At 42.7% G+C, this 144179-nt stretch overlaps 2 protein-coding genes and 1 pseudogene across 6 annotated transcripts in view; 2 read left to right on the plus strand and 1 right to left on the minus strand.

Annotated features, from left to right (window-relative positions):
- Positions 1–4550: 4550 nt before the first annotated feature.
- Positions 4551–92039, minus strand: UIMC1 (ubiquitin interaction motif containing 1). The gene is made up of 15 exons (XM_053912534.2): positions 91911–92039; positions 86584–86738; positions 82581–82668; positions 69000–69124; positions 68178–68283; positions 67124–67866; positions 59436–59500; positions 57320–57396; positions 53552–53655; positions 42664–42817; positions 10680–10758; positions 7893–8064; positions 6539–6602; positions 5512–5554; positions 4551–4993 (listed from the first exon to the last, which is right to left on the minus strand). The coding sequence occupies exons 2-15, from the start codon at positions 86728–86730 to the stop codon at positions 4783–4785; spliced, it is 2178 nt and encodes a 725-aa protein (XP_053768509.1). The 5' UTR covers positions 86731–86738; positions 91911–92039; the 3' UTR covers positions 4551–4782.
- Positions 92040–103054: 11015 nt separating this feature from the next.
- On the plus strand, positions 103055–104058 carry LOC112320351 (non-selective voltage-gated ion channel VDAC1-like; annotated as a pseudogene).
- A 17542-nt stretch (positions 104059–121600) lies between these two features.
- Positions 121601–144179, plus strand: part of ZNF346 (zinc finger protein 346) — a 32163-nt gene continuing 9584 nt past the window's right edge. For 4 of the 5 annotated variants that reach the window (XM_045185719.3, XM_045185720.2, XM_024577836.3 and 1 more), the window contains exons 1-5: positions 121601–121815; positions 131631–131734; positions 132281–132373; positions 134061–134205; positions 137735–137968. In XM_045185719.3, coding sequence (XP_045041654.1) covers positions 121641–121815; positions 131631–131734; positions 132281–132373; positions 134061–134205; positions 137735–137968 — 751 coding nt within the window. In that variant the 5' untranslated portion in view covers positions 121601–121640. Of the gene's footprint in view, positions 121816–123042; positions 123192–131630; positions 131735–132280; positions 132374–134060; positions 134206–137734; positions 137969–144179 lie in introns of those variants that run through there. The other variant, XM_053913114.2, reaches the window with a different exon arrangement.

Here is a 144179-nt window from a genome sequence, read left to right on the forward strand (position 1 = left end):
CAGCTCTCCTGTGTCCATCACGCTGCTTCACTCTTAGGTGTTTGTTCATGCTGATTGGTCTAGGAGGACTCCCCCTTTGCCCTCTCCAGCCTCTTCACCTTTAAATGACACCTGGGTCACCACCGATGCCTGGGGAGCCTCCCTGATAAGCTCCTCCTGGCCCTGACCCCAACTGAGTGGGGCGTATGGATCCCATGGTGCCTTAGATCCACCCCCGCTGTATCGACAGCTGTGTTAACTTGAAGAGCCCTCCCACAACTGAGGGAATCCGGAAGCTCTTCCTGCCTTCCCGGAGCACGTGACTTCAGCAGCCTTCCCACTAGGGCTGCAGCGTTTCCATCTTCCCACTGGAACTACCATCCGCTCAGCACTACCTGCCTTCCCCTCGCCCTGGTCTCTGTCTGCTAGGTCAACCCCAGGCCTGTGACCCAGGAACTCCGAGCTGGGGCGCTGCACTTGCATTTGTGATATTCCGAAAAGACCACCCGGAGGACCAGCGGATATGGGGGCATGCCGTTCATTACCAGGGAGTATACCAAAGGCGGCGGATCAGGTGAGAGGCCATGCCTCGCCTCCGGCCTTGGCGCTACGTAGGGGGTTAGGGGGAGAACAGTGGTCCCGGGGAAAAGCGTCATTTTGGGGATACACAGGAGCCTTGTGAGGGCTGGGACGTCCTTGTGCAGATAGATGCCTTCCTCGTCCCTTAGGGCTGCTGGCCAGGCAGCCATCTGTTCTTGGAGGTCGTGGAGGGGCATGTCCTGAGTGAGGGCCAAAGCCGCCCTGCCTCACAGGTGAGAAAGAACCCTTCCAAATCTGCAATCTCCACTGAGTTCTGTGACTGGAGGGAGAGGTGGGAGGTACCATAGTGCAGTAGAGAGAGCGTGAGCTCTGCTGGCAGGCAGACCTGGGTTCAAAGCCCGTCCCATTTACCAGCTGTAGGACCTTAGGCAGATTTCTTCACCTCTCTGACCCTGTCTGTCCATGGGCAAAAAACATGGAGACTCACTTCTCCATTCCCCATAGGGTTTGCCTCAGTTTGGGTTCCCCAGGATAAGATCCAATTTGAGTGCAGTTAAGTTGGGGAGGGATCCAGGCCAGGGCTGGGATGTGGGTGACACACGTGAGGCTCTGTGCTCCCCAGTGTCAAGGGGCCCTCAGGTTCCTGGGCCCGAGAGTGAGCAACTTCCAGCCAGCTGGTGAATCGAAAGCCCGTATCTCCCCTAAGCAAGGTCCCCTGAGAGCAAATAGTTTACACCTCTCCTCCCTAATTGGAGAATACACAGCTTACATCTCCCTGGTCTGGGAAATAGGGAGCAGAGACCCAATTAATGTCATACGTGCCAGCTAAACCCAAGGACAGGTGGAGTCAGGGGAACAAACAACAAAACCCCATTGAAAGTCAGACAGACCCCAAGATAAAAGTATAAAATCAGTATAGCAGACCAAAGAACAACCCCCAACCCTCCCCAGAGACTCTCACCTGCAGAAGATCAAAAGCCCTCAGGATACGGACTCAGCTGGGCTCACTCTAGAGCTCGCCCATGCCCCTTCCCCACCAAGAACCTTTTCATTTCCTCCAGAGCTCACAGGGCCCCCCCTTGCAGCCAGGGGAGCAGCAGGCAGTGGCAGCTCCACCCAAGTTTACCCCCAATCCTGTCTCCAAGGCCCCCCTTTTCTCTGACTTTCCAGTGAGCTATCAGCAGCCCCGCCTTGGCTCACTCCTTTCCTATACATTTTCTAGGGAGTTGAAGCAGAGCACCACCCGGGATCTCTCCTGCTGATTCTTCCGTCCCTGCTTTTGTCTCGCTGTCCCCAGCTTTCATAAACGTGCTCTCAAAATTGCTTAGACTCGGGTTGTGAAGTCTTTCCCGCAGGAAGTCAAGCACCCACACACTACAGGCTGGCCTGCCGCAGACCCGCTCCAGGCCGGTCCCTGTCCAGTAGCACTGAGAGGTGAGGAAGCCGGGGTGCTTGCCCTCCGACTTCCATGTTCCACTGGCCGAGGGCTGCTTCAGGGCCCTCATCATGTGGCCCTCCCACACACGCCTAGAGAAGGGCTATGGCAGCGTCACAGGTTCTCGCAATAGGGCCACGTGGGGTTACGTATGAGCGTGGTGAGCACCCAGGGCAAGTGGGCGAGGCACTGCCTCTGCTAGAGGTCTATTGTAAGGATGCAAGGAAATCCCCATCACCACGCCTCACACAGAGGAGGGCCCCCCTCCCAACTTATGGCAACTGCTTGTGAAGTTCAGGGAGCTTCCTACATCTCCATGGGTCAGCAACACCAGCAGAACAGCTGCTTCCCATCTTGGAAGAAGCAGGAGTTCCACCAGGTCCCTAGGAGAGCTCTCAACGCCCAGGACTGCAGCTTACTGTGCAGAGTGGTGGTGGATGGAGCAAAGGTAGAGGGCTCACCCCTCCGAGAACTGTTTCTTCCTGCATCTGCACCCCACCCTCTCTGGCTTCTCCGCCTCTCAACTAGCATTGTGTGAGTGACAGCAGCTGCCATGGCCTCGCCGCCTTCTGTGATAGGTGCCATGTCTGCATGCACATTATTTTAACCCCGAGGACCCTGTATGACTTTCCCCATTTTACGCACAAGGAAACTCGATCTCCAGAGAGGTGAACCTGTATCAGAATCAGGGGCTCAGACTCAGGGTAGTGGGATGCTCTTTCCACTGACTTCCTTTCTTCACCTTCTCAGCAATGCACCTCCCACAGGACCAGCCTTTACCAGAGACAGTGGAAGGTGGGGAGGGATCCCCAGGGAGGGGGCTGTTTCCCCTTGACTCCCCATTAGCTAACAAAAAGCCTATTGTTCCTGGTCCTGCTTGTCCACACCCTCTTCCAACAATTTGCCACTGACCCACGTTCTAGGTAGACTGCTCAATTTTAAGCTAAATATTCACTTTGTAAAATCAGCCCTTTCCCTTTCTTATCTTCAGACAGAGAAGTAACGTGCTATCCCGTTTATGGAGTTCTACCTCCACTAAATGCTATTTAATGAGACTAGTGAGAGTTAAGCTGATGAGACATCACTAATAAACTAATTTTCATTAGAAGGAAAACAGGAAAATAATCATACTTGAGTCAAAATACAGCATTTTCTTTTCCTGGATTTTTAAAAAATATTTTATTTATTTTTAGAGAGGGGAAGGGAGGAAGAAAGAGAGGAAGAGAAGCATCAATGTGTGGTTGCCTCTTGCACGCCCTCTACCGGGAGCCTGGACTACAACCCAGGCATGTGCCCTGACTAGGAATCGAACTGGCAAACCTTTGGTTCACAGGCTGGCACTCAATCCACACCAGCCAGGGCTATAGCATTTCTTTAGAAGTGAAGAGAAGGCCATGAACAAAAGGGGCTTTATTTGTTCTTCTCAGCTTTTGTTTACTCATCTGAAAATCGGAAAGCATAACATCTACCTCACAGGACTGCTGTGGGGATTAAGTGAAGGTACAGACATTGCATGAACCATAGCAATTGCTCAAAAAATAACTGGCATTACTTATGTGACGCTGGCCTCAACATCAGTGCCATCCGACACCAAGGAACAGGCAGGGCGCCTGCCATCCTGCCTTCTAACACGAGGTCGTGTGTGCAAGGCGCGCAGGCAGGAAACTGTGCCTTCCATCCTAGGTATCTTTGAACTCCCCAGGCTAACACAGACCTCATTTGCATTTTCAAATAAATACATAAGAGGTAACACTGGACTTGATAAATCAAAAGTTGGGAGAGTCTGACTGTGTCCCCGTTTCCCCTGTCCCAGGACGCTTTCCTGTTCAGCAACAATCCCCTCAATCTTTCGTTACATCCTCACATGGGTTTGGGCCAGAGCTAGCTGTCCGAACGTCTGTGGTTGGTCATCTTCCTCAGGCAGCTGCTTCTGCCATTCAGCACCCTCTCGCAACTGCCCTGCGCTGAGGACAGACCAGGCCTCTGCTGTCCTCTGGGAGCTCCCGGGCAGCTTGGGTGAGAATGTGCGCTCCTCTACTAGTGTACGGAAACAGAACCTATTTCCTGTTACTGTTACCATCTCTGACAGCAAGAGCACCAACTGCGCTTTCAACAGAGGAATGTGCCTGGCATCCCCACTGGTTCATTCCAGGAAGGAAAAATAACTGCACTGGAACTAACTAAAAACAAGTGTTCACTTACGAATTCCTGGGAAGAGTGGCAGGACGTGCCCCTCAAAGGTCTTATGCTCTGGCCGAGAGTCATAACTGGGCGAGGCAGCGAGATAAAGTAGCAGGTCACTGAACGGCAGAGAGAGCAGAGTGAGGAGGAGGAGGGCCCAATGCGCAGGCACCCTGCAGAATGCTGTCAGGAAAGGTCGAGGGAATAATCCTGCGGTGTCTGGAACTAGGCTCTATCATTCAGCGAATACAGGCCGTATATCAAAGACCCGGAAAGAGTCCTTCAGAAACATGTCATTTATGTCCAAGAACTAGCCCCACAATTAAAATTACCCCTCCCCAGACACTGTACCACAGATGGGAAAAAGGAAGATCCATCTCACTGAAATAAGATTTCATACAAACATAGATAAATATATTTAAATTTTCTTTCACCTGGGAGTGATTTCAAACAGGCTGTTATAAAACAGAACACTGTACACCGAAGGCCGGCAGATCAGAGAAAACACGAAACCGGGCCGCCGAGTGGGCGCTCGCAGCGGGGCTGCAGGGCTACAACGTGCTCAGCAGTGCACTGGGCCACCAGGGCTTAGTAAGCACAGCCACCACTACCGCTCATGGTTTTGTCAGCCTTCAGACCCTAGAAATTCAGGGTTTTCTCCTTCTTCCTCGGCCTGCTTTGGTCCGTGTCCGGCTACCTGGCCGGACAGTAAACTGCTTTTTAAAGTCCACTAAGCAATCTGTGGCTTCTGAAATGGAAACAAAAGACTTGATGGGAGACTCCGTTAAGTCGAGTTGTGCAAGGGAACTCTGCACGTCTCTGCTGCAGCCCGCCTCTTCCATCCCTGGCGAGGGCACCCTAGAGAGAAGGGGGGAAAATTCATATTTTGATATTCACCACTAATAAGCACTGTGTATTGAAGGGGGGGCTTTTACATGTATTATTAATTCACATAACCTTTGTCATCACCCAACCAGACAAGTTCTATCATTCCCCTTTTACAGATGAGGACTTTGGGTAAATCATACACATAGAGCCGCACAGCTGGACAGTGAGGGAATGAGGATTCAGACCCAAAACCCCAAGCTGCTGGAAATCCAAGTCAGAGGACCATGATTGGGTGGGGACAGACAAGTAGAGAAGAGTAAGAAACAGCTTTTGCTTTGCTAGTTTTAACACAGTAAGTGAACTGAGCCGCCCTCCAATTGTTGGCCCAGATATGAGGGTGTCACAGAGGTATACACAGAGGGGTCACACAGTTCCACAGTGATTTATACCCTCTACAGTTTGAAAACCACACCATACACGACACCCAGGACCAGCCTGTCCTTTTCTAGAACTGCGGACAGCCACATGTCAATGCACGCCCCAATCACCTGAAGGCCACTGTTTCTGAAGACTTGGTCTTTATCTCTGCATCTGTAATAGGAGAAAAGAAGTAGTAATGTTGTTAGTAGTATCGTACTCATACCACCTCTCACTGATCGTGTGCTTCCTATGTTCTGGGCGCCACTTTTCATTGAACTTATCCAGGGGGCTCAGCTCCAATCCCCACACCAATGGAATTAGCATTTAGCATCCAACAGGCTCAGTTGCAGAAGTAGGGAGATGAACACTTTTTTGAATGAATGACCTCTGCATAAACCTACTTCAAATCTGGACCCAAGGAACAAGGAGTTGCCACCTGCAGAGAATCACAGCCTGCTGATCTAGAGGCAGCAGGACAAGGGGCTCAGAGAGGCTGTCTTTTCATAGTCATCAGAAAGGCTTAAGAAAAAGTTCTTCCATTTGCATCTAGTGAATTTTAACAATAGCAACGAACAACTACCACAGTAATAATAGCAGCTAACATTGATCAAGGGCCTATTTGTGCCAGGGGATATATGTTTGGAGCTTTACTAGACAAAATCCTTACAGTCTGTGGGGTTGGCATTACTCTTTGCAATGCACGTAACCAACCTACTCTATGCGCCCTAAGTACTAGGCACGAAGAGACACAGTTACTTCCTATAAGACCTCAGGAGCACAGGTTTGGACACTAAGCTCAAGGTAACGTATGAATGAAGCACAAAGCATTAGGAGGAGGCAGTAATGTCGGCATGTCTGCTTTTCCACACCTGCTCCTGTAGAGGGTACTTGGGGCTTGTTTCATTGTCCCGTCATCTGGAAATGTATTTCCCCAGTTCAACAGGCTTTATAAAACCTGAAATGAAATGCATGATGCTGAAGACAGGCTATCTCCCCATCTCCCTTAGGGAGAGATGGCCCAGACCAAGTCTCAAAGGCTGGCTACTCTGGTCAAATGTGCATCCACTTAACTCCAACAAACAGGGAGCTGGCGGAGGTCCTTTACACTGGAAGGCCTCAGCCAGAAGCCCAGAAAACTGGTTCTGGAGTCCTCACCTTCAGTCTTGTGCTCAGACTGGTCTAAGAGACTGAGGAGTCGGCCTTCACTGCGTCCTTTTTCCTGTGACAGAGATAAACAGACAAAAGGGAAGGGTTACCTCATAGCAGAAAATCTGGAACAGGACTTCTTTAGCCCAGACCACACCTGTCTCCAGGAGAAAGAGGTGTGGAGGCATCCCTCCAGGGAGGCCTTTGCTTTCTAATAAATGAGGGTGCACAAGTGAAAAAGATAACCAGGATGAAGAGAATACATCTTTATGCCAGTATTATCCAAGAACAGATACCAGAGTAAAGGCAAATTATTCCCCCCAGATCACGTTAAACAATGTGATCCTTTGGCCTATGGCAGATTTGGAGAGATTTAAAATAAAAAGGAACAGTTTTGAGGTAACTTCTAGGGGCAGGGATGCCAGAAGAAACACCTGGCTCTGCGGCCCAAGCACACACCTATAAGGCCCAGCTGCAAACCTCCACCTCGGAACTGCCCCACCCACACAGGGCCCCTGTGTCCTGACGGACAGTGGCTTCGTCTTCTCAGTGTGCACTGGTGGCTCTAGGCCTGGAAAATGGAGCTCTTGCTTTATTTTTGATTTCTAAGCCAAGACTTGCTCTTCCTAATCTCCAATCACAGAGCCCAGAAAACATATCCCCCTTCCCAACGACCAGGGGCCAGACCCCACAGCCTCCGCAGACCAGGCACACAGAGCATTCAACAGAGCTGGTCCCGACTCCTGGCCGGGGGAGTGACTGAAGAACCTTTCTGGAAAGCAATGTGGCAGTGTGTTTCAGGAGACTGTTAAATGTTTATGTCCACTGCTGTAAGAATTCCATTTCAGGAAATCTATTCTAAGGAAGTAATCACTGACTGGTACAAAGACTGATTAATGTTTTAAACACAGGTTTATAATAGAGAAATGGAAAGAACCTGAATGTCCTATAATGAGAACAGTTACGTGACTGTGTGATACAAACATTCAGAGTAATTTTAAAAAATAGTTTAAAAATAAGAAAGGTGTTTATGCTACAATGTTCGGTGTATACACAAATACAGCATGGTGCCAATTACATTAAAAATGCATGGAAAAAAACCTGGAATTTTCCCTAATTCTTCATATGTTTTTTAAATTTCATTTTTTCAATGATAGTTTACATTCAATATCTTCACTTTTAAAAATATTTTCTGTATTTTCCACAATGAACATATAAGTATTATTTTTTTTCACTAAAAAAATGTTAAAAAGCACAAATCTTGTTTCAAGACAAACAGAAGAAAAGGAGGCAGGAAGGGAGGGGAGAAAAAACCCAGAACAGGACTGTGGAGGGTCAGCCCTTCCCAGAACACCCCACCCACCTGCGGGTTCCTCGGCCACTGCTGCTGCTTCCCCGCCGCAGCTGAGCATGCGCCCCCACTCCCTGCAGGCCCGTCTCCTCGGTCACCCCTTGCATGCTGGAGGCAGGAGTCTACGTGAGCCTGGTACTCTTTGAATGGGACCACGGATTTACAGAGATAACACTTCTCATTCCTGGCCAATCAGAAGAAAGGGAGATAAAGCAGTTTTAAGATGTGCTCCTGCTGCTGGGCTCCTGGACATATCTCAGATTGTGTGTTTATGTCTCTAAGTTATTCTGGGGAGGAGGCATGTCACCCAGTGCAGAGCTGCTCGGCAGGGCTGCCGATTAAACTAACCCGCTGACAATCGAAAGGACGCAGTGATTAGTGGTTCTCCCTCGCTGTGTCTCTGTGCCCTGCTGCTGCAGCAGTCGGATGGCAATAAAATCAACTTTTCTATCGCAAACAATGCTGATTGCTCTTCAAACATAAAATATTCTGTCAAGCTCTTCTGAAATTAAGTGTAACAGTTTTTTCAAAGGTAAGTTAAAATTTAGAAAAGGGAGCACCAAGAGCATTTAATCAAGATGACAATTTTACCAGGGTAGATGAACTTGTCTGATTAGTGAAACAAGTCTGTCCATATGCCAACTTCCTTAATTCTACAACTGCAACTAGGAAGTTACCAAAACCGTGTGGTTCTGCCAGAATCTTCTGCATAAATTCATACACATAGTTATTTTTAACACTTTATAACAGTTGAGTTTGTGGAAAGAGAGGGTATTGTGTCCTTGAGGTAAGGTTTATTTGACATCGGTGAAAATGGAATCACTGGGGACAAAGGAAGAAAATGAACATTTATTATTTCCTCTGTGGTGAGAACTGGTGGAAGGTGCTTTAAATACAATTTCTCAATTAATTCTCCAGCCCCACTAAGGTGCTTTTCTCCCCAAAGTCCTATAGCTAGTAACTGTCAGAAGCCAGGTCTACCTGACTCATAAGAGCATCTTAATTTTAAGAAGCTAAAGCAAACTTTCCAAAGCTTGCTTTCTTAGACTTCTCTTTCTGGCCGTTACTATTCGATTACTACAGCAAGGGAAATTGGATGAACTCTAAGGAAGAATTTCTCTGGAGGTCTTTAAAATAGAAGAAGTAAGTCTGCCAAGGGCTGCATCGCCTGAGAGAAGGCACTCCTTGTGAGAAGAGCTGGACGAGTGTGTCTCTCACGCTGCAACGGCTGAAGCAGAGAGCGCCCACTCATCCCCGCTGGGTGAGGGGCCTGGGTGAGGGACAGCAGCACCAGGGAGGAGGTGCAAGTCTGGCAGGCTTTGCCAGTTCTGGCCACATGACCTCAACCAGTTACTTCCAATTTCTCTTTAGTTTCTTTATTAAAAATACAAAAAAGAGTAACTACCTTCCTTATCATCTATTGTGAGAGTGATATAGTAAATCAAGCATCTAGCACAGTGGCTGGTGCACCATATTAGGTGCTCAACAAATAGCTTTTACTCTTGTTGCTGTCTCAGACATATTTTATTAGCTGCTGGGGAATAAAGCATGATGAAGGCAAGTATCTATCTTCAAATAACTACCAGCCCAGCCAGGGAAATAGAAATGTCAAAGAAAAAAAAAAAGAAAAGAAAGAAAGAAAGAAAATGACTACAATACACTTTAACGAACACAGTCCTAGAGGAATGCCCACACGATGGTAGGATTCTGAAGGCAGCAAGTGATCAGCTCTGCTCAACTGGATTGGGGAGGAACTCTAAAATGTGTTTCAGAGATAAGTGTTTCTGCCTAATGACTAACTGCTCTAATAGACTGTTGGTAACATCTTTACTTCTGGGAGACAGCACTTCAACCTGACTCCCCCGAGTCCCCCAGAATGTGCTTTCTTAGTCAGGCTGCAACCCACACCCCAAGGAAGTCGTCTATATTGCCCAACCTTTTGCAATTCAACTTCTGTATCATTACATCACAAAATAGCTCACTGCTTCCCAAAACACCAAATACCAATATACAAATTCAAAGAAAACAATTTTTTTTAATTTCAAAATTAGTTAAATGCAGCCAAAACAGTGGGATTAACTATACATAATAAACTATTAAACATACACACATATCTACACATATATATGCATATATAGATATACACACACATATTTTAAGTTATAGGGAATAAAGTTTATTTTGGCAGATAGTGCTAAACAAAATTAAAGTTGTAGACATTAGTAACCTAACTCAATATCCTTAGTTTGGTGTAAGTATGACACATTTTCTTGCTTTCTTGTGTCCTATTAAATCACCATAACCTAAACCACTTTAAAAACTGATAAGTTGCCCTGGCTAGTGTGGCCCAGTGGATTGAGCGATGGCCTGCAAACCAAAGTCAGGGCACATGCCTGGGCTGCAGGCCAGGTCCCCAGTAGGGGGCATTCGAGAAACAACCACACACTGATGTTTCCCTGTCTTTCTCCTTCCCTTCCCCTCTCTAAAAATAAATAAATAAAATCTTAAAAAACAAACCGATGAGTTGAAATTTAGCTTTACTGTTTTCACTTATGCTCTGATTCCAAAGCTAAAAGCAATGCAGAACTGGAGTAGGCAGCAGGCTTTTTCAGGGTGATAGAAAGGGATATACAGAGGCCACACACACTGACATGGACTGGGAATAAAAAAGCTGGGCATCCAAGGGAACAGTGACTGGCAGGCCAAAGAAACCCCGGGTAAGAGAGGAGCTGGTCTCTCTATTCTGTCTAAGCAGCGGCATGTGAACAGGAGCTCCCTGAACACAGCAAACCTACTTACTTCTCAATGTCCAGGGGAGTCTGGGCAGCTGTCCCACTGTCGCTCTTGCTCTGGGCGTCTGTTTTTCTCCAAGTCAACACTTTCAACACAAAAAGAAAAAAGAAAAAGAAACACTGTTGGCAGCAGACTCTGAATTTAAAAGAGAAAATGTACAGGAAGAAGCAAAGTTTAAAATCGTATTCCACCGGGAGACGTGCACTGTCTGGGAAAGCTCCACCTTCCTAATACAGAGAGCAGCACCTGTCGCCGTACGCACTGCAACTGCCAGCAGCAAGATATGCCCGCATTTGCTAATGAGATCTAAAGACCCAGTGCACACCAAGAAAGGTTCATGTGTACTATCCCAACCTGCAGCACCCAAGGAGATTTTGTACTTTTCCAGTCAAAATTCTGACTGGCTTAAATTGAGCTTAAAGGCAATTAAGGTCCATCCCCTACCTTCCCAAATCATCTTCAAATAAAATGTTATTAAGACAGGTGTCCTAATTCTATCCTTAAGTAACTACATTGTTGGGTATTTTCCCCCCTTAAACACAGGACTTTTTAGTTGTTCTTGTTCTTTTCAGGTGAGCATTCCAGTCTGTTGAGGTCATTTGTGGTCTTTTTTTCTTTTCTTTAAGATTTTATTTATTGATTTTTAGAGAGAGGGGAAGGGAGAGAGAAAGAGAGGGAGAGAAACATCAATGTGTGGTTGCCTCTCAAGCGCCTCCTACTGGGGACCTGGCCCACAACCCAGGCATATGCCCTGACTGGGAATCAAACCAGTGACCCTTTGTTTCACAGGCCAGTGCTCAGTCCACTGAGCCACACCAGCCAGGGCTCATTTGTGGTCTTGATTCTGTCATCTGATGTTATTAGCTCTTGTTTCCAGCTTTGTGTCATCTGCATATACGACAAACATGCTTTCTACATCTCCATCCAACTCACAGGGGGAGGGGGGGAATGGTTTTAAAGGAGAGGGCCAAGGACTGAAAACTGAGGCATGTTACCAGAGAAGCCTGTCTTCTTCCCCCCCTGGTCCAGGTTTCTTTTAAATGCCTAGTCAAGCAAATATTTATAGAGGATCTTCAATGTGCAAGTAATTTGGGGAGATAGAGGAAATTATGAGGAGGGGTCCTAAGGAGGGTACAGTGTATTACAGGAAACAGCACACACACTCAACTGTAACACCAAGTGTACAGAGAGATGAATAATGAAGCAAGATCGTACACACCAGCAACTATAGACACTGCTTGTCTCTGGCGAGAATGGCAGGGGCACTTGGTGACTGGAACAGTAAGGAGGCATGTTTTTCACTACATACTTTCTATACTGTTGAAATTAGCAATTAAAAGGGAGAAAAAAAGATCAGATTACAGAGAGCAGGCAATCTATTTCTAAGGTTCCTTCCAACCCAGACATTTTGTAAGTAAAAATAAAGTATTCCCAGAGAAAAACATCCTCGACATAGTTGTATAACCACCGCCAACCCTCCTCCTCCTCTATCAGCCGGCCCACATGTCTCCATCTTATGTACAAGGACTGCATGAGAGATTTCATCAAGTGCCTTGCTGAAATCAATTCTTAAAAGGTTGGCACCTCACAGATTACAGAAACCTTTAAGAGGTGTTTTTTCTCTCTCTCTTTCCATTTGTCCCCAATCTTAACTATCAAGTATTTTTCGAAAAGGAATACTTGGAAACCACTCCACAGACAGGGCTAGAAAAGAATTAATTGCTTCTAGCACTTTATATAAACCTCTATTGCACTTAGCACAGTTCTGTTATTTGTTTGTATGCCAGTCTCTTCTCTACACCATGTGTCTTTCTGAACTTAGAGATTCTGAGTTTTGTTTTGATCTCTTCAGCATCCCCAGCAGAACATAGCACACATTAAATGCTAATAAACATTTGCCAAATTAAATCATAGCAACGGATTCAACGGGAGAAAGAGCTCTTGTTGTATGAAGACCTACTCTGTACCAGGGACCTTATAAACATAATCTCTAATCCTTAAAATAAAACCCTACAAGGCATATATCATTATCTGTATTTTATAGATGACGAAATATTAAATAACCTGACCAAATCACAAAACTAAAACAACAACAACAAAACCCCACTGGAATGCAACACAAGTCTGACTTTAAAGCAGCACATGTTCTACAGGAGCAGGCTGCCTCTCCTGAAAAATAAGAAGGTAAAGGATGGGAAGAGAAGAAGTTGAAGTTGTGAGTGGGCAGGTAGAAAAGAATGTAAGTGAGTGGAGAGACCTGGCCGGTGGCTGGGAACTGTGTGCTGATTCTCTTATTTAACGTTATGACCAGGGTGAACTGGACTGGGCCTTGCAGCCCACTTTTCCCTCTGAAACCCACTACCCTTTACAAAGGAACAGAAAAGTGTAAGCTGCTTCTAACGGAGCCTCCAACTCCGGTTTGTGAGGGCTGAGACAGCCACTTCAAGTAGCTGCAGGCAGAGAGTTCAGTATGAAACTGAAATCTGAAACCCTTACTGCTGGTGACAACAGCCAAAAATTCGAAAGGGAACAGTGGAGTCTGAGGGTAACACCAGATTGGTAAAACCACCAGGGCAAGGTAACCAAAATGGAGGAGAGGAAAGATGTCACTAACTGCTGAGACAGCTACCTATAAACCTACGTCCACTAACTGAGCCCTTTTTGTACCACTGGATGGAGAACACCCTAAGGAGCTGCACCAGGGACTGCTAAGATACAAGGAAGCAGCAGGGCTGAGCGGAATAAAGGACACCAACTTCAGAGCTGGACAAAACGGTGTCCAAACTGAGACTCTACTAGCTGTTTGCTGCAGGCCAATAACCTGAGTACTACTGTATTTTACCATGTACAATGCGCGCTTTTTTGCATTGTTACATAAAATTTCTAGTACCATAATACGTTCAAAAATAAATGCTGAAATTCCTTTATAATATGAAAAACAAGTATCTAAATATAAATAAATAAATAAATAATTGGATTAAAAATGCAAACGAAAGATTTTTTCCCTGAAAGTTTGGGCAAAAAACGTTGGTGCCCATTATACATGGGAGAGCACATTACACATGGCAAAATACGGTGTATTAGCTGACTTACCTACAAAATGAGATCACAGAGCATCCACCTCATGGGAGTTGGTAAGGGTCGCATCAGATAATTCAAATAAGCTGTAAGAGTGTCCAACCCACAGAAAGCACGCAGCAAACACAAATGGTTAACTGTCATTATTATTCTTCCAGACTTACTTCTTAGCCTTATCCAAAGATTTCAGCCCATCCTTAGAATAAGCACTTACCAGCCTGTCTATAATGTGGATTAGGTATTAGTCTTAAGTGGTTCACATACTAATTTTTACAAACTGAATGAACAGTAAACAACCAAAACATTACAGAACAGTTATCAATACATACTATGTAAACATCAGCACATGTGTTTCCAAAAACCCGAAGACAAGCAATCGAAAATAAAAACACATGGCCCAGAACTAACAGTGGAAACAATGGCTCCTCGAGGGGAGTAAAACTTATATATACAAAAAGGAGACTTGGCAGAATGGCAGAGGTTAGTATCCTCAATTTATCCCCCTCAACCTCAAAACCACCTCAGCAGAAAACAACCAGAGGCCACAGACTTTTGGGGACTCCCGTTGGAAGGGTCTCTCCTCCAGCCAGGCTCTTCCTCAGCGGGATGTAATGAGAAAGGGAAGGTGCGTTTCACCTGCGCGTGGCCTGCCTCAATGCTGCGGGCCTCCCGTAAGAAACCAGTTCAAAAAAGGCTGTCATTAGAATTAATTACCTACCACTCTGAGTGACGTGGCTTTTAAAATTTAAATCTTAATTAGATTAAATACAATTTAAAATTCAGCTCCTCAGTCCCATGAGCCACATTTCACATGCTCAACAGCCACACGTGACCACTGGCTTCCATACGGGACCCCAGAGATTTAGAACATCGCTGTCACTGCAGATAGGTCCACTGGCTAGCACCACCGCTCTGGGAGACAACCAGGACTGAACTAATACAGCAGTATCAGGCCGTAGGTCTGAATACCTTGGACACCACAAGAAATTCAAGCCTCCCTGGCCTCTCTCACCACCTAGCTTCTCATCCCTACACGGCTCTAATCTGTCATCTGGGGGGACTCTCCTAACCAGACTCGGTCGTCCATGCCTACTCTTGAAAGGAATGCCTTCTGGAATTCGTGTCACTGATCGACACAACCCTGTTCGTGCTCAGCCTCCTGTGAAAGTGCTCATGTTCTTGCTCTCACTGAAAGAAGCCTGTCCTCTGCGGAGGACACTGCTTCTCCCCGTACCTTCTCCAGTACTGGCTCGTTTCTTCTTTACGCCGCAGCACTACTGACCTGGAGCTGGGGTAGATATCCTCTTCCTCCTCGTGGTTGCTTCCGGTCTACTGGGAAAACCTAGTGTGAAGCACAAAGCACGTGTTACCCCTGCTACCCACCCCAAAGTAATCGTCTCCTATCCTCCTGGTTGCTGGTCCCCCACACTTCCCTTCCATTCACTGAAAATTTTAACATATCACTTATCGTCTTTCTCTTCACCACTGTAGCCATCATTCTTGGTGATTTTAATATCTATCAACTGTATTAGACTGAAGCATATGAAGTTGCAGTTTTTATAGGTTTCAACCTAAGGTATGCTCCATCCCCTACGCTTGCCTCTCAGCTGCTTGGCTAGTCCTATGGATCATACCACCCCAGCCTTTCTCGAGGGGGATCTGAGAGAGAAGCAAGCCTAATGCCCAAAGGCATCCACTGTATGTGATGAGTTAACCTCTCTCTGCTGCATTTAGAATGGTTGGCAACAGTTTTGTGCCCTCCTGGGGAAAAGGAGAACAACCTGTTCATTTTCTATGTTTCATGGTTCCACTGAGAAGCCATGGTTGAGCCTGTCGGTAATACCTGCAAGATATCAATTTCAGAAGTTCCATTCTCTGGTCACCACCACCTGCCTTTCCCCACTCATGCCCTCTAGCACCCTGACTCCAGCAACTTTTCAGCCCCTCCAGCACATCTTATTCCAGACTCGCACCTTTTCGGTGTCCATCACCCTGTCAGGTCCTCAATTTCCTTCTTACCTAACTTAGATCTCACGGTTATCACATTAACAGTTCCCTTGAAGAGTCCCTCAACTTACTTCTAATCTCTCTTGAGCTCCTCAGCAAAACCCAATCTTGGTGAAATCTAGCCCCCGACCTGATCTATGTTCCTACCTAGGCAGCACAACGGTGCGGACTGGGCTCACATCCTAGCGAAGGCCGCAAATCTCAAGCGGCCCGTCAGTACAGCCTAGCAGTGCTAATGTCCCCACGGTCAGCTTCCTCCTGTGCGCTCCCAGAGGCTCTTTCACATCTTCTCCACTGTCCCCCACACTGTCCCCACACCTCCAATACCCATCCCGACTCTGCTGCCATCATTGTTTTTTGTTTCAATGTAACAACTTTATTACGCTATAGTTCACATATATTCAATGGTTTTCAGTATATCCAGAGTTGTGCAACCATTACCACATCAATTTTAGAACATTTTCATTAACTAAAAATAAATCTGTTCTTATCAAGTACTCATTCCCCATTTTCCCCTGAACTCCCAACACAGGCAACCACTTATCTGCTTTCTGAATCTATGGATTTGCCTCTTCTGGGCATGTCCTATACGTGGAATCACACAGTATGTGGCCTTTTTTGTAAGTGGCTGCCTTCACTGAACCCATGTTCTCAAGGCGCGCCCATGTTACAGCATGTGCCAGTACTTCATTCCTTTCTCTCCCACGGTGGCTGCATCATGTCACACCCCCACTGACAATGTCCTGGGGTCCAGTTTCTCCACACCTTTGCCAGCATTCGTTATTTTCAGGTTGGAGTGTTTGTTAATAGCCACCCTAGTGGGTATGAGGTGTTACTTTGTTATGCTTTTGACTGCTGACTAACCATGTTGATCACCTTCTCACGTGCCTGTTGGCCATCTGTACACATTCTCTGGAGGAAAGTCTATACAATCCCTTTGGTTTAGTTGGGTTATGTTTCTGTTGTTGAATGGTAAGAGTTCTTTGTGTATTCTGCAATCTAGGCCTGTACAGACACATATATAATTTGTAAGTATTTCCTCCCATTCAGTAGGTTTTCTTTCACTTCTTTGATAGTGTCCTTGGGTGCACAACAGTTTTAAAATTTGATGGAGTACAATTTACCTATTTTTTTCTTGTTGCTGGTACTTTTGGAGTCTAAGAATCTAAGAATCCATTGCCAAACCTAAGGTCATGGAGGTTGACCCCTAAGAGAGTTTCATAGCTTTAGCACTTACATTTAGGGCTCTGATCCATTTTTGTAATACATGGTGTAAGGTAGAGCTGCACTTGTTTTGCATGTGGACATGCAGTTGTCCCAGCCACATTTGTTGAAAAGACTATTTTCCACCCACTGAACTGTCATGCCCTTGTCAACAACTGCGCAAACGTGTGGTTTTACTTCTAGGCTCGTATTCTATCCCACTGACCCATGTACCTACCCTCATGTCAGCACCGCACTGTCCTGATTAGTAAGTTGAAAAATCAGGAAGTGTGGACTGGTTTTTGGCTGTTCTGGATCACTTTATCTCCTAATTCCCCAAAATGGAGTCATCATTAACCCAGCTGCTCGGGGCAAAACCTTGGCATAACCCTTGAGTATTCTCTTTCTTACTCCAACAAATCCTATAGATTCGATCTTCAAAACACATCCCAAACTGGACAATTTCTTCACCTCACAGCTATTACTGTGATCCAAGTAAGCATCAGCCCTTGCGTGGAATACTGCAACGGCCTCCTGCTCGGTCTGTTCACTTCGACTTTGGGTCTCCTGCGCCACACCCCGCCCCTCCCCGGCAGACTGGTTTCCACACAGGAGCCAGAGTTAGACTGCACCACTCCCTTGCTCTTAACCCTTCAATGGCTTTTTGTCACATTTAGAATGAAGTGCAAAAGCCCCACGTGAACTGACCCCTGCCTATCACTTTTCTCTTCTTTCCTGTTGTTCTTCCAGCTTCATTCATTGTGGCTCCCCTCCGCATTCACTAAGAAACATGCCAGACAGGCTCTTGCATTGGGGCCTTTCTACATATCCCCTTCACCTGGAATGACTATTCCAATATCAACTCAAGAAGTCCTCCTTAATCTTTTTACTCATGATCCCCCTACCCCAATCTTTCCTGCCCTGGTCATTCTCTATCCCTTGCTCTTGCCTTATTTTTCTTAATTTTTGACATCTATTTCCTCCATAAGAATGTAAGCTTCATGAGACCACAGATTTCTCTTTTGTATCCTCAGCTTGTATCACAGTAGCTGGGTTATAGTAGGTGCTAATTAAATACCAGACTGTCAGTTAAAGGAGAATAAATAATACATTATAAACAGTACAGTCATCTTGTGAATTATTCAGGGAGACTCCCTAAGTTGAGCATCCGACAGTGGGCTTAGTCAGAAGCCTGAGCCAAAGCTGCCTTCTCTCATCCTGCCTGACCCTCTCTCACCAAAAGATTCTCAAATCTATCCACTCCCATCGACACTGCTTCATTACCTGTCTCCCCGTTTCGAGTCTCAGTCCCTCCAATCCTGCTTTCGTACTGCTCAAAGAACAACTCAGGCCCAGCATTAGCTGTGGCAGAACCCCAAAAGCCTTCCCGGACCTAAGAAGGCCCCAGGCTCTGCACTTGAACAGCACCCTACGTGCATATCCATCATAGCACTTCTCACACCACATTCTAATTATTGCTTTACCTATTTATCTCCCCCAGCAGAGTCTCTCTCCATCACTTCAGAATTCCACATTTCTGGCGTAAAACTGACACTCAATATAAATGTGTATTTAATGAATCAACTTGGCAACGTAGTTTCTTATCCACGAGTTTGATGGAGTATTTTCTTGGCTTTAAGAACAACAGAGTATTTTTATAACTTAGATGAAAATGTCTCTAGAGCCTGATCTGAATATAACTCTTGAAATGGGAAGGCTCTATCTGCCTCATTCCACTCAATAAATAAATTCTTATTGTTTTCTCAGGTACTAGACTTGATAATCTTACTCTATTACAGACAGCTTCTAACTCAAAAATCCTAATGATTATGTCAATAGTTCCTAAGGATAAACAACCCTAAAAAAGGTAGGCATCCCTAAGTCCATTTTACAGATGAGCAAGTAAGGGCTCAGAAGCCTCAAACCTGTAAATACCTGGTCTAGGCTATGAGCCCAAGTCTGTTGGACTCCAAAGCCAGTACAATATCAAACTGCTTTCTTTGCTGCTTAGAAGCCACAGAGGACCCCGCCCCTACTCAAGTTGAAGTAATTTCAAGTTTAGAGATAAGCTTCATTTCTCAACAGGTACACCTGAATGTTGAGCTCTTGACCTTAACCTCCAGTGCTGCTGTAGTTATTAGTTCCCGCGTCTGAAGTGTTAGCATGACTTGTTCAATACCTTTCCATCCAAAGATAAAAGTACTCACATAAAAATATCTTAGCAGTGCCTCCTATCTTGAGGCCAAAGGGAAGAGTCAACACTGAGAAAATCCCTAAACCATACAATTCCTATTTAGGATATAAAAATAAAGGGTCTAGAACCATTATATTTTTATGAACAAAATTTCTGTCTATGAGGTATTGAATAATTTAGAGGTCTTAGAAAAACAGCCACTTGTCTAGTTTATATTTCTACTTGTGTATAATATTTATAGCTCAATCTTTTTCTTTAACAGCTGTAATTTTTATTTAAGCAATTCAACGATATATATCAAGCATTTAAAAATAACTTGTATCTTCTGACCCAAGAATTATACTTTGGGAATCTACTCTGAGAAAATCATCTGAATTTAAATGAGATCATACGACAAGGGTATTTTATCAACGCATTATTTATAACAATAAAAAATTTAAACAACCCAGTGTTCAAACAGAATAAAATACTATGCAGGAATTCAAAATAAAGACTGAAAGAAAATACTTGAATACCAAAATATCAACTGTAATTCAGGGGGAGAGGGGTTGGGTTTGGGGTGATTATTTTGGGATGATTATTTTTTTATGTTGCTGATTTTTTTCAATGAGCATATACCACTTTAATCATTTAAAAAGTTGTTTGAACATTGAGGGACACCCTAAACGAAAACACAGGTGTAGGCAATGATCAACAGCCACTGTCAGGTGAAAGCCGGGCTCTCCAGTGGATGGATTAGTCTGATCCCGCTGGTTGATCTTCACGTCATGAAAGAAAGGTAACGAGATAGTATGTAACCTCCCAAACTGATGCAGTATAAAATGTAAAATGCTTATAAAGTACCCTTGTAAAAAATTTAATAAATGAATCTGATCAAGTCTCAAATCTAAGTAGAAGTTTCCAGAAATTATAGTCTAGAACATTTTAAAGATAGAACAGGGATACAATCAGCAAAACCCAGGAGGGAAATTCTAAAAGGAAAAAAGCTAGTCTCCTTAACAAAGAGAGACAGAGAGAGAGAGAATGAGAGAGAGAAGAGGAGGATAACAGATTAAAAGAGACTTAAGCAAGACATCAGCCAAATGTATTACATAAACCTTGTTTGGACCCTAATTTGAATAAGCCATTAAAAAAACTAAGAGCTAACTGGGGAAGAGGAGATGCTGACTGGTGTAATAATGGTACTGTGGCTTTATTTATTTTTATTTAAGTAGTCCTAATCTTTTAAACATACAAAACAAAATATTTATATAAGAAATGATAGGACCAAAGTTTGCTTCAAAAAGATCTATTGGGGGAGTAGATGAGAAGCAAGTTAGAGGTGAAAAGAGACTGGCCATATGTTGATAAATCACTAAAGCTGCAAAATGGGTTCACAGGGATTCATTATACTGTGAAACAATAAAAATTTACAAAGTGGCTCAAAATAAAACCTGCTGTTAAAAGCTAACTATGTAAAAACAAAAAAAGTAAGGTAAGAATACACATCAAACTGTTCACACAGTGCCTTGGACTGAGGTGGATCATGGATGAATTTTTTCTAAGTAAAATTTCCCTAAAATCTTCTATAATAAGATATACTACTTAAAAAAAATTGTTAGAAGGCAAAACAATCTAATGATTAAGAGTGGAGCCCTTGGATAAGTGGCTAATTCCAGGGCTGAAACAGGAAAAGTCGAGGAAGCCCCACGACCTTTTGTGATAAGAAGGAAGTGCTCAAAGACCAGATGGGTATACGCCAAAAGGGGACAGCAGACAACTTAAAGGGACTTTCAAATTTGGAACAATCTGAACATCAAAATGACTACTAGAAAGAATGAATCATAACACAATAAATTTTAAAAATGAATCCAGAAGTCCATGCCACATTTTAAAAAATATTGACAGAGGGAGAGAGAGTTCCTCTCTACAGAAGAAAGTCAGCTAATTAATGTAGAAGAATGACAGGAACAAAAACAGTCACCATTTACTAGTATAGTAATAATTTAAGCAAGAATCACCCATGGATGCTAAAACCATGGGTGAATGTCTGTTTGAGAATAGGATATTCATACAGCCTCCAAGTATTACCCCACAGATGACATTAGTGATCACAAAGGGAAAAAAGTACCTTTACAGAAGAAAATCTGAGAGATACCACCTATGAATTTTAACAGTCCCAACAGCACGAACTACTATCTCTTGCTCTCTGATGTGTTATGGACTGAATGTTTGTGTTGCCCCGAATCCATATGTTGAAATCCTAACCCCTAATGTGATGGCATTAGAATGCAGGGCCTTGAGGTGATTAGGTGATTAGGGCATGAGGGTGGAGCTCCCCTGAAATAGGGTTAGTGCCATCACAAGGGGCTGAAGAGACTAGAATTCTCTCCTTCCACCACCTGAGGACACAGCAAGAAGTCAGAAATCTACAATGCAGAAGAGGGCTCTCACCAAGATCCAAACCCTGACCTCAGGCTTCCAGCCTCCAGAACTGTGACAAATACATTTCTGTTGTTTATAAGCCACTCAGTCTGTGGCACTCCGCTAGAACAGCCCAACCTGACTAAGACATGGTATACTTAGAAGAATGCAGCATTCCCTTCGTTATGTTCCTGCCAAAAATGTTTAACTTGAATCTAATCATAAGAAACCATCGGACAAACCCAAACTAAGGCCTATCAGGGGTGGACAAACCAGAGAGGAGAAGCTCTACATGCTGTGAGTAAATTCTGCTCGTGTCCCTTGCTGCCTCCAGGAACACCCATGCACTAGGTGGACTCTCGTTAAGGATAAAACAACCAAACTGAGACTAAAGTGCAATGTGATTCCAACCCACTTAACTGTCTTATGAAACAAACAAATAAAAATAATAATTTCCTGAGGAATAAAACAGACTCTAGAATACCCACAACGTAACATTCACGATTGTCTAGGATACTATCCACAATTACTTAACATACAAAGAAAACGAGGAGTGTTTTCAATGGACAGGAGAACAACAATTTGAGTGGCTGCAGATTTCTTGTCAGAAACTAAGAATGCCAGAAGATAATGGAGCAAAATCTGTAAAGTGCTGGAAGAAAAAACAAACAAACAATAGAACCCATCCCCCAAAATTCTCTATTCAGTGAAAATACCCTTCAAGAATGATAGTAAAATCAAGACACTCGGAGATAGTAAGGATGCTAAGGAAGCCTGTTGCCAGCAGACGCGCTCTGTAAACATGCTCACAGCAATTCTCCAGGCTGAAGGAGACGACACGGCAGAAATCAGGCCATCGAGACAACTGAAGAGTATCAGAAATAAAAAATATCTAGCAAATATGAAAGACTGTTTTCCTCTTAATTTCTTTAAAATACAAATTATTGTTTAAAGCAATACTATAACATTGTTTGATGGGGTTTATAATATATGTAGATGTACATATGACAACTATGATAGGAAAGAAAGGGGAGGGTAGTAAATGGACCTGTGTAGTTACAAGATTCCCAGATTTCATAAAATGGTATTAACTCTAAGTAGACTGTGAAAAGCCCACCTTCCCTAGGGCAGCCACTAAAAATTCAAAAAGGTACAGAGGAAGGAAGGAAGGAAGGGAGGGAGGGAAGGAGGGGAGGAAAACAAATTCTATAACATGTTCTAATAATTAAAAGAAGACAAATGAAAAACAATAAAAAACCAAAATGGACAAAAAACAGTAAAATGGTAGACCTAAATCCAACCACATCAATAATTAAGTTAAATGTTAATTAATGAAATTTCTAATTAAAAATTAGAAATTATCAGAATGGGTGAAAAGCATGACCCAATGGTATGCTGCCTAGAAAAGATACACTTTAAAGATAAGAGCACAAATATGTTAAAAGTAAATGAACTGAAAAAGATATGCAGGCATAAAGGAGCTGAAATTGCTAGAACCGTATCTAGTTGTTTTAGCAGATGAAATACACATCAAGAAAAAGTACATTACCAGAGGTGATGTTGGAAACCAAACAACACATTTGCAAGTTGGCTCTAAAATATATATGGAGCCCTGGCTGGTGTGGTTCAGTGGACTGAGTGACAGCCTGCAAACCAAAGGGTTGCTGGTTCCATTCCCAGTCTAGGGCACGTATCTGAATTGTGGGACAGGTCCCCAGTAGGGGGTGCTTGAGAGGCAACCACACATTGATGTTTCCCTCCCTCTCTTTCTCCCTCCCTTTCCCTCTCTCTAAAAATAAATAAAAACAAAATCTTAAAAATAAAAAAAGGAATGCAGAGGGATATCTCCTCTGCAGACATCCCCACTGTGGAGTAAGGGGACCAGCCCCACATCTGGCTCCCCAGCCCAGAGCACCAGTGCCAGGAAGAGTCCTCACAACATATGGCTGTGAAAATCAGTGGGACTGCATCCAGGTGAGATGGAGGGCTACTGGAGACCCAGGCTTCCGCGTAAAAGGCCTGTGCAGAGACTCACTCACAACCACTTGCCCTATGTTCCATCCAGCAAAGGGATAGCAACTCAAGAACTGCTAGGTATGGAAGGGGAGAAACTGAACTCCTGGCTTAGAGCAAGGGCTGAAGGGACAGCTCTCTCCTGAACCGAAGTGCTGGCAGATGCCACTGGTCCTTTGTTGAGCCCCACCCACCCACCATCCTGCAGACAAAGGCAGGCACCAAACCTGAGTCTCAGTTAACTTGGCTAACATTGCTTACCTCATCCTGCTTATTCCTGAGCCCACACACCACCCAACCAGCGCACCAACTGCAACCTCTTTCAATGGCTGCTCCTCACCATTGGCTGGCCTCAGCCCATGCTGCAGACTTTCCTAAAAATCTTTTCAAAGGTCTACAAACCCAAAAGAAGCACTGACCTCAGTGTGCCCTATACCTCTTACTCAGTGACCCCAAGACAGACACTAGTGGCAGCTGGCCTAGCGTCACAGCATGGCCTCTCCCATGTGCCTCCAGGCCCAGAACAGGGAGCACCAACCACAGATCACTTTGTAGCTCCTACCAGATGGTCCTAGGACAAACACAGGCAACAGCTGAATTATGCCAGCACCAGAGCAGACCCCAGAACCAGCACACCTGGTGACCGGCTTCAGACTACACCAGAGCATCACCTAATTAGCTACATAAATGACACACCCAAAGGATGGACTCTGCAGCCGCCAGAGCCATGATAAAGTGAATCCCACTCCATGGGGCAGCCCTTGCACAGCAGCTCGTCCACTGCGGTCGTGGCCAGTCATCACAGCCAGTCATCCTGAGGGCCAATCACACCCACTGACATGCCAACAGCAACCAAGGCTCAACTACAACTGGAGGGGACACACAACCCACACAAGGGACAACCCTGGGGCATCTGGCTCAGGTGACCAGAAGTTCTCCACCACTGGGCCCCACAGGGCACCTACTATATAAGGCCACTCTACCAAGACCAGGAGACATAACAGATCTACCTAATACGCAGAAACAAACACAGGGAGGCAACAAAAATGAAGAAACAAACAAACACCCCAAATGAAAGAATAGGACAAAATCCAGAAAAAGAACTAAATAAAATAGAGGTAAGCAACCTACCAGATACAGAGTTCAAAACAATGGTTATAAGGATGCACAATGAACTTAGCAGAAGAATAGATGAAGTCAGTGAGAACTTACACAAAGAGACACAAGAAAGAACCAATCAGAAATGAAGGATACACAACTGAAATGAAGAAATCATTAGATGGAATCCATTAGATGGAATCACAGCAGATTAGATAAAGCAGAGCATTGAATCAGTGATTTGGAAGGCAGAAGAAAACACCCCATTAGAGCAGAAAAAAGAAAAAGAATTTTTAAAAATGAGAACAGTTTAAGGGACCTCTAGGGCAACATCGAGCATAATGACATTTGCATCATAGAAGTGCCAGAAGAACAGAAAGAGCAAAAGATTGAAAATCTATTTGAAAAAAATGCCTGAAAAACGTCCCTAACCTGGTGAAGAAAAAGATATACAATTCCAGCCCACATGACACATCGTAATTAAAATGCCAAAGGTTAAAGACAAAGAGAGAATCTTAAAAGCAGCAAGAGAAAAGCAGTAAGTTACAGGGAGCTCCATAAGACTGTCAGCTGATTTCTCAACAGAAACTTTGCAGGCTGGAGGGGCTGGCACAAAATACTCAAAAGCAATGAAAAACAAGAACCTACAACTGAGATTCCTTGCAAGGCTATCATTTAGAATTGAAGGAGACATAATGCTCCCCAAATAAGAAAACACTACTAAAGAAGTTCATCATCACCAAACCAGTATTTTAAGAAATATTAAAGGGACTTCTTTAGGAAGGAAAATAAAGAAATCAAAAATATGAATAATGAAATGGCAGTAGCTACACACCTATCGATAATCACTTTAAATGTAAACAGATTAAATGCTCCAATCAAAGGACATAAGGTGGCTGAATGGATAAGAAAACAAGACCCATACACAGGCTGCCTAAAAGAGAGCCACTTCATATTGAAAGACACACACAGACTGAAAGGAAAAGGGATTAAAAAGATACTTCATGCAAATGAAACCAAAAAAAAACCCCGCCAAAAAACCAACCGCAAAACCTGAGCTAGCAAAACCTGTATCAGACAAACAGTCTCTAAAACAAAAGCAGTAACAAGAACCAAAGGACAGTTCACACACAATAGCCAAGACATGGAAACAACCTAAGTGTCAATCGACAGACAACTGAAAAGATACACACACACACACACTCACACGCACACACACACACATGTGTACATATATGAATATTACTCAGCCATAAAAAAGAACGAAATCTTACTTGGTGCAACAACACAGATGGGACTGCAGGGTATTACGCTAAGCAAAGTAAGTCAGGAAGAAAGACAAATACCACATGACTTTACTTGTGTATGGAATCTAAGAACAAAATAAACAAAACAGCAACAGATTCATAGATACAGAGAACAAACTGATGGTTGACAGATGGGAAGGGCGTTAGGGAGCCAGATGGAAAAGATGAATGGATTAAGAAGTACAAATTGGCACTTACGAAAGTCATGGGGATGTGAAGTACAGCATGGGGAATACAGCCAGTAATACTGTAATAACTATCGATGGTGCCAGATGGGTGACTAGACTCACCAGGGGATCGCTTTGTGTATTACAGAAACGTTTTGTGTATTATATAAACGTTTAACCACTATGCTGTACCACTGAAACTAATATAATATTGAATGTCAACTGTAATTGAATTTTTTAAATTTTAAACTATGTAAGTAGTTTTTTTAATTAAAAAAAGAACAACAACAAAGGTACCTGACTTCAAGACTTACTATGAAGCTACTAGTCAAGATGTTTGTGGGACTGGCATAAGGGAAAGTAAACAGATCAATGAACTATAACAAAGAACGTGGACCTAAGTCCTCACTTACATAGTTATCTGAATTTCTGTAAAAGCACCAAAGTAATCCAATGAAAGCAAAGTCTATGTCAACAAATGGTTGAAAAACAGCTAGATATCCATGTGGAAGAAGTAAACCTAAATCCTCACACCTCACACCCTATACAAAACCTCAAGATGCATCATAAATTTAAACAGAAAACAATAACCATAAAGGAAAACAATTGATAAATTAGACTTCATTTTAAAACTTCTGGTCATCAAGACACTATTAAGAACATGAAAAGGCAAGTCCCAGGCTAGAAAAAAAATAACCGTACAACATATTTAACAAATGACTAGTATTCAGGACATACGAAGAACTCCTAATCTCAATAAAAAGTCAAACAATCCAATTTACTAACTTAGTGATTGTGACCAACTACTTCTCCCTAAGGAGGACAAGATCTAATTTGTAAGGTTACTGCAAAGATCAGGTGAGATAAGGGTACAGTCCACCTTTACCACCCACCTCATCATAGTTCTACTTTCATGTATTAATATATACATATGTGTAGATATGTATGTGTGTGTGTGTGTGTATAGTTTCAAATGAGATTTTATTTGAAAACAGGATTCTCTTGTTTAGGAAAAAGAAAAGTTGAAATTCACGGGTCTACAACTCACTCTTGGTCTTTGTAACAACAGTGACTACAATTTCTACTGGTTTGTGCCAGGCACTATGCACCATCTCCTTATATCAGGCTGGCCAAAAGGTTTGGTTTTTTCCGTACGATGGCTCTAATAGCACCTAGATGTCTTTAACTTCATTCGAAACAATTCTGTTAGACTGAATTGTGACAGCTGTCCTATCACTGTGCATTTAAAAAAACTTATCAAAATTGGTAATTTCTGTGTAGCCATTTTAATATTGAATATGGAAAAAATATGCAACATTTTCAGCATATTATGGTTATGATTTCAAGAAAGGTAAAAATGCAACTGAAATGCAAAAAAAGATTTTTGCAGTGTATCGCCAAGGTTCTGTGACTGATCAAATGTGTCAAAAGTGGTTTGTGAAGTTTCGTGCTGGAGATTTCTTGCTGGACAATGGTCCATGGTTGCATAGACCAGCTGAAGTTAATAGAGATCAAAGTTATACCATGCAGGAGATAGCTGACATACTTAATATTCAAATCAATAAAGTTATTGGTGAAAATGAAAAATGTGTCTTATTTTACAGAAAAAACTAAACAGACATACATATACATACATACACACACATATATAAATATGCATATATGTACATATAAAACACATAAAAGCAGAACTGTGGGGGAGGTGGGTGGTAAAGGTAATACCAGTACTAGTCCTGGCCACCCTGCCCTCTTCACACCTCCTTAGAACAGCGGTGGTCTACCAAACACATTCTGGAGAACCCATTCTGTAGAACAGGGATAGAAAAATCATGGGCTAGCCACCTGTTTTTAAAAATAAACTTTTACTGGAAAACAGCCACCTCATGCATTTACATATTGTCTACGGCTGCTTTCCTGCTACAACAACACAGTTGAGTGTCTGAGACAGAGACCATATGGCCCGCAAACCTAAAATATTTACTATCTGTCCATTTAGGAAAAATTCGTCAACTTTTGTTTTAAAAGGTCCATTTCCTGGGAGCTGAGCTGTGTAGCACCATGTCAAGATGCTGTGGAGGAAACAGAAACGGCTATGACACTGTTAATAACAATACTAAGCTCATGAGTGTAAATCATTAATGTTTCACTCCTAAAAAGGAACTTTTTGGGGTTTGACTCTCCTATAAATTAAGAGAGAATGAGATATTAGCATCAAAAACTCTGTAATGTGTGAACTTTGTTTGGATCCTGATTTCAACAAACTGTAAAAAACAATTATGAGAGTCAAGGAGATGTTCGACAGACCAGGTATCAGATGATATTAATCAGGTGTAACAATATTATGGTTAGGGTTTTAAAAAGAGAGATCTTACATTTCATTATATAATAAAATGATATCTGGGATCTGATTTGAAATAACCTGGGTGGGGGGGCTGTGGATGAAATAAATACAGATGAAACAACAGTGACCACTCGTAATTGGGTGACACAAAGGGGTTTCAAGCCACTACTATTCTCTCAGTTTATATGTTTCAAATTTTCTGTAATTAAAAAGAAAATGAACACACACAAAGTCCTTCTGCAGGAGAATATGCAAGGTAAAACTGGCCATTGTCTTTTGAAGAAATCGGTATTACAGTCAGGTGGCACAAATATAAGGACCTAGAAAAACACCAAGATGCCTCTTTCTAAAGAATCATTAATGGCAGTCAAATCCAGTGGTTTGCATACTGTCATCAGCCTAAATTAAGACAATACTAAATGAGTTTCATATGTAGGAAAAACTCTGAATTTTAGTGGCTGCTTTATCAAAGTTCCCATGAAAGTGAAATGAATGACAGTGGAACATAATACAAACGTGAACTTTTAAAAGTTGTCTTATAATATATACAAAAGAATATATACGTAAATCCAAGTTAAGAACTAGAGCCCTGGATGGTGTGGCTCAGTGGATTGAGCGCCAGCCTGCGAACCAAAGGGTTGCTGGTTCGATTCCCAGTCAGGGCACATGCCTGAGTTGCGAGCCAGGTCCCCAGCTGGGGGCACATTAGGAGCAACTACACATTAATGTTTCTCCCCCTCCCTTTCTCTAAAAATAAATAAATGAAATATTTTTTTTAAAAAAGAACTAGACTATTCCCAAAACTGATTAGCTGTGTGCTCCTTTCTGATCCCATCCTTTCTCTTTACACATCCCCACCAAAAAGTAGCCTTTATTCTCAAAACTATTATTACTTGTTCTTATAGCACACAGTCTTACCATGATTTCTTTAAACAATATATTGACTACCACATTGGACTTAGTATTCTCAAACTTTTTTTAAAATCTGAACTTTCATGGATGACTCTTTGGAGCATAAGCTTTTGAATTAAAGCTGGTTGTGTATCCCAGCTCTTGCTGCTTTCTCAGTATGTAATCTTGGGGAAATTATTTTTCCTGTCAAGCCTCAGTTTCCTCTTCTATAGAAGTGGAATAATATCTGCTTCCAAAGTTTGTTGTGAGAATTAGAACAGAATATACAAAAAGCATAGCTCCCGGGGGGAGGGGCACATAAGACAACTAGAGGTAATGGGAAAAAAATGCAATGAAAATTAAATTAAAAAAAAAAGCATAGTTCCTAACACACAGCAGGTGCTCATAAATGGTAGCTATTGTTAGTTAAAGTCAAATATGATTTATAAAGATGTGACATTAAATCCTACTTTTTAATGGGAAAAATAATATCTTACTATTGAGAATTTCTTTTAGCCCTGACCTGACTAGCGTGGTTCAGTTGGTTGGGCCTCACTCCACAAAGCAAAAGGTGGACAGATTCCCAGTCAGGGCATGGGCCTGGGTTGAGGGTTCAGTCCCCAGCTGGAGTGTATACGAGAAGCAACCAATTGATGTTTCTCTCTTTAATCAATGTTTCTCTCCCTCTCTTTCTTCCTCCCTTCCCCATCTCTAAAAATAAAATTAAAAATTAAATGAAAAAAGAACAGGTATCTTTAAGAGGGAAAAGAAATAAACCTATGAAAAAGTTTCTTTTATTTAGGCCCTTAGAAAATTCCATAGTAGCCAGTGATTCTGTGAATGGTCAATCTCCACAGCCAACACAGAAGTATTGATATAGCTCGTCTAGTCCTTTGACATTGCACACATGCTTGTATAGAGGTGACTTATGTTACATTGACTCAGTTCAGCAGGAAATAGTCTGTATCCATCAAACAGTTTCTTCCAGGTAATTGAAAAGCTGACAAGGTCAATTCTGATGAGATGAGATTTCATGTTTACATGCAGGGGTGAAGGATTCTAATACTCCACCTTCCTGAAACTGACTTAAGACTGCTCTGGTCCCAAACGTTGCCCTAACGGTGTAAGCCCCTGTCTCTGCACACGGGAAGGCAGACAGAACAGAACAATGAAGAATGCTAGCTCTGGAGTCAGGCAGGCCTGGGCATGGGCTCCAGCTCTGCTGCTGATTAACTGCCTGATGCTGGACAAGCACAAGCCTCTCTGATACACTTCCTCACAGGTAAACTGGAGATAACAGCACTCACCATCTAAGGTGACTATAGTCCTGATTGTGGCTCTAAAACAGTTCTAATGGGGACGACTGAGATAACATTAATTCCTTGACCTTTCTTCTTTCTTAAAATGCCCTAGATCAGCGACTTTTAACCTCATGGCACAAATAAACGAATTACTAAAATTTTGTGACACAAAATATATTTTTTTCCTGATTTGACCAAAAAAATAGGCATAATTTTGATTCATTCACACCAGACGGCTACTGTTATATTGGCTGTTGTCACTGTTTAATTTGACAATCTAAGGGGAAAGAGGTCAGGGCCCCAGACTAAATAGTCAGGTACTGCATGTTTTAAAAATTCTTGCAGCACACCGGTTGCAAATCACTGCTCCAGGTTCCTAAATTTAAAAGCATGACTAGATCATGAAGTGAGAGAACTTCTTTAAAGTGGTTTTTAGCTGCTAATATTCCTTCAACACATAATGCTTTGGGTATTAACTCAGGTGTTAATAGGAGCTATTTTATTTTTCAAGAAAGGAATAAGAACATCTGGCAGAAAAAAAAAAAACCCGCTAAAAGAAATCCTGAGGCCTGGCTCTTCAGCAGCGAGGCACGGTGAGTAGAAGCAAACACAGTCGATGTTAAGAGGAACGAGATGGGAACAGCGAAGGCAATGAGGACTCAAGCAGACATGGATGGCATTCAGACTGCCATTTTACGTGCCACGCCACCTAGCAACTCTATTAATGCACCAGGCAGGAGATGCTCTGAGGAAATGCTCACAGAAAGGCTGAACAAAAGTTTTCAGAAGACAACTAAGATGACCATCGTCTACCTCTTAGCTTCCTCCTCCCACCATCAATGGCAATGAATTCTTTATCCTTTCCCCTTGCTGCCCACTCCCCCCTTAATTCTGCATGGGTTCCAATACTCTTTTCCCGTATCGGTGCCACTTCTATCACACCGATTAGATCTTTCTGCAGGATCAGCACTGCTTCTCCTTGAAGAAATAAAAGCTTTGACAGCATTCACACAAGAAGGGGGTCGCCATCCCAGGCAGTATAAATCTAGAAACTTGGTAAAAATTGACGGGTGGGTGGAAAAAATTTAGAAAGTAACTTTGAAGCAAAAGGCAGATGTTTTATAAGGAACTCATATAAACTGGCAAGAAAAATACTAAGAAACCAATACTCAGGCAAAGTTCAGAGAATAATTCTTCAGAGAAGAAATATAAATTGGCTTTTATAAAAAGAAAATAATTTCTACTTCACTAATAATCAAAGAAATATAAAGTATAATGAAATGTCACTGATTACCATAAATATGCCATGCTTTTAAACAAAGAGTATTTCTCAGTATTTGAAATGGTGTGATGAGAGGAATGCTCATCTATTAGTGAGAATTTAAATGAGTATAACCTTCCAAAGAGCAATCTGAAAACTTTATACATATAATCCAGTGATTCCACTTTTAATAATCCCATTTAAAGAGATAACTCTTATCAGAAATTCAAACAATTTATACATTTCAAGGCTAATTGCTATTTTAGATGCATATCTGTCATAGAAAAAAATGGTAAAAACTCACGCTTGCTATTAGGGAAACAACGAAGTAAGAATCTGTCCTTTTTCTCACCAATCAGGAGGAGTCCCTTCCTCCTCTGTGAGTGGTTAGTGCTTCTATTTAGCACTTCGACGGACCTGTAGCATACTTAGTTGTGTCCAAGTCTGTTGGTCTCACTGAACTGTGAATTCCCTGAATACAAATTTCAGCTCTGTATCATATCTCTTACCACCTCTTGAGTAGCCCTAGCACCTAGCACAATACTTACTTCACTAATAGCAGGACACAAAAATTTATGTTAAGTTGCATCACTGTACAGAACCAATTAATCGATGACTTCAGAGATACTTTAATTTTATACCCCCAAAGCCATCTGAACACACAGAAAAGACAGGAGCAAACACAGTATTTATAACTGAGCTATTTCTACCACAACTTGGAATAAACTCAGTCCACGAGATCACAGGAATGAGGATCAGACTGCATTCTACTGCAGGAGCAGTGGCAGTGGTAGTAGCGGCCTTCAGAATCTTCATTCACTCCCCGCTACCCTTCCTCCTTCTGCCGGCCTGGCACACAGACAGGAGGTCCAGAGATACAGCAGTCACCTGGAGACCAGGAGTCGCGAAGCCACGAGTGAAGGACTGTAGAGCCAGAAGAGGAAAGCCGAAGTTCCCATTACATCACTGCCCCACTGCCTCACTCCAGACATCATGTTATGTGAGAAAAAGAAACATTACATGTTAAACCCACTGTCAATAGTGTTTTCTGTTATTGTGATTGATAGAATTTTCTGACAGACCGTGAAGGATTTTCCATTACTTGTTCTTATAAACGATACATACCCATCCACCTGATTACAGGGGCTAGACCAAGACTGGACACTTAAATCAAGTCAAGTCAATCAGTGTTTTGTTCCAGACTGACTTATGTGGTCTCCTTAATACTAAAGGCTAAAAGTCCATGGCTGCTGGTAGTTATTATGCCTGCCCCTTGAAAAAGTCTGTTAAATAGGGACAAGTGGAGTCAAAAGATGGAGAGAGAGACATCAGCTCTACCTGAAGCCTATACCAGACTTCTTAATTATTATGCAAACTTTCTCTTTTTTTGCTTAAGGTTAACTGAATTATATTTCCAACCAAGAGTCCTACACATTACAGTGGGGCAGGCATACAAATGGAAAACACTTTGTCCTATATTAACCCACTTAACTCAAGTTACATCTGTTGTTCTCTAATTGTCTACTATTTCCTTTCAAACTGCCCACGCTACAACCACATTGAATTGCTTGTTCTTTCCTATACGCTCTCCACATTTTTCTATTTATTTGATTTTTGCTTACTGTTCTTTTACATTAATGCCCTTCCCTCTCAATCTCTAATCCCATTTCCTCTGAAACCCCTCAGGATTTTATCTGTGTGTCCCTCAGTCGACTTGACCTTGTGGTAGTACAGTTATTCATGAGCATGTCTCATCTATCCAAATGCACTGTAGTCTCAGTGTGTTTGGATTTGGGTATCTCCCCATAAGTCAATGTCTCCCAAATCCATGCTTTTTCTATTAAACCTAGGCCATTTCCCACGAGCACATAGTTAACACCTCAGGTTGGGTGTCAATAGCAATATACTTAATCAAATTGTCCTGGGTATCACAAAAGCCACATTGACACAAGTGAGAGGAGTGAATGGGGTCCAAATTACATTCAGGCAGGTAAACAGAGTATATTAAAGGAAAAACAATCAATTTTGTGCAATTTAAGAAATGTCATACGATTTTTGCTGAGTCAACCAAGTCACGCCTACTCTAGGCCTCGGCCCTTTTCTGTTAGCTCAAGCCACCCACTTTCACACACTATTTTCCCAGGAGATATCCATGAAGAGAAAATTCTCTTCGGCAGTATCCTGACTCTAAGCCGCAGCCCTGTATGCAGGCCCGCAGGGTGTGCAGTTCACGTCTCCAGCTTCCCTGACTCTCCTACGATCTTTCTCACTAGCTGATTCTTACCACTTTGGCCACCAGACTGCCTTTCCCTGTCTGTCATATGCCCCTAAACTCTGCCTGGCCGACTGCTTATCTTTTATGTATTAGCACAAAGAGACACAGACTTCACCGAGACCGCACGGGCAAGAACATTCAACAACAGCGGCAGCTACCATTTACTGTGTGCCTATCACAAGCTAGACACAGTGCCAGGCACTTTATAAAGTGTCTCTGATTCTCATGACAATCCTGATGACGTCAGACTACTTTTACAAATGAGGCACCCGATCCTCCAAGAGGTAAGGCAGTTTCTCAAACATTACCCAGCTGACAGTGTTCCAGCTCCTTCCACAGCCCACATTTCTCCCACTCTATCATATCACCAAAACACTGCCTGTTCTCCCAGCTCCCACCACCCTTGTCCCCCATCCCAACAACCTATTCACAGCAGCCAGAGTGATTCTTCGCTCAAATACTAATTCATTCTTTGCTCAAATCCCTCCAATAGTTCCTCCTTTGCTCAGAGTAAAAACTGAAGTCCTTACAATGGCCTAAGAGCCCTATTCACTTGTCCCCTCCTCAATGACCTGTCTGGTCTCATTGTTCATCTCTCCTTTAGTTACTCCACTCCAACCACACTGGCTTCTTTGTCACTCCTCATACACACCACGCCTGTGGGTCTTGGCACTTACTGTTCCATCTGCCTGTAATATCCTCTCCTCTCCACCTTGGAAAACTCTTAGCTTATTCCCTCACTTCCTTTAGGTCTCTTGCTCAAATGTCACCTTCTCAAGGGACCTTCCCTAACCACCTATTTTTAAATTGTTACCTCCTGACCTCAGACTTTTTTTCTCCAAAGTACTTGACATATTGTTTATTGTCAGTATCCCACTGCTAAAATACAAGCTCCTTGAGAACACGGATTTTGTATATTGTGTTTATTACTGTATCTGCTATTTAGTAGGTACTTAATATTTATTGAATGAGTAAATGGAGAGCCTTATTCTTAGGTGTTTAAATAAAAATAGTCTTGAAGACATTTTCCAGAAAGCAAAGGCAACCTGCCTTTGTCCTAGTCTAGATTAATTTAGCAAATCCTCTCCCCTCAAACAATGCCTTTAAAGGACACTCTCTCTCATTTTTCCATAGTGTGAACAGGTAGCCACGTCACTGAGCAATAGTGAGCAGACCGAGCTAAGTTAACCAGAGTGTAGTATTATTATCACATAAAACTTGCAGCAAAGTTAATCAGACACATATTTAATGATACACATAATTGTTATTGTGCTGCATGGTAACTAGGCATAAATGGTAGACACTTCATGTAAATGACTCTAATTACTATTTTTTTTTACACAGCCAAACCAAGCATGTCTAGGATCAGATTCAGAGGAAAACAGGAAGGAGGGGAAAGCTGGATACTTAACTCTGGGATGTCTCTCTCTCGTTCCGCACCTGTAGGCATTGGGCTAATGGTTTCCTAGTCCAGGTTATGTACCTTCGAGAGCAACTCTTTCTACTCCACAGTAGGAGAGGCTTCCTTTTACGGAAGATAACAAAATGAGGCTGAGGGCCTGGCCTCTGTCTCCAGATATCAAGCTGACAGGAACGAGAGCCATCACTACTGTCTCTGGCAAGGATGACAGGGGCAAGCAAGCTGGCAGTGAAACCAAACACACAGGAAACTTACTGAGGACCTACGCCAGGCACACTAGTAGGTACTTTGCATAATTTCCCTAACTCCATCCCACCTGCAGCCCCCAATTCTGTCTTCAGGAAAGCAGGAGTAAGCAGAGAGGGGACAGTTCCAGGGAGGACTCCCCCAGCCAAATTCTCTCACAGGGCCAAAATGGCACCAGAAAGGTGAGCAAGCTAACATTACCAGGAAGATTCAGAGGAAAGCTGTGGTTTAGTGCCGTTTCCCTTGCTTCCTGTCTTATCTATCTATCTCCTAACAGGATACAGGGCCCTCTACTTTCCTGTGGGTTTACGCAAACCGAGGCAGCCATCACAGATCAGGCTAAGCCCACCCTCTCTGAGACGTCATCCCTCTTTACTGCAGCTCCTTTTTCCTATTGCACTTACCGTCAGGGACACTCATTTGGGTGCACAACACTCACTTTGTGTCGCCCTGGAATCAATTTCTTAGGTTAACGCTCATCTCCCCAGTGAGAAGCTCCTTAACTGCATAAATTTTGTCTTCAGCTTCTTTAGTAACCCACATAAAGTCCAGTACAGTTAAAAAAAAAAAAGTGTTCCATAAGTATCCAGATGAATTAGGAAGGCAGGAGGTGATAGAAAGGAATCAAATTTTTGATTTTAGGTAGACAAGTTGGAGTTGAAAGAAGTTTGTCTTTATCATACTTCTGAACTAATTTTTTAAAAAAGATTTTATTTACGTATTTTCAGAGAGAGGGGGAGGCAGAAAAAGAGGGAGAGAGACATCAATGTGCAAGAGAAACATCAGTTGGTTGTCTCTCACACACCCCCAACCAGGGGCCTGGCCCGCAACCCAGGCATGTGTCCTGACCAGGAATCGAACTGGCGACCTTTTGGTTCATAGGCTAGTGCTCAATCCACTGAGCCACACCAGCCAGGGCTGAACTAATTTTTAAAACAAATTTCCTTATGAAAAAGAAAGTGTGACTGTCATTCAGGATAGAGCACACATCTCTAGATGTAGTCTGAGACACTTGGATCAGAGCTACAAGACACACAGTGCCAAAACTTTAAGAGCTTCCAGTTACACCAGAAAACACACATCTACAATGTCCAAAAGAGCCCTGAAGACCACAGCGCAAACCCCCTCTGGCAGTATCAGACAGGTCACTGACCCTTGGCCCAATGGAATAAAGAGAACCTGAAAGGGTTTCCCTGAATGGATGGTGATGCAAAACTCACTCTCCTTAGCCCAAACCTGATGGTGTCAGCTTCTCAAGCTGAATGAGAACAACCCGTTTTTGTGGTAGAAGTCTGCATTTGGTTTGAGAAAACTCAGAAACAAGCCTCAATCAATTTCAACAGCAAGTATTTGGGGTCGTGAATTACTGCACCACACCACAGTAAGGAAGAACAGGATTTTTAAAAAGCAAGTATCGACTTCCAGTCAAGAGGCAGCATAGGTAGACATGGCTCGCCTCTTTGCACAACCACATCAGAATTATAATTGAAATACGGAACCACCATGACTCAGAACCATCACAAATCGAGTTGAATGGAAGTGTGATTAACTACAGAATTAAAGAAACCATATCCATCCAGACAGGTAGGAGGGGCGCAGACGCAGAGTGGGCTGGTCCCTCACCCAAGTGTGGTGGATAAAAATTCAGGAGGGATATGGGGGAGGGAGGGATATGTGGGAGGAAGGGAGGAGTCCCAGCCCCACACCAGGCCCCCCAGCCCAGGATTTCAGAAAGGTAAGTCCACACAACTTCTGGCTGCTAAAACCAGTGGGGATTCAGTCGGTGGAAGAAACTGCTGGAGACCCAAGCAGTTCCTCTTAAAGAACCCACACACAGACTCCCCTACTCAAGACTCACTCCCTCGTAGCTCCAGCACCATGTAGCAACTTGAAAAGCACCAGTGGCATAAAGGGAGGAACTGAAGTGTCTGGCATCAAGGTGAGTAGAGGCCACTGTCCCTTTTCTAAATCTTCTCCACACAAAACCAACAAGCTGGTGCCATATATGAGATGCCATCAACTTGGCTAACACTGTTTGACTCGCCTTGAAGATCCCCAGAGACTCTGCCCTACCCAACTTTCGGGACCACACAAGCTGTTTTTCCCTAGCATGCTGGTCTGGTCTCTTGCTTCACACCTTCCTAAATCCTCTCAAACAAGCAACAGCTGGCCTCAGTAACCCCCCAGGCCCAGCACTAGCAGTAGCCAGCCTAGATTCACAGCTTGGTTTCACCTGGGAATCTCTAAGCCCAGTGCAAGCAGCAGCCATCTCAGATTGCTTTATAGCTCAGGTAGGTGTGCTCAACAAAACAAAGGTGGGGGCTGACCTTGGCCTGCACCACCTGGGAAACCCCAGGGCCAGCATACCCAGTAGACAGAGCACCATACAGACCACACTGGAGCACCGCCACCCTGCCCCTGCACAGCTGATCCTCCCGGGAAGGCAGAGGTTGGTGATAGTGGTCACAGCCAGTCCTTGCAGCTGACTGGCCTGGGTAAATCCCTCCCATTGATCTGCCAACAGCAACCAAGGCTCAACTACAAGAGGAGGGTATACTCAGCCCACATGAAGGGCAAACCTCGAGTACCCAGCGTGGGTAATAGGGGAGGCTGTGCCACTGGACTCTACAGGACACCTATTACACTAGACCACAATACCGAGACATGGAGTCAAAGCAGCTCTGCCTAATACATAGAAACAAACACAGGGAGGCTGCCAAAATGAGGAGACAAAGAAACATGGCCCAAATGAAAGAACAGATCAAAACTCTAGAATAAGAGCTAAACAAAATGGAGATAAGCAATCTATCAGATGCAGAGTTCAAAACACTGGTTGTAAGGATGCTCAAGGACTTAGTGAGGACTTCAACAGCATAAAAAAGATCCAGTCAGAAATGAAGGATTCATTAATTGAAATAAAGAAAAATTTACAGGGAAACAACAGTAGAGTGGATGAAGCCAAGAAATCAAATGAATGATATGGAATATAATGAAGCAAAAACCGCCAATGAGAACAAGAAGAAGAAAAAAGAACCCTAAAAAATGAGGATAGTGTAAGCAGCCTCTGGGACAACTTCAAGCATTCTAACATCTTTCTGGCATCATAGGGGTGCCAGAAAGAGAAGAGAAAGAGCAAGAAACTGGAAATCTATCTGAAAAAATAATGAAAGAAAACTTCCCTCATTTGGTGAAGGAAACAGACGTGCAAGTCCAGAAAGCACAGAGAGTCCCAAACAAGATGGATGCAAAGAGGCCCACTCCAAGACACACCATAATTAATATGCCAAAGGTTAAAGATAAAGAGAGAATCTTAGAAACAGCAAGAGAAAAGTAGTTAATTACATACAGGAGATTTCCCATAAGACTGTCAGCTCATTTCTCTAAAGAAACTTTGCAGGCTAGAAGGGATTGGCAAGAAATACCGTATTTTGCCATGGGTATAATGCATTCCCATGTATAATGCGCCCCATGTTCTTGGCACAAACTTTCAGGAAAAAAAACCTTTCATTTTAATTTTTTAACTCAATTTTTAAATTTACATTTAGAAACAATACCAATTTTCATATTCCAGGGTGATATTTTGCATACAGATACTGTTATTACTTTCTAGAGTTATAGTTTTAATGCATAAGCATAAAAGAATTAAGAACATTTATATAGATATAGAATTAGTACTACCAATGTATAATACGCACCCTTATTTTTCCCTAAAAAATTTCTGCCAAAAAATGCGCATTATACATGGCAAAATATGGTATTTGAAGTAATGAAAAGCAAGGACCTACAGCCAAGATTGCTCCACCCAGCCAAGCTATCATTTACAATCAAACAGCAGATAAAGAGTTTCCCAGACAAGAAAAAACTAAAGGAATTCATCTCACTAAACCATTATTATATGAAATGTTAAAGGGACTTATTCAAGAAAAAAAAGATCAAAACTATGAACAATAAATAAAATGGGAAAAAAGACATATCTATCAACAAGCATATCTAAAAAGCAAAACTTAGCCAGAATCATGGATACAAGGAGCGTTTTGATGATTTCCAGATGGGAGGGAGGTGTGGGGGAAATGGGTGAAGAGGTGAGGAGATTAAGAGGTACAAATAGGCAGTTACAGAATAGCCATGGGATGTAAAGTACAATATAGGAAATGGAGTAGCCAGAGAACTTATACACGTGACCCATGGACATGAACAATGGTGGGGGGATTGCCTGAGGGTGTGGGGTGTGCTGGGTGAAGGGGTATAAAGGGGGGAAAATTAGGACAACTATAATAGCATAATCAATAAAATATAATTTTTAATAAATAAATTTTTAAAAAGCAAATATATAGCTTAAAGATGTCTGACCACAGTGAATACTACAGCTTCCTGTTTGAGCATAAACTGTCCAAGTTCAGTCTGGAAGGTGTAAGTAGGAGCTGCTCTATCCTACTCCTTATCTAACAACTCCGACCAGAAGAAGGTCATCTATTCCTGGAGCTCAAGGGGCGTTCAACTTCTCACACTCATTTATTTCTGGACCTCAATGCTGAGTAGGCTGTTGACTCACACAAGTAATACCACTTGGGTACGCATGTTCAGAGAGATACACAGACAGTCTCTTCCTTCTCTGGTCACCAAATGCCCAACCCCAGAATCCTTTCAGTCACTGGAACTCTCTGCTAAAAATGAGACTAAAGAACTACGTCAAATTAAAACTGCATCTACAATCCTAGGCCTTCAGTGCTCTTCTAGTAAAAGACATTGATGGCCCTGGCCCGGTGGCTCAGTTAACTGGAGCATTGTCTCATACACCAAAAGGCTGCAGGTTCAATTCCCACTCAGGGCACATATCTAGGTTATGGATTCAACTTTCCCCCTTTCTCTCTCTCTAAAAATCAATAAACATATCCTCAGGTGCGAATTAAAAAAAAAGTTGATGACCAGACTTAGGTCTTCACCTTTCATTGTATTTAAAAGACTACAATGCTGTTAACAAAGACCCTTAAAAATGACGACAAAATCTTTGACCTAGTAATTCCACTAATGGGAGTAGTAACAGCAGCTAAAAGTTCTTAAATACTTACTATGTGGTAGGCATTGTGCTAAGCACTTCCCTTAAAATATCTCATTTAACCTCACAAAAACCAAATATGGTCATTACTATTACTTGATAGACGAAGAAAGGGAAGCTTGGAAACTAGCACAGGGTCACACACTCTAGTGAGTGAGAGAGGTGGGACTCAATCTCAGACTGCTGGGCTCCAGAGCCCATCTTTTTTACTACCACCCAAATTAGGAATAATAGCAACAACTTAAGGCATAAGAGGCTCAGTGCCACGTGCATGGCAATTTGAAGCATTCTAAATACACAACAGTTAAGTAAATGGAGGCAATTCAAGTTACAAAATATTACATAAGCATTAAAAATATTTTTATATCTAAGATACTTGTGAAGAAAATTTTATGCTATTAGTAGAGAAAGCAAAATACAAGACTTTACACATAGTCAGATCTCAACTATGTAAAAGTTATCTGCACATGGAAAGATCTAAATTCACTGTTATATAAGAAAAGACAAGTTGCACAATAATATATATATGGCATGGTCCCACTTATGTAAATAGCACCTGACTTACTTTAAGTATAAATAAATGTAAGCCATTATTATTATTATTACTATTATTATTATTATTACTACTACTACAGTGGATATGTACTACTTTACAATCAGGAAAAAAAATCAACAAATTTATTTAAATTATAAGTTTTGGTATTTTCCTTATTTAAGAAGTAAGAAGTGTATTGCTTCAGAAAAGTTAAATAATATATATCTTTCTTTCCCAGAAATCTTAATTCCTAAACCACCTCACAATTTCAGATTAAATACCTCTAACTTATGGGAACCGAGTAGCACTGAGAAAAACACTGCGACACCACTGATCATCTAAAGGATGGTTACATTCCGCATGGTAGACCACAGAAAACTGTACCGATAGTATTACATGTAGAATTTAAAGTCAGAGACAGAAAAGCAAGACTGTGGAGGAACCTCAAGGGACAATATCTCACATTGCGGTTTCGGTGTGCTCTTCAAGAGACAGGAAACAGCTTCAGGATGACACAGCAAAAACATGTAGGGCATGAATGGGGATTAGAAATGTTTGTCAACTGCTGTCTTCAGGTAGAATTTACTTACACACATACACACAGAAACCCACAAGGGACTTTTTTTTTTAAGATTTTTAATTTATTTTTAGAGACAGGGGAAGGGAGGGAGAAATAGAGTGAGAAACATCAATGTGCAGCTTTCTCTCACACACCCCCTACTGGGGACCTGGCCCACAATGCAGGCATGTGCCCTGACTGGGAATCGAACCAGCGACTCTTTGGTTTGCAGGTTGGCACTCAATCTACTGAGCCACACCAGCCAGGACAAGGGACTTATTTTGAATTGAAAATGGGCAACTCTAGAACTTAGTTCCTCGAGTTGCATACAAGTCTCAATATTTAAACATGTACGTTGAAATGCAAATTCCATGGCACTCATGAATTTGAGCCTAACTATGGCAGAGAACAAGCTTCAACATTAAAAGATAAAAGATTTTTCCCTTCCCCTTCTCCTCAGGTATGTACTACAAAATGACATACCTGCCAAAGTAATAAAGAACATGAAAAGTAATAAAGAATTAACTAGACAGAAAACAAACAAACAAAAAACCCCCTATAACTTTGGAGAATTGTCTCTTTTTCCTGTACTGCATTGTATAGAGTTACAAAACCATCACAGAGTTAGTTCTTACCTGTATCTTGCCCCACCAGCCCATTGCAGTACATGGCATGTCGCTCAATCTTTGTGGGTGGGAAGCCTTGGTCACACAGTGGGCAGGATACCTTGGTACTGGATGAGAAGGTAGAAACAGGTATTTCCTTCTCAGCATCTTCCCTGTTACCAACCTGCAGAACATGACAGACAGCAATTGTTAACAGCTTTACTTTATAAAATAATTTCCCCCCAAAGAACTACAAGAAACTGTATCCATACTTCATTTACTATTAAAGAGACAATTCCAGTCAGTTTGCAAATTCAGGACTGAGGATTGAGAGATACAATAACACAGTTAATACTTCCTCAGTGCCTGCCCACTATGTGCTGAGCACTCTGCATGGAATAATGTTCATTTGATCCTCACGGTAATCTAACAAAGATATTAACATACCCATTTTACACATGAGAAAAGCGATGTCCAAAACAGTAAAGCAACCTGCCCAAAGTCACAGAACAAGGAAGTGGCAGAGCTCCAAACACTGAGGACATTCCTCTCTACCCCGCTGCAAGTCACTGGTCGCCCTACTGCGCCCGCAGCGTTTCCACAGTCTATATAGCGACATGATCTTAAAGACACTTTCCCAGCCTCACAAAAGGACTGTGATACTGTACTTGACTTGAGACACATATAAGGAGTTAGAAAACAAATGAGCTCTAAGCAAAAGCAGGACAACTAAAATTTAAGAATCTACATCTCAGCTTACACCAGTGAGACACACCATCTCTTGGGTTTTATTTATGACTTTTGGATTGAAAGAAGAAATACAACTAAGACCCAAATATTCAAGAAGTCCAAAGAAAAGTCATTAAGACAATTCTGCCACAGCCATTCTTACATCTTATCTCGCTTGTTCCTCTCGTTCTACGGTCATCATTTTTCCAACAGTGGCCGGTGTCTCTCAGAGGCAGTTTTATTTTACCTTTACAGGTCAAAACTGAGAACTCTGCAGTGATTAATTCAACAGTATGCGTGAACACTGCAGCTCTACTGCCTAACACTTGCTTCAAAGGACAGCGTGTCCTAACCAATCAATGTGAATCTGTCCTGCACAGTCACTGCTTCCATTTAAGAGCAAGGCGCACCTGGGCTGTCATTATGCCTTACTGCAGGGAAAAAACGAACCATCTTCTGCTACAAGAAAACAGGACCAAAACTGCAAAGAGTAGATAATCTGAGCTCTGAGCAAACTGGGTTTTGGGATGGTTTTTTGTCTCTTAAGTTTAGGACATCCCTGAAATCTACTGCTTGTGAATGTGACCCAGCAGAGAGGGAAACAGGCCATCTAAATACCGAGTCAAACAGTTTCTACAACTGCCAGAAAATGCTGTTTTCAACACACATGGCTTGTACTTGAAAAGACATACTCTGAACGGGAAAAAAAAAGATGAGAAAGGGACTAGCAGTGGCTGAGTTCCTGTACTGTGCCAGGCCTGGCCAAGTGTGTTCTGTATCCACCCCTCACAACAACCCAACTAGTAAAGGTATCATTAGCTCCAGTGTGACAGAAAAGGAAACTGAGGCTTGGAAAGGCAAAGTAACCTAGTGATCCCAAAGTTAGTACGCAGGCAATCTAGACCTAAGGCCTGTATGGCATCAGTCCTTCAGCAGGTCCACTTCACCGTGGTGCAGCAAAAGCAAAAGGCGTCTCCTCCCACTCTGTTGTTGGTAGCTGGCTCTGCCAGCTACTGGGAGACTGTATGGTTCTACTATTCTTCTCTAGGAGGTGGGGCTACAAGTTCTAGGAGTTATTTATTCCAATCTTAGTTAATGAGCTTCTTACATATCCAGGTTCCTCTGCTCATAAATTTTACAATGAAAAGTCATCTTGTGCATCCAAGGCCATTTGAGCAGAGGGGAAACAAAATCAAATATACCCGGTAATTTGCAAGTAGTCTTGAGTTACTGAGAGTTAGTGTCTTGGCCTTCTGAAGTTCACTAAGTGCAGAAATACTGCATATCATGAATGTCACAGTGCTCACGCCCAGCTCTGTAAAATGCAGAAAATGTACCTTCAACCATTAATGTACTCAAGAGAGAGCAGTCTGTCTATTATTGTCTTACTGTAAAGACAAAGATCACTTCCAAACACACTCACAGGCAACTCAAAGTTTCTGAACATTTTTATATTGAAATAAAATGTTTTCCTAACACCATTAAATGGTCTATTTAAATATTAACCATAATGGAGAAACCTCATGAAAAACAATACAAGCAAAGCAACTTTTATTAGGACCATGCACTCAGGGATTAAGTCTCTGCAGAATGGCTTATACTTCTTTTAAAATACTATACAGCCATTTCTCAAAAAAGGCCGTTGGACACCAAATCTTGACCTCTTAAATGTCTCTTACCTTCCGGTCTCAAAAGAAACTTCACCTGAAGAAATGGACCCAGTGAAAATAATAGTGCATCCTACATATCACTACCCCCCCATCAGCTGTGTAACTAAGAAAGCTGTCTCGCTATTTTCCCTTTGACCATAGGTCCCTTAACACAATTTACTTAAAAAGCAATGGACTAAACCAAATATTTGATTCTGAATAATATCCATTAACTCTTCTGAAAACTGACCATCTGAGATTCCATCTAAAGGAAACTCTCCTAAGGGTAAGATATTCAGAAAACATTATTTCCAAAGGAACCTGACCACTGCAGGACATCGAATCAAGAGGGATTACAAGTCTGCCCACAGGTATTCCAAATACTCAAATACTGTCGAGCAATTCGCTGCCATTGGTAAAGTAATATCACTGAACAACTACAAATAAATTACAAAGCAGTAAAATAACTGGTTCCACATGCATACTTCTGCCAAATCTCTACTATAGTCTTCATCTAATTTAATCTTCATTAAAAAAACCAGTGAATATCTCCACTTTACATATGAGAAACTGAAATTTGGAAAAGCATTCCTCTTCTCTGTTCCCCTAATGCCCTGAGCATCTCTCTCTCATTATATTTCTCAGACCACATTGTAATTATAATTTTCTGTTTATATGTTTGTCTCCTCCCGTAGCAGGGCTCTTTGAAAACATGGACTGTTTTTTTCTTATTTATGTCTCATGAGTCTAAAACAATGACTAGATCCAGTATACTAATTATAAATATCTGCTAAATGAATGACTAAAATGATTAATTAAATAATTTGCAAAGCCCTGGTCAGTGTGGCTCAGACTATTGGAGCGTTGTCCTGTAACCAGAAGGTTATGGGTTTGATTCCTGGTCAGGGCACATACCTGGGTTGCAGGTTCAATCCCTGATCTGGGCATGTATCAGAAGCAAATACTCAATGTTTCTCTCTCTCTCCCTTCCTCTCTCTCTAAAACCAGTAAAAAAAAAAAAAAAAAAGTCCTCGGATAAGGATGAAAAAAATAATAATAATTTGTGCAAGGTCACGAAGTTAAGTGGTGGGATTGGTATTCAAAGTCATGTCTTCTAATTTTAATGCTCAACCTACACTTGCACTACACCATACCACTTACTAATAAACAAGAGATCTCAGGACAAATGACCCTATACACTGATTCCAAGGGCAAGAGTACATACCCATTATACTATCTTTGTGTACATAAGATGTACAGATTCTATCTTTCTAATAAGTGACTTATATAACTAGAAAATGATTACTCAATGACTTAAACGCTACAGTATCTCCAATTTCTTTTAATGAAAACTTCTAGGACTACAGACATCCACAGATACCAGCAAATACAAATTCAAAAGGAGGACATTCAATGTGAGAAAGACCACACAATTGCAACCACTTGATGAGCAGCTATGCAGACGTACACACTGTAAATTCTAAACAGTGTCCGTGCTCTTTACCCCGAACAAACAACAGTCTCCTCTGCAGTCGTGGACGGGTAAAAATCAGGCTTGAGTAACTGAAGGCTTGCAGAGCTGCTTCTACACATTAAGATGACAGTGTTAACAACGCTCTGTTTCCCCCTCTCTCCATTTAGAAGGTTCCGGTCCCTCATTAGGAAAAGGCCCTGAGGCCGTTCTGACATTATCTCGCAGGGTCGGTCCTCAGCTGCTCTGTGCTGCAGGGAGTGTCATCATCTTTTCTATCACCACTGGCATCAGGGAATCTTGGTCTGTCAGCTGTGACAGATCAGGTTCCAAGGAACCAAGCAATGTGCATGATTCATGAAAGCAGCATTTCTACCCAGTTACCTGCAGTGCAGAAAACGGAGGGGATCTAATTTCAACTGTAAAAACTGTTTTTTAAAAAACCTAGAGTATAAAAAGGAATAAGAGGATGAATCCCTTTTAAGGTCCTCAGAACAAGATAGTATAAACAAACGTAACCAAAACCTTTATTTCCACAGAAATATTAGTTTAATTCTCAGGCTGTTTTCACAACAACAGATTTTAAAGACTTTAAGTTCTTTTAAAAAAAAATTCTTGCCCTGGCTGGTGTGGCTCAGTGGATTGAGAGTCAGCCTGTGAACCAAAGGGTTGCTGGTTCGATTCCCCGTCAGGGTAAATGCCTGGGTTGTGGGCCAGGTCCCCAATTGGAGACACACAAGAGGCAACCAGTTGATGTTTCTCTACCTCCCCTCTCTCTAAAAATAAATAAATAAAATCTTAAAAAAAATTCTTGTCTTGCAATTAAATGTTTTATCAGACTCAAATATGAAAAATAAACATTGAGAATATTCATCAGAAGCATGAATTTGTGCTTCTGACAAGATGGTGGCATAGGAAAACATGGTACTTACCTCTGCCCACAATATATCGAAATTACAACTAAATTAAAGAATAAGCGTCATTCAAAATCGACTGAAATCTAGCTGCACAGAAGTCCTACAACTAGCGATTTAAAAAAGAAGCCACATCGCCATAGATGGTGCAGCTCAGTGGATTGAGCAGCGGCCTGCAAACCACAGGGTCGTCGGTTTGATTCCCAGTCAGGGCACATGCCTGGGTTGCAGGCCAGGTCCCCAGTATGGGGTGCACGAGAGGCAACCACACACTGATGTTTCTCTCCCTCTGTTTCTCCCTCCCTTCCATTGTCTACTTAAAAAAATAAAAAAGAAGCCACACCAAGATTGATAGGAAGGGTGGAGATGCAGAACAGGCTGCTCCCACGCCCACCTGTGGCAGATAAAAATCAGGAGGGATATCTCTGCTGTGGATATCTCATTTGAGGAAAGAGTGGTCCCAGCCCACACCAGGCCCCCAAGCCTAAGGTTCCAGTGCTGGGAAGAGAATTCCCCAAAACTTCTGGCTGTAAAAATCAGTGGGAATTGAGGCTGAGTGAGACAGAGGGCTCTGGAATCCCAGGCAGTTCCTCTTAAAGGGCCAGCACACAGACTTATTTTGACTCACTCCCTCTGAGCTCCAGCACTGGGATAGCAGCTCAGAAAGTACAAGGACATACAGAGAAAAACTGAAATGTCAGGCATCAGGGCAAGAGCTGAGGGACAACTTTCTTCCAGACAGAAGTGCTTACAGAGGCCACTGTTTCTTTTCTGAGAATCCTCACCACAGACCTGGCAGGTGGGTGCCATATCTGGGTCTCTATCAACCTGGCTATCACTGTTTGCCCCACCCTGATGACGCCCTGAGACCCTGCCACCCAACTTGTGGGCCCACCCAAGCTGTTTTCCAGTGTCTTTTACATACAAATGGCCTGTCTTGGCTCACACTTCAGACTTTCCTAAAATCTCTCAAACAAGCAGCACCTGGACTGAGAGAGTCCTGTACTTCTCGCTAAGTAGTCCCAGGCCTGGCACTAGCAGCAGCCGACCATGATTTGCAGCTTAGACTCTCCTGGGCACCTCTAAGCCAAGCACAAATAGCAGGCAACTACAGATGCTTAGTAGCTCAAGCTGGGTGGCCCTGGGCAGAACACAAGGAGTAGCTGACCTTGGCTGCACCTCCCTGGAAGCCCTAGAGCCAATGCACCAGGTAGACAGCTTCAGACCACATCAAAACACTGCCCAACAACCTCCACAGAGACACACTCAGGAGGCAGATTCAGTGGGCACCAGAGCCCCACAGAAGTAAGTCCTGCTTTGTGGGGCAGGCCCCTGCACAGCTGATCCTCCACAGGGGTTGCAGCCTGTCCTTGCAGGGGATTGGCCTGGGAGTAAATCCCTCTCACTGACATGCCACCTGCAATCAAGGCTCAACTACAACAGGAGGATGTGCACAGCCTACATGGGGGGAAAAGGGAGCTTGCAACTGGAGTGCCCAGCTTCGGTGACCAGGGAAGGCTGTGCCACGGTCACTGGGCTCTGCAGGACACCTACTACATCAGGCCACTCTGCCAAGCCTGGGAGACGAAGCAGCTCTAATACACAGAAACAAATGCAGGGAGGCTGCTAAAATGAGACAAACATCTAAAATGAAAAGAAAAAAACAAAACTCCAGAAAAAGAACTAAACAAAACAGAGACAAGCAATCTACCAGTTGCAGAGTTCAAAACACCAGCTATAAGCATGCTCAGTGAACTGGGGGGAAGAGTAGTTGAACTTAAGAGAAAACTTCAACAGCATAAAAAAGGACATGGAAAACATAAGCAGGAGCCAATCAGAAATGAAGACTAATTTACAGGAAATCAACATCAGTTGACTAGATGGAGCTGAGAATCAAATCAGTGATTTGGAATATTAGGAAACAAAAAACACCCAATCAGAAAGCAAAAAAAAAAAAAAAAAAATCCAAAAAAATGAGGATAATGTAAGGAGTCTCTGGGACAACTTCAAACGTATCAACATTCACATCATGGGGGTGTCAGAAGGAGAGAGAGAGCAAGGACTTGAAAACTTATTTGAAAAAATGAGAGAAAACATCCCTACCTAACCTGGTGAAGGAAGCAGACATGAAGTCCAGGAAGCCCAGAGTCCCAAACAGGATGAACTCAAAGAGGCCCACACCAAGATGTATCATAATTAAAATGCTAAAGGTTAAAGACAAAGAGAGAGAATCTTTTTTTAAAAAAAATATATTTATTGATTATGCTATTACAGTTGTCCCATTTCCCCCCCCACCCCACTCCATCCTGCCCACCCCCTCCCTCCCACATTCCCCACCTATAGTTCATGTCCATGGGTCATACTTATAAGTTCTTTGGCTTCTACATTTCCTACACTATTTTTACCCTCCCCCTGTCTATTTTCCACCTATCATCTATGCTACTTATTCTCTGTACCTTTCCCCCCCTCTCCCCCTCCCACTCCCCTATTGACACCCCTCCATGTGAACTCCATCTCTATGGTTCTGTTCCTGTTCTAGTTGTTTGCCTAGTTTGCTCTTGTTTTTGTTTTAGGTGTGGTCGTTAATAACTGTGAATTTGCTGTCATTTTTACTGTTCCTATTTTTGATCTTCTTTTTCTTAGGTAACTCCCTTTAACATTTCATATAATAAGGGCTTGGTGATGATGAACTTCTTTAACTTGACCTTATCTGAGAAGCACTTTATCTTCCCTTCCATTCTACATGATAGTTTTGCTGGATACAGTAATCTTGGATGTAGGTCCTTGCGTTTAATCTTGGGTAATGTAATTATGATGTGCCTTGGTGTGTTCCTCCTTGGGTCCAGCTTCTTTGGGACTCTCTGAGCTTCCTGGACTTCCTGGAAGTCTATTTCCTTTGCCATATTAGGGAATTTCTCCTTCATTATTTGTTCAAATAAGTTTTCAAATTTTTGTTCTTCCTCTTCTCCTTCTGGCACCCCTATAATTCGGATGTTGGAACGTTTCGAGATGTGCTGGAGGTTCCTAAGCCTCTCCTCATTTTTCCGAGTTCTTGTTTCTTCATTCTTTTCTGGTTGTATGTTTCTTTCTTCCTTCTGGTCCTCACCGTTGATTTGAGTCCCAGTTTCCTTCGCATCACTATTGGTTCCCTGTACATTTTCCTTTGTTTCTCTTAGCATAGGCTTCATTTTTTTCATCTACTTTTCGAACAGATTCAACCAATTCTGTGAGCATCTTGATAACCAGTGCTTTGAACTGTGCATCCGATAGGTTGGCTATCTCTTCGTCGATTAGTTGTATTTTTTCTGGAGCTTTGAAGTGTTGTGTCATTTGGGCCTTTTTTTTTTGGTCTTGGCACTTCTGTTACTTTAAGGGGCGGAGCCTTAGGTGTTCACCGGGGCGGGGCAATGCTGGTCGCTGTGCTGTGATGCTGTACGTGGGGGAGGGGCCGAGAGGGAGCAATGGCGCCCACCTCACTCTCCTCCGGATTTCAATCTTTCACTCCAATACCCACAATCAAACTGGGCCCCTCTGGTGCTGGTTCCCGAGTGGGTGGGCCTATGCACACTCCAGGCCCCTGTGGGTCTCTCCAACGACCTCTCCCGTGAGGCTGGGAGTCTCTCCTGCTGCTGCCCCAACCCCCACGGGCGCTTTCAATCAGAGGTTTGAGGCTTTATTTCCCCGAGCTGGAGCCCTGGGTTGCGCAGTCTGCTTCGCTCCCCGCCGTTTGCCCGGTTTATCTGTGTGCGAATGTGGGCCCCCGGGGTGCTACCCACTGCTCTGCCTGCCCCACTCTCCGCCACTCTGATTCCGGCCCTCTGGGTTTATCTGCGCAAATGTGGGGCCGCAGGGTCTGCTAGTGCTCGGACTGCCTGCGCCATTTGTCCCACACTCCGCCAGTCTCAGTCCCTCCATGGCCACGTGAGTCCTCCCCACCCCGGTGCCCGTCTCCGCCCCTCCTACCGGTCTGGATGAATGTTTATTTTCTATTTCCTTGGTATCGGACCCCCTTGCCGTTGGATTTTCTGTCAGTTCTGGTTGTTTGAGGAGGCGCAGTGTGTCTACCTACGCCGCCATCTTGGTTCTCCCCAAAGAGAGAGAATCTTAAAAGCAGCAAGAGAAAGACAGTTACCTACCTACAAGGGAGCTCCCATAAACTGTCGGCTGATTTCTCAACAGAAACTTTGCAGACTAGAGAGGGACTGGCAAGAAATATTCAAAGTGATAAAAAGCAAGGACCTACAACTAACATTACTCTACCCAGCAAAGCTATCGTTTAAAGTGGAAGGGCAGATAAAGTGCTTCCCAGACAAGAAAAAGCTAAAGAAGTTCATTACTACCAAACCAGTATTACATGAAATGTTAAAGGGGTTTCTTTAAGAAGAAAAAGATTAAAAATATGAACAATAAAATGGCAATAAACACATATTTATCAACAAATGAATGTAAAAAACAAAACAAAATAAATGAACAAGCAGAACAGAAACAGACTCACAGAGAGAATATTTTGATGGCTGCCAGATGGGGAGGAGGGTGGGAGGGTGGATGAAAAAGGAGAAGGGATTAAGAAGTACAGATCGGTAGTTACAAAACAGTCGTGGGGATGTAAAGTACAGCACAGGGAATATAGCCAATAGTATTCTAATACACAGGTGGCAAACACAAGGCCCGCAGGCCAAATCCGGCCCTCCGCCTTGTTTCACCCAGTGGCAACGCCGAGTTCTCGCTTAACTATTAAAGAGTAGTTACATTTACACCGTCCTAAAATTACATATGTCCCTTTGAAGGCAACCATGAGGCTGATGTGGCCCCCAGTGAAAATGAGTTTGACACCCCTGTTCTAACAGCTATGTATGGTGTCAGATGGGTACTAGACTTATCAGGATGATCACTAAATAAGTTATTTTTTTCCCATTCTTTTTTACAAACCCTTGTGTCAAGGGCTGACTTCCCATAGACGGCAGTGAGGGAGCTGCTCTGCTGTGTACGAAACCCTGACTTACACAGTAAGTTATATAAATGTCTAATCATTGGGCGCACACCTGAAACTAATATAATCCTGTATGTCGACTGTAATTGAAAAATTAAAGTGATTTAAATTTTTTAAAAAGTATAAATTTGTATCAGTCAGGTTTATAATTAATGCCAGATTGTGAAGATAGGAAAGGTTATACTACAGAGACTTGCTTATTTTATCACACTGCTGTTCTGACTTTGCAATTCTGATCACACCTAGAAATTAGGGCTGAAAGTTAGTTACCTCATAACATGTTAGGTCTGTCTGGGAAAAGTCCAGCCATTGTTAATGTAACGAGAATGGTTTGTGCGATGTTCATGTAACCTGACAGCCAAGGAGAGTGGACTGGAAAACTATTGGGTGATTCAGAAGGCTGCAGCTATGGGCAACTGGTGATTGGCAGCTTTATCATGACAACATGCCTGTTCATGCATCACATCTCATGCAGAGTTTTTCTGCAAAACACCCAATCACCCAAATGACTCAGCACCCCTACAGCCCAGATTTGGCACCCTGAGACTTCTGGCTTTTCTGAAAACTAAAATCACCTGTGAAAGGAAAGAGATCCGACCATCGATGAGATTCAGGAAAATACAACAGGGCAACTGATGGCGATTGGGAGACCTGTGTGAGGTCCCAAGGTGCCTACTTTGAAGGGGACTGTGGTGTCATTGTCCTATGTACAATGTTTCTTGTATCTTCTTCAATAAATGTCTGTATTTTTCATATTACATGGCTGGATACCTTCTGAAAGACCTTGTAAATATAGTGACTATTTCCAAGACTGATCATCTCTATTACTCATCAGTATATAATGGAAAATACCCCAGATTTAGAGACAAATCTGTGTTTAAATTCTAACTCTATCATTATTGGCAGTTTGAATTTGAACAAATTACTTAAACATCTTAAGCCTCAAATTCTCCATCTGTAATACAAATAATAAAACATATTAAAGTACTCACAAAACACTGTTATTTTTAGAAACAATGCTGAACTTAACTGTAAGAATCCCTCTCTGATGTAAGTGTCCAAAAGCTACAACCCCATCATCTAAACCAGTCAAGGTCAATGTGACATCAGACAGAGGACTACCAATAGAAAGAAAACACCGAGAAAAATTAGAGAGAATATTCACCTCCTTCTCTGCCAATATTATTCTCACTTCATCCAGGGACTCTCTGCTACCTGGAGAGACTTCTCTTTCAAGGTCAAAAGTTTCAGGGGAACTTAGCTGTGTCTCTGTAATTAAAAAAATGTAAACCTCATTAATTTTCATTTTGTATTTTCACTGTTGAAAAAACAAACACCTGCCTTGGCTGGTGTAGCTCAGTAGATTGAGCACTGGCCTGCAAACCAAAGGGTTGCTGGTTCGATTCCCAGTCAGGGCATATGCCTGGGTTATGGGCCACATCCCCAGTTGGGGGCATGAGAGAGGCAATCACACATCGATGTTTCTCTACCTCTCTTCCTCCCTATCTTCCCATTTCCCTAAAAATAAATAAAATATTTTTTAAAAAATTTTTAAAAAAACCCAAATGCCCATGTCCCCTAAAGTTTAGGGTATAATACAGTGGTGGCCATATTGATCCAGTTTGTTCCTTTTTAAAGCTTTACTGAGGCATAATTTACATACAGAATTCACCAATTTTCAGTATATAATTTGATGAGTTTTGACAAATATACACAACTTATACATGTATCATTTATACCATATAATCAACCACCATAATCAAGATATAAAATATTTTAGCACCTCAAAAAGTTCTCCCTTTCTAGCAACCCAAAAGGGTACCCTTTGCAGTCAATCCCCTCCCTCTTGGCTCCTGGCACTGACCAATCTACTTTACGCTGCTACAGGTCTGCGTTTTCCAGAATGTCATATGGCATGTCATCTGTGTCAGACCTCTTTCACTTAGCATAACATGTCTGAGGGGCACCCGTGTTGTTGCATGTATCATAGCTCATCCCTTTTTACTGCTGAGTAGTATTCCTCTGCTTGGACACATCCTTTTTATCCGTTCATCAATCGATCCAATTGGCTTTTAGTTTTAAAGTATATTTATTTTGACAGAAAGCAAAAACTTGTCAATGTTAGTTCTGAGGTCAAAGGGATGATTAGAGATGACAAAAATTTGGAAGCAGAAATAGAAAATACATTCCCAATGAGGATATGCCTTTCTTTAATACATTCTTTAAGCAGCATCTATTCATTCACCGTATTCAACAAACATTTATTCAACAAGCTCCAGGCACTTTACAGGCTACTAGAAACATGGAGCTGAAAGATGGGGCCCCTCATTGTCACAGTTCAGGGGTCAGCATTCCATATAGCTCATGGGCCATACTCAGTCAGCTGCCTGGTTTTGTTAATAAATTCTGATTGGACCACAGCCACACTCGTTCTTCCTTGTAGTGTCTACGGTTGCTTACGTGCTAACATGGCAAAGTTGAACAGTTTCAACAGAGACTGTATGGCCCACAATGCCTAAATACTTACTATTTAGTCTTTTATAGAAAAGTTTGCCAACCTCTGGCCTAGACACCTATCTCTTAATTTAACAAGAGGACAGTAACTATATTTCAAAGAAGGACCATAGATCTGGAGAAGAAATTTATTTCAGAACAGAATCCCAGTGAGTCCTCTGTTATCTACACTGTGCACACTATACATCTAACTGGCACTTCTGTGCTTCTCTGACGCAATGAATGGTCAATGAGGGGCAAGTAAAGAACCTGTCAGATACTGAGGTACCTCCTCAACCATCAAAGAAGGATTGAATGCGTTTCTAGTGTTAAATATATTTTAATAAATCATAATTTTTTGAAAATTGGATATATACACACACAATTTTACCACTTTATTGGAAAAAGGATTACTGTGCATAAACTTCAAAATCTTTGTCAAGATTCCCTGAGAGATATTAATTACCAAAAGAGACACTGAGTCTATCAAAAACCATAGCTGCTCACTGCTTGCTCTACTGTAATAATAAAAAGACTCTAATTAAGCTTTCTGTAAAGGGCGGAATGTCCAAATGTAAAGACAACTTGAAAGGGCATTAGCTCCTGAGAAATTAACAATGCTGGTATCATATACAATGTGGACATAGGGCTATAATCCTGCTTCTTCAATGAAGTGAGTAATTCTAAAAGGATGTTGTAATTTTGAATATCAGACCCCTGGAACTGTCAAAAATATGTAAAATAAAATAGGTAAGATGAACTACTACACTCGATCTATGTTTCACTCGTTTAGACCAAAGTTTTCAGACAATTTAAATATACAGCTTTTAGATTACACATTGAGAAGAATTATATAGAGACTCAGGAGTCCGGCTCCACGGAGAAGGAGTTATACTTTCTTAGCAAAAGGAACAGGTTATGAAAACCTTCTGCAATCTCATTTAGAAGTGGTTGTGTCAGCAAACAGTTGGACTAATTAGCAGGCTAATGAGAACAAGTCATGATCTAAAAGTTATCTAACCTCAGTCATAAAGGGCCTGCTTTTCCCTCTCTCATTAACTAGGGTTTTAAATATTATTGTATTTGTAGGTTCCTCCAGCGAGATCCCAGGGTGCCATCATAGGCCCTCATCCTAAACAGACAGACTGAGTGACTCTGAGCAGAATGGCGTAAGTCAGAGGCCCCACACAGAGAGGGGGCAAAGCTTTCTTTTCACACAGATAGCACAGCACTCCTGAGTGTTCCTGCCAAAACTGGAACACTTGAGAGTGAGGTCTCTGAGTAGGCAGTAATCCAAATACATTTCAAATGAATTAAGAAGTCATTTTCAAAGAACACCAACACAGTTAAACTTTAAAATGAGTAAAGAAAGACCTTAATGATATGCTGTCAAATGTTTTAAAATATTTACAGGATTTAACAGTTTTCTTATTTTAATTTCTTTCAAGTTTTTTCCACAGAAAAACTTATTTTATACAAGTTTCTCTGACCCTAACAGATTATATAAGACCTAGGAGAAAACAAGATATGATTAATGATAATATTTGTACAATGCCCAAGAGTTTAAACATTAATAGGAAGTCCCTCAATCTCACATAAATGAGATTACTGATAAATATAATGGGTTCCACTTTTAAGAAAAGCCAAAAAAGAAAATCCCAAAAAACAAAAACAAGCCAAAACAAATTGCTATGAAAGGAATGGTTCATATCACAAAGCAATTCTTCATTGCACAGAATGATTCAACCCAAGAGTTCTCTTAGATCGTGGGTATCTTAGTTCATCTAAAATTATTTGTATATCAAAATCTATGCATGTGCATCTTTGAATGGATAGCTCTTCTAGCTAAAGCAAGGTACACACCTTTTCACTTCTACAATGAACAAAAAGCGAAGTACAAAACTTAACCAGGTTAAGAATCTTGTCTGAGATTGAAATGTAAGTCAAAGACAGAAGTGTGCACAGAATTCAATTGCTTGACTCCCTGTGCAGTAAGATCTCGTGAATGGCAATGTAAAACTAACTAGTAAAAGCCTCTGAGAAAAACCTGCTCCATGTCAGGCAGATTGAAGGACAGCCCAAATTTGAGAATCCATAAACCAAAACATAGAGTCCTCTTGGCTCTGAATGTACAATTAAGTGCTATTCTTGATACTTGGCTGCCATCTCTGATGAGGCTGGTCGCAAAACAAGACAAAGGGGCTATGTTAATTTCAAAACTCAAATATCTCTAAGAGAAAAGGTTGCGAATCATAGCCACTAAATAAGTTGGGCGGGGAGGGGGGTGTATAAATATGTGTATGTGTGGTGATCTCACACACACACACACACACACCAACACAAATAAACTCCCTGGGAGTGGGATGGAAAAGTCAGACAAATTAATAGGCACAAAGACAACTAGGGATCAGAAATACAGTAAAATCAGCGGGGTGCTTACCAGGACACACAGTGATTTCCTCTGCAGGACTCCCTGGCATAAGGACTAAGTTTCTCTTACCGGCCAAAGCAGCAATGCTGAAAAAGAACCAAACCCAAGTGAACCCCCAGGTAAATAAATCAGAACACAGCACCTAAAACAATGGTGAGTCATTCACAACGCCAAAGGTAATCTTATACCTGCCGTCCAATATCTCAAAAGCACAATAGGGAAGCAAGGAATCAGTAGTGAAAACTCCAGGCCAGAAACAGGGGAAATAGACATGCTTACAACTTTGTAACCACAAGTTGTAACCACAGAATGAAACCACAGAATGAAAAGAACCCCCTTTTGGAGTCTTCACAAAGGAAGGTTAAAGGGTAAGGACTATCTATGAATACCGCAGAAGACAAAAACTCCATTCCAATATAAAGATGTCAAAGGTGTTTCAGACCCCATTTCAGCCTTCTGAAGACTAGAGATCTGTAAACTCATAAGACAAAATAGGGAGATTCTCCTGACAACACACTAGCTTCTCCCGCACCCTGCAGTTAAATTTCCTCTTTATCTCAAGATGTGGCTTTGTAGGCAACAAAAATAAGATATAATTCCAAACTGCCCTACAGCAAAATTCGGCCCATAGAAATTGATTATTTCTTCTGAGAAAAACATAATTATGAATGGCTCCCCTCATCCAACCTTCTGGTTTGCCCTGTCTGTGCATAGAGTGCAATCTCTTCCTGATACAGGAACACAGGGCTGAGAGATCTGAGCATCTGAGCGAGCCCCCTCATGCTTCATAGAGCTTTACGATTGGTTTGATCAAGTATGCAAGAGGACACAAATCCTCACATCAACCAAGAACCACAGAGAAGAGAAAATAACCACCACTGATTCATGTAAATAACTAACTCCTGATAGGAAACCACAAGTGATTTCTCTGTCTAAATAAAACATTTCATAGCATTTGTTATAAACCCAAGCCAGACACAGTTTACTCTGCATGTAACATTAGGGCTCTATTCAAAGGGTCCATCACAAAACAATTTGCTGACATTTATAAAATGGGCTAATCAATTTGAAGTCAAACCGCATTGCCTGCAATTCCAGCTCTCTCCTGGTGACAAAGCGTATAATCATTTATTAAAACCTTCATCTGCTCTGCACAAGGCTCACTACAATAAAGTAGACAGGCCTGCAGGAAGCAGAAGGCCTACTCCAGTTAAAACCACTTCCAAAACGTCTTAACAGCAAAAGACTCAAACCAAAGCAATATTCTTCAGCTCAGGAAGAAATACCTAGCACTATTAACCAAAAACCTAAAGACACCAACTAAATTACAGCAAAAGGCACTTGAGCCTCAACTTCCATTTGGGAGATGAAGGTCACTCAACACAAGAAGATTAAGCTTTGAGTAATCCCTGAAGGTCAACCACCAGATAAAAGGAAAAATAATTAGAAGCTTGATCCAGTTAATATTACAGTTTATACAAGTCAACTACTACATATTGAAGTGAGAAGACCAAAGAAAGTAACCCCATTAATCAATCAGTGAGAATAATTAAGGAGGTAATACAAGTACTGCCATTTAAGGGAAAGATGAGATACAAACAAATGAAAAGTGGCATGAGACAGGGAGCGAGAGTGGCACAGGTTCTGTGTGGCCTGAATAATGTGAAGGCTTCAAAGAGGAAAGTCTTAATTTTAAGGGTAGACTTAAAAGATGTGTATGTTTTAGACATACAGACAAAATAAGCATAAGCAGAGGGAACAATGGGGATAGGAGGACTAGGAGATCGTAAATAAGTCAGTTTACAGCCTTCACGTTGGCTTAGGAAGCCAGCATAGTTGGTTAAGAGAGTAGCAGGATGTCACCAGTTTTCAGAAAGCGTGAATGGGATTTGTACGAGATAGCTGGATTGGAAAAGATAAAACCAAGATTTCTTCCACCCAAATGTTCTAGGCTTCTTATACGATGCACATATAAGAACTGGGAGATAATGATATCTCGTCTGTGCTTATAAAAGAGCTAAAAAGGTCCCTGGCAAGCTGTCCCCCCAGGCTCACTCAGGTGGTTCATCTCTTATTGTGGCACCATCAGAGGGGGATGCAGACCCATAACAACATGTAATCTTACCTTTGTGAGGCAGGTACAGAGTTTCCTTCTTCAGAAGTTTCCTCAGCAAACAGCCGTTGGGAAGACTACAAAGAAATACATAACATCTATTACATATACAAGCACAGAAGAACTAGTTTCTCTCTTTTAAAAAAATTAATTGTTCAACATTACCACTCAGCAGATAGCAGTAAGAATAACATTTTACACTGTCAGTAAGCTTCAGTAAAAGAGTGTATCTTGTGGAGTAAAACGACTGAGATTTAAATCACACGTGAATCTTCTGTAAACTTTGTAATCTTGGTTAAGTCACATCTGAATCTGTTTCCTCATCTCAAAATGGGTCTTAAGAATTGCCTCAAAGAACGTTGTGAAAATTAAACCAGGTAAGATGTGCGATGCACTTTGTGAATGTAAGACATAAATGTTAATTGGCAAGTCAAATGAATTATGACTTCAGAAAAGCAGTTCTAAAGCTTTCGTTGTGGGAGGAGCAGAAAGAGAGAAAGTTCGGTTTTCAGTGGAAATACGAAGTTGGGAAAAGCACTGCAATCCATGAAAGACGCCTCTCTGGGCACAACCGAGTCCTAACACGAAGCATCCCACAAAGAAGGCTATAAAGACCCCTCTCGCTCGGCTCCGTTAGTTGGAGCACTGTCCCATACTTCAAAAGGTTGTGGGTTCCATCTCTGGTCGGGGCGCGTAGGGGAGGCAACTGATCAATGTTTCTCTTTCTCCCTTCCTCTCTCTCTAAAAATAATAAACATATCTTCAGGTGAGATTTTTTAAAAAAGATTCCTTTTACTAGAAATCTGCCATAATGGTTTTGAATCCTGGGAAATCTTTTAAGAAACATAACAAACAGGAACTCGATAAGGAAAAGACTATTTTCTTTGATTAACAGTAAAGTTGTGCGATGTCAACTCATTAAATGTTGGTACACAAAAGAGCATAGAAAAAGCAGCTATTGCTGACTTAGGTGGACTCTAAGGAAGTGCCTGGGCTATAAGGTTTCTTCCAATAGCTGTAAAGCTACTGGCTGAAGTTTACCAGGTCTCCTAGCAGGGTATAAATACCCTAAGCAAGTTAGGCATCTCTCCACTGCTCAGGTAAATGACGAAATATACTAAAAAACACGAATCCTTTTAGTCAAAGGGAAGAAAGATAAAGCTGTACAATCAGGAATGCAGCTATTATGAGAAATAAGAGCTGAGCCCTGACTGGTGTGGCTCAGTGGGGTGGGTGTCATCCCACAGACCAAAGGATCACTGGTTTGACTGACAGGCAGCACACATACCTGGGCTGCAGGCCAGGTCCCTGGTTGCGGGTGTTCGAGAGAGAGCCAATTGATGTTTCTCTTGCATGCTGATGTTTCTCCCTCTCTCCCTCCCTTCCCCTCTAAGAATAAATGAATAAAATCTTTTTTAAAGTAAAAATAAGGGTTAAACAAAACTGCCAAAAGTACTAAAATACAACTACAATAAATACTTCACCTATTAGTTTGAACTCAGTAGTGAGAAACCTGTTTCATTCTTGAAATATAAAAAAAAAAAGGTAAATACTGACACCTAGTGTCCATTTAATAGAATTTTACCTTCTTAGAATGACTTGTTGACTAAGCCTTGGGCTTCAGAAGCAATCAAGGCACTAAGTTACAAGGTACCTCCACCTCTACCTCAGGAAAAACTGTGTCTACCTTTCCCAGAGTAATTGTGTACCTATTATATGCCAGGCCTAGGATAATCACTTACATGCACTATGTCCTTTATTCCTCACATGAAATTTTTGAGGAAAATGATTCAATTATTTTAGAAATGAGGGAAGTGAAAGTTTGACAGGTTAAATAATTTGCCCCAAACCAGACGTGGTCCACATGGAACTGGGACATCACTCCAAAATCCATGCTCCAACCACTACACTCATGTTGTTTACTCAGATGATCTTCCCAACCATTTAATACATCCCAAGAATGTCTTCAGTTCTTTTTTCTTTAAAGATTTTATTTATTTATTTTTAGGGAGAGGGGAAGAGAGAGAAAGAGAGGGAGAAACATCAACGTGTGGTTGCCTCTTGTGCGCTCCCGCACTGGGGACCTGGCCTGCAACCCAGGCATGTGCCCTGACTGGGAACCGAACCAGAGACCCTTTGGTTCAGAGGCCACTCAATCCACTGAGCCACACCAGCCAGGGCTTCATTTCATAAATCATTTTTAATTTCTAAACTTATATCTCAATAGCAGTAATCTGAAGATGGGGTAAAGTGAGGTTCTTCCAGAATAGGAAAATAACATAGTAAAACAAGCAAACAAAATTTTATTTGAATACCCAAATTTAATTGAGGTAGACAGGAAAGCATAACAGCAATGTAACCCTAACTAAGGGAACTGTGGCCTAATCAAGACACAGCACTCTGCCTGAAGAAATATGTTAACGGGAACATGACAGTTTACAAAAAGATCTAAAAAAGAATGGAAAGATCCAGAATCAAGCAGTATCTTCAACATCATGGCCTGGGAAGCAGAAGTGAACAGAAACATCATCTGGTCACCATCAAAATGTCCTCAGCTGTCAGGCACTGGTAGCTTATCAAGTCTTTCAATTGACAAGCTGAATCACCCCTTAAAATTTCCATTTTATGATTACTATTTCAGCTTTCCATACAACTCCTCCTAGAAGGAGATAACAGTAGATGATAGGCTTGAGTATTCCTGTCACTACAAATGTCTCTCTTCGATAATAAATATACAAACTGTCATTTGGTACACATGTTGGCTTTAAGTTTGGCTAGTCAAAGTCAATTCTCACACCCCCACACAATTTGATCGTTTCTGGGGAAACAAATCCCAGTATATAAACTAAAAAAATTAAAGATCAGACACTGAAAATTAAGACATTAATATACTACCCCCCACCTCCTTGCTGCACAGTCATCAAAATAACCTCTCCATCTTCATTAACAATTTCCTCTTTTTTTTAAATATTTTTTATTGTTTTTCAAGTAGTTTTCTGCCTTTTCCCCTCACCCCTCCCCAACAATTTCCTTAGGATTTCAGTGATGCAGAAACTAGTTATCATCTGATTCTAAAGCTTTTATAACCTTTATGTAAGCAACCTGCCCCAGGGTGAATGTTTTTCTGAGTCGTTATTTCTGGAACTGTGTTGTTATCTCTACCAACCAAGTAGTCTCAAATGTGGGCAACTTCATCAAAGCCAAAATCAATAGAAAATATTTAACAAAATCATAAATTCTTTCTACCCACAGTTCCTAAAGACCAAGACAGAAGGTAAAATTACAATCATAACTCTTTCATTATTTGCCTATACAATTAGTAAATTTATTGCTGTAGGTTTGCTAAAGATACTGTTCTACGTGGGCAAGGCTGCAGTGAAGTAGGTATTCTGATACGCTGCTGGGAAGGAAGGAGCATGAATTTGAGCAACATTTCTGAAAAGCAATCTGACAATAAATAGCAAATCTTTTGTTATGTTCATCACTCTTTAACCCAGCATGTTTTCTCATTCTCTATCCCTAAGGACACTACTTTTAAATAAAGAAGTTTTTAGAAAGATGTTTATCACAGACAAAATATCTGGCAATAGGAAAATAGTTAAAATATTACAGTAAATTCCTAAGCCAGAAAATTAGTCATTAAAAATGAAATCTATAAACAATTTTAACATCGTAAGAAAATGTTTACATGTTAACTTTAAAATACAAAAATATGATTTAAACCATATAAACAAGGTCTAAAAAAAGAACAAGGAATATACATCACTAGATGGTAGGACTGTGGATGCTTCCAACTTTATTCTTCAAACTTTTCAACATTTTTCAATAGTTCTAAGTGACCTCTAAAATTAGTATTAATGTCCACCCTGGATAGTCACCAGGCTGCCGGCCCGGTGAGTTCCTGTTCCTGAGGACTGCCAACCAACACCCCCACGGTAGCATAGCATCACAGCCATCTGCACAGCACGACCCATGCCCACTGCGGGCCTGGGCCAGCTGCGGGCTATTAACCTCAAACAGGCCTTAAGTTCCTGTTCTAGAAACGAAACTGAACTAGGAGAGAGTAAATCTCCTATAGTCTGTATGTAAGTTTGAGGGCTGTGGGAGCAGTATTTTCCACCTACCACGTGAAACAGAGAAGCAAAGGAAGACAGTCTGCAGGAGGGAAAATGAGGCAGATACAATATAGCACTGAGACCTAATTGCAGATGATTTTCTAAACTCAGTACCTCCTCTGGGATTGGTTACCATCCTGTTTTAGAATTTATGAGGCACCATGTTTCCTTATGATAAAGCCCTCTTTTTAATTAAGATGGCTTGATTTGATTTGTTGTAGCCAACTAGATTGAATTAATACTATTTGTAGCATTTTGTAGCCTGTTCATGAAGTAAAAGAACTTCAATCTAATAAGGCCACCCACTAGGGTCTCACCACACCCCCACACTATTCCAAAGGCACTGCTTTCAAACTTCAGAATTTGACAAGCCTACGCTCTATAACACTGGCCCCTGGAATCTTTCAAGCTAACAACCTGAATTACAATAAATCACTGTGGAGTTAATTTATTCTCTTATGGGGAAGCATCTCTAAGTTGCAAAAAACTAAGAAATGAAATGTTTTCATAAGCATAACCTTTCATTTGGAAAAAAGGCAAGTCACTACAAGTACTGTTAAGAAAAATGCCTTCTAGCCCTGGCTGGTGTGGCTCACTGGATTGAGTGCCAGCCTGCAAATCAAAGGGTCACTGTTTGGATTCCAGGTCAGGGCACGTGCCTGGGTTGCGGGCCAGGTCCCTAGTAGGAGGCATGCAAGAGGCAACCACACATTAATGTTTCTCTCCTTCTCTTTCTCCCTGTTCCCTCTCTAAAAACAATAAAACCTTTAAAAATTTTTAATAAAAAGAAAAGAAAAATACCTTCTCTTCACACACAGCAATCTTCCCATAATGTGGATAGAGAGGATGCTAGGGGAGAATGATCCCCAAAGGTACTCTCAGTGAGTGACCTTCTGGTCCCCTACACAGAGCTACCATTTACTGAGTGTCTTAAGCATTATACTAGGCATTTTACACAATTCACTTTAACCATTAAAACTATGTGACTGGCTATTACCATTTTACAGATGTAAAAAACTGAGATTCAGAGGGTTAAATGATTTCTTCACAAGGCACACAGTTAATAAAATAAAAAACTCAAAATTCATACTTCAAATCCACACTCTACATTACGCTATGAAATTTCTTATCATTATTATTTCTTAAACCCTTATCGTAACAGACAGAATAGGATTAACAGCAAAATACCAAAAATAGAAATAGCAACAAAAAAGCAGTATCGTTATAAAACAGAATACTCTTTCTATTTACAGTTTATAAAGAGTTTGAAATTATATGGTTGCTAAAACCAAAACAAAACTAAGCAAACAACTAGAACAGAAACAGAACCACAGAAATGGAGATCACATGGAGGGTTATCAATAGGGGATTGGGAGGGGGAGAGAGGGGGGGAAAGGTACAGAGAATAAATAGCATAAATGATAGGTGGAAAATAGACAGGGGGAGGGTAAGAATAGTGTAGGAAATGTAGAAGCCAAAGAACTTATAAGTATGACCCATGGACATGAACTATAGGGGGGGAATGTGGGAGGGAGGGGGTGGGCAGGATAGAGTTGAGTGAAGGGGGGGAAATGGGACAACTGTAATAGCATAATCAATAAATATATAAAAAAAAGAAAGAAAAAAAAACTGTACTTCTTTGGACTTTTGCTATTCAATTTTACTAGGCTTCACCATGTAGATACATCGTGGTATAAAACTATTGACAATAAAAACAGTTCTCAAGTCCCCCTAAAAAAAAAGAAATTATATGGTTGCTTTTATAATATTCAGGAAAAACTGACTATAAGCTTTCATATATGATACAATCTAGCTATGTCAGAAAAAGTACAAGGAACTGTTTTCAGTAAATTATAGAAAATTACCACAAGCAAAATTGGAAATAGGCTATTATGTGAGAGGAAAAAATAAACAGGAAAACTATCTGTACTTCCCATCACAAAGACCCACTTCCCCTCATACAGGAAGAATGCCTACAGACCACTAAGAAAAGATTGTCAAAAAGAAAAATGCCCGTAAGATCTAAACACAGAAAAGGAAATACAGATAAATCTCAACTACACATATAACAAGAAAAATGCAAATGAAGATTACACTGAGAAAAAATAGAAGATTTCACTGAGATACTTTTTATCTCTGATTAACAACGATCAAGAGGTGCTGATAACACTGCACTGGGGAAGCTTGCACTCAGACACTGCAATGAGTGTAAATTTATACAACCCGTATCGAAGGCAATTTGACAACACCTAATAAAACTGTAAATGCGTATACATATTCTGATCCACGAATTACATCTACAACAAATTATTCTACAAACATCTCCCATGTGAATGAAATATCTTGTGTACAAGAGTAATCACTGCAATAGTGTTTATAATAGTAAAATACTGGAAATAGCCTAAATGTCCACCAACAGAAGCACTGGATAAAATAAAACTCATCACACATGATAACTATACACCCAAAAAAAAAGAGAGAGAAATATTTTTTATGTACTGTTACAAAATGATCTCATGGAGACAGTAAATGAAAAAAGCGCAGAATAATGTGTAGAGCATGCTATGACCTTTGTCAAAGAAGCTGCCTGTACTACATAAGATACCCTGGAAGGATACACTAGAAAACTAGTCATAAAGGTTGACTCCAGGGAAGGGAACTGGTTGGCTGGGAACAGGGACAGGAGACAGACGTTTTACTTACATCTTTTTTGAATGTTGTGCCATGTGAACACTATCACCCGTTCAAAAACTTAATTTTTAAAAAATAATAAAAATTTTTGAACACACGAAAAAAAGATATGGTACATTCATATGATACAATGTTTCCAATATAGTTAATAAATCAGAAAAGATCTAAGATAAACTATCAAGTGGGGGAAAGGAACAAAGTTTTTATAGAAGAGTTTTCATTTTGCTGAAAAATTAAACAAAAAAAAAATTTTTTTAAAGATTTATCTATTTATTTTTAGAGAAAGGGTGGGAGAAAGAGAGAGGGAAACATCAATGTGTGGCTGCCTCTCACACACCCCCAGCCGGGGACCCAGCCTGCAACCCAGGCATGTGCCCTGACTGGGATCGAACCAGCAACCCCTTGGTTCACTGATCAACGCTCAATCTACCAAGCCACACCAGTCAAGGCAAAAACAAATTGTTTTAAAAGATTTTATTTAGTTATCTTAGACAGGGGGAAGGGAAGGAGAAAGAGAGGGAGAGAAACATCAATATATGGTTGCCTCTCATGTGCCCCCCACTGGGGACCTGACATGGTTCACAACCCAGGCATGTGCCCTGACTGAGAATCGAACCGGGACCCTCTGGTTCACAGGTCGGTGCTCAATCCACTGAGCCACAGCAGCCAAGGCAGCAAAAAAAATTGTTTACGCACAGAAATAATGATTACCTCTCTCGGTGCTGGATTATGGGTAATTTTTTCTTCTTTACACTCTTTTCTCCTTTCCTAATTTTCTGTAGTGGGTATGTGTTTTGTTCAAAATAAGGGGGAAAATGCCACAAAAAGAATGGCTAAAATCTTAGTTTAATCTGCAAATAAATCATCCTTAATCACAGCATCACTGACACTTACCTCATGACTGGTTGTTGGTTCTTCCTTCAACAAAAGTTTCTCTTTTAAGCTTTTTATTGGGCTTTCCTGGAAATTCTTGGGTTTTGAGTGCCAGACAGATGCCCTAGACTCCTGCCTCTCCTCCTCTTTGTCTTCGTCTCCCGTATCTTCTGAGATGCCTTCATTTTTTTCATTTTCACTAGCCTGATCACCTTGGCTACAGTCATTCTGGATCAGAGAAGGAGGTCTAGGTAACACTGGTTCACCGAATTCTTTTTTTTTTAAGAGCTGCCTCTGAGCCATTTTCAGGCTCTTTTGATAAACCTCCAACTGGCAGAGAATGACCTTGGTGTACTGGTTAGGGTCTATTCCAGCTGGGCAAAATGGAATACCCCAGAAGTAGTGCACAGTGCCCCCCCTGTTCTGGAGACCTTGGGCATCTGCTGAGGCAGGCAGACAGTGCCTAGATGTGTCCCCCCTGCCCTGGGCAGCTTCATGAAAATCACATCCCCTCCCAGTACTTTCCTGTGGCTTCCCACACTGTGTGTGCTCAGCCAAGTGGCCAGTGCATCTGTCAAAACATTTAACGTTCTCTTTCTCAACTACTGGCTGGCTTGACTGGTCCCAGCTTCCTGAGTTGCCAGAGACCGGCTCCTCTTCAGTGTTTTCAGTGTGGTCCCAAGGCTCCTCTCTTTCCTCAGCCTCGTTTCCCTGACTGATATGTGAGCCTTTAAACAGTGATGGAGGTACCAGCTGCCATATGCCTGTAGGTATTTGAGAAAAAGTAGGGCTAAGGACAAACTGATTTTATTAAGAGGGCTTGGTAAGTTCTCACTTACCAAGAATTACATAATGTGGGTAAAAAAAGGCTCTTCTTTGGGTTTAACCAAATGTTGGCTTTTTCTTGGAGATAAAAGTATGCTGGATATAAGTGAGATCTCAACTACTTTCTGATTTAACCTCTTTAATACCACCAAAGAAATCTGGGGAATTTCTTTATATCTACTCTCAGCATGAGATCCCTGTGATGTGGCTATACTCGATGAGCGTAAGGAGTCAGAACAGGGAGACATGCCTTCAGTGGTCCCAGAGTCTGTGGTTTTCTCTTGATGGGACTGTGAAGATGGTCCAATGGCCAAAGGTCGAGATCTGGTAGCAGAAGCATCAGAAGGCCGGCAACTCTGAAACAAGTGATCCCACACCAGACCAGGTGCATTATTACAACAGCTAGATATGAAGGGTCACGGGAAGGACGAGGGGAGGCCACTGTCCCTAACAGATTCTCCTGTTTAAAATATAGATGTTCAATCCATGAATTCCACAATGCGTAGTACTATGTGCAAAGTGCTGTACTAGATCACTATACTAAAGCCTTTTCTAATACAGAGATGCAGGCGGCATAAATGGCTCAGGACCTGCCACTGGCAAATATCCTTCACATTCAAAATAATTTCAACTACATATATTCAAATCACAATTTAACATTATTTGAAAAAATTCTGAACTGCCCATTCTTTCTCTCCATAACCCACCTCTGGTTCTCATTCTCTTTGCTCTCTCTCCACAAAACAGGGGAGATAAGTACCTTATCTTGCCCCTTTTGGTTTCCTGGTAATAGGTAATTCTTTTCAGAAGCTGCCAACTACTATGGTTCTCTTAAACCATGGACCGAACATCTGTGAGGTGCAAGAAAACTCTTTCACATAAAATTAGCAAAACACTTCAAACTGGGATCACCAACAACTCAACATAGGCTTTAAAAATTATTGTGGGAAATATTTTTGGTTGAACACCCTACGAACTACTACACCTAGTTCCTAATGCAACCATAACACTGCGGAAGTAAGAGAAGAGCGCCTGTCAATCCTCACCAACTTTTTCAACATGGCATATTTACATTCAGGCTTTCCTCAATGGCTTTCCTCAAGAGCTCCTCTTCTTCCTCCTCCTGGCTGTTCACCTCCCTAGCTTCCTGCTCACTCATTTTGACAGCCAGAGCAAACTGTTCTTCTTCTGTCATTTCTGTAAAAGAACAAAGAAAGACAGGGGAGGGACACCACAAACACTGAATAAGCATGGAGGCAAGAAATAGAATTATTAAACTTTTCAAGTGAAGACATAATAAAATTTTATAATCTTGTAAGTGAAGAAAGCCCCCAAAAGTAAGGTGTTGGCCAAGATCAGCAGAAGTTTTAAGAATCCTGGGTTAACTAGACTGTGAGATCCTGTGAAGGTGGAGTTTTTACCTACTTTGTTCATGGTTGTGTCTCCAGCATACAGGGGTGGGCAAGAGTAGGTTTACAGTTGTGAGTATGCAAAACAGTTTCTTATATTATTACTTACTAATTATTGTATTAGTTATCATTATTAACCTACTTTTGCCCCCCTCTGTATAAAAGAATGCCTGGCAACTGGTAGACACTCAAATATTTGATGAATGAATGAACAGAGGAAAAGGCTTTCAGGCCTTTTGCTACATATCACACTGCTTTATGCTCAACATTTAAACAGAATAATTCTATTCATCAGAATCCTCTTGGTGGGACTGTTTGTTTAACCAGTAGAAAAGACCATCCCTAGTGACCAGAATGTGATCTCCAAACATCATTTCCCATTAAAAACAACTGGGATACCTCAAAGAAATGGCTGATTCAAAGTCTAGAGCTAGAAATGTAAAAGATAAGCTAGAATACCCATCATATCTGGAATATCCATCATCTCTGTGAGCAAGGAATCTATCAGATACTACTAGGGTCATATCAAAAGATATGAAAAGCCAACTTAAAAAGATTCTCACTGGCTAAAACTGGAACAACTGGAACATCAATCAAAATAACGAATGCAGTGAATTAAAATACATTAAATATGTTTAAATCTAAGTGTTTATAATGATAATTTAAAAAATACAACTAACTGGTCATTGTTGAAGAATGTTAGTAAATAAATTATTTTGAAAACTAGTAAATAAAATGGAGAATCAAATTTTTGTCTCATTTTTACAACACAAGCTATACTACTGGGTAACCAAACAGATGAAGAGAAGTTTCCATTTAAAGGATTCTTCCAGCTAATAAAATGTTCTTTAAAAATGACAGACTAACACCATTTTGTGTAATGTCTAGGGAAAGAATTTTGGCAATGTCTAACAAACTACATATATGACCCAGCCATCCCAATTCTAGCAGTTTACTCTAAAGATAATCTTCCAATTAAGAGAAAAGTAAACAGGCACTACATTTTTCATTGCAGCACTGTTTGAATTTGTGAAACATGGAATCTACTTAATGACCAACACAGGACACTGCCTGTATAAACTCTGGTACAACACATGTAACTGTTAAAAGAAGGATACGAAAGATACCCACAGACCAGGAATAAAATAATTTCAAGGATATAATATTAAGTAACAACAGGAAAAAAGTGTATGGATAGTGGCCTACATTTTGTGTAACAAAGGATAAACACCAGAAATACATATACCTGTTCATTTTGCAAACAGTGGCACAAAAAGGGTAAGTCAGACACTAATGCAAGTGGCTACTGTAGATGGTTGAGAGCAAAGTACAAGGGATAAGACAGGGAGTGACACTTCTTTGTACCTTTTTGTATGTCTTTGACTTATAAAAAATCACATGAATAGTATACACGTGTTTAAAAAGTAAAATAAAACCAGTAAGGATGCTGGATCCCTAAATTTGAATCCAAACATTAAAAAATGCACCCAAGTGAATTTGAAATAACCTTGATAAGAATGAAAGCATAACATATCAAAACTTGTGGGATGCACCTTATACAATGTTTACAGGGAAATGTAGAGCTATACATGATCACATTAGAAAAAGTTTAAAATCAGCGATCCAAACCTCCTACCTTAAAAAAATAGTGAAAATAACCCAAAAGTAGAAAGAAATATAAAAAGCAGAAACCAATAAAATAGAAAATGGCATAAAATAGAGAAAAAAATTAAACAAAAAACTGGTTCTATGCATACAATTCCTAAAAGAACACATAGGCAGTAAACTGCCATTTCTTAGTAATATGTTCTCTGACATACCGCATTTTTCAGACTATAAGACGCACCCGACCATAAGACACACCTACATTTTAGAGGAGGAAATGGGGAGGGGGGGAACCCAGTCCACCGCCGCACCCCCCTGCAAGCCAGGTAAGCTACATTCGGACTATAAGATGCACCCCCATTTCCCCCCAAATTGGGGGGGAGTGCATCTTATAGTCCAAAAAATACGCTATATCCTGGGGCAAGGAGGAAAAAAACAGATGGGACTACATTAAAGTTTCTGGATTGCAAAGGAAACCATCAACAAAACAAAAAGACAACCTACTGAATGAGAAAATATTTGTTTGCCGATGACACATCCAATAAAGGGTTAACATCCAAAATTTATAAAAAACTCATATAACTCAAGATTCAAAAACAAGCAATCCAATTTAAAAATAGGCAGAGGACTTGAAGCCACTTATCCACAGAGGACATACCTATGACCAACAGACATATGAAAAGATGTTCATGCCACCTATCGTTAGAGAAACGCAAATTGAAACCACAATGAGACTTCTGGTCAGGATGGAGGCTTAGGTATACACGCTTTGCCTCCGCACACAACTACAGAAAAAATTAAAACTAGACCTCAAAACAAGTAACACCCAGAACTGTTAAAAAATTGAGCCGTATAGAAGTCTGACAACCAAGGATTTAAGGAATGGTCCCACAGTCATGTGTGGTGGATAAAAATCAGGAGGGATGCTTCGGGAGCCAGAGATTCCGGCCCCACCCAGATCACACAGGCCAGGGTTCCAGCACCAGGAAGATAAATCCCCATAACTTCTGGTTGTAAAAACCAGTGGGAGTTGAGGGAAGAAACTCAGATTTTCAGGAGACTCTGCTTAAAGGGCCTGCACAGACGTAGAACTTACACAGATCCACCACCTCTGGGATTCAGCATCAGGGCAACAGATGGAAGGGTACCAGTCACATACAGGGAGTAAGTGAAGTGACTAGAAAAAGGGAGAGTGCCAGGCAAACCTCCAGAAGCCAGGCAGCAGCACTGTCCTCTCTCTGAACCCCCCCACAGAGCCACAAAGTGGTGAAGCAGGTTGCCCCACACTGGCAACTACTTAAGGCTCCGCTCCATACAACTTACAAGTGTACTTTTCTACAGTAGGCCGCACTACTAAGACAGGGAGTCAAAGCAGCTGTACCCTAATACACAGAAATAAACACAGGGAGTATGCCAAATTGAGGAGACAAAAACCTATGGCCCAAATGAAAAAACACTGCTTATAGGCATGCTCAAAGAACTCCCTGAGTACGGCAACAGCATAAAAAACACCCAGGAAGAAATGAAGGTTATAGTAAGTGAAATAAAGAAAAACCTACAGAGAACCAACAATAAAGGGGATGATCCAAAATTCAAATCAATGATTTGGAACACAAGGAAGTTATTCAACCAGAACAGCAAGAAGAAAAAAAAACCCAAAAACCTAGGAAAGCCTAAGGAGCCTCTGGGACAACCGCATCCCCAAACATACCAACACCTGAATCATACGGATGTTAGAAGGAGAAGAAGAGCAAGATATTGAAAATTTAATTGAAAAAATAATGAAAGAAAACTTCCCTAATTTGGCAAAGGAATACAAATCCAGGAAGCACAGAGAGTCCTAAACAAGTTGGACCCAAAGAGGACCACACCAAGACACATCATTATTAAAATGTCAAAGGTTAAAGATAAAGAGAGAATCTTAAAAGCAGCAAGAGAGAAGCAGAGAGTTACCTACAAAGGAGTTCCCATAAGACTATCAGCTGATTTCTCAAAAGAAACTTTTCAGGCAAGGAATGACTGTCAAGAAGTATTCAAAGGGATGAAAAGCAAGGACCTACAACCTAGATTACTCTATCCAGCAAAGCTATCATTTAGAATCAGAGAGCAGATAAAGAGCTTCTCAGACAAGGTAAAGCTAAAAGAATTCATCATCACCAAGGCATAATTACATGAAATATTAAGGGACTTATTTAAGAAAAAATATCAAAACTACGAACATTAAAATGGCAACAAATTCACAACTATCAAAAACTGAATGTAAAAAAACAAACTAAGCAAACAAGCAGAAAAGAAATAGAATCATAGATATGGAGATCATTTGGAGGGTTATCAGCTGGGAAGGGGAACGGGGAGAATAGGGGAAAAGGTACAGGGATTAAGAAGTACAAATAGGTAGGTACAAAATAGGCAGGGGGATGTTAAGAACAGTATAGGAAATGGAGATGCCAAAGAACTTACATGCATGACCCAGGGACATGAACTATGGTAGGGGACTGCTGGAGGGAAAGGGTGCCACCGGGGGAAGGGGGCAATGGGGGAAAATGGGGAAAACTGTAATAGCATAATCAATGACATATACACATTTTTTAAAAATCACATGAGATATCACCTCATACCTGTCAGAATGGCTATCATCAATAAATCAACAAATAACAAGGGCTGGCAAGGATGTGGAGAAATGAGAACCCTCACGCACTATTGGTGAGATTGCAAATTGATGCAGGCACCATGGAAAACAGTATGGAGGTTCCTCCAAAGATCAAAAATAGAACTACCTTATGACCCAGCAATTCCACTTTTGGGTATATATCCAAAGAAATCCAGAACACTAATTCAAAAAGATATATGCATCTCTATGTTCATTACAGAGTTATTTACAATAGCCAATTTATGGAAGCAAGCCAAGTACCCAGTCAATAGATGAGTGGATAAAGAAGATGTGGTACATGCAATGGAATATTATACAATGGAACATTACTCAGCCATAAAAAAGCATGAAATCTTACCATGTGTGACAGCATAGATGGACCTAGAGGGTAGTATGCTGAGTTAAATAAGTCAGACAGACGAAGACAAATACCATATGATTTCACTTATATGTGGAATCTAAAAAACAAAATACACAGACAAAACAGAAGCAGACTCATACATACACAGAATAAACTGAGGGGTGCCAGACTGGGGGCAGGGTGGGGGTGATTTGGATAAAAAAGGTGAAGGGATTAAGAATTACAATCTGGTAGCTACAAAATAGTCATGGAGATAATGAAGTACAGCTTAGGGAATATAGTCAATAGTATTGTAATAACTACGTATAGTGCCAGGTGGGTATTAGCATTATCAGGGACATCACTTTGTAAATGATATTATTGTCTAACTACTATTTTGTACACCTGAAACTAATAAAAAATAGTATTAAATGTTAACTGCAATTAAAAAATAAAATGGGGGGTGGGTGTAGGTGGGAGAGGGCATGGGGCATAAATGATAATGAAAAAAGAAAAAGAAAATAAATTGGTATTATAAAAATTTTGGTTCTATGAAAAAGGTCAATAAAATTTATAAAACTCTAACTAGACTGATAAAAAAAACACAAATTAACAATATCAGGAATAAAAGAGGAGATGTATCACTACAGATTCTAGAGTCATGAAAAGAGTAATAATGGAAAACGTGGACAGTTTTATGCCAATAAAGTTGACAACTTGGATCATACATTCTCAAAAGGGATGACCTCATCCCCAAGAAAAGAATTGGTTCTTGGAGGTCAAAAAATCTTACTCTCTTTATATAGAAAACACAGATACACAATCAGTGCATAAACAGGATATACAGCCTTACCTGTGGTACTAAAATTTCGTAGGGTGGTTAAGAAAAAAATGTCTAAAAAGGATCCTGTGCAGAACAATGAAAAAAGGATTGAGAAACAATGATTTGTGGAAACAAACTAAAACAAAAATGAGAAACACATTATTAAAACTGACACAGAAGAAACAGAAAATATGAATAGCCATATATCTATTAAAGAAATTGAATTTGTAATTAAAAACTTTTCCATAAAGAAAATCCCAGAGAAATCTGACATTCGTCATTGGTAAATTCTACCAAAGAATAAAGAATAAGAAATACCAAAGTAATTTAGAAAATAAAAAACCAATTCTCCCCAAATTGATTTATAGATTCAACAAATATTAACAAAAATCCCAACAAGATCATTTAATGAAATATAATAGAAAATTCAGAAAGAGATTCAGATTGATTTTCAATAAGGAAAGAACAGGCTTTTCAACAAATTGTACTAGAACAACTGGATATTCTATAAAGAAAAAATTAAAACCTTTATCTCATACTATATTCAAAAATTAACTCAAAATGGATATGTCTATTTGTAAAAGCTAAAACAGTAAGAATTATAGAAAAAAACCATACATGAAAGCCTTTATAAACTTCAAGTAGTTAAAGGTTGCTTAGACAAGATCCAGAAAGAAAAAAGAAAAAAGAAGACCTAATCAGGATTTAAAACTTCTCCTTGTTAAGAAAACAAAAAGGTAAGCCACAAAATGGGAGAACATATTCACAAGACATATAATCAGACAAAGGACTTGTATCCAGAATATATAAAGAAATCCTACAATTCAATAAGAAAACAAGCAATCTAATTTTTTAAATAATGAGCAAGGGATCTGCACATATATTTCACAAAAGAAAATATCAGAATGACCAATAAGCACATGAAAAGGTCATTAGTCATCAGGAAAATGAAAGTTAAAATGAGACACCACTACAAACCACTAGACTAGCTAAAATGAAGACTGACATTCCTAACAAAGTCACTAGTCATAAAGAAAAAGTTGATTACGTCCTTTATGTTCAATTTAAGAGAACCCAAACCTCGTAATACAAAAGAAGTCTGAGTTCTTTGTAATACTCTGCTTTTCAAAACATCCTATTCTCTAAAGGTTCTGGAGAGATGAGGCTTTGCTACATTAACTGAAGTATTTTCCAGACTCTGCTCTCCTTGCCCCACTATTAAAACGAGACCTTAAATTAGTAACACAGTGTGATTCTGTTTTCTAGGTCATATGAAGGATGCTCCAGATCCAGAAAACTTGGGTTTGAATTTTGATTTTGCCACTTCAGCTGTGTAATCTTCAGCAGGTAATTCATACTCTGTACCTGGATACTGGTGCTGGCTCTGATCTCCCTTAAGGAAAATGCCAGCAAGTGGTAACCTTAGAATCTCCAAATGAAGTGGCCAACTCAGCTTATCAAATGATTCTGCTAAACTGAACACAGAGCAGTACACAATTTGTGTGAAGCTGATTATGCTGGTCAATAATCTATAATGATTAATGTCTCCCAACATTTGAGTTAGCCTCCCAGTGAGATGTGCAAACAGACTGTTAATAATCCAGAACACAAAACTGGATAGTACATATCAAGAGAATCTGTACAATTTGTGAGTGCTTAAAATGGCTGAAAGAGAACATTGCATACAATAAAAAAATAAACCAGATAAATTATTTTCCTACCCAGTCTTTTCCTAAGAACCTTCTTTTCTAAAACAATATGGCTCTGTAACTGTGGTAAAGTTGATATACCTATATACTGCCAGTTAGAGTATAAATTTATAAAACATTTTTGAAAGCAATAAGGCACTATGTCAAAACCCTTATAGATGTGCATTCTCAAAGTGATACAGGTCTGGGAATTCAACCTAAGCAGTCACTGGAAAGTGCTATACACAAAAGGATGTTCGGCACACTTTTATCAAAAGAACACTGACTTACATGCCTAAAACAAGGCCATAGTTAAGTAAATTATGGCATGTTAAACTCAAGAGACTCAGAAGTTACCCAAGTGCTAATCATAAAGACATAAAAATGATAAAGCCAAATGAAAATATAATGGGGCCCACACACCAATTTCTGGTTCATAAGGAGTTTGTAAATTGCCACTCTGTCCTAATGGCTAGTACAAAGCTGAACAGACTGAAAAGTCAGTAACTCTTCTTGGACCCCTAAAGCAAAGGACACAGGACAAACACATGCCCCCAAGATGGAGAGACAGACGGAATACAGAGTCATGGCTTGTCAGAGCAAGGGTTCAAGAGTGGAAACTCCACATCAACCAGTGCCAGCACAGGAAAACCTAAACTGCAAGTGAAAAATTGCTGGAGGCTCACTGTGGACAAATTTAAGAGTTAAAACCTCCAGAGGGATTCAGTCATAGGGGATCTCCACATTTTTGTGAGTTTTACCTCTAAGAAGAGCTCAACCAGGTTCTTACAATAAATGTGGGGAAAACTTCCTCTTAAGCATCCCACAGAGGGAGGAGAAAAGGAACTACATTGAAATATGCCAGAGTACTCAGTTCTTTTTAACAAGGCCTGCCCTAAGAGAAACTAGTTAGTCAGAGCTTAAAGTGTCTCAGTCTAACTGACCTGAGAAAAGGGAAGTGCCAAACTCCAATCCACTCTAGCCACCCTGTCCCATCTAAGGGGGAGGGAAGGAACTGAGAAACACTTATGATGTTCCAAGACCAGAGGCACAGGCTCACTGAAAGATAGACCTAATCACAGAACCATCAAAAGTTTTACCTACCCCCACACTTTACACTACATTACTGAAGATCTATTTAATATAGTTTCTTTTACCTGGTACATCATATCCAACTATCAAGAAAAAAACAAGAAAAAATATAAGACACACTAAAATGCAAAAAAAACACAATTTGAAAAGACAGAGTAAACACCAGAAACAGACATAGCTGAGATGTTGTAATTATCAAACTGGGAATTTAAAACAATTATGATTAATATGCTACAGACTCTAACGGATAAAACATAGAGCATGCAAGGGCAGATGGGGACCGTAGATAGAGATGGAAATCCTAAGAAAGAACCAAGAAGAAATATTACAGATCAAAAACACTGTAACAGAAATGAAGAATGCCTTGATTAGTAGACTGAACACAGCTGAGAAAAAATCTGAGCTTAAGGACATAGTAATAGAAACTTCCAAAACTAAAAAGCAAAGAGAACAAAGAGTGAAAAGAATAAAACAGACTATCCAAAGCCTTGGCGACAATTACAAAAGGAGTAATAAACACATAATATAATTACCAGAAGGAAAAAAGCAAAAGAAATATGTGAAACAATGACTCAGAATTTCCCCAAATTATGGTCAAATACTAAACCACAGATCCAAGCTCAGACAACACAACACAGGAAAAATGCAAAAACAAACAAATGAAAAAAATGTCCTGGCTGGTGTGGCTCAGTGGAGTGAGTGCCAGACTGCAACACAAAAGGGTCGCCACTGTGATTCCGTCAGGACACAGGCCTGGGTTGCTGGCGAGGTCCCCAGTAGGGGGCACATGAGAGACAACCACACTTGTTTCTCTCCCTTTCTCTCTCCCTTCCCCCCTCTCTAAAAATAAAATAGAATCTTTAAAACAAACAAACAAAAAACATATACCTAGGCATATCATTTTCAAACTATATAAAGAAAATAATTCTGAAAGAAACCATAGGGGAAAAAAATCTCACCTATAGAAAAATAAAGATAAGAATTACATTTGACTTCTCTGAAACCATGCCAACAACAAGAGAGTAAAAAGAAATATTTGTTTATTGAGTCTTCATTTAGTTAGCTCTTCTTTGATTGTGTTCATCAAAGTAGAATTTATCCCTGGAATGCATGGCTGATTTAACATATGAAAATCAATTAATACATCAAATCAAGAAAACAAAAGACAAAACCCACATGATTATCTCAACAGACAGAAAGAGCATTTAACAAAATTCAACAACCCTTCATAATAAACACATTTTTAAATGGTTAAAACAGTATATTTTATGTTCTGTGTATTTTACCATAATAATACTTTTTAATGAGCAACAGATCTGAGTAGACACTTCTTCAAAGAAGATTACAAAGGACCAACAGGCACATGAAAAAATGCTCAACATCATTAGCCACAGAGACGTGAGCATCGCAGCCACAGTGACACGCCACTGCACACCCACTAGCACGGCCACTAAGAAAGAAGTGCTGGCGGAGATGAGGAGGAAGTGGGACCCTCATGCAATACTAGTGGCAACGTAAAAGGTGTGGCCACTTTAGAAAACAGTCTGGCAGTTTCTGAAGTGATTAAATATTGAGTTACCATATGAACCAGGAATTCGTGTACTTAACACGCCCAAGAGAATAAAAACCTATGTCCACACAGACACTTGTACTTGAATATGCAGAGAAACTTTAGTCACAATAGCCAAATAGTACAAACGATCCAAACGGACACCAGATGATACATGGACAAGCAAAGTGTGGTACAGCAATATAACAGGATATTACTTACCAATGAAGAAATGAAGTATTGATACATGCCGAAACATGGACACAGCTGAAAACATTAAGCTAAATGAAGGAAGCCAGTCACAAAAAAAACACATTATGGTAAGACTCCAGATACATGGAATGTTCATAACAGGAAAATGTATATAGACAGACCAAAGAGATTAAGTAGTTGTTTAGGGATGGGTGGAATGAGGGATGAAAATGTTCTAGAATTAGACTGTGGTGGTGACTGCACACGTGTTAATGTACTAAAAACCACTGTACACTTTAAATGATGAATGTACTGTATGATGAATGAATTATATGGTATATAAGTTATATCTCAATACAGCAATTACCATAAAAATAGAGAAATAAAGATCTTCTCCATTTTTTTTGGTTCAACATCTTATTGAGGCAGCACTGGTAGCAGCTGCTCTTGGTTTCGCTGTGCTGCCCAAGGACAAGAAGGAAGATAGTTGCCAAGGAGTCAGCCGGGAAAGACAAAGACCCAGTGGACAAATCTGGGGGTGTGGACAAAAAGAAGTGGTAGTCCAGAGGCAAGGTTCCGGACAAGCTTGGTAACTAGCCTTACCTGACAAAGCAACATACGACAAACCCCATAAAGAAGCTCCCCACTATAAGCTTACAGCCCAGCTGCTGTCTCTGAGACTGAAGGTCCATGGCTCCTGGGCCAGGGGAGCCCCCCAGGAGCTCCTTCGTAAAGGATTCAGATTCAAAGCACAGAGCTCAAATGATTTACACCAGAAATATCAAAGGTGGGGATGCCCCAGTTGCTGATAAAGATGCATGAACAACAGGTCCCACCAGCTGTACATTTTGACAAATAAAACATTATTAAATTTTTTTAAAAAGACTTTCTGAGACGAACAAAAATAGAAAATCGGCAACATATTTACATTACAAGAAGTGATAAAAGAAGTTCTTCCAACAGAAAAAAATATAGTACTGGGCAGGAACTGAGATTTATACAAAGAAATAGCCCTTGAGACGGTACAAAGTATGCAATTCTTTACTTTTTATCTCCATTGCCCTAAAAGACAACTATCTAAAGCAAGAGAGTATCAAGTATTGTACATTTATAACATATGCAAAAGTAAAATATATGGCAAAAATAATACAAAGGAGGGTAGAAAGTAATTAGGAGTAAATTGTTACACAAGTCTACACCACAGCTGAAGCAATTAACAGTATTTGAAAGTGTGATTAAATGTGTATTGTAAACTCTAGGGCAACCACTAAACATTTCTTTTTTAACTTTGAGAGTACATTTATTAAAGCAGGGGACAGTGAAACAAAGGAAGGGCTTAGGACAAAAGCAGCAACAGGAAAGAGTTTAAGCGGGGCTGCTTTGACTCTCCAGACACATTATAGGAAAGAAGTGAGCCACGGCAGGGCTCCTCTGGCTCACTGGGAAGTTGGGGAAAGGAGGCCTTGGACACAGTTCAGGGGCTCAGTCAGAGAGGAGCTGCTGCTGCCCACTGCTCCCCTGGGTGCAAGTCTCGTGGGGTCCTTTAAACTTTAGGAGATGCACTTCTGAGAAGAGGTGGAAGGGAAAGGCACAGGCATGCTCCCAGGATGGGGAGTGCCTAAACATTTTTAAAAGACATATAAATAATAAAAGTCAATAGAAGTTGAATGGAATCATAAAATACTAAACAAATACAAGGATGGAAAAAGAAACAATTGCAACTAATAGCTTTCAAAATGGTAGATTTTAATAGAATCACATCAATGGAAATGTAAAAGACCGAAGTTGTCAGACTGGATAAAAAAAGCACGGCACAACTAAATAACAAGTAAAACCCAATTTGACTACAAAGATCCAGGATTACTAACCAGACAACTGTCAACAGGCTAGCAGTGGCGGCAACATTTAACCATCAACTGATAAAGATTATCGCATCTCAAAAAGTAACTATTACTGATAATCTCAAATCTGAAAGTAATGAGTACATTCAACAGATCTAATCATATTAATAGCCACCTTTAGATGTAATTCAGTGATTTAACAACAAAGCTGTTTATGGTAAGTTTTACAAGTCTGAGAAATATACATTAAATCATCGAAATGCATATTAACAGTGAAAAAAAGTCTTATTTATTTTCAAATATTTTAATAATTTCAAGTATATTTTTGAAAAATTCACTGAATATTTGAACATTTCACATCACATTAAAATGTAAAAATGTAATTATTAGCCCCTGCACCCATCCAGCCAGCTCACTCATCTGAGGAGCTGTACAGCGACACCCCCGCCAACCCCTCGCACCCCGGCCAAGGTGGTGCTACATGCTGAAAGAATGGGCCACCTCAGGGCCCACGAGGCTCTGACCGCTGTGGCTCTGGGGCGGGGGGCTGCTATTCAGACACTGCACACAGGCCCACTCTGTTCTCAGTGTGTAAATTCACAAAGATTAATGGGTAACAACAAAAAATGTTACTGGAACAGTGGGAAATAGCAGTTTTGCACAGGGAGCTTTGGGAGATGTTGTTTACTGTAGTTTCCCTGAAGTTTGGCAAAAATGAACAAAAAAGATGAGTTTGATGCTTTAGAAAGTGTGAAACCTGCTAGTGACTTCTATTCTCCTCTATCAGGAGAAGTAACTGAAATTAACGAAGCTCTAGCAGAAAATCCAAGACCTGTCAACAAATCTTGTCAAGAGAATGACTGGCTGACAAAGATGACATTGAATAACCCTTCAGAACTAGATGAACTAATAAGCCCTCAGCCTGGGGACAGTCGAGTGGGACTAAGCCCTTATTGAGGAGATAGTATCAGAACCCAGTTAAATTGTAGGACACCCACTCTGTGTCTGCCAGAGTTGGAGAACTGCTTGGTGTAAAGAAAAAACCCTACATATTTGATGACCAGACTGCAGAGCTGGGAGTAGAGGAGATACACAGAAGAGTTCTTCCCTTACCACTTTACTAAGTAACTTTCTAAGTGAGTGGTATTAGCTGCATTTTGTTGACAAGCAAACAGAGTAGGCTGAAAGCAGTGACTTGCCTGAAGTCCACACACTGGACTTGAAGGGTTGAAGAAAGGACTCAAATCCAAGAGTGCCTAAGTCTGAACGCCACATTTTTAACACTGTCTCTAATAAGTCAATTGTAATTACAGGTAATTGTGACTCCTTAAAATTTTAATGGAATCCAGAATAAACAAAGCACATACATCCTTATTCAGAGAAATCTTTTCCTAATGAAGAAACTAGTATCAATTCTATGACTTACGATTTCTAAACCATTCTCAACACAAAAATGAAACATACGTGCAATTTTTTTTCTTTTAGCCAAACATCTTCCTCTATTCGACTGTTTTGTCTTCATTTTCTGCAATCCATTCTCCTCCTTCGGTTCCTGTTGCAAAACAAGGAATATGATCAGGATGGCTACCACTGAGAGCAGTGCTCTTTCACTCTCCTCTACAGCTAAGAGGCCGCTGAGTATCTAAAGAATCAGTGTTGGAAACATTCACAGAAAACATCAGTAAAAGATCTTTTACAGCCCAAAACAAAAGTAGATCTGGAACCAATAAATATACAAATAAAAATGTATAGTATATTGACATTATTAGCTGTCATACACATGCTTATGTAAAAACTGGCCCATCTACAAACAGCAGTAAGCATGCACGCAAGTTCAGAAAAGGCTTGATTGAAGGTTTAAAAATCAATAATAATGTTTTAACTCAGTGCAAATACATTTTTTTAATCAGTACTTTAAAAAGCAACAGAACAACTTGGGGAAAATATGCAACATATATGTCAGATACAGGGTTGATTTTCCTTATACAGTCACACACAGCATAAAGACATTTTAGTCAACAGTGGACTACAAATACTACTATGGTCTCATAAGATTATAATGGAACAGCCCTGGCTGCTGTGCTCAGTGGATTAAGTGTGGGCCTATGAACCAAAGGACTGCTGGTTCGATTCCCAGTCAGGGGCACATGCCTGGGTTGCGGGCCAGTCTCCAGTGGGGGCACACGAGAGGCAACCACACACTGATGTTTCTCTCCCTCTCTTTCTCCCTCCCTTCCCCTGTGTCTAAAAATAAATAAAATCCTTAAAAAAAAGGTTATAATGGAAATGAAAAACTTCTATGCTGAGTGACACCATAGCCATTGCAACATCATACACAACATATTACATGTCTGTGGTGATGCTGGTGTAAACAAATCTACTGTGCTGCCGGTCATAGAAAAGCATAACATACACAACTGGACAATACAGTACGTAATACTCAGTAATGATAATACATGACTATGTTACTGGTTTATATATTTACTGCACTATACTTTTAATCATTATTTTAGACTGTTCTTTCTACTTATTTCTTAAAAAGTTTACTATAAAACAGTATGCCATGTTATACCAACAGTAACCTCATATATTTTGTGCTTACTGTATGTCTTGATTGAACCATTTTCTCTTATGCTTGATTAGTCTTGTGTTGATTTGTACAGTAACACGCTATATAAGTTTGTGGCCAAGGAGCAACAGGCCATACCACACAGCCTGGATGTGCAGTAAAGTAGCCCTGCTAGGTCTGTGTAAGTACACTCTAAGATGTTCACACAGTGAAATCCCCTAACAGTGCACCTCTCAGCGTGTGTCAGTACGCAGTGCAGGACTATATATAAAGAGCTCTTACAAATCAGTAAAAAGACCGATATTTAGTCTCTTCCCATAGGAAAGGGCATAATAAGACACTTCATAGGAAAACATATCCAACAGCTCATAAGTATATGGAAAGATGCTCAACTTCACTAGCTATAAGGAAAATACAAAGCAAAACCACAATGAGGTACCACCTGTCAGAATGCCTATTATCAATAAGACAAGAAACAATGCGTATTGGAGAGGATATGAAGAAAAAGAAATCCTCATACACTGCTGGCAGGAACGTAAACTGGTACAGTCACTATGGAGAACAGCATGGAGGGTCCTCAAAAATTGAGAATATAGCTACCATATGACCCAGCAATCCCTCTTCTGAGTATGTACCTGAAATATTTGAAAATATTTATTCATAAAGATGTGTGTACCCCTATGTTCACTGCAGCATTATTCACAGCAGCCAAGACATGGAAACAACCCAAGTGTCCTTTAATGGATAAGTGGATAAAGCCGTGGTGTGTACACACACACACACACACATACACACTGGAATACCACTCACCATAAAAGAAAAAAAGGATGAAGTACTGCCATTTGAGATAACACAGATGGATCTTGAGAGTATAGAGACAGCACAGGGGCCTGGGCCTGGAATCCCAAGGACACCAGATGGCCAGAAGAAATACCCAAAAAGCCCGCCACCCCTCCAATCCCTGCTTGAAAAATATTGCAGAATTTTATCTCCTAACTGGTTGCTTCTCCAACCCTCATGTGGAAAATTTCCACTCTCCATTCAAAGTCTGTGTGAGCCCTCCCCTCCCTCACCAATAAAAGCCTCCCCCTCAAGCTATTTGGAGAACAGCCTGAAGCCTGTTTCTCTCAGGACTGACTCCCTTGTGCTCAAGCATAAGCTTAATAAAATCTGTCTGAAAATTTCTCTGGGGTTTCCTCTAGATTTCTGTCTCACAGAACCTTACAAACACCCTAATGCCAGTAACAGTGTAAGTCAGAAAAAGAAAAGCAGCATATAATTTCACTCATTTGTGGGACACAAAACAGAAAGAAGCAAATGAATGAACAAATCAAAAACAGCTCCTGACACAGACAACAGTATGGTGGTCACCGGAGGGGAATGGGGGAGGTGGAGTTAAGGAGGATAAAGAGGGTCAAATATATGGTGAAGGAAGGAGACTAAACGCGGGGTGATGAGCACACAACGCAATATACAGATGATGCATTATAACACTGTACACTTGAAACTTAAATATTCTTATTAACCAATGTCACCCCAATAATTTTTGTTAAAGAACTAGAAATGAAAGAGGAAAATCTGTGTGTCATTTAGGAGGTAAAAACTAAAGGATGTGGTGAATGATTAGGTATAAAAGATGAGAAAGAGGAAAGAGTTAAAGATAATTCTGAGCTTTGTAACTAGAGACAAATGAGTAATTCTACCATCCAATGAAGTAGAAGATAAAGGAAAAAGGTAAGTTGGAAGGAAAAAAATGATTTAATTTGCTGCCTTATTGGATGTGACCTACAAGGTGGAAATCTGCAATAAACAAATGCAAATAGGAAACAAAAAAGAGACATTAAAGAGAACACGACTCAATAAAGCCTTCTACAATTGACAGATGAATGGATAAAGAATATGTGGTATATGCCCTGACCAGGTGGCTCAGTTGGTTGGAGCGTCATCCCATACACCAAAACTTTGCAGTTCGATTCCCGGTCAGGGCACATACCTAGGTTTCAAGTTCAATCCCCCATCAGGGTGTGTACAGGTGGCCACCAGTTGATGTTTCTCTCTCACATCAATGTTCTCCCCCACCCCCCTTCCTCTATCTCTAAAATCAATAAAAACATATTCGCAGATGAGGATTAAAAAAATAAGAAGAAAAAGATGTGGTATATACATAAAATATTATTCAGCAATAAATAATGAAATCTTGCCATTTGAGACAACATGGATGGACCTAAAGGGTATTATGCTAAGTGAAGTTAGTCAGAGAGAAACAAACACTGTATTTCACTCACGTGAAATCTAAAGAAACAAAAGACAAGAATAAACAAAGCAACAACAGACCCATAAACATACAAAACCTTCAGATGGTTGACAAAGGAGGAGTAGGGGGGGATGGGCATTAAAAAAAGGTTTCTACACGAGGAAAATGTTCTGCTGTTCCACACAGCAGATACTGGACTCCTGTGGCTTTGACCACTTGCAATGTAACTAGCACAACAAAGGAACTGATTCCTACGTTTATCTAAGTTTAATTTAAACAGCTACAGGTGGCTAGTTGCCACCACACTGGACAGAAATTATCTAAGAGCATTCACAACTCCTTCCTCTCACTCTCCAGACACAGGAAAATCAGGATTTACATGTGATGTAGATTATTCAAATGGTTTTAACATATCCTCTTGGGTTAATAATATTACAAAACTGAGGAACCACCGTCCATTCTCAGCCAAACAGTATGATTACTCTCTTCTAAATAATTCCCAATTCCATTTACAAGTCAAAATGAAGCTGAGTAAAAATTGCATGGACTGGCAAGCTGGCATTAAGGTTTAGATGCAACACAAACCAGTCTTTAATAGCAAGGCCTAGTTTGAGACCTAGAGTTCCACTCTTCAAAACACTGACCTCTCCATCACTATCAGATATCACAATGAATGCATCCTCAAGTTTACGCTTCCTCTTCACATTGACCGAGCTGGCAGTGTCTGCATCTTTCTTCTCCAGGTTCGGAGCTTCAGAGTCTTCTTTAACTTTTTTCTTTCTCCGTGGCATCCTTCTTTCTGAAATACAAGGACAAATAACTCACTCAAAGTATATGTTTTCTAGATGCTATTTGTAATTTAGACATACAAAAGAAAAAGACATCCACCTAACAGAAATGAAACTGGATTTCTGAACTTTTCCACTTCTCTAGTGAAATTTCTATAGGAACAAAACAATAATCTATCCTAGTTCCTTAAACATTGAGTTAAATAATTGGTTTTCTTGATTGTATATTATAATTTGTCTAAAATATTTTTTTCAATTTCAATGCCTCAACCTGATAAAAAGGCATCTCCAAAAATCCCACAGCTAATATCATGCTTAAAGATAAAACACTAAATGCTTTCTACTTAAGACAGGCACAAGATAAGAATGTCTTTTTTTTTAAATTTATTTCTTTATTTTTAGAGAGGGGAAAGGAGGGAGAGAGGGAAACATCAATGTGTTGTTGGCTCTCAAGTGCCCCCTACTGGGGACCTGGTCAGCAACCCAGGCATGTGCCCTGACTGAGAATCGAGCATGTGACTCTGGTTTCAAACCAGCACTCAACCCACTGAGCAACACCAGCCACGGCAGAACGTCTGCTTTTATCATTTCTATTTAACATTATACTGAAGATTCTAGGCAGGCCAATTATTCAAAAAGAAATAAAAGACATCCAAATTGGAAAGAAAGAAGTAAAACTATCATCATTTGGAGATGATATAATTTTGTAATTTAAAAAAAAGGAATACACGCAAAAAGTTATAATTAATGAACAAATCCAGCAAGATTACACAATATAGGGTCAATACACAAAAACCACTTGTACTGCTATCCACTAGCAATAAACAATCCAAAAATGAAATCTAAAATTTCAATTTCTAATAGCTCAGAAATAAATTTAACAAAGGAAGCAGATTTGCAACTGAAAGTTAAAAATACTGTTGAAAGAAATTAAAGAATGCCCTGGATGGGTAGATTAGTTGGTTGGTCCTGTACACCAAAAGGTTGCATGTTTGATCCCCAGTCAGGGCATGTACCTAGGTTGTGGGTTCAATCTCCAGTCTGGATGCGTAAGGCAGTCAACCCATCATTATTTCTCTCTCACATCAATGGGTTTTTTTTTCCTCTGTCTCCCCTCCTCTCTCTCTAAAATCAATAAACAGCCCTGGCTGGTGTGGCTCAGTGGATTGAGCGCCGGCCTGCAAACCAAAGGGTCACCAGTTCGATTCTCAGTCAGGGCACATGCCTAGGTTGCCGGCTAGGTCCCCAGTTGGGGATGCTCAAGAGGCAACCACACATGGATGTTTCTCTCCCTCTCTTTCTCCCTCCCCTCCCCTATCTCTAAAAATAAATAAATAAAATCTGTTTTTAAAAAGATCAGCAAAGAGCACCAGCCAGTGTGGCTCTGCTGGTTGAGAGTCATCTCCCAGGCCAAAAGAAAGGTCACAGTTTGATTCCCATTAGGGGCATATGCCTGGGCTGCGGTTAGGTCCCAGGTCAGGGGGGACACAGGGCAGGCAACTAATCTCTCACATCGATGTTTCTCTCCCTTCCCCTCTCTCTAAAATAAAAATAATAATAATAATAATAATTTTTTTAAATGGACAAAGAATCTGAATATACATTTCTCCAAAGAAGATACACAAATGGCCAGTAAGCATATGAAAAGATACTCAACATTGCTAGTTATTAGGAAAATGCAAAGCCCACTATGATGGCTGTCAAAAAAAATGGAAAATAACACTTGTTGATGAGGATATGGAGAAACTTGAATCCTAGCACACTGTTGATGGGAACATTAAATGAGGCAGCTGCTGTAAGTGTAAAAAAGAAAAATGAAATAGTGATACATGTTATAACATGTATGAACTTTGAAAAATACAGGGCCTGGCACAGATAAGGCCCCTTTTTTACTATATAAAAATCTTTCATTACGAAATCATAAGTTTGTAATTCTTAACATAACATCACACTCAAGCACACCGTATGACATTTTAGGTGAAATGTTCAAATTGCTATCCATCTCATGCGTGGGAGACATTCATGTACCCTCCCAACCACGCCCAATGGCATTACTTCTGCTGGACCCTGTATGTTAAGTGAATGAACCAATTACAAAAGCCCTAATCTGTATGACTGCATTTATATGAAACAGCCAAAATAGGCAAATCAAATTATAGACAAAAAGCAGACTATTACTAGGGGATGCAAGAGAGGGAAATGTGGAATGAGTGCTTATGGCTACAAGGTTTCTTTTTGGGGTGATGAAAATGTTCTGGAATTAGAAAGTGGTAATAGCTGCACAACATTTTGAATGTACTAAAAGCCTCAAAATTGTACATTTTCAAATGATTAAAATGTTGGGTTTTATGTTTTGTGAATTTTACCTGAATTTTAAAAAAATACTTCCTCAGATGATTTTATTTTATAACCAGAGCTTAGTCACTCATTTAAATAGACCAACCTTAACTGTGTTACAAACTTCTCAAATAGTTTAAGACTGTTGTTACATCTTATTAAAAGGAATCTGTACAATCCTACCATTAAGGAGAGTAATATAACCAGATGCTTCCATTCTGAAGTCCGTCACAAAACCATTTCCCATCATAAGAACAGAAGCATAAACACAAATAAATATCTTTTCTATTTTTTTTTAATTTTTTAATTCAAGTACAGTTGGTATACATTGTATTGGCTATATTAGTTTCAGGTGTACAATACAGTAAATTGACATTTTTTTTAATTGTTATTGTTATTAAATTACACTTGTATGCCTTTTCTCCCCATCCCTCCACCCCACCCCAGCCGAATCCACTAACTCGACATTTTTATACCTTGCAGTGTGATCACCCCCCTAATTCTAGTTACCATCTGTCACCATGCAAACTTATCACGATACTGTTGACTATACTCCCCTTCCTCTTTCCACCTGTGACCTCACCCCTCCCTTCTGGTCACCATCCCTTTGGTCTCTGTTTCTCTGAGTCTGTTGTTTCGTTGGTTTGTTTGTTTTTAGAGAGAGGGGACGGGAGGGAAAAGAGGGAGAGAAACCGACTGGTTGCCTCTTGCCCGCGTCCTGATACGGGGGCGGAACCCGCAACCCAGGCGTGTGCCCTGACGGTAAGCCGTACCAGTGACCTTCCACTCCACAGGCTGGCGCTCAACCCACTGAGCCACACCGGCCAGGGCTCAAAGCGGGTTTTCAAAGAATCACAGCAGATAAGGATGGACAGGAAGCATTAGGTAGAGGCACCCCACAGATACAGACCACAAAACTGCATGAGATGTAGCCACACTGTTTCCAACGTAAATTAATTCTAAAAGTGAAAAAGGTCACTGCTCGGCCGATTTAAACAAGCCGACATATAATTCAACTACTATTTATTTCAGTTTTTGCCCTTCAAATGAAGAACTCACTAGAATAATGGCTTATCTTCAATTATTTGCCCTGAGACTACAGAATGAATTAGCACCAAGTGTCTGCAAAGGAGGAGCAGAGTCTGGACGCCAACAGCCTCTCCTAACCGTGACAGTCGGGAACACAATGACTCGGGAAAAATGCACACGCAGGAAAGGTGATCCAATGACAAGATTTCTTATTTCACAGATAGCACTTTGGTAGTGCCATTGAAATTCTCCAATTTGGGATATTACTGTCTTTTTCTTTCAGCACGTCCATCATCTTGATCTATCTGGAGAAAAGTCACTGACAAGATAATTTAAAATCTTAACACTCTACCTACCAAATCTGTCAAAACTGCTTTGAAAGCAGAACCTTAACAACAATAATTTATAAATGGTGGACTCTTACCCCTAGATAAGTCACTATGCAAGAGATTTGGTACCAAGCTTTTTATGACCTGACCACACCAGCCTGGCTGTTTCTCAAATTCAAAAAGAAAAAGTAAATACGCACCTACACCTACCTACACGCAGACACACACACCCCTGTTCATGCTCAGCCTCTGCTTACGACAAATGTGTAACAAGAGAATCCAAACACATTTTGAGTAATAATTAAGTTGTAATTAATTTTTTAGATTTTTAAAATTTATTTTTAGAGAGGGAACAGAGGGAGAAAGAGAGGGAGAGAAACATCAATGTGTGGTTGTCTCTGGCGCGCCCCCTAGTGGGGACCTGGCCTGCAACCCAGGCATGTGCCCTGACTGGGAATCGAACCCGGGAGCGTGTTTCGCAGGCCGGCGCTCACTCGGCTGGACCACGCACCAGCCAGGGCTACATGGTAATTATTTATCGAGTCCTCAAACGCATTCCAGAGGTTACTCCTCCCCATAGCTCTGTGATGGGTACCACTACTTTAAACTACCTTCACGAGCCACTTCTGTCCCTATTTTACACGGTGGGAACGTCATTCAAAACCAGACGGCTGCTCCGTGCTCAGGTCGGCAACTGACCGTTTCGAGAACTGAAGCCCGACGTGTTTGACGCCAGAAGGACATTGCTGGACTCAACCACAAAGCACTGCCCGCTCCCCCACGGGAGAAAATGGAGCGTAATACTTGCCCCGGCCCCGGGGTGCTACTGACGCCTCGGAACGCCCCAGCGACCCCAAGCCGGCTCGACCCTTCGCGTGTGCCTTTGTCAGCCGCGAAGTACGGCCGGCGGGCCCGCGCCCGCTCGCGGAAATCCAGCACGCGTGTGCACACGGGCGCCAGTCCTGCTGGAGGGCACAGCGGTAAACGACGGTAAGGATCTCCAAGGAAAACCCTGCTTTCTGTCAAAACCACCAGCGAAGGCAACGATCGCTTCCCGCTCAGACGGATGCCGACGGAGGGAGGGGCGCGAGCAGGCGGCGGCGGGCGGCCCAGGGCCCCGACTCCCGGGGGGCGGCCGAACGGACCTCCGCGCGGGCTTCCTCCGCCCGGGCACCGCGCGAGGCGGGCGCCTCCGGCAGGCGGGCAGGGGGCGGAGCCCCCCGCGGACAGCTACGGGCGCGGCAGAGCGGGGGCCCCGGGGGCAGGAGGGCCGCGCCCCCGGGCGAGGCGGGCGGGCGCGGCGGCCGGGGGCGGAAGCCCACCGGGTTCCCGAAGGGCCCACCCCGCGGTCGCGAGGCCCGCCTCAGCGCGGGGAGGGCCCTGCGCGCCCGCCAGGGGCGCCCCTGCCGGCGAAGAGCCCGGCCCGTGAGGGAGAAAAGGAGGCGGGAAGAGGAGGACTGGAGGTGCGCGGAGGCGGCAGGTACTCACCGATCGGCGCCGGCGTTCGGCCGAGCCCCTCCTCCGGGGTGCGGGGGTCACGAGCTTCGGCACCACGTCAGGAGCGGGGGCCGGCAGGCGAAGCTGGCCACTGCCGGGAGGAGCAGCCGCGCAGGCGCGGCGTCATCCGGGGGCGAAACCAACGCACACCGCGGGGGGAGACACTACCAGGACGTACCAACTGCGGGAGGCGAGGGGCGCCACCACCCAGGAGGATCTGGGCTCCAGCATCCCGGGCCCCTGCCGGTGTTCTTGTGGTATTCGTTGGGTTTATTCTCTGCTAGCACTGAGGGAAACCCAAGAGGAGCACAGAGCTCCCAAAACACTACAGCTGACCCTTCAAAGTTTTGTCTACCATATCAAGCCGCCTCTGGCCCTTTCTTGGCGTGTATCTAGAGTTATACTGAATTCATATGTTCATATGACCACTTGAAAACTCTGGGAATGATAAATGTTAAAAAGTCTGATCATTCCAAGGGAAGGGGAGAATCTGGGAAACTCTTCCAGATGTCAGGTGAAGTGTAAAACCAGAACCGGCCCTGGCCGGGTAGCTTAGAGCATTGCCCCATTCTGCAAAGGTTGCGGATTCAAGTTGGATCCTCAGTCAGGGCACCTACAAGAAGCAACCAGTGCATGCTTGAATAATTGGAACAAATTGATATTTCTCTCTCCCACTCCTATTCTCTCTAAAAAAATAAATAAAATAAAACCACAACAGCCACTTTTGGTGAAATTTATTTTGTTATGATGATCTTTAAGTAGGTTGTTTTTTGTTTGGTTGGGGGTTTTTTGGTGAAAATTGAAACGTGCATTTTATGACCCAGAAAATTCATGTTTAGAAAAATACAGGCAATTGCACAAAAAGATATGTTCATGTTCAAGCCTACTCCCTTGCAAAAAATAGAAACAACAAACATCTGATATGACATAGCAGATGTGATATGTTCCTAAAACAAAATACTAAAACAAATAAAACTCAGTCATATAAGTAACAACATTTGATGGCTCATGAGTTATTGAAATAGCATCATGTCAACAAATAATGATACACACAAATTTAAAAATACACAGCATGACAGTATGTCTTGATTATGGAATATACATGTGTCTACAGAAAATGAACTAGCCCTGACTGGTGTGGCTCAGTGGGTCGCCAGTTCGATTCCCAGCTATGGCACATGCCTGGGTTGTGGATCACGGCCGAGTTGGGGGTATACAAGAGGCAACCAATCTATGTTTCTCTCACACATTGATGTTTCTCTCCCTCTCTCCCTTCCTTCCCCTCTCTCTAAAAATAAATAAAATCTTTAAAAGATTAAAAATTAAAAAGTGAAATAGACGGAGAGATGAACACACACCATGACAATGATATGAGGTCAGGAGAAGGGAGGGCTGGAAGCCAGGATGGATGGGGAGAGGGTACAGGCAGGACTTCTGATAGATCTGTCATGGTTTCTTTTTAAAAAAGAAGAAACCTAAAAATTAACATAACGAAATGTTAAATTTTGATAGTGGTACTTAACTATACATTATTCTCAGTACTTTTTTTGTAACATTTAATTCTAGAATGCCCTTTTCCTATCTCCCCAAGTCACCTTCCTCCAACTGACCCTCCAAAATCCAGCTAAACCACTTCATTTGCCTCCTCTGACTGCAGTTCATTTCTCCTGCTTGCTTCCTCAGCTTTTGGGACATTCAATCACCCATGATATAGTGCAATTATTTGCTGTATGTATCTATCTCTTTTATAGGACTTGTTACCTTTCTGAAGACACGATCCATGTAACCCTAGCAAGTAGCAAAGAGCCTAGCCAAAAGCAAATACTCAATACATTTTGGTTGAATTGAATTGTGAAGAAGGGACATCAGAAAAGGTTTCGATGTAGGGCCAGAAAGGTCCTTTGGAACCTCTCACCTCTGAGAAGAACAGTGATGCAGTTGTTAGCAGCCATCTTGCAACACTGAGGAGAGCCAGCGTCAGGTAGGCAGTCTCTAAGGTGGCTCCCAATTGTGAAGGAGTGAAATGCTCAGTCTCTGTGACTCTGTCTTAATTCTAGCCTGCATCTTTCCCACAGCCTTCAGGCCTTCAGGCAAACAGCTCTTGATACATATATATCAATGATTAACACACATACATGGAATTCTACTGGAAAATTGAGTTTTGGGAAGAACAGCTCCTTGCCAAAAAGGTACCTCTGCTGAAAAGGTGACTCAGATCAGCAGGGGCCGAGAGACCCAGACCAGGAACAAAGAGATTTCAAGATTTCTCACACTTCCTCGGATTCCTGCTGGAGCCCAGATGCCTAGGTCATCAATCACCTCTTTCCCATCTTTTTCTCCCTTCCTTCAACATGAAAGGGTCCTGAGCTCTGGATCTTCTGGGGATGGATTTGAGGACCTGTAAGTGCCCCCATCTTCTCAAGCAGGCACCTTCTCCATCGATAAACATTTCCTTACTCCGAACTCTGATGTTTTTAATATGGCCTTTTGAAGCATCCAGCACACAGACTTTGAACCGGTAAGGAACACAATCATCCAGCCTCCTGGCAATCACACTCCTGTGCAATCCCTTCCCTCCCCTTGAGGGCAGCACGCACTTAATGACTCACTTTTTAAAAATATAATAAGGCAGAGTGATGGGATGTCATTTCCAAACCTAGGTTATAAAAAGACTGTGGCTTCCTTCCTGGGCACCCTCCACCTCTGGATTTTATCAATTTGGGGGACTCCAAATGCCATGTCATAGGGCAATCATGTGGAGAGACCCACATGTTGGAAAGGATTCCCCCACCCAACTCTCTGCCCACCCAGTCTGACAGCTTAACCACAACCTCATAAGGAACTTTAAGTCAAGAGCACCTTTGGCCTAAGCCATGCCCAGGTTCCTGACCCACAAAAACTATGTTGCCTCTAATTTTGGGGGTAATTTGTTACACAACAAAACAGAACTAATATACAGCTTAGAAAATAAAAAAATTTAAAAAAACAACAGAAAATAGTAGGGTGATGCCTCTGATCATATATATGAGTATATATACCTGGAGATCATTCCACTTCTGGTCTTTCTGTAATGTGAGATAATAAATATCCTTAATATATACATCACTATGAGACAAATTTATGTTATTTACATAAATTTATATCGAGTAGACAACATCCTACTCGATATAAATCTGAATGTCCATCAGTACAGAAATAATATGTTACATAGTATGGTATATTCATAGATTAGAATAATGGAACAATTAAAAGAAATGAACAAGATCTAAATGTGCTTTCAAAGATCTTAAAAAATTAACCTTAAAAGACAAGTTGCAGAGGACTTCCAGTCAAAATGGAGGTGTAAATAGACATGCTTTGCCTCCTTGCACAACCATAAGAAGGATCACAACTAACCTCAAAACAAAAAATGCCCAGAACTGCCAGAAAATTGAACTGTATGGAAGTCCAACAACCAAGAATTTAAAGAAGCCATATTCATCCAGACAGGTAGGAGGGGTGGAAATGGGGAGCCAGGGCAGAGAGGACGCAGTGTGGCAGCAGTGAGGCGGCTGATGGAACAGGCGGTCCCACATTCACATATAGTGGATAAAATCAGGAGCAAGTGATCCCAGCCCCAGGCCAGGCCACACAGCCCAGAGCTCCAGCACCAGGAAGATAAAGCCTCATAACTACTGGCTGTAAAAACCCGTTGGGGTGGTAGAAGATACTGCTGGTCTCTTGGGTGAGGCTGTTTAAAGGGCCCACACTGTCCTAAAACAAATGCAAACCCACCCACTCTGGGAACCACCACCAGGGCAGCAGCTAGAGAGGTGACAGTCACATATGAGAAGGGAGTGAAGTGAATGGAAATGAGGCAAGTGCTGAGCAAGCCTCAGCAGCACTGTCCTCTCTCCAACCCCTCCCCCACAGACAGAGCCACAAAGTGGTAAAGTGGGTTGCCTCGCCCTGGCGAATCCCTAAGGCTGTACACCATATAACTTAACAGGTGTGCTAACACAGAGAGTCCAAGCAGCTCTACCTAATACACAGCAACAAACAGGGAGGCCGTCAAATTGAGGAGACAAAGAAATATGGCCCAAACGAAAGAACAAAACTCCAGAAAAACAACGAAAGGAAATGGAGATAAGCAATCTATCGGATGCAGAGTTCAAAACACTGGTGATCAGGATGCTCAGAGAACTCACTGAATACGGCAAAAGCATAAAGGAAGAAAGGAAGAAATGAAGGCTACCCTAAGTAAAATAAAGAAAAATCCACAGGGAACCAAGAGTGAAGGAAAGAAAGCCAGGGTTTAGAACATAAGGAACAAATAAACAATTAACCAGAACAGAATGAATAAACAAGAATTAAAAAAACAAGGAGAGAATAAGAAGACTCTGGGACATCTCCAAAAGTGCCAACATTTGAATCATGGGATGCCAGAAGGAGAAGAGGAAAAGCAAGAAATTGAAAACTTAAACAAAACTTCCCTAATTTGGCAAAGGAAATAGACATACAATTCCAGGAAGCGCAGAGAATCCCAAACAAGATGGATGCAAAGAGGCCCACTCCAAGACACATCATAATTAAAATGCCAAAGGTTAAAGATAAAGAGAGAATCTTATAAACAGCAAGAGAAAAGGAGAGAGTTACCTACAAAGGAGTTCCCATAAGACTATCAGCTGATTTCTCAAAAGGAACTTTGCATCCAAGAAGGGACTGGCAAGAAGTATTCAAAGTGATGAGAAGCAAGCACCTACATCCAAGATTACTCACTCTGTCCAGCAAAGCTATCATTTAGAATCAAAAGACAGATAAAGCGCTTCTCAGACAAGGTAAAGTTAAAGGAGTTCATCATTACCAAGTCCTTATTATATGAAATGTTAAAGGGACTTATTTAAGAAAAAAAAAGATCAAAACTGTGAACATTAAAATGGCAACAAATTCACAACTATCAAAAACTGAATCTAAAAAAACTAAGTAAACCACTGGTAGAGGAACAGAATCATAGATAAGGAGATTATTTGGACAATCAGCAGCTGGTAGGGGGTAGAGGGAGAATGGGGCAAAAGGTATAAGGATTAAGGAGCATAATTGGTAAGGAAAAAAATAGACAGAGGGATGTTAAGAAAAGTATAAGAAATGGAAAAACCAAAGAAATTATATGCACAACCATGGACATAAGCCAAGGGGGGGATTGCAGAGGGAAGGGGGGGTACTGGGTGGAGGGGGACAAAGGGGAAAAATTAGGACAACTGTAATAGCGTAACCAATAAAATATACTTAAAAAAAAAAAACAAGTTGCAGGATGATGCAAGTTCCAAGTGAATAGGGACTTTATTTTGCACGTTGTATAACCCCAGTACTTAGAAGAGTAGCTAACAAATAATAGAGACAAATAAATGATAAGCCCAGCCTTAATCCATTCATGTGAACACAGACTCTTACACATATAATATCATGTTTTTTTTAAGGTAATAGATACATTAAAAGTATTTTTATAGGCCTGGGAAGATACAGGGCTACATAATAAGCAGGAAATAGAGGATACTTCTGAAAAGGTGGCTAAAGATCCAAACTTGGAGTCAAAGGGAACCTTCATATAGCCATAATGTTTTCATTTTATTTTTAGAACTCCTGTATAATTGAAATGAATACATATTTTTAAAGCAAAACAATCACCTTTTAGTCATTGCTGCATTCCAAGTTACATTATGTTTCAGTGCTGATCTCTTTCTTTCTAAACTTTCTCTTGCCATATCTAAGTAGAACTTCTTGTTTTTCTTAAAGTGGGTCATTTATTAATATTGGGAAGATTACTTAATCACAACTCCTCCTGTCCCATATTAGGAAGATCACTTCTTTACAATTTCCCTCATTCCATGTGGGAGCACCACAGCCAGTGGGATAATCTTGGCCCCTCTCAACCTCTTCACTCACTCCTCCTCAGGACAGCTAACTTATATGTCTGGTAGATTTTTAGAGAAGGAAATGCGCATGCTTCACCCAGCTCTTCCTGACTCCCTGACCTGCCTGCCTCCCGGCATGAAGCACATGTTCTCTGCTCTTCTCAAGTATTTTGGCACATCACACCACCCCTCACCTCTCCCAACTCTACCAAGAAATTCCAAGACTGTTTAGACGTGCCTATAATGGAGCAAGTCCAATTCAGGGTTGAGGTATAAGCAAGCTCACTCAGCGAACACACTGATCTCTCAATTTGGTTCCAATCTTGGGCAAGGAACAGGAGTCTTCTTTATAATCCTCCTCAAACCACAATAAAGAGGAAGCTGGCAGTGCACTTTTTTAAAAAATGTAAGGCTGTATTGCCCTGGCTGCGTGGCTTAGTTGGTTGGAGTATCGTCCTGCGCACCAAAAGGTTGCAGGTTCCATCCCCGGTCAGGGTCATGTACTGGAGGCAACTGATTGATGTCTCTCCCTTACATGAATGTGTGTGTGTGTGTGTGTGTCTCCTTCTCTCTCTCCCCTTCTCTCTCTCTTTCTTCCTCTCTTTCAAATCAATAAACATATCTTCGGGGGATGATTTCTTTTTAAAAGTAAAGCTATGTACATCACGTATAAAACTGTAACGACAGAACAGTACCGCAGCATCGGAGGAAATGCTAGGTGAGGAGCAGGTACAGGTGCGCAGTCATGGTGTGGTCTTCTGGGGAGGTCTTAGCATTTATTGTAGGTTTTGGGTGTTTCTTTATAAGGAATATACACCTTTAGGTAGCATTCTTCATTCAGTTTTGAAGCAAAAACTTCCTTCTCTTTTAAAGCTTTCAAATCAGTTTAAATGAAGAACAGCTTGAGATTGCAAGCAAGCTATTTTAAACCATTATAATTAACGAAGACTCATCTATGTAAATCTAGATATTTTTAGATATTGTGAGTGAAAATAAGAGAGACATATGCCTTCGATAATGCAAAAACGCATAAGGTTATTCACTGATGACTTCAAAATACTGAAAATAGCCCTGGCTGGTGTGGCTCAGTGGATTGAGTGCTGGCCTGTGAAGCAAAGCGTCGCTGGTTGGATTCCCACTCAGGGCACAGGCCTGGGTTGTGGGCCAGGCCCCCAGCTGGGGCCGTGCATGAGGCAACTGATCAACGTTTCTCTCACACATCGATGTTTCTCTTCCTCCCTCCCCTCTCTCTAGAAATGAATAAATAAAATCTTTAAAAAAAAGAACTACAAAATAAAACTCCCACAGGACATTTGTTAAATTAGCACAAACAAATAAAACATACAAAACTCAATGCTAACAGCATTGTGAGAAAATAAGTATATTTCTGCATTGGGAATGCAATATAAACAAGGATCGTATAATATTTCTAGAGAGAAATTTGGCAATAGCTGTCAAAAATCATAAAAATGATCATACTCGCAACCTGAGAAATACCACCTTGGGGAATATATCTCAAGGAGAGGATTCAAAAGAGAGACGAAGAGATTTGAACAAAGACGATTACAGCTGAAAACCAGAAACAGCCCAAATGCTCACTCGTCCACGGGAGAAAGGCTAACTTGAAACAGGCCGTGGTAGAGCAATACAATAACAGATTATTACCTCACCACAGGGAATTCCAAAAAAGAGAACCTTATAGAAATGTGGCAAGAACCCTGTCAAGTAAGGATAAGCTGAAGACAATAGAACTCCAAGAGACCCTGCACAGCACAACAGCTAACAGACGACTTGTATGTAGGTGCCCAGGAAACAACAGGTTTGTGATGTGCAGATGATTTTGACTTGAAATCTTTTTTAACAGTAGGACTGATACTATTTAATGAAATCCATGCACCAGAGAAATGGGAAGGGTGATCAGGGCCAGACCCAATGGCTACGGCCCCTTGATCTTAACAGAACAATGTGGCAGTCAGTGTCTCTTGCTTTTTAAAAACAGCTTCATCAAAATGCAATTCCCATACCATAAAATTCTTCCATGCAGAGGGTCAACTGAGAGCATGACAGAGTAATGTCCACGTAAAAAATGTCCAACCCTGTAAGAATTTTTATAAGTTTATTTGTGCCAAACTGACAACAATTGCCCGGAAGCGAAACCTCAATGGATTGAGAAAATGCTCTGGAAAATGGCAGGTTTGCATTTTATTTTATCCATTACAGTCAAAGAGGAGGCTTAAGGGAGTCACATGAAATCCATTGGTGATAGATTAGGGAGGCGGGAGGAGGCAAAGGGGGGACCTCTGGCACTGGATAGACACACACTCGTGTTACACAGGTGGGTACCGGGTAGTTAACAGTCAACAGGTAATGTGATGATAATCACAATGAGGGCATGTGCGGTCCAGAAAAGGGAATCTGACATTCCAAAGGTATATTATCGCAGACTCAAAAGATAACAGACAGGTTCAGTTAAGGAAAAGACTTACCTTTGTTGGGGAAAAATACCAGCCTAGAACATGACTACCTGCCATGGCATGCTTTTAGTTAGAAATTTTCTTTCTTTTTTTTTTTAAATTGTATTTATTTATTTTTGGAGAGAGAGATAGACAGGGAAACATCAATGTGTGGTTGCCTCTCACGCGCCCCCTACTGGAGACCTGGCCCATAACCCAGGCATGTGCCCTGACTGGGAATCAAACTGGTGACCCTTTGGTTCACAGGCCAGCGCTCAATCCACTGAGCCACACCAGCCAGGGCTAGAAAGTTTCTCATTTTAGACCATCCTATGTGGTTACTTCAGGTCTCTGAGTTTGTAAGGCCGCCACGCAGGCCCCCTGAGCTGGTCAGGTTTGGTGTGTGGCCCTTTTTCGTCCACAGTGAGGAGTTCCACTGACCCACACCCCCAATGAAAGCCATGAAAATTATTTTAAAACAACCCTTTCAAGCCTCTGGGAATAGTCCTTAAGGTAAACAGTAAATTTTTTAAACCTACTCAAAAACAAAAAGCCCCTGACTGGTGTGGCTCAGTTTGTTGGGCATGATCCTGCAAAGAAAAGGTCGCCGGTTCGATTCCTGGTCAGGGAATGTGCCTGGGTTGCAGGTTTGGTCCCTGGTCCAGGCACATATGAGAGGCAACCAGTCCATCTCACAACAGTGTTTCTCTCCCTCTCCTTCCCCCTTCCTTTCCCTCTCTCTAAAAATAAATAAAATCTTGTTTTAAAAGTCTACAAAACATCCTGTGAGAATCTGGGTATTTGAACAAAAATCATTCCTTCCTTTGCCCCCCTCTCCCAGCTCAGTGAGTAGAGATTCCCCTCTACCCTGCAGCAGCCAAGAGCACAGGTTTCCTTCCCCACACCCCCCAGCTTCCAGGAAAAACTTTCTTCCAAAAGGAAGAAAGGAGCAAGACATCAGCATTTCTCGTTCTGCCCCCAGCTACCTATTGCCTACCAGGCAACACAGGTGAGAAGCTGGGGCTTACGGAGTGGAGGCGGCACACAGAATTCTAAGGCCCCCGATCACCCTTGCCTCAGCTTGAGAGAGTAATTCCACATCAAGATAAGCAAGCCAAGAGGTCCTGAGGCTGCCACTCTTCCTCAACGCCAAGTCCTCATACCCTCGAGGGGGTTGTCACTCAAAGAAAATCTTGCCATTGTTCCAATCTTTCTCGCAGTTCCAGAGTCCGTCTTAGAAATTTTGCATGGGAGGAAAAGCAGCCAGGGATTGGGGGAGGTGGGGGGAAGGTAGCTCCTAATCTTTTCCCAGAGTAACTGACTTTATTTACAACAAAGTCTGGAGAAGTTGAAGCCCAAGAGTGCTCACTAGAAGCGCAGGGACTGTGGTGAGCAGAATCTGGATACAGAATAAATTGTGGGCCAGCTAGTGCGCAGGCAAAGGCCAGGAATAAGACAGCTGGGAGGAGTCCAGACCTTCGGGAGTCAGAACAACTACCAAACACTGGCCTATTCTTTCAAAGGAGGCAGAATTTCACTGAATTATTTTGTAGAGCAATTTATGCCCCAAGGCATTGTTGAAAGTACTAGAGCAATCAGCTGGCAACTGGAAGAGTTGAACAGCTGGGCACCTTCAGGAAAAGAGGGAGTCCTGCCAAAATCACTGTTGTCCCAGGATGACTGGGCTTATCCAAAGCTGCACTTTCTTCAGAAGCAACATCAGAGAAGGGAGGGGAGGTGGATGGAAAGTAAACTTCACTAAAATACTGCAGCCAATTACTAAACAAATAAGCAAGCAAACAACAAGTCCTGGAGAGCTGAGGAGACCGGTACTCAGAGTTGCTGTATTAGAGTTCTCCAGAGACAATGAACCAATGAGACACAGGTAGGTAGGTAGGTAGGTAGGTAAATAGATTGATTAATAGATTAGATTAGATAGATAGGCAGGTTTATTATAAGAAATTGGTTCGCAGAATTAAGAAGATGGACAAGTGGAAGGAATGAAGGAAGGAAGGAAGGAAGGAAGGAAGGAAGGAAGGAAGGAAGGAAGGAAGGAAGGAAGGAAGGAAGGAAGGAAACGAGGAATTAGCTCACACAATCACAAAGAGGACACCTTCCAAGATCTGAAGGATGAGTCAGCCAGCTGGAGACCCAGGAGAGCTGATGGTTTACTTCCTGTTCAAGCCCAAGGCCTGAAAACCAAGAGAGCTAATGGTGTAATTCTCATCCAAAGGCTGGTAGGTTAGAGACCCAGGAAGAGTTAATGACAGCAGAAAAAAAGCCAATATCCCAGTTTAAAGGGAGTCAGGTTGGAAGAAATCTCTCTTACCTCAGGGAGGGTTAGCCTTTTTGTCCTACTCAGGCCTTCAATTTATTGGATTAGGTAGAATTATATCATGGAGAGTAATCGGCCTCAGTCCACCAATATAAATATTAATCTCAACAAAACACCCTCACAGAAACACCCTCAATAATTTTTAACCAAATGCTGGACAGCCAGTCAAGTTGACACATAAAAATAACCTAACATAAAGGGAAGGAAAATGGGACAACCGTAATAGCATAATCAATAAAGTATATGTTAAAAAAATAACCTAACCTAATTATAAATTACCTAAAATAGCCAGTTTCCAACAACAAAAAAAGCGACAGGGCATGGAAAGAAACAGAAAAGTATAATCCATGCATTGGTAGAAAGCAGGCAACAGAAAGGGTGAAAGCGATCAGACATAAAGATACACCCAAACGAGACTTCAGTCTTTAAATACACATTCACAGAACCAAGGAAACAATGACTAAAGAGCAAAGGAAGGTAAGATAACAGTGACCCATCAAATAGAGAATATTGCTAAAGAGATAAAAATTATTTTAGGTGAACGACTGGAGCGCTGCAGCCCCCACCATAGCCGCAGCGGAGTGCGTGCCCAGCCCACCGCCCCGCCTCTGAGCAGAAGCTGGCTGCGCCTCCCACGTACGTGGGAGCAAATCTGTCAGGAACCCTTCACCAAGGCTGTGGATTTGGTTTAATAAAACTCTATCTGAAAACAAAATCTGAGAATAGACTGAAATTTACAAGCTCAGGTGCAGCCAACACTGAGACCAGCAAAGTGGTGGGCAGTCTGGAGACCAAGTCAGGTGGGCTGGATACGGTCTGACGCTTAGGGAAAAGTGGAACTCTGGCAACACGCTAGGCACGGAGGCCGCTGTGCAAGATCAGCTTGCAGGTGGACTGCAGCTGACCTTACATTCATCCTTCTCACCGAACACTGGGGGCAGAAATGCTACAATCAAGACAGGGTAGGAGCAGGAGCTCATCAGCCTGGGCTGCAAGGTGCATTTTGGCCTCGCCAGGCCTTCCATCTGCAGCACTCTGGTGCTGGGTTACCAGGGCTGGCTGGCTGGCTGGCAGATGAATTCTGAGACCACAAAGTCTCAGCTGACGCAGAACAACTTTGCGGTTGGGTACAGGACTGATGAGTTCCAGCCTCACACTTCTGTAAATGACGCAACAGAGTTTGGTGACTCCATGTATCAGAAGGTGAACAAGAAGTTGGAGACCACCGCTCATCCCGCCTGGACAGCAGAGATAGTGACACTGGCCTCCGGGTAGCAGCCAAGTATCAGATGGCCCCTGATGCCTGCCTCTGGGCTGCAGCGAAGGACTCAGGCCCGACAGGCTTAGGACACGCAGGCACTAAAGCCAGGTGTCCTCCTGACGCTGTCAGCTCTGCGGGTGGCAAGAGTGTCAACACTGGTGGCCACCAACTTGGTCTAGAACTGGAATTTCAAGCATAAAAGAAAACTGTACAATCATTAATTTTTTATTTTTATTTTAGAGAGAAGGGAAAGAAGGGAGAGATTATGAGAAAAACATCGATGTGAGAGAGAAACATGCATTGGGCGCCTCTCCTATAGCCCCCCAACCGGGAGGAACCTGCACCCTTTCACTTTGAGGGATGACACCCCACTGAGCCACACCAGCCAGGGCACAGTTGTTTAAACGATTTTGCAGCATAGCTACCTTCAGAATTTAGTGTACCTTTTAATGTTGTGTGTATGGGATGCAAGTATTGTTAAATATCACGTTAGGTCTCCCGGTTTGAAGATGAGTCAGCTTTAAGGTGTTACCCTTTCAAAGGTACAGAAGAAACCCGATTCCAAGAAAAGGTCCTTTCAGCTGTAGACTTGGGGGGACTCGGTGGCCCCTCTAGAGATGTCAGGTTTCTTTTTTATCTAGAAGTGGCTGCAAGTGGAAGCTGATGATCTGTAAGCACTTTGTACATTTGTATCGCTACAACGAATGAAATCGTGACTTCCAGAGACTTGACCTTGATTTCCTGCCCTGAGAGAGGCTCCCTGTTGGGTGGTGTGTACCAGCTCATCCGAAGGGACTTTTTTAGACAGATTTTCATGACCTGTTTCCACCCCGGTCCATCACCTCTTTTACACCAAAAGTAGTCTGCAGGGGGTGGAGGCTGGTTCTCTTGTGCCACTTTGGGGTGGAGAAGGTGGCCATGATGAAGCCAATAATTCAGGACTTCCCCCCTCCCGTTGTGGTTCTTTTGCCCGCGCACCAGAGCGTGAAACCGCTTCTAAGAGCCCCAGCTGCGCGCTGGGGAGAGTCTCTGTGACTGTGATCACGTGGTGACAACACTCGGAACCTAAATTAGACCCCTGTTGAGTCCTCGCCGCTCGGTTTATTTTTTGGCAGTTTAATGGGTACATCGTAGAGTCTTCCATTGTGTGGAATTAGATCACCCCTTTTTTTAATCTTAAATGTACTTTATTTTTAGAGAGAAGGAAAGAGAAGGAGTAAGAGAGAGAGAGAGAGATACATCGATTGGTTGCCTCTCACACACCCCCAACCAGGGACCCGGCCTGCAACCCAGGCATGTGCCCTGACTGGGAATCAAACCGGCAACCTTTCAGTTGGCAGGCCAAAGCTCAACCCGCTGAGCCACACCAGCCAGGGCTAGATCATCCCTTTCAAATGCTGTCATTAACATCACTTAAAATAAAATGAATAAAAATTTTAAAGCCTCATTAAAAAAAAGAACACCCCCCCAAAAGAAAGAACCAACAGGAAATTCAGGAGTTGAAAAATACACTAACTGACAAATTAAAACCACAATGAGATATCACCTCACACCTGTTACAATAGCCATCATCAATAAATCAACAAATGACACGTTGGTGAGGATGTGGAGAAAAGGGAACCCTCATGCACTGGTGGTGCGAATGCAGGTGCAGCCACTGTGGAAAACATTATGGAGGGTCCTCAAAAAATTAAAAATGGAACTGCCTTGTGACCTAGCAATTCCACTTCTGGGTACATATCCTAAGAAACCCAAAATACTAATTCAAAAGAATATATGTGCCCCTATGTTCATTGCAACATTATTTACAATAGCCAAGATTTGGAAGCAGCCCAAGTGCCCATCACTAGAAGAGTGGATAAAAAGGTAGTGGTACATTTATACAAATAGAATATTACTCAGCCATTAAAAAAAGAATGAAATCTTACCATTTGCAATGGCATGAATAGACCTGGAGGGAATTATTCTAAATGAAATGAGTCAGTCAGATTAAGACAAATACCATATGACTTCACTTACATATGGAATCTAAAGAACAATATACACGAACAAACAACAGAAACAGACTCACAGGTACAGAGAACAGACTGATGGTTCCCATTGTGGAAAGGGGTTGGAAGACTAGGTGGAAAAGATGAAAGGACTGAGTACAGATTGGTAGTCACAGGTAGCTGTGGGGATGTTAAGTACAGCATAGGACATATAGTCAATAATATCGTAATAACCATGTCTGGTGCCAGGTGGGTACTGAAAATATTGGGGCGAATATTTTGTCAAGTATATGATTGTCTAACCACTGTGCACTACACCTGAAACCAATACAAAATAATATTGAATGTGAACTGTAATTGGAAAAAATAAATATTTTTAAATAAAATACATTAACTAAAATTTTTTAAATTCACTATAGGGGCACAATAGCATATATAAAATCTGAAAAGAAAACTATGCAAACTTGAAGATAGATCAACAAAAATTTTGCAAATTAAAAACAGAAAAAGATTGAAGAAAAATAAACAGAACCTCAGAGAAATGTGTGACACCATTAAGCACACTAACAAACACAATTAGAGTACCAGAAGGGGAGAAGAGTGTGAGAAAGAAAAAAAACAAGTATTAAAAAAAATTATGACTGATAACTTCCCAAATTTATTGAAAAATAACAACCTAAACATTCAGGAAGCACAACAAATTCCCAGTAGGATAAATTAAAAGACGTCCATAGACACCTCATAGTAAAAATGCTTAAAGTCAAAAAGACAAGACTTCTGGACAAGATGGCGGCATAGGCAGACATGGCTCACCTCTTCATACAATCACATCAAAATTACAACTAGAATATAGAACAATCATTACTCAGGAACATCAGAAACCGAGCTGACAGAAGTCTGGCAACTACAGAATTAAAGAAACCACATATAACCAGACTGGTAGGTGTGATGCAGACATGGAATGGGCTGGTCCCACACCCACATGGATAAAAATTTGGGAGGGATATCTTGGGAGCAAGGAGTCCCAGACCCACAGGATTCCAGTGCCAGGAAGAGAAGTCCCCACAACTTCTGACTGTAAAAACCAGTGGGGATTGAGTCAGTGGAAGAAACTGATGGAGCCTCAAGCAGTTCCTCTTAAACAACCCACACATGTACTCATCTACTCAGGCTCACTCCCTCTGAGCTTCAGCACCAGGGTAGCAGCTCGGAAGGTACCAGTGGTATAGAGGGAGGAACTGAAGTGTCTGGATCAAGGTGAGCAGAAGCCACTGTCCCTTTTCAAAACCCTCCCCCCACAGAGCTGCTAAGCTGGTACCATATCTGAGACTCCAGCAACCTGGCTAACACTGTTTGATGCTCCTTGGAGACCCCCAGAGGCTCTGTTCCACCCAACTTATGGGCCCACCAAGCTGCTTTTCCATATGAGTGGCTGGTCTTGGCTCCTAAATCCTATCAAACAAAAGACAGCTGGCTTCAGTGAACCCCAGGCCTGGCACTAGCAGCAGCCAGATTAGATTTACAACTTGGCTTCCCCTGGGAATCTCCAAGCCCAGAACAAATAGCAGCCATCTCAGATTGCTTTATACCTCAGGTAAGGTGTCCCAGGCAAAACACAGATGGGGGCTGACATTGGCCTGCACCACCCAGGAAACCCCAGGGACGGCATATCCAGTGGACAACTACAGACCACATCAGAGCACCGCCGCCTGCCCCTGCATGGCTGATCCTCCATGGACAGTGGAGGTTGGTGGCCAGTGGTCACAGCCAGTCCTTGCAGCTGACTGACCTGGGTAAATCCCTCCCATTGATCTGTCAACAGCAACCAAGGATCAACTACAAGAGGAGGGAGTACTCAGCGCACAAAAAAGTCATACTTCCAGTACTCAGCTTGGGTGATAAGAGAGGCTGTGCCACTGGACCCTATAGTACACCTACTACACAGGGCCCCACTACCAAGACATGAAGTCAAAGCAGTTCCTCCTGAATCATAGAACAAACACAAGGAGGCTACCAAAATGAGGAGACAAAGAAACATGGCCAAAATGAAATAACAGATCAAAATTCTAGAAAAAAAGCTAAACAAAATGGAGATAAGCAATCTATCAGATGCGGAGTTCAAAGCACTGGTCATAAGGATGCTCAAGGAACTCAGTGAGGACTTCAGCAGCATAAAAGAGACCCAGTCAGAAACAAAGAATTCATTAATTGAAATAAAGGACAATTTTCAGGGAAACAACAGTAGAGTGGATGAAGCTGAGAATCAGATCACTGATTTGGAACATAAGGAAGCAAAAAACAACCACACAGGAAACAAAAAGAAAAAAGAACCCCCTCAAAATGAGGTCAGTATAAGCAGCCTCTGGGACAACTTCAAGAAGATCAACATTGGCATCATAGGGGTGCCAGAAGGAGAAGAGAAAGAGCAAGAAACTGGAAATCTATCTGAAAAAAATAGTGAAAGAAAAGTTCTCTAATTTGGAGAAGGAAATAGACATACAAGTCCAGGAAGCACAGAGAGTCCCAGTTATGATGGATGCAAAGAGGCCCACTCCAAGACATATCATGATTAAAATGCCAAAGGTTAAAGATAAAGAGAGAATCTTAAAAGCAGCAAGAGAAAAGAAGATACTTACCAGGTGGTTGCCAGATAAAAGGGGGGAGGGGGAGAATGGGTGAAGAGGTGAGGGGATTAATAAATGCAAATAGGTAGTTACAGAATAGCCATGGGGATGTCAAGTACAGTATAGGAAATGCAGAAGCTGAAGAACTTATACACATGACCCATGGACATGAACAAAAGTGTGGGGATTGCTGGCAGGGTATAGTGCTGGATGGAGGAGGGAAAAGGGAGAAAATTCAGGACAATTGTGATAACGTAATCAATAAAATATAACTAAAAAAAGATATAAAGTCAAAGACAAGGAGAAGGCTTGAAAGCAGCAAGAGAAAATGGCAGTTCACATACAAAAGAACCTCAATAAGTAAGCCCTGGCTGGCGTGGCTCAGTGGATTGAGCGCCGGCCTGCTAACCAAAAGGTCACCAGTTCACACGCGAGAGGCAACCGATTGAGGTCTCTCTCCCTCTCTTTCCCCCTCCCTTTCCCTCTCTCTAAAAATAAATAAATAAAATTTTCTTGAAAGAAAAGCAAATGACTCCAGGTGGCTTTCATCTGCTGTCTTTGTTTTCGACTTTGCCAAAATTAAAAAGTTTTGTGCATTAAAGGACAGTATCGAGAGAGAGACATATCGGATCTTCATGAGGGTGAGGGGAGGGAGAAGAGTTCACCAAGGATGAGGACGAGGACAAGAATCTACAAACTGAAAGAAAAAGTGAAGAAGCAGAAGGGATCTACGGGGTCTTGAGCATGGATGCGCAAAGATTACGCCAGCGTGGAGCAGCATGGAGATGAACCCGTACCACAGTGCTCTGTGGAAAGCTGGATTCTCTTTGTCACTGGAGTCCATGAGGAAGCCACTGAAGAAGACATCCACGACAAATTTGCAGAGTACGGGAAAATAAAAAACACCCACCTCAATCTGGCCAGGTGTACAGGATACCTGAAAGTGTGCACTCCAGTTGAGTAAGAAGCATACAAGGAGGCCCAGGCTGCTATGGAGGAAAAGGATGCAAAAGCCAAGATTTGATGGGACAGCCAATCAAGATGGACTGTGTTTGTGCAGGGTCCACCCAAGGGCAAGAAGAGAGGTGGCCAAAGATGCAGCAGGAGTCCAGACTGGAATTGCTGCTGACAGGTCTTCCGTAGTTCAGGTGCTTTTGGCAGAGATTCCATTTGACCAAGAAGCCTTGGAGAAATATGGCTGGAGTGGAACTCACCGTTTATGTTCAATCTCTTACCCTATTTGGTGTTTCTCTGAGTTGTGAATAAATGTCACATTTTTGTTCTCTACATTTGAAAAAAATAAAATAAAGAGACAAGCAAGAACCCACGGGATCAAAACAACATGCCAATACTCTGATGACTGCCAGAAAAATAATGCTAATCCTTTTGGGAGTAAGATTATATAAATCAAAACATCTAACTTTTTTCCCCCACAACATCCCACATCCAGTCAAAACTTAAGAGGCATGCCCTGGCCAGGTGGCTCAGTTGGTTGGAGCATCATCCCATGCACCAAAAATGTGGGGATTCAATTTCCAATCAGGGCACATACCTAGATTGCAGGTTCGATCCCCAGGCGGGCTGTGTATGGGAGGCAACCGATCTGTGTTTCTCTCTCTCTCTCTATCTCTATCTCTTACTCTCTCTCTTTTCTTTTCTCCCTCTAAAATCAATAAATTTATCCTCAGGTGAGGGTTAAAAACAATAATAAAATAAAAACAAAACTTCTGAGTCATGCTAAAAATGGGAACAAATGACTGAAAATGAAAAGAACAAAACAAATAATAGAACTGTATCAACAAGTGAGTCAGATTGTGGGAGTTATTAGAAAGCGGCTTTAAAATAACTATTCAAAGCTAAAGAAAATATTTGTTTTAAAATGAGGCAACTGCATCAGACATCTGGAATCTAAAAATAAGACAAATAGCAAGTGTAACTTCTAAAACTAAAAATGCTATATCCAAAATTTAAAATACTACAGACAGATTTAACAGCACATTAACAGTAGGACAGAGGGTTAGTGAACTAGAAGAAATGACAGCAGAAAATATCCAGACAGAAGCACAGGGAAACTAATACGGAATATACATTGTGTAAGAGACTTTGGTGAAAGTTCAAACACATGTGAGTAATAGGAGTCCTCGGAGGAGAGAAGAGAATGAAACAAAAATAATATTTGAAGAAATACTGGATTTCTTCAAGAATTTAAATATTCTTTGAGAATTTTCCAAAACTGCAAAGATACCAAACCATAGATTCAAGGAGCTCACTGAACTTCAATCAAAATAAATACTATAAAATAAAAGAACATATCACACTAAACTGCTAAAAGCCAATGATAAACAGAAAATCTTAAAAAATCACATAAAAAAGATACATTATGATCGAAGGAGCAAGAATAAGAGTAGTGACTCACATTTCCACAGAAACAGGGCAGAACAGCAGTGGAATGGAACAGAATGAAAAAACAGCACTTTAAATTGGTGAAAAAAGCACATCCATCAACTCAGGACTCTCTACTCGGCAAAAACATCCTTCAAAAATGAAATGGGAAATAACAAATGTTGACAAAGACGTGAAGAAATTGAATGGCTAGTGGGAATGTGAGATGGTTAGCCACTATGGAAAAACCCTACAGCAGCTCCTCAAAAAGTTAAACATCAAATTTACATATGATGCAGCAATTTCATTTCTAGGTATAGACCCCAAAGAACGAAAAGCAGGAATACAGCCCTGGCTGGTGTGGCTCAGTGGACTGAGTACCAGTCTGTGAACCAAACGGTCACCAGTTAGATCCCCAGTCAGGGCACATGCCTGGGCTGTGGGCCAGGTCCCCAGCTGGGAGCGGGCAAGAGGCAACTAACTGATCGATCTGTCTCTCACACATGGATGTTTCTCTCCCTCTCCTTCTTCCTCCCTTCCCCTCTCTAAAAAGTAAATAAATAATACCTTAAAAAAAAAAAAAGCAGGAGTTCAAACAGATATTTGAACACCAATGTTCATAGTAGCATTATTCCCAATGGCCAAAAGGCAGAAGCAGCCCACGTGACCACTGATGGATGAATGGATAGGTGAAACAAATGTGCTATTTACATACAAGGGGGGACCCCCCAAAAAACAGACTTATCTTCCGGAGGGCTGGCTGCTTGTAGTACATACAGACTTCCCACACTAGGTGAGTGCTCTAGGAACCCATCAGTATCAGAGCACCAGCTGGCATTGTTGTGAGAGGCTGCGTTTGTCTTCAGTGAATGTTTTTTGAAGACTCTTTCAGTGTGTTTGTCCATCTCACGTTGGGTGATTTACAAGCACACTTGCCCAAAGTGAGCTGAGTGTTCAGCAGTTTTTGACCAAACCACCCCCCCTATTCACCCAACCACTCTGAGCTACTTCTTGTTTTCCCAAATGAAAAAAGTCCTCAAAGGGAAAGGCTTTGCTGGTGTGGAAGAGGGGAAACAAAAAAATGGTAGCTCACTAAAAGGCGCTAAAATTGATGAGTTCAAAAGCTGTTTGGAGCAGTGGAAGAAACGTCTCAATAAGCATAATGCATCACATGGAGAGTGCTTTGAAGGTGACTGACATTTAAACCTGTAATAACAAATACACAGCTTCTATAAATAAATTCTGGTTTTGGGGGGTCCTCCCTCATACGGTGGAGTATCATTCAGTCTTAAAAAGGAAGTTCTGACACATGATACAACATGAATGAACTTGAAAACATGTTAAGTGAAATCAGCCAAATGCAGAAGGGTAAATATCGTATGACTCATGTGAAGTACCCAGAACAGTCAGATTCACAAATACAGAAAGCAGAGGAGTGGTTATGGTTACCGTGGGCTATGGGGAGCGGGGAATGCAGAATTAGTGGTCAAGGGGATGATGGACAAGCCCTGAGACGGAGAGTGAGGACGACTGCCCCACTTTAAAATGGTTAAAAGAGTAAAATCCATGGTGTGTATATTTTACCAGAATAAAAAACTAACGGAGGCAAAATAGGACATTTTCTGACAAGCAAACGCTGAGCTGATTCATCACGAGCAGACCTGCCCTGCGAAAAAAACCAAATGAAATTCTGTCGTCCGAGGGAGATGGGCCAGGCGGGAGCATGGAAGCACAAAAAAGAACGGACACCTGAAAGGATGGCTAAACAGGTGACGATGAGGGAATGTGACACTTTCAAACAGCAGCGATCATGTCTTGTAACATTGAAAACATACATTGCAGCAATTTCAACCTTTTCCATCTCATGGTACAACCAAACTAGTTATTTTTTAAGATTTTTAAAATTTATTTATTCTGAGAAGAGGGGAAGGGAGGAAGAAAGGGAGGAAGAGAAACATCAATGTGTGAGAGAAATATCGACATGGGCTGGGACTGGGGACCCGCCCGCAACCCAGGGATGTGCCCCAGCCAGAAGGAAACCGGCCACCTTTCACTTTGCAAGAGGACACCCAACCAACTGAGCCACACCTGTCAGGGCCACATAAACTGATTATTAAAATTCTGTAGCACTCCAAAAAAGAGGTTATATTTTTTGCCAATCTGACAAAAAACAGATATAATTTTAACTCATTCACATCAGACACTACTGCTGTGCTGCCGGTTGTCATTTTTTTATTCGACAATCTAAGAGAAAAGAGGTCAGTGTCCCTCCCTGACTAATAGTCAGGTATTGAATGCTTTAAAAATTCTTGTGCACACTGGTTGAAAATTACTGATATATTGAAATAAAATATACAACAATAGCACAGAAAGCAGAAAGTGGTCAACTTTTTTAAGGCTCTAGCATTATTCAGGCAGTGGGAAAAAATACTAATTTAGGGTAGACTGTGATGAGCAAAGGATATAATTATAGTCTTAGAGTAACCAATAGAAGGATAACCAAATACTTAAATAATAATCAACACAAAGGATAAAAATGGAATAAAAAACAATTGTTAAATCCAAAGGGAGGCAAAAAAAAGGGGGGGGGAAATAAAGAACCAAAGAACAGATGGAACACAGAAACCAAATAGCAGAATGGTAGAAATAAACACACTGTATCATAGTGAAGTTAAATGGAAATGGACTAAACACTCTAAATAAAAGATTGTTGGACTGGATTTTAAAAACCCAACTCTAGCATATGCCATTTACAAGAGACGCTTTATTATTTTTTTCTTTTTGTTTTTTTTTATATAAGAGACGTACTTTAAATATAAGGTTATCGACATTAAAAGAAGATCGCAAAGGAAGAGCCTAGATATTGAATGCATTCGGGGAAAACAGGAGGTGTAATTGGTGTTGCGATATCAGTATTTCAACCACTAAGTGGTATTTATAAAGATTTTAGACCTCTGGCGACAGATATTCTTCAACAAAACACATTATAATGAATACTTGGGAATAGTTCCTGTCTCTTTTCCCAAATAGATATTTACCTTGATTCATGCCCAAAACAAAAAAGAGGATGGAAAAATACATACCATGCAAATACGAACGAAAGGGAGATGGCATAGCTAATTAGTACCAGGCAAAGTAGGCATTAAGGTGAGTATTGCCAGAGACGGGCAGGGCATTTCACACGGATAGAAATGTCTACCCAACTGGAAATACGACTTTCCTATTACATATTTAGAAATGAGACACATGAAGCAAAACATAACAGTACCAAAAAAAAAGAAGCAGACAAATCCAAAATCATCAAGATTTGAACACACACTCATATACACACCCATAATTGATAGAACAAGACAAAAATTAGTAAGGATAGAAAAGATCTGAATATATCACCAACCATATTAACATAATTGAGTATTTATACAACACTGTGCCCAGCAACTGCAAAATACACATTCTTTTCAAATACAAATGGAACATTGACCAGATAGTCCATATGTTGAGCCATAAAACAAATCTCAAGAGATTTCAAAAGACTGAAATCTCACAGGGTATGTTCTCTGATCAGAATGGACTAAATTAGAAATTAACAACAATAAGAAATTCAGAAAAGCCTCACATATTTAGAAATGAAACAACTCCCTTATACGAAGTTCAAGACCAGGCAAAAACTGATCTCTAGTGTTAGAGTTCAGGCTAATGAGTTCTTTTCGGTGAGAAGAGGCACGAGTGAGCGCTGTGGGGCTGTAGACATGTTCTATATCTTAGCTTCGGTGGTAGATACACAGGTGTATTTATATGTAACATTGTTTCAAGGTTTGTATTTGTATACCTCACACCTCAATAAAGAAGTGAATTAGAAAAAAGAGACATTAAATTTCCTATTACCTAAGAAAATACCTAGTTCACTGAAGATGCTTAATAAATATTTAATGAATTTAAAAAGGAGAAAGATAGCCCTGGAAGGTCACCAGTTGGGCGCCTGTACAGGGCACATGCCTGGGTTTCGGGTTTGGGCCCCCGTCAGGGCACGGGCAAAGGCAACAGATCGATGTTTGTCCCACCCATCCGTGTTTCTCCCCCTCTCTTCCTCCCTCCCTTTCCCTCTCTCTAAAAATAAATAAATAAATATATTTTTTAAAAGGAGAAAGATAAAGGATGGGATGGAAAGGTCTAATATACATCTAATACCATTTATACCCACTAGACTGGCAAAAGATAAAGAAGTCTGATAGAGCCAAGGGCTGGAGAGAATGAAAACCAATGGAAACTTTCATACTTTGCTGATGAGAATATAAATTGGTACAACAGAGGGACCCCAGAAAGCTCCCTCAACCCCTTCTGCCGTGTGAGCACAGAGGGAGGAAGGCCGTCGATGAACCAGAAGGAAGGTTCTCACCGGACGCCCAGTATGCCGGCACCTTGCTCTGGGATTCCTCAGCCTCCAGAACATGCGAGACAGAAATGTGCGTTGTTTAAGCCGCTCAGTGTGCGGTATTGTGTTGTAGCAGCCTGAGTGAACTAAGACCCTGGCACATAATACAGTGGGCTCTAACTGAAGCCTATTGATTACAAGTGGCTCAAACTACTATGCCAGCTTAAGAGCTATTCCCATTTCTTGGCCATCCTTCCGCAGAGGTGATAGAGTGTCATTAGGCATCTTAGGCCGTTCCGGGTTTCCCTGGGGTGTTGTAAACTCCACGAAATCGCTCTGATCCGTACTCAGATCACATGCTACTAACTGAAGCTGGTTCTAGGAATTATGCAGAAAAGTGGGATTTCGCTGATAGGGCCTTCATCACAGCCCCTGGACTGCCTCCGGGGCGACGAGAAGAGGCAGCCGTATTGGTTTACTCTAATTTGCCATACAGATATGCTTATTTTGTAAGCGGGCTGTGACTTGGAAAAAAACTGGGGAGCTGTACTGGAGTCAGTCTAATCCACCTCCTTCCTCTCTTTCTCAAAAGCCTCTGGAAATCCTGTTCTGTGATCAGCACACTCTATACCCTCCAGTTGTCGTGGGAATTAAAAAGCCAGGTGTCCCCTGAAGACATTGCCTCCCTGCAGCCGTGAAGGCAGCATAAAATGACACAGCCCAGGAAGAACTGTAGCAAAGCTGTGTCCCCCCGGGGTGTGGCTTTTCCAGTTTCCCCCAGGAGCACCCCTGCTGTTTGATACCAACCTCAGGGTCTGAGTCAAATGACACTGGTTCAAGTCCTGCTGTAAAACCTAATCTGCGGCAGCCTCTAACAGTCAGACATGTTCACAGACCTGAGAAGCAGAAAGCCGCGCATGGGGGAAGCCAGGTACTATCATGATCCCCGCAACAGAGGCCTTGTGGGCACACTCCGTCCACGGTTCTTTTATCGTGTTTTCATTTCTGTGTTTGGATACTTTGACATCTCGGGGCCTTGTGGACCGAAGGGCACCAGGCTCTGTCGGGGTGAGATAATTCCCGGAGACAGCAAACAACGTGTCCTCAGGCTCACCTTCCACGTACAAACCAGCCGACCCAAAACCCATGCCCGCACCGCCTCCTTCATCTCACACCCCAGCCCGTATTCCCCCTGCCCTAAATCTCCCCAGACAACGAGGGAGCCACCCCCATAGCTCAGAGCCTGCTGAAATTATTCCGACTAGACAGTCCCAGGCTGTTTACCTTGCTTCACCCACTCCTACCTCCAGAAAACACAGTGAAGACTCTGGGTTTTGCTCTCCGTTTGCTCCTTCTGCCCCCTGAACAACCCTGGTACTTCCCCATCTGGCCCTTGCCGTGCTTCACCACGCCCCTCCTCTCCCCAGAACTATGAGGAATAAAACAGTCACCCTGGCCAGTGTGGCTCAGTTGGTTGGGGCATCAACCCACTAAACCAAAAGGTTGCAGGTTCGATTCCTGGTCAGGGCACATACCAAGGTTGTAGGTTTGGTCCCCGGTTGGGGCGCATAAGAGAGGCAACCAATTGATATTTCTTTCTCACATCGATGTTGCTCTCCCTCTCTCTCCCTCCCTTCCCCTCTCTCTAAAATCAATGAGCACGTCCTCGGGTGAGAATTTTAAAAATGAAGTAAAACCAATAAATTAAAAAAAAAAAAAACTTTCAATGGCATTGAACTCCTGTGTCATCATTTAGTCACCTCTATAAATTAAATCCCAGGTACAATCAAAATAGTTGTCATTTCTATTACAGCAGTTAACCCATAGTCTGTGATATTAAGTATACAGTAGATACTTTCTTCTCTAGAGTTTAATCTCCCTGAGAGCAAAAACTATATTTTACTAAGCTTTGCAGTGTGGGTTAGCTGCACACACACACACAGAGTCAGTGTTTACCCAACCGAAATGTCTGCCACACTGTGGCCAATTCCTGTCTCTTGGCAAAGCCATTCCCTTGGGATTGGTCTTCTCCCACAGCAACAATACACAGAACCTGTTGAGAAATGGTTCTTGTTTCCCACAGGGAAGAAATAAAAAGCCTGCCCTGTAAATATATTGCACCGCCTGCACTGTCAGCTCCCAGCAAGGAACCCATGCGTAGGCATCATGGGAAGGACTCAAAAAAATACATAGCAGCACAGGTGACTTCTGGCCAAGATGGAGGCGTAGGTAGATACACCATGCCTCCTTGCACAACCAAAGAAGGACAACATCAAATTTAAAAACAAAAAATAACCACAACTGCCAGAAAATCAAACTGTATGGAAGTCTGACAACCAACGTTAAAGAGGAAACATTCAACCAGACCGGCATGCTGAGAAAAAAAAATATGGCCCAAATGAAAGAACAGATCAAAGCTCCAGAAAAAATACAACTAAGCGACAAAGAGATAAACAACCTATCAGATACAGAGTTCAAAACACTGGTAATCAGGATGCTCACAGAAATGGTTGAGTATGGTCGAAAAATAGAGGAAAAAATGAAGGCTATGAAAGTGAAATAAAGCAAAATCTACAGGGAACAAACAGTGAAGGGAAGGAAACCAGAACTCAAATCAACGGTGTGGACCAGAAGGAAGAAAGAAACATTCAACCAGAACAGAATAAAGAAACAAGAGTTCAGAAAAATGAGGAGAGGCTTAGGAACCTCCAGGACAACTTTAAATGTTCCAACATCTGAATCATAAGGGTGCCAGAAAGAGAAGAAGAAGACCAAGAAATTGAAACTTATTTGAAAACATAATGAAGGAGAACTTCCCCATTCTGGCAAAGGAAATAGACTTCCAAGAAGTCCAGGAAGCTCAGAGAGTCCCAAAGAAGTTGGACCAAAGGAGGAACACACCAAGGCACATCACAACATTACTCAAGATTAAAGATAAGGAGAGAATCTTAAAAGCAGCCAGAGAAAAGGAGACAGTTACCTACAAAGGAGTTCCCATAAGACTGTCAGCTGATTTCTCAAAACAAACCTTGCAGGCAAGAAGGGGCTGGAAAGAAGTATTCCAAGTCATGAAAGGCAAGGACCTACATCCAAGATGACTCTACCCAGCAAAGCTATCATTTAGAATGGGAGGGCAGATAAAGTGCTTCTCAGATAAGGTCAAGTTAAAGGAGGTCACCATCACCAAGCCCTTATTATATGAAATGTTAAAGGGACTTATCTAAGAAAAAGAAGGTCAAAAATACCAACAGTAAAATGACAACAAACTCACAGCTATCAACAACTGAACCTAAAAAAATAAAAACAAAACCAAAAACAAACTAAGCAAGCAACTAGAATAGGAACAGAATGACAGAAACAGAGATCACATGGAGGGTTATCAGTGGAGGGGGAGGGGGAGAGAGGGAGGAAAGGTACAGAGAATAAGAAGCATAACTGGTAGGTACAAAATAGACAGAGGGAGGTTAAGAATAGTATAGGAAATGGAGAAGCCAAAGAACTTATATGTGTGACCCACGGACATGAGCTAAGGTGGGGAATGATGGTGGGAGGGGGAGTGCAGGGCAGAGGGGAATATAGGGGAGAAAAAATGGGACAACTGCAATAGCATAATCAGTAACATATATTAAAAAGTAAAAATAAAATACAGCGCAGAAAACTGGTGACGGTGAGGGCAGTTCAGCCGCTCAGAGCTGTAGCCCAGGACACGGTCTCAGTGGCACTGGTGACAAACCCCGATGGCATTCATTGGAGAATAAATAGTAATTATTTCTATTTATTTAAATCCTTGAATAAGTAGCATTTAATGGGATCGAGGATGAGGGGAGGGAGACTGTCTTCTAACATGCACAGCATCTTAACTATTCCACTCCCAGGATTTGCTCTATCATGTTTAAAAAAAATCTGTCGGATCTGGGACTTTAACAAAAATGCCCTCTATTGCTTGTGATTTTTAGCTGAATAACTTGTGCTATGCGAATCTAAGTAACTAGAAATCTTCTTTAAGATAAATATGTGCACATAACCATTGGCTTTTAGGCCTGTCACCTGGCATTAGCAAACGGACATGGATTCGCCGCCTGAGGACCCGTGTTCAAGTGCGGGTTCTGTCACTATGCTATGTGACCCTGATAAAATGTTCAAGTCTCCCAGTTGTTTTCTTCACTGTTGAATGTGTAGAAATCCCACATTAGAGAACCACCTTGAGGATTAAATGTTATAATGTATGTTAAAGGTGCTTCATAAAGCACTGCACAGGCATTAGTCATCTATGGCATCGGAAGTTCCAGAGCCGGGCATGAGGCCTGACACAGAGCTTGTGCTGAATGCTCGTATTATAAATGAGTAAATCCCACTGATGAGCTGTGTGATCTCAGGCAGAGAAAATCTCTGTCTCTCTTTGGCCTCCTCTGCTACCACCTGCCTCTTTGGTCACTGGGCTCCAGCCATACTATTCTCTTTCCTGTTCTCCCAACACAGTAAGTTCATTCCTGCTTCAGGGCCTTTGCACCTGCTGTTACTTCTCCCTGGACCAGTTTTCCCAGCTCTTTGGTCGTTCCTTCTCATCAATGAGGTCTTAGGTGAAGTGTCATTTTTTTTAGAGCCTTTCTCTAACTACCTTAATGTTCCTCCCATATCATTCACCCAAAGTATATTTCTGTTTCATTTTTCTCCTTTGTATTTATTACTATCTATTACTTGTTTATTACACTCTCCTCCACTAGAATAAAAAACAGTCCACTGGAGCTTCCCCATCTAATTCACCTCTGTATTCCATTGGCCAAAACAACATCTAACCCCAAATAAACATTTGCATAAATAAGGTTGAAATAAGATAATTATATCAAAAGTTTCATTCAGTCAACAAATATTTCAAATGTACCTATGAGGGTCCAGGCCCTCTTTCAAGGTGATGGGGATTCAGCTCAGGAAAAACTACACAAAAATCCCTGCTTTCCTGGGTCTTGCTTTTTAGTGTGGAAACAAACAATAAGCAAGATAAATAAAAAAGAAAAAGAAAAACACAAACTATGTCAGCTAATGATAAGTGTTAAGGAGGGGAAAAGAAACAGGCCCTGGCCAAGTAGCTCAGTTGGTTAGAGAATCCTCCTGACACACCAAGGTTGTGTGTTCAATCCCTGGTCAGGGCACATAGAAGCAGAAACCAATGAATGCATAAATAAATGGAATAACAAATGAATGCTTCTCTCTCTTTCCCTCCCTTCCTCTCTCTCAAAACCAATACATAAAAAATCAAAAATAAATAAATAAATAAAGCAGGAAAGGACGTGGAGTGTGTGTGTGGAGACGTAAAATTTTAGATACAGTCGCTAAAGAAGGAAAAGAGAGGCTGAGCCATGAGGACAAATGGAGGAAATGCATTTCAGGGGGCGGGGGTCACTGGCACAGGAAGGAAGGGGCGGGAGGCAGGAAGGGGTGGAAGATAAGGCCAGAGAGGTTAAGGGAAGCCCGAGTGTGTAGGATCCTTGCGCTATTTGAAGAGTGAGATAGAAGAAAGGTGTTGGAGAGTTTGAACACATGGGTGTCATAATATGGCTTGTTTCAAGAGGATCACTGGGGCTACTGTGCTGGGAATACCTGAAGGGCAAAGGAAGGGACCAGCGGACTCTATAATAATAACTTCGGCAAGAGACGGCGGCTCCAATAGAATTAACGAAATTGACATGTACATGAGAAAGTTTAAAGAGGTCTGGGGTGGGAATTAGCAGCTGGAAAGTGAACGGTATCTACTTAGTCATGGAGATGGAGTTCTGCTTTACCACTAACTTACTAGTAGTGAATTTTTTTTCTTTTAAAATTTTATTTGTGTACTTTTAGAGAGAGGGGAAGGGAGGGAGAAACGGAGAGAAATATTGATGCAAGAGAGAAGCATCATGCCTGGACCAGGGACCAAACCTGCAACCCAGGCATGTGCCCTGACCGGGAATCCAACAGGCAACCTTTCGCTCTGGGGAAGACGCCCAACCAAGTAGGGCACACCGGTCAGGGGAGCAGTGAGCTCTTGAATAAACCACTTCAAGGTTCTGGGTCTCAATTTCCCTACAGGTGAAACAGGGAAAATATTCCCACATAACGAGAACGAAATGAGAAGTGTCAAAAGGCTGAGCGCGAGCAAAGTCAGAACCCAGAGCCAAGGACTGCACGAGCCCGTCCAGTAGCGAGGGGGCTGCTAGGAATCCACCGACCACCTTCTGAATCTACAGCAGACCACCCGAGACCCCTGGCAAGAGAACCACCTGGCAAGAGAACCGCCAGCGCGGGCGCCGCGCAGCACGGGCTACGGCTCCCGACCTCGCGAGATTTGTTAGCCGGGCAAAGTCGCCCTCCCAACCACATCTCGCGAGACCGAGGTTCAAGAGCGGCTATCAGCGGGTTTGAGCTTGCGGGAGAGATGGACTACCCCGCGCTGGGCGCGGTGGAGGCCACGGACAGCGGAGGGGCCCGGCCCTACCACAGCTCAGAGGAGCGGGAGGGCCGGGAACCGGACGGACTGCGATTCGACCGCGAGAGGGCGTGCCGCCTGTGGGAAGCCGTGTCTGGGGCCCAACCCGTGGGGAGGGAAGAAGGTGAGTCCGGGGGGGAGGGTCAGAGGAAGGGAGCATCTCGCCCACCTGTGCGTTGCGCGGGGCGTGGCGGAGGCGCGGGGCGAGAACGCTGGCCAGCCCCCGGGTCTACGGTCACGCCCCCTGGCTCCCGGGCCGCCCCGTACGCACCCAGGGACTCCCGGACTCGTGCACCCCATCAGGCCCCGGCACCGCGGGGAACTCCTGAAAATCGAGGCCGCGGCACGCGGGGAATCGGCACCCCGCGTGCAAATGGTCAAGGGCCTTCTCACGCTCAGGGCCGCGCGTGTTTCTGCCCCGCCTTCCTCACCCACCAGAGCGCAGCTCCTCCCAAGCTCGTGGACTGTAATCCTCCATGCCTTCTGTTAGACCCACAGAACCTCCCCCGCCAGACTCGTAGCTCCCTCACCATTTCTTCCTGACTCTCCATCGTCCCAGGCTCCAGGCTCCTCCACCCTAGTGTCTCCATCCTCCCTTCTCTCATGCCCCACACTTCAAGGGCTCTAGAAGGCCTTCTTCTTATGCCTGGCCTTGGTGGACCGGCCTTGGTGGCGGAGCCCTGGCTTACCCCTGTTTCCAGTTGTCTCTACCCTCTTCTGAGATGGGGGCCAGGAGCTGAGAAGCAAGCTTCCCAGCTTGCTCTGCATGTTACCTGACAGTAAGTAAGACAGAGATAGAATAGAGGAGGTGGCAAGAGCTGCCCTGACCTGATTGTGTGACTCTCTTAACAGCCCTTGGCAGAACTAGCTGCTTAACTCTACCCAAAGGTGCACCAACTGTCTGGGCTTCTGCGCTAATCCTGGCAGGTAATCTGCAGGGCAATCAGGTTTCTCATAGTTGGTTTGCTTGTGCTTGCTGAGCAGACTAGTCTTGGAAAGTTTAATTGCCAGTGAACTGATTGTCCTGGGATAAAGTGGAATTTTTGACCACATCCAAGGACCATATGTTTCAGTTTGGGGTGGTATACAGACCTCGTATACCTTGATATATATGAGGTCTGTCCAGAAAAAGCCCAGCCATTGTTAATGTAAGGACATCAGTTTGCCGGGACATTAATGTAACCTGGCAACCAAGGGGACTGAACTGGGACTCGCATGCTCGAACAATGATGACTTCACTGTGCTAGTGAGTGGGGGCGGTAGACCCTTTGGGTGAGTGTGTGGACTGTGTGGATCTTGCATTCAAAATTACTGAGTACAGCAACCATGTTGCATCAAATTTTGCATTAAGCTTGAACATTCCTCGGTGGAAACTACTGGGATGATTCAGAAGACCAGAGCTGTGGGCAACTGGTGATCGGCAGCTTCATCAGGAGAACACACCTGTTCATGCATCATATCTTCTGCAGAGGTTTTTTGGCAAAACATCAAATCACCCAGGTGACTCAGCCCCCCTACAGCCCAGATTTGGCACCCTATGACTTCTGGTATTTCCCAAAATTAAAATCACCTTTGAAAGGGAATGGATTGCACACCATCAATGAGATTTAAGAAAATACAACAGGACAGCAGATGGCGATTGAGAGACCTGTGTGAGGTCCCAAGGTGCCTACATCGAAGGAGACTGAGGTGTCATTGTCCTATGTACAATTTTTCTTGTATCTTCTTCAACAAATGTCTCTATTTTTCATACTACATGGCTGGATACCTTCTGGACAGACCTTGTATATATACTTCTCCAGTTTAAAAACTAGTCTAGCCTGATTCCTAAATTACTACAGATGCCCACTGTCCCTCATACTGTCAAACTACCTTGGTACAAAGTTGCCCCCATCTCCCCGCAATTTTCCTGTCATTCATTTGACAAATATTCACTGATGCCTGCTCTACTCCCAAGACTGGCTGCGCATCAGAGATGAGGAACAGACTGTTCTTGCCCTGGAGGGGCTTGTGGTCTAGGCCAGGAAGCAGACACCAAAGTAGTTTTATTATAGTGTAGTGGATTCCGTAAAGAGGAATGTTTAAGAGTCAGGGGTACACAAAAAGAGGAAGGTTACCTTTGTCCTCGGGGGACATAGGACACAGCAACTGTGCAATGAAACGTGAACTGCCTCTTTATTGTGTATGAAGGTACAGTGTCACTTACAGCCCGGTTAATTTCCCTGCTCTTCTGCAATATTGATATGTCCCCTCTTCTCCACATCCTCGCCAGCACTTGCTGTTAGCTGATTTATTGATGATGGCCATTCTGACAGGTGTGAGGTGATATCTCTTTGTGGTTTTAATTTACATTTCTCTGATGATTAGTGATGTTCAGCATCCTTTCATATGTCTATGGGCCCTCTGTATGTCCTCTTTGGAGAAGTGTCTGTTCAGGTCCTTGCCCATTTTATAATTGGATTGTTGGGGGAGGGGGGTTGCGGTTAAATTGTATGAGTGCTTTATGAATTCTGGATATTAACCCCTTATCAGTTGCATCATTGGTGAATATGTGCTCCCACTCAGTGGGTTGTCTTTTCACTTTGTTCATGGTTTTCTTTGCAGTGCAAAAACTTTTTTAGTTTGATGCAGTCCCTTTTGTTGATTTTTTCTTTTGTTTTTCTTGCTCAAGGAGATGTATCAGAAAAAAATATTGCTAAAAGTCAGAGATTTTACTGCCTATGGTTTATTTTAGGAATTTTATGGTTTCAAGCCTTACATTTAAGTCTTTAATCCATTTTGAGTTTCGTGTTTATATGGTGTAAGTAGGTGGTCTAGTTTCATTTTTTTTTTGCATGTATCTGTCCAATTTTTCCAACACCATTTATTGAATAAACTGTCTTTATTCCATTGCGTGTTCTTGCCTTCTTTGGAAAGTATTAATTGACCATATAAGTGCAGGTTTATTTTGGGGCTCTCTATTCTGCCACTGATCTGTGACTGCTTTTGTGCCAGGACCGTGCTGTTTGAATTACTACAGCCTTGTAGTATAGTTTGATGTCAAGTAACGTGATACCTCCAACCTTGTCTTTCTTTCTCAAGATTGCTGTGGCTCTTAGGAGTCTTTTGTGGTTCCATATAAATTTTTGGATTATTTGTTCTGGTTCTGTGAAATACACCATTGGCATTTTGGTAGGAATTGGGTTGAATCCGTAGATCGCTTGGGATAGTATAGACACTTTAATGACGTTAATTCTTCCCATCCGTGAGCACAATATATGCTCCTAGTTATTTGTAGTTCTTCCATCGCTTTCTCCAGTACCTTATCATTTGTTTTACAGCAGTCCTCCTCAGACTTCATTGTGCCAATAAACTACTCAGCCTCTAGGAGGAGGTGATTTCAGCAGAGACGGGAAGGATGAGCCACTGGGAAGTTCAAGGTCAGGCTCTTGGCACACACCAGGAAGCTCCTGCAACTAGAGCACAAGGTGGAAAGGCTCCCCAGATCAGTTCCAGGGAGCCGGTGCAGGAGGGCTGAGGTACGGGACCAGTTTCAGTCTAAGTCCAGGGTCAGCATGGAGGGTGTGGATGAAAAGGGCTACTGTGGACAGGAGCCTCACAGGGTGACCATAAATTCTCAACTAGGCAGGTCATGCTGGGTAGTCAGGCCCCAGACATATACCTTCTTTGGTTAAAGGTTTGTCTGTCTTAAGCAAGCCCTGTGCATTGTTTCCATGCATCGAGATGAACACATCTTTGAAATGCCTCACTTCAGACCCTTCCTTCTAATATGGGACCATCCTTTTGAGACCAGGCCCCACCTTCTAAAGCAAGACCACTCTAAGAGAGCACAGAATCTTAACTATCCTGTAATCCAACCCAGACCTTGCTTCTGCCCATGAAATCTTCCCTGGGTCTCCTCCTTAATTCCAAATGCATAATAGAAGCTGCAAACTGTCATTGTCTTGGAAACATTTATCTCAGTTTGTTAAAATCCTGCTTCCAGGTCTACCCTCTGTTTGGCTCAGATCGATTTTCATAAAAATCCTCTACCAATTTGGCTCTGGCTGGTGTGGCTCAGTGGACTGAGTGCCGGCCCACAAACTGAAAGGTTGCCAGTTCAATTCCTAGTCAGGACACACACCTGGGTTGTGGGCCAGGTCCCCAGTAGGGGCGTGCCTGAGGCAACTGATTGGTGTATCACACATCCATGTTTCAGTCCCTCTCTTTCTCCCTCCCCCTCTCTCTAAAAATAAATAAAATCTTTAAAAAATTTTTTTCTATAGGTTTGGACGTTCTTAGTTGATAAGGGTTTAAGCAGGAAAGTGATTGGTCTGGTCTTTGCCTAACGATCACTCTGGTTGCTGTGTGGGACAGGAAACCTCTTACCTCAAAGTTGGTGCAGGGAGCCCCTGGCCATGGGAGGCGCTCCGGAGTCAGGCCCCGCACCCCTCAAGTTGTGTGGATTTACCTGGGGGTCAGGAATGACTGCATGAATGAGGAGCCACCAGGGCGGAGCTTTTGTTGCTGCTCGGAAGAGCTTGTACCTGCGCGCCCCAGTGACGTGCCTTTCTCCCCACCCTTTTTTTTTTTTAAAGATTTTATTTATGCCACACCAGCCAGGGCCCTTTCCCCTTCCAAAGGACTTGGGCTCCCATCCACACTTTGCTGGTTACCACGGCATCTTGGACACATCCCACACGCTGTGCCTCAACCTCCCCACCAATCAAAGAGGACGTCAGGCCAGCCCATAGGTGACACCCCGGGCCTCCACTTGAGCACTTCGGGCAGATTAGGTGTGGACATAGCCCGGGCAGAGGCAGAGGCAGCGTCCAGTGGCATGCACGGGGTTGTCTTCCTGCTCGGAAAACTGAGGCCCAGTGGGGAGGAGCGTGCGCACATCTCTGGCCCACGTGGGCTGCCCAGGCCACTTGCTGCTGGTCTCTGCGCGGAAGCCCAGGCCCAGCGCTGCCAGAGACTGGGTGGAGCCTGAGGCTGGGGGCAGGTCTGGGACTCACAGGGAGCGGACTAGCATGCAGGACACACCTCAGGTGTCCGCAGCTCCAGCAGGAATGAGCACTTGGGCCATGCCGCTAGGCGCAGACCTGGCCCCTCCCCAGGCCGCCCCTTATTTTTTGGATGCAATTGTAAGTGGGATTTTTTTCTTAGTTTCCCTTTCAGATAGGTCATTATTTGTATATAAAATACAACCGATTTCTGCATATTTATTTTGTGTCCTGCTACTTTGCTGAATTCGTTTATCAGTTTAGTAGTTTTTTGGTGGAATCTTCAGTGTTCTTTATATGTAGTATCATGTCAGCTGCAAATAATGACAGTTTTACTTTTTCCTTTCCAATTTATGCCTTTTATTTCTTTCTGTCTGATCGCTGTGGCTAGAACTCCCAGTACTGTGTTGAGTAAGAGTGGCGAAAGCGGGCATCCCAGTCTTCTTCCTGGTTTTAAGGGAAATGCTTTCAGTTTTTCCCTGTTGAGTGTGGTGTTAGCTGTGCGTTTATCATATACAGCCTTCATTGTGTCGGAGTATGTACTCTCTAGGTCCACTTTGCTGAGAGTTTTTATCATAAATGGATGCTAGATTTTGTCAAATGCTTTTTCTGCATCTATTGATGATTATATGATTTTTTTTAACCTTCATTTGTTTATGTGGTATATCATGTTAATTAATTTTTGTATATTTTACCAACCTTGCATGCAAGGAATAAATCCCACTTTATTATGGTGTGTGGTCATTTTAATGTATTGCTGAATTGAATTTGCTAATACTTTGTTGAGGATTTTTGCATCTATGTTCATCAGGAATATTGGCCTAAATTTTTCTTCTTTTGAATAGCTGGTTTTGGAATTAGGATAATGCTGACCTTGTAAAATGTGCTTGGGAGTCTTCCCTCCTCTTGACTCTTTTGAAATAATTTGAGAAGGACAGATGTAATTTTTTCTTTGAGTGTTTGGTAAAAATCACATGTGAAGCCATCTGGTTCAAGACTTTTGTTTCTTGGGTTTTATTATTATTATTATTATTATTATTATTATTACTGCTTCAATTTTGAACGATGTAATTGGTCTGTTCAGATTTTCTCTTCTTGATTTACTTTTGGAAGATTGTATGTTTCTAGGCACTTACTGATTTCTTCCAGATTGTCCATTTTGTTGGTATGTGTTTGTATTATTTCTTAAAATCCTTTGTATTCTGTGGTGTCAGTTCTCTTTTTTTTTTAAGATTTTTAAATTTATTTTATTTATTTTTAGAGAGAGGAAAGGGAGGGAGAAAGAGAGGGAGAGAAACATCAATGTGCAAGAGAAACATCAGTCGGTTGCCTCTTGCATGCCCACAACGGGGACCTGGCCCGCAACCCAGGCACATGCCCTGAGCAGGTGACCTTTCAGTTTGCAGGCTGGCGCTCAATCCACTGAGCCACTCCAGCCAGGGCAGTTGTTACTCCTCTTTCATTTCCAATTTGACTTATTTGGGGCCTCTCTATTTTTTCTTCATGAGTCTGGCTAAAGATTTAGCAATCTTGTTTATCTTTTCAAAGAACCAGCTCTTGCTTTCATCAATCTTTTGTATTGTTTTTTTTTTTTTTAGATTCTATTTCACTTATTTCTGCTCGATCTTTATTATTTCCTTCTTTCTACTCACTTTGGGCTTTGTTTGTTCTTTTTCTAGTTCCTTTAGGTGTAAGGTTAGATTGTTCATTTGAGATGTTTCTTGATTCTTGAGGTAGGCCTGTAATGCTATGAATTTCCCTCAAGCACTGTAGGAGAAAAATGGGGAAATAAGAGGCAGAATACAACCAGTCAATAGTCCCTCAGTCCCAAAGCATAGATAAGTTTTAGATCTAGTGAAGTAAAAAGTTACGTTAAAATTGTCTTCCAAGAACCTCCCTCCAGGGCATCTGGACCACTCTTTGGTCCAGAGTAGACGATAAAAAATATGGGCTTGCGGTCCCCTCTGTCATCTGGACTCTGCCCTGGCTCAGGCTATCAGTGCCACAGTGGGGCTCATGCTCTGGGCGAGGCTTTGTTCTTGACACCCAACCATTTAGAACAAGGTAATACCATGCATTCCTACAGTGGAGCTTGTGTAATATGGCAGGTGAGTTCAGAGGTTTCAAAGTCGGAGTGAGAATAGTGACAGAAGCCCTGACTGGTGTGGCTTAGTGGGTTGGGTGTCATCCCACAAACCAAAAGGTTACCAGTTCAATTCTAGGTCAGGGCACATGCCTGGGTTGCGGGCCATGTCCGTGTTTGGGGGTGTGTAAGAGGCAACTGATTGATGTTTCTCTCCCTCTCTCCCTCCCTTTCCCTCTCCCTAAAAGTAAATAAATAAAATCTTTAATAAAAACAAATAGTGAGAAAATTTTTAAGTTACTCAGTTTTAGATTAAGAAATATTATCATAGGTACAGAACAGGAAATAATCAATTTGCTCAGAACCACAGGGCCCAGATAATAATTTGACAATAACATTGAAACTGAGCATATACTAGACTAGGCACTGTGCTAAGTGATTTACATGGAAAACCATAGGAGAAACCATTCCTTGAGATGCATGTTACCAGTCCTCCCATTTTATACCAAAAAAACAAACAAAAAAAACTGTGGGACGGAGGTTAAATAATTTCTACAAAATCACAGAGCTAGTAAGTAACAGAAGCAGAATTTGAACCCAAGTCAGGATCCCCAGGGAGCCCAAGTTCCTAACCATGGTTTCCACTATGAACATTTAGCTGGTATTAGATAATAGTTTGTACTTACTGTGTAAGAGTAGGGTTAATTACCTTTCCTCCTCGGCACCATTTCTTTTCACATCTTCTGATTCATTAATTTTAACGTTTCCATAATAAATGGAAACTCACATTCTTTCCATACAAAAAGAATGTTCTAGTCTTTTAATAATTAAACCCCAGTACAATCTTCTAACCAATTCTGTGTGTACTACTATACTGATGTAAATTTAAATAATAAGAAAATGTGCCCTGGCTGGTGTGACTCAGTGAATGCTAATTTGATTCCCAGTCACAGCACATGCCTGGGTTGTGGCCCAGGCCCCCAGTTGGGGGTGCTCGACAGGCAACCACGCATTGATGTTTCTCTCCCTTGCTTTTGAATAAATAAATAAAAAGGAAATGTTATTGGCCCTGGCTGGGTGCTCAGTTGGTTACAGCATCATCCCGATACACCAAGGTTGTGTATTCAATCCCTGGTCAGGGCACATACAAGAAGCAGCGAATGAATGCATAAATAAGTGGGACAACAAATCAATGTTTCTTTCTCTGCCTCTGTCTCTCTCCCTTCCTCTCTCTCTCCAAAATCATTTTTTAAAATCTTTCAGAATAAAAAGAAAAATACTATTATTATCTTTTAATGGAGCAAATTTGAAGGTTGCTCTTTTTTTTAAATCTTTATTGTATTTTTTCCATTACTATTTAGCCCCCTTATACCTCCTGCCCCCCCAGCAATCACCACACTGTTGTCCCTGTCCATGAGTCTTTTTTCCTTTTTGCTCCATCCCTCCACCTTCTCACCTCCCCCCTCCCCACTAGCTGTCAGCCTGCTCTCCATCCCTGAGTCTGTCCCCATTTCCCTTGTTAGTTCAGTCTGTTCATTGGATTCCACATATGAGTGAAGTCATGTGGTGTTTGTCTTTCTCTGACTGGCTTATTTCACTTAGCATAATATTCTCCATCTATACTGTTAGAAAGGGTGCAATTTTCTTCTTTTTTACAGCCAAGTCGTATTCCATTCTGTAAATGTCCCATAGTTGTTTTATCCACTCATCTTTTTTTTTAATTTTTGTTTATTGATATTAGAGACAGACAGACAAACATCAACTTGTTGTTCCATACATTCATTTGTTGTATCTGTACATTCGTTGGTTGATGCTTACACGTGCCCTGACCAGGGATCAAATGCGCAGCCTTGGCGGATCAGGACCGCGTTCTAACCAACTGAGCTGCCCGGCCAGGGCAACGGTTGCTCTGTGTTTAACTCCACCGAAAATGTTCCACAAATAGAAAAAGATACAGAATGTATTATTATAATAAAATTTTTAAAAGAACAGCAAGGAAGTGATTCCTCTTCCAAGTCCTCCGGTCCTGCCAGGTAGGTCAGGGAAGAAGTCTCAGGTGGGGGAAGAAAACCTCTCTTCCCGGTTGCCGCTTAGTTGCTCTCCTCGGGGGAGCTCTGAGCCACTGGCGCCAGCATCTGGCTAGAATCGCTTCATTCTCATTGATCTCTTATATTTAAGTTTGGGATTAAGGATTCCTTTTTAAAAGAATTTACTTGTACAGCATGGTAACTATAGTTAAGAACTCTGTATTACATATTTGAAAGTTGCTGTCCTGTAGCTAAGTTGATCAGAGCGTCATTCGGTACACCAAGGTTGTGGGTTGGATCCCTGGTCAGGGCACACACAAGAAACAGCCAACGAATGCACCAATGAGTGGAACAACAAATCACTTCCTCTCTCTCTCTACTCCCCCACCTCTTCTTTCCTCTCTGTCTCTAAAATCATTTTTTTTTAATCGCTAAGAGAGTAGATCCCAAAGTTCTCATAACAAGAAATAATTGTAACTCTGTGGTGCCTGATGTCAGCTAGACTTACTGTGATGATCGTTTCGCGATTACACAAATATTGAATTGTTATATTGTACATCTGAAACTAATATAATGTTATACGCAATTATATCTCTGGTAAACATTTTTTAAACAACTTATTTAGTAAATAAAGTGGGCTTACCTGACATTACAAAGTAGGCAGTAGAACAGCCTGTGTGAGGCTGTAGCGGGAGTCGGGAGTGCGGCAGGGGAGGAGTGGCCGAGGTTTGCCGAGGTGCAGACTGGTGCGGCCTTGCGTTGCTCCGCGCCCGCGCTCAAGGCCGAGCTCAAAGACGCGAAAGCAGATCTTTAACTCGGAGGTGTTTCATTTTCCTCTCTGCAGTGGAGCACATGATCCAGAAGAATCAGTGTCTCTTCACCAGCACCCAGTGTAAGGTGTGCTGCGCCCTGCTCATTTCGGAGTCCCAGAAGCTGGCTCACTACCAGGTACGCCGCGGCGCCTTTCCAACAGCTCTGCTCTCCAGGCCCCGTTCCAAGCCCCTGTGCCCCACTGGCTTGCACATTGAGGTGCAGGTCCTCCGGCCACCCGGGCGTTGCCTCCACGCATGTTGACTGTATTGAAGACTGCCCAAACTCTTCCGAGTCCCATTTCTCACATCCAAATCAGGGTCAGTATGCGTGTATCTCTCCTCGTGTAGTAGGAAGTCTGCACTCTGGCTTTAAATAGACCAGAGGCGGACTCACAGCTCTGCCACTCATCGTGGGCAGGAAACCGCACCATCTTCAGCCTCCCTCCCCTCCCCCGTAAGACGGAGGATGACGGTTTTCTCACAGGTTGTCGTGAGAGTTCGATTTGACAGCATGCAGAGTGCCTTGAGCAGAGCAGGAACTCAATAGGCTGGGTTTCTCCCCACACCCTCTCCCGCCCAAACGTTTTGTAAGAGTGAATTAGGTGAAAATCTAGTATTTTTGAGTGCCTTAGATATGAAATGGCATTTGGCTATCTTTGATCTTTTTCCTGGGTTCTTGCAGAGCAAAAAACATGCCAACAAAGTGAAGAGATACCTAGCAATCCATGGAATGGAGACATTCAAGGGGGAGACGAAGAAGCTAGACTCTGATCAGGTAATCCAGCTGCCACATTGGACGCTCGCTTCCTGGCACAGCCAGCAGGCGGGGCGGCGCAGTGAAAGAGCTTGGGCTTTCAGCCTCCGGTCCCAGCCTTGCCTGGGACTCGGCAGGTCTCGTCACCTCTCTGAGTCTTATTCCCTCCTCTAGAAAAATGAAGATGCTAGCATCAGCTGTGTTTTAGGATTATCCAAACTAAAATGAGGGAGGGAAAAAGCGCCCGACCCAGAGCCTGGCACATAGTAGGAACTCTGGAAATGGAGCCGTTGCTGGGCATTACCCCCCCAATGGTTTGCTGGAGTGGGACAAGAAGCTGGCCATTCACTACTCAAGGACACAAAGTGGAAGGAAGCCAGGCTGCTTGCTTTCTTGAGACAGGAAAAAGAGCCCAGTTCAGCCCGTGAGTGTTTGGAATAAACAAGTGGAAGAACACCTTTCCGGGCGCCTGCTCTAATCGGGGTGTAAACACATCTGCTTTTTGGCGTGGAGACATCGCACAGTGTGGGAGTCGTGCTGAAACAACCCCAGTCCCTCGGGTACTGCGACTTCTGTTTCGTGGGAGGCTGTGCAAACATTTTGGGATAAGAAGTCAGCAGACTGGGGCCTAGTTTTAGCTCTGCAACTTACTGGTTGGATGACTTTGGATAAATCACTTAATCTCTGTGTACTCCACCCATAAAATGGAGAGAGTAATTCCTACCTCTTCAGGGTATCATAAGGTAAATCTTTAATTATTGGATATTCCCAGGGGATATGCAGTAGTTTATAAACTGTGCCTCCTATTACAGTGGCCACGGGTTTGGAAGGGCCGTGCTCACCCCTTCCCCAGTTCACTAGACTGATCCCCTGGCGGCCCTTCTCTGTACGATTTAGAATCCATAAAGTCAGCACTAACGCTGTGACCCGGGGCAAGTCGCTTCCCCTCTTCGTGTTGTGGTTCCTTCAACTGGGGTGGCCCAGTAGTTCAAATAAGATCACACGCTCCACCCTACCTCCTAATAAAGAATAATTATGCAGCCCCAAATGTCGATAGTGCCAAGGTCTAAGACTCTGTCTTGTTTTCTAGTAATCATATCAACAAGTAAAACGCAGTGGTCCGCTGTTCACCAAGCCCTGAGCACCTCCTGTGTGCCAGGCTCCAGCAGGGGCTAGGACAGGGAGCACAGATGAGTCCACAGGCCCTGCCTGAACGTGGAACTGTAGCTCACGGGAGAGTCGCCCGAACTCTGGCTCTGTCAGCTTCGGGTGACAGGTAGTATGCCTGGTCTATTTTGGGCACTCTGGGAGTACAGAGGAGGAACAAAATTCTCCTGGGAATCCTCAGAAAGTGGCTTAATAATTACTGATTGAGTGATTTTCTTGACTGAAAGTCTCCCGGGAGAAATGATATGTAATCTGGGCCTTGAAGGCTAAGCAGGCAGATGCCAGGCAGGAAAGAAGGAAAGACCATTCTAGGCAACAGGAATGGCCCCAGCAAAGCAAGAAAGCCCCAGACAGAGCGTCAAGTGGGGAATGGTGAGCAGAGCCTGGGATGGATTAGCTGGAGAAGAATCCAGAAAGGTAGGTCGGGGCAGTGTGCACAGGGGGCCTCGAGCGCCTGCTCTCCCGCGGGCAGTGGGGAGCCATGGAAGGTGTTCTGGCCGGGCCGTGACGTGACCAGACCTGTGTTCTCTCTCCCACCCAGAAGAGCAGCAGAAGCAAAGACAAGAACCAGTGCTGCCCCACCTGTAGCATGACCTTTTCCTCCCCTGTCGTGGCCCAGTCGCACTACCTGGGGAAGACCCACGCAAAGAACTTAAAGCTGAAGCAGCAATCCACTAAGGTGGAAGGTACTGGTTTTCCTGAGTAGTGCTATATTGGGACCCCTCCCGTCCTCAGGGCGCCACGGCCAGGTGCTCCAGAAATGCCCACTGGGGCCACAGGCTTGGAGAGGTTGAACTGCTTTTGAGAGCCCTTAAAAGTAGAGAAGTGGGCACAGCTTCACTGAAATGCAGCCTCAGAGCTGTGCCCACCTAACCTGTGTTTCTTTGGTCCCGTCAGTGTTTCTCTGCAGAAGCTTTTAGCCCCGAGCTTTTGCTCTGACTAATGCTATGACTGGGAGTGCCAGAGTCCTCCAGGCCTGCCGCCGTGAGAGCATTCTGCTGCCTGCCTCTCCCGCCCCGAGTTCTCCCTCCCAGCACCTGGCTGCCCTTATTATCCTGTGTTCCGAGTTGAAAGCTGAAACCTTGTCTTTTTTGTGTGCTCAGTTACGTGCGCCCTGCTCACTCTAACAGTCAGAGTGGCCTCTTCTCCTCGAGACAGGGACTTGCCTTTCAAAGCCGGACACTTCAGTGTGGCCACCGCTGCCCAGCAGACTGGGTGTGCACCTGCTGGGCATCCTTTCCCTCCCAGTGAAGTGACTTCTCTCTGAAGCAGCCCTTTATCTTGTCACCCTGGGGCCCACGCTTTCCTCTCGTTAACTCCTGACTTTCTGGGACTTTTAACCTCTGCTGACGGCAGGTCATCAGGAGTGAAAGTTCTTTTGCCTTTATTTCTTCTTTGTAATTTTTGCTTCTTTCCCTTTTGGGCCAAGAAATAGACTATACTAGCTGTAATACTTACTGTCCTTTTCTATATTACTGTATTATGAAAACAAGACAACAATGTTTTGGAAGACTTTGAAGACAAAGTAAAAAAAACACTTATAATTTCACCCTCTTATTGCACCCAAATCTAGTTTTTCGCGGTAGGAAACAAAAGAGCATGGACTGCGAAGCCCCAGACGCCCAGGCTTAAACCCCAGGGCTTCCATCTGCCACCCACGTGGCCTGACTCCTTCTTGCCTGAGTTTCCTCGCCTGTAAAATGTCAATAACGCTTTCCCCTTCATAGGTTGTGAGGGTGAAATGACAGGTATAGGAGGAACCTAGGACATAGCAGGTGCCCAGGAAATGACAGCTGCTGCTGTTGGCATTATCACTGTCGTGAAGGTAGCCAGTGAGTGGAATCCCCCGATCCGGTGCAGTGGTTGGTCAGGTGCCCGCCGCCTGGAGCCTGTCCTTGGCCTTGCTCCTGGTGCCGTTCCCGGTACCCAAACGGTTAAACATCAGGCCGAGAAACCAGCTGAGGAACATAACTTTATGAAGTCGCTCACTTACTTTAAATGGACTTATCTTTCCACAAGTGGGAAAATGCCCTCGAATGTGCCTGGCCCCAGAGATTCGGACTCACGAGGTTATTCCCACACCTACTTTTGGCCTCTGCCACGTGCGCGTGGGTGTGTGTTTACATACGTGTGGCCACCATGCCCGCATCCTGCTTTCCTTTAGATTTCGTAGTTTAGTCGCAGTTCCTGTTATTACATGAGTTTATAGCTACATTTCTGGAATTACACACTTCTAATATAAAAGTAATACAAGCATGTTGTAGAGAAAATGGAAAATATTGATAAATGAAAAGGAGGACCCGTACTTTACCATTCAGAGGTAACCACTGTCAGCAGTTTTAGTACTGCGTCTTCTGTAATCTGTTGTCAGTGTGTGTGTATCTGTGTGTGTCTGTTCTTCTGTGTCTCGATTAAACCCATGTATATGTGCATACAAACTTTTATAAAAACGATGCATACTCATCATGAATAATTCTAATTCAAACAAGGCAAAAGTACAAAGAGGAAAGTAAAATTTCACCCAAATTCTGCCACCAGGAGAAAAGTACTGTTGCGATTTTGGTGACATTTCAAAATACCAGTACACACATGTAAACTGTGTGTATCTCTTCACAATCACATTGTGTGTCTAATTTGCTTTTATACTCATTTTAATACGACATTTTTGTTTTCCTTGTGTTATTAAAAACTTTTTCATAAACGTTTTTAATGCTATAAAATATCTCATCGTACCACACTTAACCGTTCCCCCAATGTTTCCCCCCTCCCCTTTGGGTATCTGTAAGGAACTCTGTGGCAGACGTCCGCACGCAGCACTCTTTCCGCACTTCAAGTTGTTTCCGGGGGGCGGCTGCGGCTGCTCTCAGGCTGCTGGCTGTCCCCCAGGTGGCTCCTGTCCTGGGACTGAGCCGGTCACCCTGGTGCTGCTCCTCAGCATCTGTTAAAGAGTGACCTTCACATCAACTGTTCTCTCTTTTCTGGCATCAGAAATCTACATTCATTGTAGAAAAGTTGGAAAATACTAAAAAGCACCTTCTTACTCTACCTGTGCTTTTGGTCTTTTTCCCACACATCACCATTCTGGTTTCTGTGGTGGTTTTACAGAACTGAGGACATAAGAAACAGATTTCTGTATAACGTCTTCTTTTTAACTCAACACCACATGCTGAATATTTTTCCAATTATGAAATATTCTGCAACATGCACATTTACTTTTGGAATGATTTGCTGAGACAATGGCCAGAAAAGTTGAGGTTCCCTGTACCAGAAAATCGGTGCAGGAGAAGCCAGCAAGTTCCTTCCAGCTTGCTAAAACCCTCCCAGCTTCCCCCATCGAAGTGGCACCAAGATGAAGGCGCACCTGAGCCCCCTGGGAGGGCTGCTGAGCCCCACTCCTCCCCCACCATACGTGGGGGTTCTAGGTCACATTTTTAAAGCAGTAGTTACTGGATCCACACCCTTCCAGCCATGTGGCCTCGACAGTGAGCTCATGCATCTGATTTATATGGCAGCAGCACACCTGCGGTCAGCATGGGGAAGGACATCTGCTGACCCACAGGAGGCTCACACAGGTGCCCGTACCCAGCTCGGCAGTGGCCTTGAGGGTCACACAGACCTGGGCACCACTCGCCGGCTGGGTGGTCTCGGGCAAGTCATTTCACCTGTGAGCCTCGGTGGTTCTATGTAATGTAGCAAAATGATACCCTACTCATGGAGCAGTTCTGAGGACAAAGCATGCAACTGAATGTCACTGCCACCCTCTTCTCACCCCCTAGCCCAGAAGGCACTGTAGCCCCAAAGGCCTCCCGGTGTAGCTGCACAGTTTCTACATCTGCACACCGGCCCCCAGCTCCTAGCTGGGGTACTGTGAGGATGGGAGTCCAACGCCTGAACCGGGAAGGTCGGGGAATTCCGAAGGACGACAAGACTGCGATCACGCACCCTCTCTAGTCTGTTGTCTTTTGGCAACTGGTCAGCAAAGGTGCTGAGCTTCCTCAGACTGAGAAAGCGGGGTTCACGTGCCTAAAGTAGTTACAGCTGTTGAACAAAATAGCACCCCCAGATCTCTGCAGCGCTCTCCGTGCGATTCCCAGCAGCAGGGCCACATGTGCAAGCGTGATTAACTAGTGACCAGCCTTCATTTGCATTCGTCGTCCTCGAAAGCCTGGCACCTTCTGGTTTTTTTACTGTTTCTGTTTGACTCTCTCACCACAGCTCTGTCGAAACGCCTTACAAACCCTCTCCTCGTGGCCTCCACCTTAGCCTCGCACCAGAACAGAGAGGTGACAGACCCGGACAAGTTCTGCAGCCTCTGCCACGCGACTTTCAATGACCCTGTCATGGCTCAACAACATTACGTGGGCAAGAAACACAGGAAACAGGAGACCAAGCTCAAGCTTATGGCACACTACGGGCGGCTGGCAGACCCTGCTGTCACCGACTCGGCAGGTAAGGAGGCCTGAGGGGGCCCAGCTCACACCTGGGGCTGGGTCAGGGCTGGACCACCAAAGCGACGCCTCCCCTCCCGAGGTCTTCTGGGGCACACAGGGCAAACTCAAAGGCCTGCAGAGCCAGGTGGGAAATTCAGACAAGGGAAAGGGCCTGGAGCGGGTGTGGTCAGCCGAAGGCTGCGTGCCTCTCCTGGCCAGCTCCAGCCATTTGCTCCCATATCTGTCCATTTGTCAAGAGAATCTGGAAGCCAGATTTGAATAAGAATTCTCCTTATTTTCAAATGTGCAACTAATTTTTTAAAATGTGAAACCCTGTGAGATTTGGGCCAAGGGCCACCAGTTTGCAGCCTTTGATTCAAAGCCCTGCGGTCCACATTCCTTTGGTGACAGCCTCTGCAGCTTCTGCCAGATTTTAGAGTGTCCGCAGGGCCCCCCCTCCCAGCAGCCAGGCCTGCCTGTGCCCCTGGAACAACGTCAGGGAGGAGAGCGTTCAGACTCAAGTATCAGTGACTCCCCTGGCCTCAGTGTCTCACTCACCAGCATCACAGGAGAGAGGGCTCACAGAAAGGGAGGAGCCCTTCCCGCCACAGTAGCTTCTCACTGCCTATGGTGAGGGGGGCAGAGAGGCAAGGTTATTGTTTCATTCAGCCAGTCAATGTTTATTGAGCACCTACTGTGTCTCCTCACTGAGGTGCAGTAGTGACCGAGACCGACACAGTTCCTGTCTTGGGAGCCTGTGTGAGCATGCGTGGTGGTCCTCAGGACTTCCTCCCCAGGCCGTGCAGACCCAGCACCAGACAGTCAACACCTGAGTCCCCCGCGGCACCCAGGTACCAACATCTTAGCTTCACGGAAGCCACTTCCCAGTCATCTGTGCTCTTCACACCGTGCTGGACAGGTGAACACACAGCTATCTTAGGTGCTCCAGACCGCCTGTGGCAAGGGAAGGGGTCACAGGTCTCTAATAACCCTCCAAACCCCAAAGCAACCACACAGCACAGGCCGACATGCCAACCTTGAACAGTACCGACAGAGAGGGTGCGAAGCAGTGGCTGTGAAGCAGGGTGGAGAGCCCTCAAGCAGGGTGCCAGGGATTGCTCCCCCAGTGCCATGGAAGCCTCTTCAAAACTGGAAAGGGACGGCCGGTATTTGCACACCGTTCCCACACAGGCAGTGCCTCCCCCTTTAATAGGGCTGGTCTGGTACAAACCTCAGAACCAAGTTCCTTAGCACCCTGCTTCACAGCGTCCTCCCGTTTGGGCCTGTGACTGATGGGAACAGTGTAGTGCCCCACTGGCATGACCAGGGGTCTCTGTAGCTGGCCCTTCTCTGCTCCAGCCCTGCCCAGGTCATCCTCACCACGTCCTGTCTGCTGGTGGGCGCAGGCGCCCCCGCGGCGTTCAGGCTGCTTGCCTTAGCGTGTGCCCACTGTGTTCCTTTGTCTCAGCCAGAGCCCCCTATGTGCCCGCCCGCCTCCACTTGCCCAAATCACGCATGTACTCTTGGACTGTAGCCTTGGTTTGGTTCTTCTTGCTTAAGGCGTTTGCTTTAAAGGTCGGCCAAAATCTTTCATGAAAACCTAGGCAGAGGAGTAGGGGCATCTTGTGCCCCTTTGATATTAAATATACATTATGATTTAATCCCCACGGCATTCCTATAAAGAGGCACTGTTTTCCTGCCTCACAAATGAAAAAGATGAGACTCGGGGGGCTTACTCAAGGACACACAACTGGTGTGGCCTGGTGTCTGTCAGTGGCACCATCAGTACGGGTCTCCAGCTCTGCCTGGCTCCGAAGTCCTCCTGCCCCCAGCTCTGAGCGCACTTAGCAGAGGGCTTTACCGGTGCAGGACGTGAGCGGAGGCGCTGAGCCCACTCCGACCCCTCGCTCACGGAGCTGGGGTGTCAACCCAAGGTGTGCAGCAGCGCCTTCAGCAGACGGGCTCTGCCTTAGCAAAGGGTTTGGTGTGTTAGCAGCTTGATCTCTCCCTTGGCTTCAGTTCAGACGAAGCTCGCCCGTTTGTTCCCTCGTCCGTTCACTCGGCCATCCTGCATCTACTGATCGATGTCCAGGCCTCAGGCTGGGTGTGCTCACCTGCAGTCACCTGCTTTAATCCTCACAACACTCTGTCGTGCGTGTTTTGTTGTCCCCATTTTAAAAGTGACGACATTGGGGTCAGGAAGACCACGTGGGCGCTGGCCGGGTAGCTCAGTCAGTTACAGCGACATCTCGATAGTCCAAGGTTGCGGGTGTGATCCCTGGTCAGGGCACATGCAAGAATCAGCCAATGATGCATAAATAAGTGGAAAAACAAATCGACATCTCTCTCTCTCTCCTCACCCCCCTCTCTAAAACGAGTCAAGAACTTTTTTTTAAAGAAAGATGAAGTGATTTCTCTTGGGCCGCACACCGGGCAGCAGCAGAGCCAGCACTGAAAGAGGTCAAGTTCTGTGTTGGGTCCAGGGACTAGTTTCCACGGGGCTCCTGGCAAGTGTCTCATGACAATTTGGCCCAAATGTGAGACTTCCCAGTGTATCTAAAGCTCTCCCTCCCACCAGGGCTACATGCAGCACCTGCCAAGCAGAATAACACCACGTGGAGTTCGCTTTATACCCCAGGCTCACAATTCCCTCATTTACCCAAGAACTAACAGTAAAACCTGCACGCCATTCAGGCAGCCAGGTCCGTCAGCCTCCAGCGCACTCGGCACCCCCCTGGTTACTGCCGTCCTCTGCTTCACCCCGTCCCTTCTGGCCTCGCCTCCTGCACAGAACAGGTCTGCTTCCTCTGCCCCGTGCCGACCGCTCAGTCTCCTCAACCCCTGCACTTCGGGCAGGCTGCAGGGCTTATAAAATTCATAGATAGCCAAGAAATGTTTGTTGATCTTTTTCCTAATATATGCCAGGCATGGTATATGTGGTAATGAACCAGAGGCATTGTCCAAGTTCTCATGGAGCTTAGAGTCCACAGAGAGGGTAGGAACAAGGGTAGGCACTTGTTCGAGGGTATCCACGAACAAGTGTGACAGCTTTGGAACAGGAAATAAGCGGGATGCTATGGGGATCCCCGACTATGAGGGCGCAGGCATCCGGGGAGCCTTCCCAGAGCGTGGGGGAGACCGTGTGGGGTGCGGTGATGCTGGGGAGAGGAGCAAGTGTCCATTCGTGGTGTGTGGGTCACGTTAAGGAATTGGGCCTTTGTCCTGAGAGCCCTGGGAAGCCATTGAGAGTTGAAGGGCCGGTTACAAAGTGGGGACTGGCTTGCTATAGGGAGCAAGGGTGGTGGGCAGGAGCAGCAGTGCGGCTGCTGCCGTGATTCCCACTGGAGAAGACAGGAGCCAGACTAAGGTAGCAGCGGAGGAGGTAGAAATAGGCAGATTCGAGATGTATTCAGGACATAGAATTGTCGGACCTTGGCCATCAAATGTGGGAGGTAAAGGAAAGGGAACAAGCAAGGATGGTGCCCAGATTCAGGTGAGTAACCAGGTTTTGTCAGCTTGAGTTGAAGATGCCCGTGAGATATCCAGGTAGAGGTGCTGGAGAGGCGGTTGGATATGCAGGTTGAGACCTTAAACAAGAGGGCTGAGTGAGAGATACTGGCATTTTGGTAGGTCAGAAACTGTTAAATATTTGGACTGTCACTGGAGCATGCCCACCCCTGTCTTCCCCAGGCATGTACCTTTACCTTTTCTCAGGACCCCATGAGACTTACAAGCAAGGGCGCAATGGGCAGTGGCAGCTCATCCCGCGCTAAGCACCTGAACTTGTCTTGAAGGCCCACTTTTCCCTGACGTTTTAGTGAGTCAAAAGCAACCCTGCTCAGGGCTTTCCGGTTGCTTCTTCTACCCTAAGCCCTTCCTTTGTCTCACTGGCCCCAGCTTTAATAAACATGCTCTCAAAATAAAAATTTAAAGCACTGTTAAATATTGGTAGTTCCATATGTTTTAACCTGATAGGTGGTCACTGAAGTCGGGGGAATGAATATGATGCCCCAGAGAGTTCGGAGAAGAGCTGAGCGTCTGAGATTGAGCCCTGGGACTGTGTCCTGGGCTACATCACGTGTGCGCCTCGGGGGGCGTTCTGCTAAGGGAGATAGGCACAGACAACAGATCCCGCGTGGTTGCACTTGTCTGGGACGTCTGGAGCAGTCAGAGTCACCGAACCAGGAAGTGGCATGGTGGGGGGTTGCCAGAGGTTGGGGGGATGGGGAGTTGTTCAATTGGTGTAACTTTTCAGTTTCTCAAGACGAAGAGTGCTAGGGATTGGTTGCCCAAAAATGTAAACGTACTTAAATATGATGAACACATGAGTTTCTCTAGCCAGACCTATTTTTTTAACATTACTGAATTGTACACTAACATGGTTTGGATGGTAAATTTTCCATCATATTTTACCAAAATTAAAGGTAAAATAATGAAAAAAAATTTTTTAAAAAGATTGCGCCCTCTAGAAATCCACCATGAACAGTGGAAGTCAAACAGGAGATAGCAAGAAACAGAGAAGGAGCCACCAGAGGACAAAGGTCAGGAGTGTGCGAGCTGGAAGGGCGGGGGGTGTTGAAGAAGGGAGGGGACACCAGTTCTGGCGGGGGCTGTGGAGAGCTCGGAAACGAGGGGCCTCGTCAGCATCCGTTTGTCCAGCAAGTTTAGATACAAGGCAGCCACACGCGATCTGTTGTGCACATGCACGTTCGTGTATGAGTGTGCCTGAGCGCGAGTGTGGTGGCAGAGGTTGCAAAATAGTTGAAAGGCAAGGAAATGGAGAAACAAGTGTAGACAGGTCTTTCAAAAGGCTGAGCAGTAAAAGGAAGGAAATAACAGGTGCTTTTTCAAATAAGCCAGATGTTTAAAAATCAGCTCTAGTGCCTTCTACTTCATACAACCGCATAGGTGAACCAGAATATCAAACATGTCAAATGAGGACTTCCGGCCAAGATGGAGGCACAGGTAGACACACCATGCCTCCTCGCACAGCCAAAACAAGGACAACAAAAAATGTAAAACCAAAAAATAACCAGAACTGACAGAAAATCAAACTGTATGGAAGTCCGACAACCAAGGATTTAAAGAAGAAACACTCACCCAGACGGCAGGAGGGGCGAAGATGGGCAGGTGGGCGGAGAGGACTCGCAGCAAGGTGGCGGCTGGCGGAGCAGGTGGTCCCACATCCGCGTGCAGATAAACCGTAAGGAACAACTGGGGAGTGAGACAGACCCACAACCCAGAGTTCCAGTGGGGAAATAAAGCCTCAAACCTCTGACTGAAAACACCTGTGGGGGCTGAGGCAGCAGCGGGAGAGACTCCAACCTCACAAGAGAGTCCATTGGAGAGACCCACAGGGTCCCAGAAAGTACACAAGCCCACCCACCTGGGAAATCAGCACCAGAAGGGCCCAGTTTGCTTGTGGGTAGCGGGGGAAGTGACTGAAAACCCGCCGAGAGCAGAGTAAGCGCCATTGTTCCCTCTCAGACCCTCCCCCACATACAGCATCACAGCTCAGTGACGTGCTTGCCCGGCCCAGCAAACACCTAAGGCTCCGCCCCTTACTACGTAACATGTGTGCTGAGACAAAAAAAATGGCCCAAATGAAAGAAAGAGCAGATCAAAGCCCCAGAAAAAAATACAACTAAGTGATGAAGAGATAGCCAACCTATCAGATGCACAGTTCAAAACACTGGTAATCAGGATGCTCACAGAACTGGTTGAATGTGGTCGCATATTAGAGGAAAAAATGAAGGCTATGCTAAGTGATATAAAGGAAAATATACAGAAAACCAACAGTGACGGGAAGGAAACCAGAACTCAAATCAATGGTTTGGAGCAGAAGGAAGAAAGAAACATTCAACCAGAACAGAATGAAGAAACAAGAGTTCAGGAAAATGAGGAGAGGCTTAGGAACCTCCAGGACAACTTTAAACGTTCCAACATCTGAATCATAGGGGTGCCAGAAGGAGAAGAGGAAGAGCAACAAATTGAAAACTTACTTGAAAAAATAATGAAGAAGAACTTCCCCAATCTGTCAAAGGAAATAAGACTTCCAGGAAGTCCAGGAAGCTCAGAGATTCCCAAAGGGGGAACACACCAAGGCACATCATAAGTACATTACCCAAGATTAAAGACAAGGAGAGACAGAGAAAAGGAGACAGTTACCTACAAAGGAGTTCCCATAAAACTGTCAGCTGATTTCTCAAAAGAGACCTTACAGGCCAGAA

The sequence above is a fragment of the Desmodus rotundus genome, chromosome 10 (assembly GCF_022682495.2).
Source record: "Desmodus rotundus isolate HL8 chromosome 10, HLdesRot8A.1, whole genome shotgun sequence".
Classification (NCBI taxonomy): domain Eukaryota; kingdom Metazoa; phylum Chordata; class Mammalia; order Chiroptera; family Phyllostomidae; genus Desmodus; species Desmodus rotundus.

Bases quoted from the DNA above. Each gene is read 5' to 3' on its own strand.
- UIMC1 (XM_053912534.2), bottom strand. From the start codon at position 86,730: ATGCCACGGAGAAAGAAAAAAGTTAAAGAAGACTCTGAAGCTCCGAAC. The intron at 57,397-59,435 runs GTAAGATTACAT...GTTCTTTTTCAG, and splicing joins TCTGTACCTGCCTCACAAAG to CATTGCTGCTTTGGCCGGTA. The intron at 6,603-7,892 runs GTGGGTGGGGTG...TCTCTGTCACAG, and splicing joins AGTGGCCGAGGAACCCGCAG to GAAAAAGGACGCAGTGAAGG.